The 127,963-nt window shown below is 47.6% G+C and overlaps 3 protein-coding genes and 1 pseudogene across 10 annotated transcripts in view; 2 read left to right on the top strand and 2 right to left on the bottom strand.

The window, feature by feature from the left end:
* Positions 1-5,643: 5,643 nt before the first annotated feature.
* Positions 5,644-7,924, top strand: LOC105504281 (annotated as a pseudogene).
* A 38,993-nt stretch (positions 7,925-46,917) lies between these two features.
* On the top strand, positions 46,918-55,337 carry GPX3 (glutathione peroxidase 3). Its single transcript, XM_011931608.1, is given in 6 exon segments — positions 46,918-47,061; positions 47,148-47,174; positions 51,649-51,802; positions 53,210-53,327; positions 53,749-53,848; positions 54,236-55,337. Coding segments are annotated over 6 exon segments (708 nt in total). The 5' UTR covers positions 46,918-46,974; the 3' UTR covers positions 54,458-55,337.
* Positions 55,338-56,271: 934 nt separating this feature from the next.
* TNIP1 (TNFAIP3 interacting protein 1) lies at positions 56,272-114,367 on the bottom strand. Of its 8 annotated transcripts, none has more exons than XM_011931611.1 (18): positions 114,298-114,367; positions 91,315-91,486; positions 89,952-90,086; positions 88,457-88,542; positions 86,628-86,708; positions 82,842-83,033; positions 78,275-78,369; positions 75,935-76,058; positions 71,977-72,066; positions 69,028-69,093; positions 68,669-68,800; positions 65,227-65,355; positions 62,868-62,999; positions 61,648-61,773; positions 61,071-61,136; positions 59,977-60,168; positions 58,632-58,728; positions 56,272-57,063 (listed from the first exon to the last, which is right to left on the bottom strand). In XM_011931611.1, the coding sequence occupies exons 2-18, from the start codon at positions 91,448-91,450 to the stop codon at positions 57,029-57,031; spliced, it is 1,914 nt and encodes a 637-aa protein (XP_011787001.1). In that variant the 5' UTR covers positions 91,451-91,486; positions 114,298-114,367; the 3' UTR covers positions 56,272-57,028. The 8 variants fall into 8 exon arrangements, with proteins under 8 accessions (XP_011787001.1, XP_011787005.1, XP_011787000.1 ...); XM_011931615.1 differs by lacking the exon at positions 114,298-114,367 and adding an exon at positions 113,787-113,888 and having other exon boundaries at positions 56,272-56,989; XM_011931610.1 differs by lacking the exon at positions 114,298-114,367 and adding an exon at positions 113,787-113,888.
* Positions 114,368-127,226: 12,859 nt separating this feature from the next.
* Positions 127,227-127,963, bottom strand: part of ANXA6 (annexin A6) — a 60,524-nt gene continuing 59,787 nt past the window's right edge. Inside the window, exon 28 of the mRNA XM_011931618.1 lies at positions 127,227-127,905. The gene's annotated coding sequence lies outside the window, so the exon portion shown is untranslated. The remainder of the gene's footprint in view (positions 127,906-127,963) is intronic.

Below are 127,963 nucleotides of genomic sequence, written 5' to 3' on the forward strand. Positions count from 1 at the left end.
AAAAAAAAAAAAAAAAAAAAAGAGTCTATATTTTGAACACAGCAGACAAACACTTCAAAGCAGCTATTATATACAGGAGCAGTAGCATGCACCTTTAGTTCCAGCTACTTGGAAGGGTAAGGTGGGATGATTGCTTGAGCCCAGGAGTTTGAGTCCAGCTTGGACAACATAGTGAGACCTCATCTCTACTGATTATTATTAATAATAATAATGCAGCTAGTATAAATATATTCAGATAATTCAATAAAATCATGATTAAACAAGTGAAGGAACCCAACAAAAAAAGTAAAGTCTGATGACAATGTGACATTAAATAGAGAATATCAACAAAGAAATAGAAATTATTTTTAAAAATGGGCCAGGCACAGTGGCTCACCCCTGTAATCCCAGCACTTTGGGAGGCCAAGGTGGGTGGATCACGAGGTCAGGAGATCGCTACCATCCTGGCTAACATGGTGAAACCCCATCTCTAATAAAAACATAGGCTCAAAATAAAGGGATGGAAGAATATTTACCAAGCAAATGGAAAGCAAAAAAAAGCAGGGGTTGCAATCCTAGTCTCTGATAAAACAGACTTTAAACCAACAAAGATCAAAAGAGACAAAAAAGGGCATTACATAATGGTAAAGGGATCAATGCAACAAGAAGAGTTAACTATCCTAAATATATATGCACCCAATACAGGAGCACCCAGATTCATAAAGCAAATTCTTAAAGACCTACAAACAGACTTAGACTCCCACACAATAATTGTGGGAGACTTTAACACCCCACTGTCAATATTAGAGAGATCATCAAGACAGAAAATTAACAAGGATATTCAGGACTTGAACTCAGCTCTGGACCAAGCAGGCCTAATAGACATCTACAGGTTTCATGAGAACTCACTATCGTGATGATAGGACCAAGTGTGGTGGTGGTAAACTATGAGAAACTGCCCCTCTGATCCAGTCACCTCCCACCAGGCCCCACCTCCAACATTGAGGATTACAACTGGACATGACATTTGGCTGGACACATAGATCCAAACCATATCAGCATCTTTGAGAAATATTCTACAGGACTTTTTTAAAGGCCTTGGACCTTTGGGAATAATTGTCAATATTTGACATAACTCCTTATCTACTTGAGCACCATTGCCCTGAATCGGCTTCCCACATGAATGCTCTTCCTTGCATGGCTTTTAGAGAGTGAAACTGGCCTCTTTAGGTGTATTCTGTCCATGATTCCTATCAATTTCATTTAGGACATTGAGAGGAGTCATCAAGGCCATGCTCCCCCTGAAAGCTCTAAGAAAGAATACTCTTCCTCTTCCAGCTTCTGGTGGCCCCAGGCATGTCTTAGCTTGTAGCTGCATAATTTCAAACTCTGCTTCAGTCTATATATGGCCATTTTCTCTGAGCCTCTGCATCTTCTCCCCCTTTTTATAAGGACACAAATAATTGATTTTAGGTCCCACCCTAAACCCAGGATGATTTCATCTCAAGATCCTTAATGAATAACATCTGCAAAGACCCTATTTTCAAACAAGGTCACATTCTGAGGTTTTAAATAAACCTGAATATTTGGGGGAGGCTATTCAATCCACTACAAACAAAGCCAATTTCAAACATATACCTAAGCCTACAAAGGAGTATGATAAACCTCTGTGTGCCTGTCACTCTGCTTCAACAACTATCAACCTAAGGCCAATATTTCATCTGTTCTCCACTCACTTACTCTCCATTCTTTTCACATCATTTTGAAGCAAATTCCTGAAATCTTATTCCATCAATAAATATTAGTATAAATCTCTAATAGGCAATGGTATCTTTTAAATAGGGTCCTTGTCACCCCCAAAACAATTTAACATCATTATTTAATATCCTCAGGTATTTGGTAAATATATCTCCAAATCTTAGACCCTATATTTGTTGGAGCCATCACTTTATTCTAATTTATTATCCTCTTTTATTTCTTGTAAAGTGCTTCAGATAATTAATTTCTACTCAACAATCACACTTCCCATTCTCTCCTTAATTCCTGCAGACAGTATTCTAACTTGCCCTCTGTTCCTACTGATATTGACCAAAACCAAGCCTCCACTCATACTTCTAAGTAATTACCTACATCCTGATGTACTTTCTGGTAACTATACTAGTGTATTACATAGTGGTTAAGAGCACAGACTCAAATCAGACTGCCTGGTTTAAATATCAGCTCCAGCACTATTCACACAATAGATGTGTGAATTTTGGTAGGTTACTAACATTTATACCTCAGTTCCTCATCTATAAAACAAGAATAAAAGTAGTATCTAACTCATAAGGTTGCAATGAGATTTAAAAGAATTTATATGTAAAACATTTATGTGCCTAGCACATAATTAACACCATAAAAAGATTAGCAATAATTATTATATTTATTGTCATCTGTCCTAAAATTTGCCCCTACTTGAACTTGGGCAACCCCACACTCACATGGTCTCATTTCCGTTTCCTCGTCACTTTTCTAATTTCACTGGATTGTCTCATTTTCCTTTGAGTGTATTCTGCTTTCTGATTTTCTCTGTGTTGGGTAACTCAGCAGGTTCATCAAGCTTCTTACCATGGAGGTCTCAATAATACACTCCAGATATGATCACCATTCACTTCCTCTACAGATTCCACCTATTCTAAGCTATAATCAGCTCTTGAATGAATGAGTACAACAGATTACTAACTAGTCTCCCTGCTTTTCAAACATGTTCTCCAAAAGCCCATTTCCCACATAACATCTAGAGGAATCCTGTTAATTTTCAAGTTAACTTATGTCATTTCCCTAAATAAAATATTCCAGTAGCTTATTTCTCCCTAGTTTGTTTTTCCTTAACATTTGAAAAATGTTTTTATATTTCTTATTTTTCTCCATTCCCACTGACGTTAGCCAAAATGAGGCCAACATTCTCTCTTCTTCTATTGTTCCAGTTGGATTTATTGATTTGATTCTTTAGATCTTCTTAAATGTTTCTGCCAGATATTTTTACCTAAAGCATTCTATTTATCCTATCAAGACCTTGATAAAATAAATCTGCAATTGTTCTCCATTATCTAACATATGTTTTTTTTTTGAGATGGAGTTTTGTTCTTCTTGCCCAGGCTGGAGTGCAATGATACAATCTCGGCTCACCACAACCTCCGCGTCCCGAGTTCAAGCAATTCTCCTGCCTCAGCCTTCTGAGTAGCTGGGATTACAGGCATGCGCCACCATGCCCCGCTAATTTTGTATTTTTAGCAGAGACAGGGTTTCTCCATGTTGGTCAGGCTGGTCTATGAACTCCCAACCTCAAGTGATCTGCCTGCCTCAGCCTCCCAAAGTGCTGGGATTACAGGTGTTAGTCACTGCGCCCAGCCTATCTAACATATGGTTTTTAAATTATTCTTAAGTCCTTCAACTAACTAGCTTCTTTAATGTAACTTCTCCATCTCCCCCAAACTTAGCCTTACTCCTTTTGAAAATACAACTAATGGCCTAAAAGGGACAAAAGTTGTGTTGAGGCCTCTGAGGAACCAACACTGGACACAGAGTGTAAATCTATTCATATAAGCTAATGACTTACATGTTGGTAACTGGACCAGGAAGCTCAGTAGAATTGTAGAATTCTGAGCCAAGGAGTGACTTTATTGCTCTGGATGTAGATAGCACAAGTGTAACAGTAGTCAGGTACAGTCAGAAGTTTATAAAACAGGTGAAAATCAAGGTTGATAAGAATTTAGATCCACACTGAGAAATCTGCTACTTAAGGGCCCACATTGATGATATCCAGAAGTTGGGAAATCATGATATAAAGCAGAATTTAAAAAGTGAGAAGGGCTGGCCACAATGGCTCATGTCTGTAATTCCAGCATTGTGGGAGGCCGAAGCAGGCAGATCACTTGAGGTCAGGAGTTTGAGACCAGCCTAGCCAACATGGTGAAACCCTGTCTCTACAAAAATATAAAAAAATTAGCCAGGGGTGGTGGCACACAAGAGGCTTATGTGGAAGAATCGCCTGAACCCAGGAGGCAGAGGTTTCAGTGAGCCAAGATTACCCCACTGCACTCCAGCCTGGGTGATAGGGTGAGGCTGTGTCTCAAAAAAAAGAGGAAGGAAGGAAGGAAGGAAGAAAGGAGGGAGGGAGGGAGGGAGAAAGAAGGAGGAAGGAGGGAGGGAGGGAGGGGGGAAGGAAGGGGCACATACTTGTCTGAGGATCGGTAATAATACATATAATAATAACACCTGACTTCCACTGAAAACATATTATGTGCCAGGTACTATTTTGAGTGCTTTAAATCTATTGACTCATTCTATCCTCACAACACTACAAGTAGTCACTGTTACTATTCTTTTTTATAGAAGAGAAAAGTGAGGCCCAAAAAGATCAAATAACTTACCCTGTCCCTAATTAGCAATGGAGCTAGGACTCAGACCATGGTATTCTGGATTCAGAGCCTCTGTACTTAATTGCAATGCCTCTTCCATATGTGCTAGGTAGGGAACAAGGTGATGGCAGAATTTAATAGTCAGGATTGATGCAGTATTCCTGAACTATTATAGAATGAGGTAGATGATAAACTCAGCAATTATAATTCAGTAGTGAATCAAATCCTGAGATAAGTAGGATTTGACTTATCCTGTGGCCAATTTTCCTCTTATTAAACATCTAAATTCATGGGCCTTCACAGCCATAAAAGAACAAATTAGTATTTTAATTTTTAAAGTATGATTAAAATTAGTGCTTGTGAAGTATTGGTCAGGTGTTTCTTTTTGCAAAGATAATTTATGGTTTTGTAAAATTAGTTTAATGTTGATGGTGGAATAGACAAGAGCCAAAAGACACTAGAAGCAAAGAGAAAATGAAGATTAAATTATAGCAATCCAGCAGCTAGTTAATAAGGCTGCAGCTCAGATATTTCTGTTCCTCATTCAGTCCTTACTTTATTTCTCCAGTCACCTTTATCACCCTGGTCACTTTTAATTCTGCTAAATAAGCTCTCCCCACTGACACTGTTGCAATTGTCCTTCTTTGTTCCTTTTTACTATTCCTCAAGATTATTTAGTGTTTCTGCCCAGTTTGCAAAATCCTATTTGTATATAGCCACATATACTTGTGTTCATTGTCATATTATGTTTCTGTTTCTACTACTGCAATTTTTTAAAAATGTGGCTTTCTTTCTTGCAATGCTCAGGGAGATACACTCCATTTAGCCTTGATATTTCTTGTGGGCCATATGTATATTACGCATGAAAGTAAAGATTGAATCTCATAATATGACAAAAAGTTATAAGTCATAATACATTAGCAGATATATTTACCAGTATATAGTTAATTGTGCTTCTTTCTAGAAGTCTGGCAAGACTTCCAACCACATGCAGAGACACCAGGAGAACCAATAAACACTTTTGAGGCATGCTTCATTAATGGACCAGGGAAATGAGACAGAGGAAAGGGGTGACAACTGTAATGCTCTTGAAAATATATTTCATCTGAGCCCAGACTTTATTTCTTCAAAACAAAAATCCCAAAAATGTGGCTGTTATGGTAGTAATTTGAACTATTTGGATTTATTTAGTAGCAATAGAAGATATGTAAAAAAAGAGTGTAGTGAATGTGAAAAAGCCTCCTTCCAGAAGTCAGACCTCATTATGCAAAAGAGAATTCATAAGAGAGAAAAGCCCTTAATACGTACTGTGTGTGGGAAAGCCTTCAGCAGGAAATCAAATCTCATGATACACCTGAGAATCTATACTCAGGAGAAAACCTGAATGTGTTGAATGTAGAAAAGCTTTCTCCCATAAGTCACATCCATCGAACGTTAGAGAATTCACACCAGGGAGAAACCCTATGAGTGTGATGAGTGTTGGAAAGCCTTTTCCCAAAACTTATACCTCAGCATCTACAGGAGAACTCATACTGGAGAAAAGCCATATGTGTGTGATGAATATGGGAGAGCCTTCAGCCTAAAGTCACACCTCTTTGTACATCAGAGAATACACACAGGAGAGAAATCTTCTGTGTGAACTAAGTGTGAGAGAGTTTTCAGTGAAGTGTCATGCCTTATTAGACATCAGAAAATTTACACTAGAGAGAAACCACATAAACGTAAAGAGTGTTAAAAAGTATTTTCTCAAAAGCCTGACCTCATACATTGCAGAACTCACACAGGGAAAAAAAATCATGTAAATGCAGTCTGTGTAAAAGCCTTCAGACATAGCTCAGCCCTCTGTCAACATAAGAGGACTTATAAAGAAAAAAATCCCTGAACAAGAAATTAATATGGGAATATCTTCAACTAGAACTTGTAGTGACAGCCTTCAGTCAAAAGCAAATGTATCAAGAAATTATGTAGTTATTATGTATTATGTATGAAGAAATCTTACTGAGGATAAGCCTATTTAATATATTTATAAAAGTGTATAGCTATATTTCTATGGAAATCAAATTCCAGATGTGATTCCTAAATATTTCTAGATGATATTACAGAAAATACATGTTTTATTAGAGAATAATTGTTCACGGTGGACCACAAAAGCTTTTAAAATATTAATAAGTGAACTAGTCAGAAGAAACTTAGAAAACTATATGTGGACAATCCACAAAGTATGAATGTTACTATATGTGCCACTCCTTATTGCTGTAAGTCCTGGCTGCACTACATTTTGTTATGCATCACATAAAAGAAGTTGTATGTGTTAGAACTGCGTATGTGAATCTAAAAATTTGTAAGTATAAAATAAGTACTATATATAGAATGCTATTTACTAAGATTTTCTACATTAAATATTACCATTTTTCCCCTAAAGAAAATATAAATTGTAACCAAAAATACAGTGTTCATTAAGAGTTCTAAAGTGTAAAATAAACTTTTTTCTGTTGCTTGCTGGTATATATGACTTCTGCTGCTTCTTGATCAATGAGTAGTATATAAAGGTGTTAATTACATAAAATATATAAATATAAGCTAGATATAAGTCTCAGTAGCAAAAGAAAATAGTCATGGCCTCTTACAAGACTCACTGCAATTTAAAAAGGAGTTCTTGATGGGTACAATTACCCTTTTTACATACTGTTATGGACGGAATTGTACCTTCCCACCAAATTCATATGTTGAAGCCCTAATCGCCAATACTTCAGAATATGACTGTATTTGGACATAGTGCCTCTAAAGACTAATTGAAATAAAACCATTAGGATGTGTCCTAATCTAATGTGACTGGTGTTCTTATAAGACCTAGAGAGTAGCACACACAAGGAGACATCAGGGGCAGGTGTACATAGAGAAATGACCATGTGAAGAGGCAACAAGAGGGTTGCCATCTGCTAGACAAGAAGAGAGGCCCCCAAGGAAACCAACCCTGCTGCACATTAATCTCAGACTTCCAGCCTCCAGAATTGTGAGAAAATAAATTTCTGTCATTTAAGCCACCTGGTCTAATATTTTGTAAGGCAGCCCTAGGAAACAAATACAAACACTACTGCTCTTTTTCCCTGGAGTACTTTGTAAGCTTGAGTATACAAATTATAAGTAATATATAAGCCAGTAATATGATAGAGTGCTTGCTACACTGCATGCCATCTCTATTTGGCATTTTCTAATTCATGTTGTGACAGATTAGTAAAAGAGATATTTTCATAAGGATTTTACAATTCACAAATATTATAAAGACTTTTGCAGAGAGAATTGTTCATTTTTAAATTCCATTTAACAGTGGGGGTAGGTATTCTGTAAATTTCCATGTGAGTATCCATGCCATTAAAAATCAACTTGTTCCTTATTTATAAATTGAAAGTGGGGCTCTTCTAAAGCAAATTTTGACAGGGTGTTAAGATTACAAGGAGGAAACATACAAGAAGTGTTAAGAGCTCTCATTCTGGATTTAGACAGATGTAGATTCTGGATCTGCTCTGAGCTTCAATAGCACCTAGTCTGTTGGATCATTGCAAGGATTATACAATATCATGTATGTATGGTGCTCATAAGATGTTAGCTATTTTATATTATTTAAAGATATAATTCCCATTACAGTTATGAAGACAGACAAGGAAACAACTCTAATTAGTATTATATTAGAACTGTAGGGAGTCGTGTGCATCATTCTGTTTCATTCTCACAGCGATGTCAATCTTTCAGACTCAGGTGTGGGCCTGGAACCACTGCCCTGCACTGCCCCTCTACATCTATCCTGTAATTGCTTGTTCAGAAGCAATACCAGTTGCTGACACTCCAAACTCCTTGTCTTTATCTCATCTACTGATGAGACCCATTGCTTGGAGGGTAGTTACATGGAAAGCCATTCACAAAACACCTTATTAACTTTGTGGGTGAAAAAATGTATAGCTTCATTGTATTAAGTCACTGAGATTTAGGGATTGATTATTAATAGCAATTAGCAATCATTTTCTAGTACAAAGAAATTGATCCTGGAAGTGTCCTGCTAATATAATAAAAATCTAAAATATGGCATAGGCCCAGTAGTTGAGCAGTGAGAAAACTGATGTCAGAAGTGGAAAGATGTTTATCTATGTTTTGTACTAGCCAAACATTTGGTTTGGGCCAGGTGTGGTGGCTCATGCCTGTAATTCCAGCACTTTGGGCGGCCAAGGTAGGCAGATTGCTTGAGCCCAGGAGTTCAAGACCAGCCTAGAAACCCTGTCACCATAAAAAATACAAAAATTAGCCAGATGTGGTCGTGTACACCTATAGTCCCAGTTACTCGAGAGTCTGAGGGGGGAGGATTTCTTGAGCCCAGGAGTTCAAGGCTACAGTGAGCTGTGATTTTGTTGCTATATTCCAGCCTGGGTGACAGAGCAAGACCATCTCAAAAAAAACAAAACAAAACATTTGGTTTGATTTTCTCCTTTACACACGCTTACTTTGTTGACAGCTCCAGAAGATCATTAGAAAACAGAATATTAGTAATATTTGCTGTTTTATTGGCTGTATTTGGAAACCATTGTAAGAAAAAGATAAACTCAGAGAAAGTTAGTGGATTATAAGCAAAAATGAAAGAAAATAGAGTCCTGAAATTTGAGGCCTCATGGCGTTTTAAAAATTTGATTTCTAGACTTCAAATGGTAGGAATATAATTTAAATGGCTTTCAGTGTATCAAAGACCTAATAAACATTTTCTAGTGAAATAAAGTGACTCAGAAGAAAGATTATATTAAGAAGCTGAAACCTTCTCATTCAAGCTTGATAACCTTACAGTAGTCTGTTACTCACCTACCCTAGCTCCATGATAGAGAAGCTCCATTTTAGGCAGCTACAGCCAAGAAGACCGGGGCTCCCATTCCCAACCTACCTCCCACTTATAGAGCAGAGGCTCTTGCCAAGGTAAGAGAGGCTAAGAATATTGGGACCTCAATTGTCCTCCTCCTCAGCTTTTCTCTATAGAGTAGATGTTTCATGCCAGGAAAGGAAAGCCAAAAAAAAGATCATTCTCCCAGCTCCCACTAATAACACAGAGGTTCCAGGCTGGCAGGAGTACATTAAAAAGACCTCAGGCCTTCATCTTCCTACCAAGATCTCACTTGTAGGAAGGAGTATCCCTGCTAAGAAGCTTCCCCAGATCCCACTGGTACGGCAGAGATGTCACTTCAGGAAAATCAGGCTTTCCCCCTTTGTCCTCAGCTTCTGTGCAACAGTGTAGATGTTATATACAGGGAAAGAGGCAAGATAGGAGGGCCAGAAGCTCCTCAACTCAGCTGGGGGGCCGACTGTATTTGATACATAACATGAAGAGATGTATGAATTAAGGCATTGTTGAAAATAGAGATCTCAGTGGCAAGCACTTAAGAGAATTCTAATAGTTTCATAAAACAAAGTAGCAACAAATGAAACAGCAAGTCACCCAGTTTAACAGAGTGAACAAGAGAAAGAGCTAAAAAGTGCTAAGATTATAATCATCTCTATCTGGAAGGCTATGCCTATGTCTGTTTCACACATTCAGTACCAACCATAACAGGTACTAGGTGAACTTGAGAGGAATTGAAAGAATTTCCCAAGCCACACACTGACATATTAGCAAAGGGTGGAAGTCTTACTAGCTCAAGGAGTGTAAGCACAACCTCTGACCAAACACTGGCTAAATGTTAAGATAGTCTGATTCAACAGTGACTTCTAGGAAGCCAGGCTTGGGGTAAAGGCTACACACTGTGTGTGTGTGTGGCGGGCGGTGGGGAGGAGTAGAGTTTACAAAGTTGGTGCAGGCAAGCCACTAAACTAACAAAACAGAGCCACATCAATAATCCCTAAAGGGGATGTGTCAGAACCCAGAGTTGCTACAATATATTATTTCAAAACCTATGAACACTTAAACTATAATTGATGAATTACTAGAGACTAGCAATAAAGGTGCCAGCATTCTAGTTGATGAAAATATGTAACCAGAGACTTACATGAACCTAACGCTGTATTCTTCTTGGAGCAGTTATTCAGTATTTACTAATACAGTGTTTGTGGTGGATTTATATAACATAAGTACTCTGAATAATGGAATCAACTGTATATGAAATCTTGGCTATCCATTTACATGTGAGAGAATCAACAAATGGTATTCTCCACAAATGGAATCAACCCCCAGAGGTTCCTGAGAAATCCCTGTTGAGTGGGAAAAGACCTAGAACCAAGGAGACAAGGTTGGAGGTGACTGGTCCTCTCCCTTTGTTCTTCCATTGAAATTACTTGAGAAGCATCATGACACCTCCTATACACAGGGTATGGTGGAAAAATAATTGGCAGGGTTGAAAAGACAAATGTATGAAGAATTAAGCATGATACACATGGAGAAGGTGATGGTGTAAAGAATGATAATGGCATCTGAGTAACATTCTGAAGAAGGAGGGAAGTTCAAAAGGTGGGATGATATGCCTGGATGAGACACATAAGGCAGAAAGATTTTCTATGGTGCTTCTGTTAGTTTAGCAGGTAGAGTGCACCTGTGAGGGGTGCAGGAAGCATGTGGCAGAGTGGGTACATAAGTCTGGGTTTAGGGAGTCTTTAGAAAAAATTGAAACCCAGGGTCGTACCCTCTGTTCACCTCATAGAACAGTAAAATCCCTTGGATCAGGCAAACTCTGATGAAAAACCCAGACCACCATCTCTTTCTCTCCCAGATGGCCAATTTTCCTTCTGGTGCTGGCGAATGATCAAGTTGTCTTCAGGAGGGCAGAATTCTGCTGGGTGCTCTCCTCTTCTCAGGAGTTATACAACCACACAGCCTTTGCTCTCAGAAAGAGTCACCATCTTGTGTTCTAACATGGATCCCTTGAAAGGCCATACAAACCACTCCATCCATACTTACAGCTTTCTCCACAAAGGCAACTGAGTCTAGGAGCCAATGAACTAGCTCACCTTATTTTTTAAAACTTACCCAGGGCACTGTTTCATGTTCTTTCTTCTCACTGGAACTTACCAGCCTTATGGAACACAAGGATGTGTTTGTGGTTGTCTTCTCTTTACAAGATAGATCACATAGACCCACAAGGAGGCTGTGTGTACTTTTCTTCAAAAGGAGGTGTCACTTACCTTGGGAATACCAGCCAGCCATATATGAAATCCCAGACACAGGAGACCCCCAAGAAAAAGGCGAGGCTGTCTGTAACTGCCTTAGCAACTGAGCCATCAGTGGATCAGACTCTTAAAATTATAGCACCATGGAAACACAGAATTTTGGATTTAGGTAACACTAGAGAGCTCACATAATTCAACACCTTAACAGAAAATTCTCATTTACTAATTAGAACTTTTTAACCAGGTAATGTAACCATGTATACACTATTCTCAAGGAGAGAGAATGGGAATATCTTCTTCAGTTACTTAATGAAAACATATAAGGAATCTGAAACCCTAACATACCAGAATCTATGGGACAAAAGGAAAACTATTTGATCATGAGACTCAGAAGCATTTACTGGATCAGGGTTTAGAGATGCTGAAAGTAGAGAATCAAAGTATTAGGTTTTGGAGGGAAGGCAAGGGTTAAAGAAAGAGAAAGACAGCGACTTAACAGCAAACACAGGTATATTGCAGACACCTGTGGAAGCGGGAGACCCGCCTAATGCCAGAGCCCACCACCACTTACAAGCAGGGGTACTTACAGGTATGACTGGGAGAAGTCTGAATAGTACAGCTTGCTGCCCAGCAGGATATCGATAAGATGTGCCCATGATAAGGCGGTTTGGCCCTTTTACTGGTGTGATGTCATCGTGGTGTTCCTTGGGTCTTTGCCCAGTAAGATATGACAGTGAGGTTTCTTTAGTTGGGCCTTGGCCTGGTAGGGTATAATAAGAATTTTTTTTATTGGGCCTTTGTCTTCCTTGTGGTCAGGTGGCCAGATAGGATGTTTCTTATGGCCCAAACCCCTGTGGAATGTTTCACTTTGACCAAGGTCTGCAAAATAGCAGGGGACTTACAAAATGGTGCAGTTTGCACTAACACAAAGGTGAATGGGATGGGGAACAGTAGGTCAAGAAAGCTGCTTTCTTTATTTATCCCTTCTCTTGAAATGTCTTCATTATTAAGACTTTCATTCTTCTGCCTTTGGAGTTAAAATATAAAATATGAATTTTAACATGGAAGTATGAATGCTGGTATTTCTGAAATCAAATTCTTATAATCCCCAGGCTAGTGAGAGCTTGACTGGGCAACCAAGTAACTTAAGTTCATAAGTAGACACTGACTCTGCTGAAACTGAATAACTCATTTTAACTTCTGAACACTTTAAGCATTTCTCATTCTGGATAAGAAAGAGAAATGCTGAAGCAGAATTTACTTCATCTGCTTTAGATGAATTTAGGAATCCCTTGCAAGGCATAAAATTAATTTTGTGATCCTTTGACTAATATGGATTTCTGAAGAAATTCTAGATTCAGAGAAGGGCTGGGCCAGATTTTGGTTAAGGCAATGACACAGAAAGATTTTTCAAAGAAGAGGTAAAAAAACGTAGTGGAGTTTTTTTTCATAATCAGGAGTTTGAGAGGGTATAATGGAAGTTGTTAGGTTTTCACGGGAAGGCAAGGGTTAAAGAAAGACAGGGAAAGAGAGTTGGCAGCTCTACAGCAAACACAAATTTTATGTCTAGCACAAGACCTGCAGAGGTTGGGGACCAGCTTAATGCCAGAACCCACTGCCACTTACAGGCTGGGGTACCTATAGGTGTGGGTGGGAGGGGTCTGGGCAGTATGGCTTGCTGCCTGGCAGGATGCTGATAAAATGTTCCCATGATAAGACGGTTTGGTCTTTGTCCTGGCAGAATGTGATAGTGATGTTCCTTGGACTTTTTCCCAGCAGAATATGGTAAGAAATTCAGGTGGTTGGGCAAAATGTTTCTCATGGCCCAAACCCCCATGTAATGTTTCACTTTGACCAACGTCTGCGAAATGATGGGGGGCTTACAAAGTGGTACAGTTTGGATTAACATTCTTGCCTTCTACTTTCGTCTAAAAGGAAGAGGGACATTGTTGATTCCCCTGCTGAATAGGGGCACTGTAATCAGGGCTTGGGTTTTGAAGCAGTGGGTGTCCAACTTCAGAGCTGTTTTCCTGGAGGTGCTGATACCGGACTTGGTGGAGGAGAAGGATGGTATCACTGTGTTTCTGGGTGGCTGCCTGGACAAGGGAGTTCTGCCTTTGGGAGATAAAGCGGGATATGAAGGTAAGTATACATGGACCAATTGTTAGTATTAGGAGGAAGGTTAGGGGCCCTAAGAAAAGGGCAACAGGATTTCCCCATGCCACTTGGTGTGTGTGGAGGAGGAAATAGGCATTACTAAAGGAACCTGAATGGTTTGATTGTTAGGCAAAATGTTAACTTCGGAGATTGAAACACCAGAGTGCATGTTCCTGACCAACTTGCCAGTAGGCAAAGAAGAGAGTTTGTTCCACACAGAAAGAAAAGACCAGGGGTTGACAGGCAAAGTTGTAGGTAAAGGTAGTGAGCTGTGAGAAGGTGGGGGTTGAATCATGAACCAACTTTTGTCCCAACTTTTTTGTTTTTCCAGGTTGAATAACCGTTAACAAGGGTAGTCCTTGTTAGGGCCTGATAAGGATGTTGGTGGTGAAGGCTGTTTGGTTTTGGAGAGAGAAAGAGAAATGGGTTTTCGTTAACTAACAGCCATTGTGGTCCTGATAGGGAAGAAAGATAAAGGTTGCAGTTGAGGGAATTGTCTGTGCATTATTTTAGGGAGTTCCCTTAAGTTAGATACATGGAGAACAGTGCTGGCAGAGAGGGGAGGGGTTGGGAAGGGATGTTTTATGGAATTCGGTTTGAAACATGTTTAGTTTACAGGCTATGAGGCGAAGGAGGGTGCCAGCCCTGCATGTGATGGTGCAGGTGGATTTGATGGATTGCAGGGAAAGTTGTTTCGCCAAGTAAGATTATAAACACGTTTTGGGAAGGGACTGGTTGAGTAGGTGAGATGCAGGTTTACTTTGGATCAAGTTTCTGCGGTTAGGTTAACAGGAAGGGCTGTGAACTGCTGGATTTGTGTGGACAAACAAATTTAACAATTGGAAGCAAGAGGGGAGTGTGACTGATTTAAGAGGTAATGTGTGAGGTTAACAAAGGAAGCCCAACTGCCAGAGGTTGTGGGACTTAGAGTATTCCACAGCAAAGAAGACAAAAGGGGAAAAAGGAGATTTGAGTAAGAGTGACATTTTGGAAGGTGCCCTGCAGCCATAGCTCCTGGGTTAATGTGAGGAATTGGACTGGACTATCCAGGGACACGGGGAGGGAATACCAGGAAAGATCTGAAACAAAGTGTGAGATAACAACAGATTTGAAAGTGGAGGCAGAGAGTGTAATGGACCAGGGCCTTCTGGGACTGGCAACTTCTGGAATTCCTGATAAGCATAGTGAGGTTGGTCCTATGAGGGAGGAAGAATATTTTGGGGGTGAGAAAATTTCTGGATGTAAGTCTGGTGGTGTTTTTAGTTTGGAATGGTGGATTTAGTGTGGAAAGGATGTTAGTTTTGTTGCCACAGGAGTAGTTAGGATAACCTGGTGAGGACCCGTCCACTTAGGTTGGAGAGGGGAGAATGAACTGGTGATTTGGACCCAGTTCCCTCGTTGTAGAGGCAGGGAGGAGTGTTAGGAGGATGGACTTTTAGGTTGGGGCAAGTAAGTGTTTGTGTACTGTCTTATTAGATGTTGAGTGAGGTATAATGCCAGCCAAGTATCCTGCATAGAAGTGGCAGAGGGACAGAGTGGGGGCAGATACAGGGAGATTCTGGAGGATAAAGGGGCATTGGTACATGAATTCAAATGGGCTTAGGCTGAGGGGCTTGTGAGCAATAGCTTGTAAATGCATGAGTGCCATTGGAAGACGTGAAGTTCAGGCCATTTTAACCTCTAGGAAGTTTGGTTAGTTGTTGTTTTAAAAAGGCATTGACCCATTTAATTTTACCTGAAGACTGGGGGCAATAAGGAACATGAAAGACCCATTTAATGTTTAGAGCCTCCACCAGCTGTTGGTTAACCTGTGAAACAAATGCTGGCCCATTGTCTAACTGGATGGAGGAGGGGAGTCCAAACCGGGGGATAATATGGGTGAGGAGAATAGAAGTGACACTGTGTGCCTTTTCGGTGGTGGTAGGAAAATCTTCTATCCATCCAGAGAATGTATCTACAATTGTCAGAAGGTACCAGGCCCATTTTATGGGGAACATGAGGGTGAAGTTGATCTGCCAGTCCTGCCCTGGCAGGTGTCCATGGGGAAAGGAGGTGGTTTGATAGCTCCCTGAGGGGAAGTTGTTTGAGTACAAATGGAATATGCCTTAGTAATACCTATGAGATTGGCAGCCATGGTGGGAAAATATTGTATAAGCTTTTAAGAGCTACAGTAAGGGGCAGTAACTGGCACGGAAATGGTTGTGCATGTATGAAAGTACAGAAAGTTCCTGGGACTTGGGCAAGACAATTTTATTATTGAGGTAGAACCATCCTCCTCCCCAGATAGCACCAGCCCGGGTGAGTGAGGTTTGTTCCTCCTTGGTATACACAGGGTGTATGCTGGGAAAGATGGGCAATAATGGTGAAGTTTTAAGAGCTGCCTGCTGGGCTGCTGAGTTTGCTGAGAGGTTTTCCTCGGTTACGGCATCTGTAGCCTTTTGATGTCCCTTACAATGGATAAAGGTGGCCTTTAGTGGTAGTTTAGCTGCCTGGATAAAGGTGGCCTTTAGTGGTAGTTTAGCTGCCTTCAGCAGTTTGTATATGAGTTTGCCATTTACTATGGGGGTTCCTTTTGTAGTTAGAAAACCCCTTTCCTGCCAGATTAAGGCATGAGAGTGTAGCATGTGGTATGCATATTTGGAATCGGTGGAAATGTTAACCCTCTTTCCCTTTTTTAGGATGAGGGCCCTGATTAAGACAACTAGCTCCACCTGTTGAGAGGTAGTATGGAGTGGGAGAGTGCTGGATTCTAGGAGTGTATTTTCAGCAATGATAGCAGAGCCAGCTGCTGGACATGGCTCCCTAAAAGAGCTAAAAAGATCTTCCATTAATGAATCATGTGGCTGTTCCCTGCAAAGGGGCTTTTGAAATATGTTGGAAGGGGGAGAAGAGGGAGTTTAAGAGGTCCAGGCAGGAGTGAGAGAGCTTAGAGTCAGAGATGTTTAAAGGGAAGAGGGTGGCTGGGTTGAGAGCTTTACATTTTTAGAAGGTGATTAGAGGGTTACCTATGAATAAGGCATGTACCTATGAATAAGGCATCCTGTAAGCAGGATGGTGGGAGGGATAGAAGACATCAATGGCTCATGAGATCCTATAGGTCATGGGAAGATGCAGTAGTAATGTGTTGGTAGAGAGCGAGTTTCTGTGCCTCTGAGGCCAGCAATGTGGCTGCACCCAAGATTTTTGGGCAGGGTGGCCAGCCTTGGATGACAGTCCACTTGTTTTGAGAGGTATGCAATGGCTTCTGGAGCACTACCATATGTTTGGCAGAGTAGTCCAAGAGCAAGGCTTGGTCAGAATATAGATATAGTGAAGGAGGCCAGCCCCTCCACACCTGTGGGTATTTCTCGTCAGGCGGGACAAGAGACTGAGAAAAGCAATAAGACACAGAAACAAAATATAGAGAAAGAAAAGTGGGCCCAGGGGACGAGCGCTCAGCATACGGAGGACCTGCACCAGCCCGGTCTCTGAGTTCCCTCAGTATTTATTAATTACTGTTTTCACTGTCTCAGCAAGAGGAATGCGGCAGGAGAACAGGGTGATAGTGGGGAGAAGGTCAGCAAGAAAACATGTGAGCAAAGGAATCTGTGTCACAAATAAGTTCAAGGGAAGTTACTATGCCTGAATGTGCACGTAGGCCAGATTTATGCTTCTCTCCACCCAAACATCTCAATGGAGTAAAGAGTAACAGAGCAGCATTGCCACCAACATGTCTCGCCTCCCACCACAGGGCGGCTTTTCTCCTATCTCAGAACTGAACAAATGTACAACTGGGTTTTATCCCTAGACATTCAGTTCCAAGGGGCAGGCAGGAGACAGTGGCCCTCCTCTATCTCAACTGCAGAGGCCTTCCTCTTTTACTAATCCTCCTCAGCACAGACCCTTCACGGGTGTCGGGCTGGGGGATGATCAGGTCTTTCCCATCCCACAAGGCCATATTTCAGACCATCACATGGGGAGAAACCTTAGACAGTACCCGGCTTTCCAGGGCAGAGGTCCCTGCGGCTTTCCGCAGTGCCTTGTGCCCCTGGTTTATCAAGACTGAAGAATGGCCATGACTTTTACCAAGCATACTGCCTGTAAACATTTTGTTAACAAGGCACGTTTTGCACAGCCCTAGATCCCTTAAACCTTGGTTCCATACAACACATGTTTTTGTGAGCTCAAGGTTGGGGCAAAGTTACAGATTAACAGCATCTCAGGGCAAAGCAATTGTTCAGGGTACAGGTCAAAATGGAGTTTCTTATGTCTTCCCTTTCTACATAGACACAGTAACAGTCTGATCTCTCTTTTCCCTACAATACACAGTGAAAGGCTTGGTGGAGTTGGGCGGGCCCAGTGCTGGGGCCATTAAAAAGGGCATTTTTTAGTTTTTTAAAGTGGGAGTTGATGGGGCAAGCTGGGTTGAGAAGTTTTTTTTTTTTTTTTTTTTTGAGACGGAGTCTCGCTCTGTCGCCCAGGCTGGAGTGTACTGGCCGGATCTCAGCTCACTGCAAACTCCGCCTCCCGGGTTTACGCCTCAGCCTCCCGAGTAGCTGGGACTACAGGCGCCCGCCACCTTGCCTGGCTAGTTTTTTGTATTTTTTTAGTAGAGACGGGGTTTCGCTGTGTTCACCAGGATGGTCTCGATCTCCTGACCTTGTGATCCGCCCGTCTCGGCCTCCCAAAGTGCTGGGATTACAGGCTTGAGCCACCACGCCTGGCAAGAGGTTTTAGAATGAGCCCATGTGAGGCCATATAGAACAGCTTGGCCAGCAAGCCAAAATTGGGAATCCACAGAGGGAAGTATCCCATGGAGCCCGAGAAGGAGAGGAGGTTCTTTTTTGTGGGGGGAAGAGGCATGTCCCAAATTAGCTCCTTTCATTGGGTTGGAATGGCCTGAGAATTAGGGGTTAGGACAAGCCGAAGGTAAGTGACCTGCATTTGGGCTAACCTGAGCCTTTGTGGGTAAGACCCTAAAATTTACTTGGTATGTCCCACCCCAAGATAGGGGTAGGGCACTGATGGATAACCAGGAAAGAGTGGGTGAAGGGGGTGATGAATAGGTTGCATAATAGAGAACCAGTCTGTTTGTGCCTAGAGGGGATTCTATTGACTCCCACAATAGAGATAGAAGAACCGAGGAGGGGCTCAGAATATTCTGGTAAATTGAATAACTAGCCCCATATTTAATGAGAAAGACATGGGCTTAGCAGAGACTGACAGCGTTACTCTTGGTTCCAAGGTGGTGATGGTGGTGGGAGTGGTGGATTCTGGGCCCTATCAGTCTTCAGGTAGAGGTGGTGAAGTGGGATAAAGGGTTTTGCTGAGCACAGTCTGAGATGTGCTCCCTGTCCTCCAGGGTGAGGGAGGAGGAGAGGATGACATAAGTGTCATGCCAGGTAATTTATAAGATTGAGTGACATACAGAAATTTCTTGTGGAAGGAGGTGGGATCCATGGAAAAGAAGCCAAGTCTTTTTTCAAGCTGGAAGAGGTCAGCTAGGGAGAAGGAAACATAAACTCAGATTATACCTTCAGCCCCTGCAACTCCCCGCAAGGGGAGGACTTTGTAAGGCCTTTGGGCGTATGCCTGGTTTTCAGCCGAAGGGGGTTAAGTGTGAGACTGGGTAAGTGGTGGAGAAGAAAGGGGGAACAGAGGGCAACAATAAGGGAGTGAAGGAGCCGGAGCCAAAGGAGGAGGAGGGGATAGTGGTGGGAGAGGGACTGAAGGAGGGGTTTTGTTGGCCAGGTTGAAATTAGAAGAGGAAGGCTTATCTGAAGGAAGGGGCAATTTTGGGCTTGGAGGTTCCAGATTAGACATCTAAGAGTGGTGTCTGGAGGAAGTTTTGAGGAGACTTGCCCCATACTGGTGGCTGGAAGGGTGAGAAATATAGAGGAGGAGTATGAGTACCCTGGAGGGGAGTTAAGTACCCTGATTCCTCTTGGGAGGAGGGACATAAGAAAGCCAGGGCATCCCTGCAGCTCTTCGTTGTCCCCTGGAGATCAGAGTGACTGGAGTGGCGAGCATTCTGAGGGCGTCCCCTGAGAAGGCAGACCATGGTTACCTGGTGACCAGGGAGACCTCTCACCCAGCACTGGGATTTTCTGGTGAACCAGTTGAAGCATGAGAGGAATCGGAGAGGAGGAAAAGGGAGACTCACTCACTAATTGAAGACTGGTGTTGGATGTGATGTTCTGCAATGGGGGATCCTTGCCCAAGCCGCCCAGAAACGGGGAGAAAGAAAAAAGAGCATAGAGAGTTTGAGCAGGATCTGGAGGTCAGCCCAGGGCCAAAGAAGAGAGAATAATAGAAACAGGGCTGCGAACAGGGAGTTCATTCAGGATCTGGAAGCAGGCCTCGGTCTAATTTTTGCTGCTTGCTGCTTTCCAGGCTGCAAGAGAAGACTTACCTGTTTAGAACCCAATCTACATCCTGGGTTTCTGTGCCAAAATGTAGTGGAGTTTTTTTCATAATCAGGAGTTTGAGAGGATACAATGGAAGTTGTTAGGTTTTGAAGGGAAGTTGAGGGTTAAAGAAAGAGAGCTGGATGCTCTACAGCAAATGCAGGTTTTATGTCTAGCCCAAGACCTGCGGAGGTGGGGGACCAGGTTAATGCCCAAGCCCACTGCCACTTACAGGCTGGTGTACTTACAGGTATGGGAGGGAGGGGTCTGGGCAGTATGGCTTGCTGCCCAACAGGCTATTGATAAGATGTTCCCATGATTAGGTGACTTGGTCCTTGTTCCAGCAGAGTGTGACAGTGATGTTCCTTGGACTTTTTCCCAGCAGAATGTGATCAGAAAGTCAAGTGGTCAGGCCAATGTTTCTCACGTAGAGAACCACTTCTGCGAGATTAATTTCTACACTCCTTCCACCACTTGTTTGAACCTTCAGCTTTACCCTATTAAATTCAAAACAATCTTTTAACCCTACGCAAAAATTTCCATTTCCATGCCTTCTTATAACCTTTTAGTAAAACACACACACATAGACATTTTTCCTAATACACCTTGCATGTAAAAATACTTTTAGTAGTATCAATTACATGTTATAATGATGACTCTTAGCAATCTTACTTATAATGTAAACGCTGGTAAGTTATGTTAATTATGTACTAGGTACTGATAAGGTCTTACTATTCCAGCATAGCTAGGGGTGTGGCCACTTCCACATGTCCCCAGGCCTTACCTAGCTGTAAAGCAGACAAGTCAAACAATTTTCAAAAGCCAAAGCAGCAGTTTATGACCTTAAGGCATTTAGCAAACCTAGTATTTGAACATAATTTAGACCACATGTTTATATTTTGAAGACATTTGTGAAAACTTTACAGAGGAGATAAACAGTGACTTTTACGTCTCATTTAACAAGTTTGCACAGAGAGAAAGAGGCCAGAGTCTGACTGGTAGGAAGTTCTTACCCTTTTGCCAGTAGGCCAGGTTTCTGGGTTCTCTCTCCCTGAGCAGCCCTAGTGACCCTGCTCAACTGTATGCAAACAAACATACTACCATGAAATAAGAACATTTACAAATAGTTTACAAATTTTGGAGAAATTAGGCAGAGAGAGAAATATGACTTAAATTCTGTTTACAAAAGTATACTCAACATACTTAAAGTATCAAGAAGCCTAAACTTCAAAAAGTTAAAGTTTAAAAAGCTAAAAAAAAAAAAAACAAAAAACGCTGGTGTGTTCCATTAATTCCTGTGGGTCCAACAAATGGAAGGCTAGGAATTCCAGATAAATGGAACAAATGATGACTTGCTGGAAATGTACAGGAAACTAAATAACTATCCACAAAACCAAATAAAAGCTTTCTAGAAGCAAAAACAAATAAACAGGAAACCAACTCTAATTTTTTCTTACTCAATTTACCCTGGAGGCTAAAGTGTTGCCCAGGGCTCCAAAAGAGCCACATAATAAATATTTTATTCCTGATACACAATTCAATATCCTTAAGTTCACCAATATCATCATGATACATCCTGTGCAATCAAGAAGTTCATTTTAGGCACAAGACCAATAAGCACTCCAGTGCCAGCACTATCCACACAAAACAGTAAACATAGTGTGAAGCAATACAAGCATGTATGTGAAATTTAGCTCCACACTAAATTCAGCTTCAAGCTTTACTATATAAAAAAAAGAATTGCCAAACTGCCAATGCATTTCTTTACAATACTTATTATTTTACTTTAATCAAGACTAAGAGCTTTAACTATGAAAATGTTAACTAGCCAAATGTCTCCAGTTCTTTATCATGTTTTAAAGAATATTTTATTACCTAAACTTTTTGTCTGGATGGAGGGAGGGAGGGAACAAAAGAACAAAAGGACTAAAATGGCGCATTTCCGGGTTCTTCATTGTCAACTTTCCGCGCCCGGGAAAGACACAGGTCGACTGCGCAGGCGCAGTCTGATGTCTGATGGAGAAAATCGAAACCTACCTAGCCGCACCTACCGCCCCGCCCCCGACCCGCCTATGTCCTACCCACTGCCCTCCCACTCCCAGGCCCAGGACATAAAAGCCGCTCCACACGGGGACAGCGCGAACTTCCTCGGCCCCTCCTCCTACGTGGGACCCAGGAACCCCCTCCCAGAACGCTGGAGCGACTTCCTCGCCTCCGCCACCGGAGACCGGTGAACCTCGCTTCCTCTTTCTTTACATTGGCTATGTAATAAAGTTTCCTTTTTTATCTTGCCTATTTGCCTTTTCCTCTGGCGCCGGCTCTAGTGGTCGCATAAAACAAATCACTATTCCCACATCTTTCTCCCCTAATCACTGGTTCCTTACTACATTGGTTCATAAATAATTTTTTCAAATCTGTAATTTGAACTAACTTTTAGATAACTTCTTAATTAGATAAAATTATTCTTTTTCTCACTAATAACACAACCTTTTTGGTACATTTTGTATACAGGACTCTGTGTTAACTAGAAGTATTATTCTTAGTAACCTAAAATTTTGGTGAAACCCTAAAAAGAAATCCTGAACTATCAGATATGGGCATTTACAGATAAGAAAAATTCCACAATTTTTAGAAACATATTTCCTCATATCACAACCCTTCCTTAATTGGAAATGACCCAAATATTCAATGAGCATCAAAATTAATTTTAAGCTTTTAATTCACACAAAAAGTTTATCTAAAACATTCATCCCATTTACTGCACTCAATTATTTCATTTTTAACAGTTTATCTAGATTACTTCTGTAAACGGATATTAGACACTATCATTTAAAGTTAATTATTTCCTTGCTAACCATGTTTTTAAGAGCCAGTGAACATCAAGTGCTCACCTAAACCTAAGAGTCTCAGAGTTAAATACATAAGTATTTTGCCAGTAACTCAGAAGATGTAGCTAACATTAAATTACTCTTATTTTTCAAAAAAAAAAGGCACACAAACCAAGATCATTTTGTTTTGGCTGGGTTTGTAGTTTTATAACCTTCTATGCCAAACACTGACATCCAAAATATCTAGCAAAGACAAACAAAATCCAGACAAAATGTATGATGACAATTCTGAAGGCATTTCTATTTTTGGTCTACCAATAATTTTAAAGCCAGCTTGTTTAGTAAAGTTATACTTAAGTCACTTGAACTTGAAAATTGCTTAGACTTATTAATTTATGAGCACTCTTTGACTTATAAGCCAATTTGGCAAACATAACTTACAACAATAAGTGTACATACAAATAAACACATTTAGACATGTATACACACACACAAATGAAGATCTAATAGCTTGAAACCCTGGCCATGAGATAACAACACAAGCTTACCCGTTTTACTTTGTTTGCCCTAGTAGGTAATCCAATGAAGGCTGTGAACCAAAATTTTGGGCAAAGCAATTTCCATGGCAGTTTGATTTTTTTTCCTTTTTTTCTTTTTTTTTTTTTCCTTCTGAGAGGGAGTCTTGCTCTGTAGCCCAGGCTGGAGTGCAGTGGTACAATCTCGGCTTACTGCAACCTCTGCCTCCCAGGTCCCGGTTCAAGCAATTCTCCTGCCTCAGCCACCCGAGAAACTGGGATTACAGGCACACGCCACCACGCCCAGCTAATTTTTGTATTTTTAGCAGAGATGGGGTTTTACCATGTTGGCCAAACTGGTCTTGAACTCCTGACCTCGTGATCCACCTGCCTCAGCCTCCCAAAGTGCAGGGATTACAGACGTGAGCCACCTTGCCCAGATGGCAGTTTGATTGTTTTTGTTTTTGAGACAGAGTTTCGCTCTGTTGCCCAGGCTGGAGTGCAGTGGTGTGATCTCAGCTCACTGCAGTCTTCACCTCCCAGGTTCAAGCAATTCTCCTGCCTCAGCCTCCTGAGTAGCTGGGACTATAGGCACGCGCCACCATGCCTGGCTAAATTTTTGTATTTTTAGTAGAGACAGGATTTCATCATGTTGGCCAGGATGGTCTCAATCTCCTGACCTAGTGATCTGCCCGCCTCGGCCTCTCAAAGTGCTGGGATTATAGGCATGGGCCACCATAGCCGGCCCTGCCAGTTTGATTTATAAAGGTCAAACCTCCCCAGACTCCAAAGAACACTGGGACCAAACAGTACCAAAGGAGAGCATCACTCTTTAACCAGGCCCTCTGCTTAGAATAGCAGCACCAAAGCCTGGATATATGCAATGCCATCCCAGTTTTCCATTCAACAGTAAACTCCACGTTCCAAAAATACTGGGGCCAAACAGCATTGCAACTGCGAGATAAAATTCTAAGGACGGTTTTGTACTAGACCTCAGAACCTCTGCCAAGGGCATCCTCTTTGGAGAGGTTGAGGTCTGGAGGATTCCCCTCTGGGGCTTCCCCTAGTGGGGTCCAATCTTAGAATGTCAGGTGTCTCCGACCTTAGGTGGGCACCAGTAACGTTTGCATGTTTTCCCTCCAGAGGCAATGGCCTACTATGAGCTTTCATTTTGTCCTTGGATGAAGGCCTTGACTTTTAGCATCCTTATAATTTGATAAGGCCACACTTTCCCATGCTTCCCATTCCATGAACTTAATAACTGGAGGCTGGATGTGTTTCTTTTGTCCTGAGCCAGTTGAGTAGGGAAACAGAAGAATTTAGCATAAGAAAAGAAGGTTTAAGTTGCCTGAAACACAGGCAAATTTGCTCTGAGCTGTGCCACACATAGGGATCAGGGACCACACCCAGAAAAGATTAAAAAAAGAGTCCTTCCCCCCTCTGGGCAAGGCAATTATCCCCATTCACTCCGTGGTCTTCAGGCAATACTGGGGTTTGACCCCAGCCAATTGCCCTCAATTTCCAACGTGCTACTAGGAAACAGCTGCTGAAAGACTAATAAGAAAAGGAAAAAAAATGAAAAAGACCCAAGTCCTTTAGGCAAACCAGGTGGTGGCGGTTAGGCTTCTTCACATGAAAACCCCTTAGTATTCATCAGCCACGTTTACACACTGCCTACCAAGGGTCCCCTGTTGGAAAGGAAAAGTGAGAGAGAGAGACAGATTTCCCTGTATGTAAAAGGGAAAAGGAGAAAAATAAATCCCAAACTTTGGGCCTACCTTCTCCTGGCTGGCTCACCAAAATATGTTACCGGTGGAGGGTGTCCAGGTTCATGGCATTTTGAACAAAGAATTGGACAAAATGCACAAACAAAGTAAGGAAAGAATAAAGTAACAAAAGCAGAGATTTATTGAGTACACTCCACAGTGGGAGCAGGCCCAAGCAGCCACTCAAGAGTTGGGATACAGGATCTTCTTGGGTCCAAACACTGGCTAGAGGTTTCCCATTGGCCACTTGGTGTTCACCCCAGGTAAATAAAGTGGTAGCCCCCAATCAGTCTGATTGTTTGCAGACGGCAACCAATCAGAGGCTGAAGTGAAGTTACAAAGTTACACTCTTATGCAAACGTCTGGTTGCCAAAAGCAACCAATCAGAGGTACTTTCAATTAACCAACTGCCACGCAGAAAAGGTGGGAGTTTGCAAAGGGAGTAGCCTCTGGTCCTTTTTTTACTTAGGCATGGAAAGTTAGAGTTTTCCTTTCCATTTAGCTCTACGAAGTCAGAGTGAAATGGCCTTAGGTTTCCTGCCTCCAGACTCTATTCTCCTGCCTCCAAGGGACTCTGCCATTAGGCTCACTGTGGGGGAATGGAGAGAGAGCTGAGGACTCAAATGCCAGTATTCCTTCCTTCCAGATTTATGTTTAAGACCAGATAAGCTTCCAGAACAAACAGTATCTGTTGATGAATATCAGGCTCAAATGAGGAGAGAGAAATGGAGCCCTGGATTGAAGAGAAAGTAAAAAACTTTCTAGATCAACAAGGAAACAGCCTCTTCTAGAATCCAGACAGGGCCCTGGACTCCTGTGGGATAACGTAGTGTGTGAGAAAATTGGTAATGAAGTCCTTGGATATGGGGACGCACTTGGAAGTCTTGGGAACAAGGAAGAGAGACATCCTGTGGTGGTGATTTTTAGATCCAACACCCAGGGGCTTGGGTGTCTTTTGGGGGGATTAGTAGGAGAGATTGATACATTGAGGGAGGTTCAGGGTAACTGTCTGAAAATAAGAAATGTTTATTGCTTATACTGATATCCCAATAGGGTCTGTATGTGGTTCAAATAGGTAGAAAAGAATGAAGTCCGAGGCTGAAGATAACATTATCAGTCAGAATTTTAGGATTGTGAATACCTGTCCACAGAAATAGCTGGGCCCTGAGCCTCTACTGATGATGTAGGAATGGAGGCAGTTAATAGGCTTTAAGGTCATAGGATCTCAGGGTTGGGGTATGGTGAGAATACTTTGCCACCCCTAAGGTTTAAAACCTCTTGGACTGGAGGAGGTTGTTAACAGATATCCTAGGCAGAAAAGCTGTGTCAGGTTGTGGTGTAAGAAGAGGGAGAATTTAACACCAAATGGTCAGCTGGCCACATGCTCACCTGTTCCCCTGTGCTCCCTACCCCCACAGGGTCTGCTTACAGAGCAAGGCACAGCAAGGACGCAAGACACAAGCAGAAAATGTGCTTGATGTTTCCCACTGCAGTCCTTCCACTCTGGGGGATCCTGAAGACTCAGAAGAGGGACAGGCAATGGATTCTGTCTAAACCCCGAGGCCAGGACACTGCCTCAGCTTCGAAGCCTGGATGCGATGCTCCAGGGTATAACCACTGCCCAGAAGCACAGCTGCTACAAGCTGCAGCCTCAATCCAGGCAAGGAGCCAGCTCCAATCAGGTCAGGCTCCAAGGGATGAAGACTGAAAACATGAATGTGTTGTGCCACTAACTCTAGTGTTTGCTTTTCCCTGTGTTTTTGCATGCATTGTAGACCTTGGCATCAGCATTTGGCTGGCTTTAAGACAGAAACTGAAAAGACTTTTGTGTTTTATGTGACAACTTGACTGGGTCACGGCATACCCAAATATTTGGTTAAACACGATTTCTAGGTGCATCTGTGAGGATGTCTCTGGATGAGACTAATATTTGAATTTGAATCAGTGGACTCAGTAAGGAAGACTGTCCTCCCCATTGTGGGTGGCCCTCATCCTTCTCTCTGCCTGACACTCTTCTAGCTGGAACATTTGTCTTCTCCTGCCTTCGGACTCAGACTATGACTGGAATTGATATCATTGACTCTCCTAGTTCTTCAGACTCAGATTGCTCTCCTAGGTCTAGACTCCCCAGCTTCCAAATCACATGAACCAGTTCGTTACAGAAAATTGTTTTATATATCCTATTAATTCTGTTTCTCTGGAGAACCCTGATTAATACAGATTTATTTTCCTGCACTCACATAACTCCTCTAATCCCTCAACCCCTGGTAACTATCCTACTTTCTGCCTCTATAAATTTGAATATTCTCAGTAACTCATATAAGTGGAATCATGCAATATCTGTCCTTTTGTGACTGGCTTATTTCATTAGCATAATGTTTTCAAGGTTTATTCATGTTGTAGCATGTATCCAACTTTAATTCCTTTTTGAGGCTGAATGATATTCCATTGTATTATACATACTTTGTATGTATAATATTTTGTTTATTAATTCTTATTTTGTTTATTCATTCATCCGTTGATAAACATGTTGTTCCCACATCTTGGCTATTATGAAGAATGTTGCTGTGAACATGGGTGTACAAATATCTGAGCCTTTGTTTTTTTTTTCTTTTGACACAGACTGGCTCTGTCGCCCAGGCTGGAGTAAAATGGTGCGATTTTCAGCTCACGGCAACCTCCGCCTCCCGGGTTCAAGTGCTTCTCGTGCCTCAGCCTCCCTAGTAGGTGGGATTACAGGTGCGTGCCACCACGCCTGGCTAGTTTTTTGTATTTTTAATAGAGATGGGATTCGTCATGTTGCCTAGGCTGGTCTCAAACTCCTGAGGTCAGGCAATTCACCCACCTTGGCCTCCTAAGGTGCTGGGATTACAGGCGTAAGCCACCAAGCCTGGATCCTTGGTTTTCATTATTTTGGATATATACCTAGAAGTGGGATTGCTGGATCATAACATCATTCTAATTTTTTGAGGAACCATCATACTGTTCTCCACAGTGTCTGATGACCTACAGTTTTGAGCTCAGACTTTCTAAAATAGCAGGAAATAAATGAAAATAAAATGACTAGAAGTGGAAGTAATTTGTCCTTCATTAAGACAGATATATCCACCCTGATTGAAGCTTGAAAACAACATCACCTCTTTCGCTGATATGTAAGTACCTTTTTATCATTTAAATTTTAAGGTGTGATTAATTAAATACTTAAAATGTATGGTCTTTATATGCACTGGATGTCCATAAGGTGACCCTTGGTTGCTAAATCTTTGCGAAAGGCTGAGTAGACAATGAAGGAATGTATATCCAACTTACCTGTCAACTCCTCCAAGAACATTCCCCACCCCCTGACCCAAGACGTGCTTTCTGTGAGCTCCAGCAGCGCTCCTAGTCTTCAACAGCTACCACATCTGTGCTCTTCACACTCTTGTCCTTCCCCAGTCTCAGCTGTGAGCCATGTATGGCAGAGGCCAGTTTTTATCCTTCAGGTCTCCAGTTAGGCCTGTGATGGTTCTAGGGTTTTGTCTAGGCTGCGAGTCTGATTGGGGGCTAGGACAAAGGGTCAAATTCAGGACGAAAATCAGCCCGGCCAAGAGCAATGGATATATAGCCCCCATCATCCCACTTCTCAGATGCTCCTAGAACTCCAGCCTGGGATCCTTTATTCTCTGTACACTCCACCTTCTCCCCACACAAGACCCTCTACAGAGAGCAGGCACAAAGAGCAGATAAATGATGGTTGATGCTGCCTCTCAATTCAGATGGGCCTGGCATAACAGTTAACTAATGGGTTTCTTGTTTTATTGGTAGGTTCTCCCAAAACTAAAGGAGTTAAATTTCTTTAACAGCAATACATGCTCATTGTTAAAAACTCAGATCAACTGAATTTCCCTTGAACACTATTAACATTTAGCTTATTATCCTTTCACATTTGTATAGATATTTAGAACAATGGGATGTAGTTTATACGTTTATACATTTTTGCTTAGCAGTACATCACAGACATCTATTTCATTATATTCAAATGGCTCAATAATATTCCCCTGTGTAACTGTGCCATAATCTAGCCAAACTCCTATGTGGGGGCCTGGTTTGTTTTTGATTTTTCAGTAATATAAACAATGCTGAGATAAACCTCTGGCTATCAGCTAGATTATTTCTATTGACTGATTTTAATACATGATTGGAATTTTAACCACAAGGGGGAAGCAGGCAACCATGGGAAGACAGGCTAAGATTTAGAAAAAAGAAAAAGAGGCTGGGTGCAGTGGCTCACGCCTATAATCCCAGCACTTTGGGAGGCTGAGGCAGGAGGACAGCTCAAGCCTAGGAGTTTGAGGTTACACAGAGCTATAATCACACCACTGCATTCCAGCCTGGGTGACAGAGCAAAACCCTCTCTAAAAAAAAAAAAAAAAACTCTTTAGAAAGTTCTCTCCCATATCTCACGTACATAAGCTCACCCCAACCTTGTGAGCAAGTAGTAGCATTAGTATTAGCCCCATTTTTTGGATGTGAAGCCGTCTTCTGACTTCATTATCAGGCGCTCTTCTCTTCACAGTATTTCTGAATAAATTGACAGCAGTACAACATTCTGCCTACATTCAAGTCCAGGCGCTGTGCTGGGGACACTATGAGGCATGCAGAAATAAAGAAGACAATCCCTGCCCCTCGGGGGGTCATTATCAGGTGTGAGGACAGACACACCTAAATAACCAAGTGCCCACTGTAACAGAGAGGAGAGCCCAGGAAGGCAGGAAATTCACTTCGATGGTGAGGCTGGGCACAGCTTTATGGAAGAGATATGCTAACAATAAGAGGTAAGGTGCATTTAGCCTTCACTCTGTGCATGCCACTATGCTAAGTGCTTTACCTGCATAATCTCATTAAAACTTCCTCACAGGCGAGGCACTGTGGTTCATGCCTCTAATCCCAGCACTTTAGGAGGCCAAAACAAGAGGATCGCTTAAGCCCAAGAGTTTGCGACCAGCATGGGCAACATAGCAAGGCCCTGTCTCTTAAAAACAAACAAACAAAAAAAATCCCCATAGACCTGAAAGGTTTCATACCCATTTTTACAGAGAAGAAAACTGATGGTCAGAGAGGTAAAGAAACTGACTACTGTGGCACAACACTGGAACGCACGTCCTTAATGTGAATTCAGGAGGCCCTGGAAGGGTTGGTAGACCTTCAACAGGCAGGGCTGGGAGAGAGACTTCTAAGAGAGGAAACACAGAAATGAAGCCTTAGAGGGAAGAAATACAGGCACATCTGGGAATGGCAAGGGGATCAGCGTGCCTGGTGTGTGAAAAAGGAGGAATCTGAAGAGAACAAAACTAGAGAAATAAAACTGAGTCAGAGTGGTGAAGACCGCGAGTAGCAAGTGAAGGAGATCCTACTGTGTTTTGTATTCAGGGGAAACCAACTGAAGAGAATAACATCATGTGTGCTTTATGAGGATTAATTTGGTGCACTGCATAGAGAACAAGGAGACTAGTTAGGGGTTTGTTAAAATAGTCCTGACCAAAGATAACTAGCGAAGGAACGAGAACCAGAAGACATTACAGAGATAAAATCCACGAGATCTTATTAGATGCTGGGGAAAAAGAGGAAAGAATCGTGATTAAGATTTTCATGTTTGGGCAACCAGGAGAATGTGAGTGTGTACACCAGGAGAGGAACTGGATAGAAGGGAGAGGCGAGTTCACTTTTCTTTTATGAGCTGGAGGGACCTCAGGGACCTTTGTGGAGATGTTTAGTGGAGAGTTAGAAACAGGAAGCTGGTGATTTAGACATGGTACCTGAGAATCAGAAGAAATGACCCAGGGTATGGTGTCTCACGCCTGTAATCCTAGCACTTTGGGAGGCCAAGATGGGAGGGTTGCTTGAGGTCAGGAGTTCAAGACCAGTCTGGTCAACATAGTAAGACCCTCTCTCTACAGAATAAAATAAAATTTAAAAAAAGAAGAAGGCTGGGTGCAGTGGCTCACATCTGTAATCCCAACACTTTAGGAGGCCGAGGTGGGTGGATCACCTGAGGTCAGGAGTTCAAGGCCAGCCTGACCAACATGGTGAAACCCTGTCTCTACTAAAAATACAAAAATTAGCTGGATCTAGTGGCAGGTGTCTGTAATCCCAGCTGCTCGGGAGGCTGAGGCAGGAGAATCACTTGAACCCAGGAGACAGTGAGCCAAGATTGCGCCATTGTATTCCATCCTGGGTGACAGAACGAGACTTGTCTCAAAAAAATAAAAAATAAATAAAAAGAAGAAGAAGAAATGACCAAGGGAGCTGGCCAGGGAAAAACCTATACTTAAGATTCAGCAAGGCATGTTAGACCCTGATAACCAGCAATTCCACAGCCAGGTTTCTATCCCAGAGAAACAAAATCACACGTGCACAAGAAAGCGTATGAAGGGTGTTCACAGCAGCATTGTCTGTCTTGGTGAAAGGCTAGGTCGGGGAGGAGCTGGCAAATAAACCATTAAACATCCACATTGTGCAATAGTTACAAATTAAGTAGATCAAAGGTATTGACATGACAGATCTGCAGAATATACAGTGGATGAGAAAAACAACTTGTAGCCACGCGCGGTGGCTTACGCCTGTAATCCCAGCACTTTGGGGGGCTGAGGTGGGCGGATCACCTGAGGTCAGGAGTTCGAGACCAGCCTGCCAAACATGGTGAAACCCTGTCTCTACTAAAAATACAAAAATTAGCCGGGCACGGTGGCAGGCGCCTGTAATCCCAGCTACATGGGAGGCTGAGGCAGGAGAATCGCTTGAACTCAGGAGGCGGAGGTTACAGTGAGCCGAGATTGCGCCATTGCACTCCATCCTGGGTGACAGAGCAAGACGCCATCTCAAAAAAAAAAAAAAGAAAGAAAAGAAAAACAACTTGTATTGTAATAATAATGTATAACAATACTTATGAAAAAAGAAGAAAAGCCAAACAATGCTGTCACATATATATTTTAAATGATGTATGTGTAGGCATACAGAAAATTCTAGAAGGCTAAACCCATGCTAATTGTGATAAAGGGGAGGAGTTGGGACAAACATGGAGAGCAGAAGGGATTAAATGGGGTTTTAGCATAGTTGTCAGGTATGTAAGAAAAATGTAATCATCTATAACTTACGTGAATAAAAATTCTCAAACTTTTTTTAAAAAGAAAGATTCAATGGGAAGAGGAAGCAATTGAATAGACAGGAATATATTCCGAGACTCTAGGTAGGACACTGTTACTGGGAACACTGGGAGAAGTTTCTGGAATGCAAGATGGAGGAAGGATCCACTGCACTCAGCAACGCTGTGGTGACAGCAGCCAGCAGGATGAGTCCTGTGAGCTCGACTGGTTGTCAACACTTTTCGCTTACAGCCACTAGCTCCTGTGTCCTTGAAAGATCGCCATGTCCCACCACTGCCCTTGAATGAGATGGAGATTTTCTGTTCTTTTTTGAGTTGTAAACATCCTAAAGCATTTCGTCAATTTCTTGTATTTAGACATTCCCTTCCTTTCCCAGAAATTCCACAGTGATATTCTCAGTGTTCTCTTTCCAGTCCTTCAAGCTGTGTATGAAATCTACTTCTTCCCAGTCCAGCTCCAGCAAATACATGCCTCCTCTCCTGTTCTCCATTCAAAATACTTCCAATTTGAGGTCATTTTTAAGAGCATTAACTGTGGTGGTGGTGGTGGTGGTGGTGGAGTTTATAGAATTTCTCATGGAACCCACAGCACAGATGTGGCAAACACTGAGCACACAAAGGTGCCAGGCACTGTGCTAACCTCATAGGAAGTAACTCGGTTAATCCTTTCAGCAACCCCAGTAGGTCACTACTATTATAACCTTCATTTCACAGCTGGGACTTACGAGCAACCTAAGGTGGTAAGTGGCGGTAAGCTTGTGGTGGGTGACTCTGTGTTTGTCTCACTATGTGAGTCTGTCCTAAGTGATCAATAGGGGTGGGGACTGGACTAGGAACAAGGTCTCAGGTATACAAGGGTGTTCAGTTTACCAAATGCCTTTATGACCATTAATTCATTTGATGTCACCACAGTGCTTTAATGACATGGGTCATTAGGGAAAATAATGAGATGAGTCAAGCTTTGTAATTCCCTTAAAGTGGTCAAGTCTGGGTTAAGGGCTTTTAGGGCACATTAACTCACTATGTGGTCTTAAGCAACTCTGCAAGGGGTGGGAGCAGAGGGGGCCCCCTTTGGCCCTGCTCTCTACAGATCATCAAGTTCCTAGCGGCCACTCCTCCTGGTCTGCAAATTCTTGGCGAGGCACCCTCCTGCTCTCCAAACCCACCCATTCCAGGCAATCCCTTACGTGGCAGAGGAGCCAGGTTCCTGGGGTTAATAAGCAGGCTGTTTATAGCCAGCAGCAGTCACGGGACAGCCAGCTGGAAGGTCATGCTCCTTCTGAATGTTGAGGTTTCTCATAAACATTTCCCCAGTAAGCCTTCTGGGAGATAAGGATGACTCTGGGTCCATTGCCCTTGCTGGCGCAGAACGCCAAGGCCCCATACTCACTTTCTTCTCCTTTCTCCCGAATCTGGCTCTCTTCCTCTTTCCTCCTTCCTCTCCTGCTCTGCTGTCATTCCTTCTCTTTCTTCAGTGGCAGGAGGATGTGTTTCACAGTAGACACACAGGATCACTCATCCTTCTGAGTCTCAGTTTCCTTCTTTGTAAAATGGGGTAACAATGGGGCCATCATCTCAGGATGTACAGGAAAGTGCCTAGCACTGTGTTAGGCACACACAGTGAACATTTAAAACATATTGGTCATCCCTTTCCCCCTCCACTCTATCCTTTTGCCCTAATCCCAGCTACTGCCCTGTTTTCGCTCTATTTTCCTGCTCCAGCCCTGCTCCCATCTCCACCCTGGGCACTTCCACCCCACTGACTGTGCTGCTGTTGCCTGGGAGGGTAAATGAAGAAGCCAGCCTTTATTCAGAGGAGGGCTGACCACCTCAGGGCCCGCCTGTCCTTGGCACTTCCCCACAAGACCACACCCTAGGCCTCTCTGCTTTTAGTAAATAGCCCATGGGAACTGAGAGTGGAAGGAGGATGTAGAATGGGAGAGGCCAAGATATTTTAACCTTTGGCTTATATTTGCCCTTAATCTGGCTCTTCCAATGGCTTAATGGTCAGAGATCACTGTGTAAATTGCTGTGTGACTTCGGGCAAGTCCCCTTCACTCTCTGGGCTTCAGTGAAGTGTGGGAAGGAAACGAAGAGCAGACGTTGGGTAGAAGTGCAGGTCCTGGCACCAGACCATCTCCACCACTTACTAGCTTGGATTACATAACTCCTCTGTGCCTCAGTTTCCTCAACCATAAAATGGAATTTATAGTATATCTAATTTATAAAAGCACTTTTGAAAGTACTTAGAATAGCGCCTAGCCCATAGTTGGTACTAAATTAATCTCAGCTATTACATGCAAATGGAGAGGTAGAACAGGGGTATGCGTGCATGAGAGGCGAGCTGGACCTTCTCTGAAGGTGTTCTAAAGTCCTGAAAACCCACATTCCTCCTTTTCAGATAAGAACAAGACAGAATCTTGAACACAAAGTACTTCTCCCAGGGAGACCATAGGAAACTTGTCAAAGACTTTCAAAGCCAGATGGACCCCTTAGAGGTCACCTGGTCCAACTTGTCATGCTACAGTAAGAACAGGGCAGACCAGAGAGATTCGGACTTATCTGGGACCACAGAGCCTTTGACGAGTTATAGAACTGCAGGTGGTGCATTGCAGGGTAGGGAGGCACTTTAAGGGGACAGTGAGATGGGCTGCCAGAGGGCTGGTGGGATGCTGGAGGTCAGATTCCCAGGCTCCATGACCTCCAGGATTCTTAGTTCAGGCACTTACCCCATGACTAAAGCACTGATGTCAGCACTGGCATCTTTAATAATTATAACCCTGTAATGAGGAGGCACTATATCCCAAGGACTGCACCAGACGCTTTCGCATGCATTACTTAGTCCATACAAAATCCCCTTGACAAATGAGGAACCATACCTTGCCCAAGCTGCAACAATTAGAAAGGAGCAGAACTGGGCTTTGAATCCAGGTTTCTCTGATGCCAAAACCAGGGTTCTCGTGCAATGCTCTTTTCACGTTTCCCAGAGCCTAATTGAGGCTTGAGCCTCAATAAATAAGGATCTTGTATTTGTCTGACTGGGCTGGCCAAGCAGATAACACTAATGAATCAGCCTTCGTCCCAGTCACCTTTCCAGCCCTTTCCACCCTGGCCCACAAGCCACAATGAGAGACCAGACCCTGTGTAGGAGATCTTTCTTCCAGGCGCCCTGCCTCTGTGTTATCTGTCCCCACTGTCAATGGGAGAAGCAGTGGCTGCTTTCAGAACAGGCAGGGGAGGAGGGCTTAGAGCCTGGGATGATGCTTCTGGCTGCTGGGCCTGACCTCCCCAGACTTCAGCCAGGGCCCTGACTTGAATGGGAGGAGCAGGAACAAACAGAAAGTGGCAGGAGAAGCAAGAAACCAGGTAAGGTGAAAAAGAACGTTTCCCCTCCCCAAATATGAAGTTTATAGTTGACGTGAATTTGTCAACTTAATATAGTGTAAGAAGCATAGGGTTTAATACAGTCTTCCTCCCTATGACGGCAGGAACCACATCTGTTGTATTCACTACCACATGCTTAGTGCTCCACCCAAGGCCTGACTAGAATCAGTGCTCAATAAATAAATACATGGAAAATGAATGAAAAAAAATGGAAGGACATAAGGAAGAGCACTGAAACATGGGTCAGAAAACCTGCATTACAGTTTTTAGCTTCATGGCTCACTGCAACCCTTGGACAAGTCACTTTGGCTCTATAAACCTCGGTTTCCACATGTGTAAAATAGATACCATGGCAATTCCTACCGCACAGGGCTTTGAAATCAGACTTCCATAGGAGTCATGTTCCATAAACCCTGAATGTCAAGTTGAAAATTCTATTTCTTCAGAGTGAGGCTGGCTTTAGCAATCTATGCAAGGGGTCTTGCTGAACCAGGGCCAGGGGAAGGCCAGAGGTATGGTTCTAAGAATGAGGATTAATGAGAGAGACTATAAATCTGCTTGGGGAACCACAGCATTAGGAGGGTACAGTGGACCAGGCAGGCAGGCATCACAGATACTCTCTGCCCTGGAGAGTCTACAGCCCTGCCCATGCAAGGTGTCATTAGTATCAGCGGGAGCACAGATGGGCTTAAATCAGAAGATGTTACCGATTGTCTAGTACACACTGAGGGGTTAAAGGCTGAGAGACAAAGACCCAGATATTCTAATTCCCAGCTCAATGCTACTCCTCCCGCGCCACCATCAAAGGAGGTGGGGTGGTGTGAGGGGGAATTTGAAGAGAAACAGATTGGACCAAGGAATGAATGCCTCCATGTAGCAACAGCTTCAAAGGGGCTTCAGAATAGGAGATATCTTGTTAAAGAAGGAGGAACAAGAGGGGGAAATGGTTAAAAATAATGTCTTACATCTATGTGGATTATGTTTCCAACTATATCATGTGTAGTAGCTTATTGCATGTTGTGAGGTACTGTGGTGGAGAGTTACTGATGCAGCATCAGAAACCCCATTTCATTATCCAGCTCTGCCATGTGCAAGCTCTGTGACCTCGGGCAAATCCTCTCTCTGATCCTCAAATTTTCATGTGAAGCGTGAGGCAATAGTGCCTACCCCATAGACCTATCCTGGGGACCAGGTTAGGAAAAGGAAGTGGAGGGAGGTTGTATCCTCTCGAAAATGCTCTGCAAATGGGCAACACGGCAAAGTGGTCACAAGCAAGCGGTCACAAGCTTAGCCTTTCATTTTTTTTTTCTTTCCTTTTTTTTTTTTTTTTTTTCTTTTTTTTTTTTTTTTTTTTTGAGATGGAGTTTTGCTCTTGTCATCCAGGCTGGCTGCAATGGTGCCATTTCAGCTCACTGCAACCTCTGCCTCCTGGGTTCAAGCAATTCTCCTGCCTCAGCCCCCTGAGTAGCTGGGATTACAAGCGCATGCCACCACACCCGGGTAATTTTTGTATTTTTAGTAAAGATGGGGTTTCACCATGTTGGCCAGACTGGTCTCCTGACCTCAGGTGATCCACCTGCCTCAGCTTCCCAGAGTGCTGGGATTACAGGCGTGAGCCACTGCACCTGGCCCCACTTAGCCTTCCTAGACTTTGTATCCTCATCTGTAAAATGGAGGTGGTGAGAATCAAATATAATGCTTTTGCAGCCTTTGGCACAGTCCTTGACACATACAAAGCCTGCAACATACTGTTAGTTACTATCACCAGTTGGGTTTAAGGAATTTTCTCATGTAATCTTCACAATAATCCTATGAGGTAGGATTATTATTAGTCTCATATTGCAGATGGGAAAACCAAGACCTAAAGAGAATTGCTTACCCAAATCAATAGCTAATTAGTAGACAGCAAAACCAAGTAGAACCCAGATGCCCTGACTGTCAGACCAGGCAGGCAAAGATCAGAATTAGTGAGTAGGGCAGGCAGCAGTGGAAATGTCTATCTGTGGAGTCCAGACAGTAATGCAGCCACAAAGCCAGAGTTCTGGTAGCTGCAGAGGCATTTCCAATTTCAAACTCCGGTCAGTCTGGAGCTCAGTCAGAACAAACCTTGTTTCATTTTGATTTAAGGAGCTGAGAAAAATAAGCTCTGGAAAGAGAAGAGGGGACCCTGTGTTCCACCATCATCTGAGTTATTTATTCACTAGGCTAATTGCTTCGCTTCTCTGGGCCTCAGTTTCCCCAGCTGTATATGAAAGGTTGAACTAGATTAATGCTTCTCAAACTTGAATGAGGCTCTGAGTCACCTGATGATCTTGTTTGAATGTAGATTCTGATTCTCAGTAGGTCTGGGAAAGAGCCTGAGATTGTGAATGTCTGACAAGCTCCCAGGCCATGCCAGTCTGCAGAGCTAAGGATCACTCTCTGAGGAGCAAGGAACTAGATCAGCTCGAAGGACATTTCTGGTCATGATAATGCCTATGAGAGCGATACAACCAAAGACTGAGAAGTAGAGCAAAAACAAATTCTGCCCCAGGTGTCCCACAGTATTTGGGGGTCCAGTGTGAGGGCCAGGCTATTTCCCATGAACCACTGATCCACTTAAAAAGGAGCTTGATGGGCACAACTCAGTCAGGCATTCAGCTGCAGAGCCAGCTCCTTGGACTCTTCTTCCCGGCCCATCTCCCACCCTCACCTGCACTTCCCCTCCTGAAACGGAAGAGACAAAATTTTCTAAGCCACTTCCCTAGCCTATCAGGGCTGGGGAGAGAGAAGCTTGTTCCTAATGAAGACAAAGGACAAGGCTTAAGAGACACTTGAGAATCTTTTTCTGTCCTTCCTTTCTCTCATTCATTCATTATTACATGATTCAACTATTTACTGAGTACTCTCTGTGTGCCTGGTATTCTCCTAGGGGTCGAGGTTACAGCAGAGAAAATAAGACAGATGTGGTCTCTGACCTCATGTTGCTTACATTCTAATTGGGAGGAAAATGGGACAGGTTATACATAAATAGGCAGATTTTAAAAATGAATGAGATCATCTAAAATCACAAAAAGCAATAAAAGAATAATGAAACAAAGTGGTGGGGCGGAGGGCTTCCTCTGTCTATTGTCCTCAGGACAAAGTCCAAGGCTGGAAAAGCTCATCTCCACCTGCCCTTGTTTGCTTCTCCAGTCTTACCTCCTGTCACTTTTTACCTTGAACTTTCCATTTCATCCACACAGGACATGGAGTATCAAGGCTGAAAGCGGCCAACCAGCCTTTGATGCAGTGGTTCTTTCAGCCCCAATCACTCTTTCTCTTTGTCCCTACCTCCTCCTCTTTTTCCCTCTTTCTCACCCAACTAACCCCTCCTGCTCTTTCCCAGCTTACTCGCCACTCCCACTGGAAGCTGGCCCTGCTGCCACTGATCTGGGCTAGGAATCCCTCTGTGCCACCTTCCCCTATGACAGCATCCGTTACCTGTGAAGTCATGTTAGTTGGCTGTGTTTCCCCCATCAGACTGTAAGCTCCTCAAGGGCAGGAGTCCTGTCTTATTCATTCTGAATCCTGAATCCTCAGCAGTTTGCTGCAATGCATAGCACAGAGTAGGTGCTTAAGGAATATCTGTTGAATTAACTGACACTAAGTTTAGTACATTTAAGAGCTCAGTAATGGGCTGGGTGTGGTGGCTCATGCTTGTATTCACAGCACTTTGGGAGGCCAAGGCAGGCAGATCACCTGAGGTCAGGAGTTCAAGACCAGCCTGGCTAACATGGTGAAACCCTGTCTCTATTAAAAATACAAAAAATTAGCTTGGTGTAGTGGCAGGTACCTGTAATCCCAGCTACTTGGGAGGCTGAGACAGGAGAATCGCTTAAACCCGGGAAGCGGAGGTTGCAGTGAGCTGAGATAGCACCACTGCACTTCAGCCTGGGCTACAAGAGCAAAACTCCATCTCAAAAAAAAAAAGCTCAGTAATATAAGACAAAGGCATCTACAAGACATGACTTTGGAGACAAAGAATAAATTGATAAATTGGAAGGAAAAGAATATAACAATTCCTCAGTCCTTTCTGGGGTCCAATTCTAGTGACTTTCAGCTCTACACTGTATCAGGCCTCCTACAAGGCTTAGCAGGCAGACTGGGCAGAAATTATTGACCCCCATTCAACAGCTGGGGAAGGTCATGCCTCAGAGAGGTGAACCTACTTCAGCTGAAGTTACCCAGCCAGGTGGTGGCAAAGCATGTCCGAAGAAAGTTAGGGACCAGAGACATCAGATCCAACCCCTCCCTCTTGTAGGGGATGGGGTGGGGGTGGTCACCTGCAGACTCTGAACTAAGTGCTGTAGCACATTTCAAACTCAAAATAACCATTTGAGGTAAATAGTAGCCATAGCCACAAAAAAAAGTAGACACATGATCTGCCCATCGTCCACCTTCCCCCTTTAGCCCAATTGTTCCTGGGCGGACTGTGCAGAGTACCACCCCATTCGTCCTCAAGGACTCCCCGCCTGGGGGCAACTCATGAGAAACTCTCCACCCATAGATTGACTGGGACAGACAAAATCCTAGACTTCTAATTTCCTTATTTCACAGCTGGGGGCAATCCAAAGCTTAGACAGAAGGAACTAGTCTATGGCACACACTGAGATAGGGTCAGAACTCCAGAGTCAGAACTTTCTGAAGTAAGTCTCACAAGTACCCTTGACATGAACCTTCTGAGTTGGGAAAGGGCTAAGAATGATGTGGACATCACCTAACCATTTGTTAGCTGTAGTCAGGCTGGGCGAAGAGAGGCAGCTCCTCTGGTAGTTTACTCTAGAACTCATTAGTTCCCTCTACTCCTCAATGGTTTGTGCATTGGTATGTAGCCCACAGGAAGTAGGATGTGGGTCGCTTACTACTTAGTGACTGTTTATGAAGATTGTTATTGCTACTATAGCAGTATAGTCTCCCAGCTGAACAATAACCTAGAAAGTATGAAGAGTGGCCAGGCGCAGTGGCTCACGCCTGTAATCCCAGCACTTTGGGAGGCCGAGGTGGGTGAATCACAAAGTCAGGAGTTCGAGACCAGCCTGGCCAACATGATGAAACCCTATCTCTACTAAAAATACAAAAAAATTAGCTGGGCATGGTGGGGGGCACCTCTAATCCCAGCTACTCAAAGGGCTGAGGCAGGAGAATTGCTTGAACCTGGGAGGCACAGGTTGCAGTGAGCTGAGATCACGCCATTGCACTCCAGCATGGGAGACAGTGCGAGACTCCATTGCCAAAAAAAAAAAAAAAAAAAAAAAGTATGGTGAGTAGGTGGAGTAGGGCTAGCAGAAATAAATCTGTTATTTACATGCCACCCAGTTTATAGAATTGTATTATAGCAGCCCAAACGGATTAGGACAACTCCATCTCAGGTAAGCCCAACAAACCTAGTATTTGCCAGGCCAGGTCCTGTTGAGGCCTCATTGGGAAATCTGTAGCAAATTGTTGGTAGTACAGGCCCGAGACTGTGATCCTTAGAAAGACCATTACGCTTGGCCTGTAGTCAGCACTTGGGAACTTCTATTTCAGAAGGATTTCCACCATTCCCCAAACTAATAAGAGTAGCTCATTATGCCTAAACTGTACAAACAATGCAGTTTCTGTTGACTGCCTACGTTTCTTCTGGGAGTTTGGAATTCTGGTATGTGCTTAGCCAAGGATGCCTATGTGACCAGCCCCTAATAAAAACCCTGGCATTGAGTCTCCAGCGAACTTCCTTGGTAAACAACATTTTACACATGCTGTTACAGTTCATTGACAAAGGAATTAAGCACATCCTGTGTGCTTAATTCAGCTGGGGGATGATTCTTGGAGTCTCGTGGCTATTTTCCTCCAGACTTTGTCCCATGCACCTTTTCCCTTTGCTGATTTTGTAACCTTGTGCTATAATAAATCATAGTGTCAGTATAATTATATGCTGAGTTCTGTGAGTCCTCCTAGCAAATCACTGAACCTAGAAGTGATCTGGGGACCCCCAACAGGAGATAAGCCTAGATTTCACAGAGTCAATCATAATCCTATGCCAATCCCTTAAGAGTATACAGCTTAAGCCAGTGCTATCCAACAGAGATATAATGTGAGTCACAAGTAATTTTAAGTTTTCTGGTGGCTGTATTTTCAAAAGCAAAAAGAAACAGGCAAAAATAATTTTAAGCTTATGTTTTCTTTAACCCAATGCATTATTATTTTTTTATTTTTATTTTTGAGACAGAGTCTCACTCTGTCACCCAGGCTGGAGTACAGTGGTACAATCACCACTCACTGCAACCTCAATTTCTTGGGCTCCAGTGATTCGCTAATTTTTTAAATTTTTGTAGAGATGTGGTCTCACTATGTTGCCCAGGCTGGTCTCAAACCCCCTGGGCTCAAGGCATCCTTTCACTTCGGCCTCCCAAAGCGTTGGGATTATAGGCATGAGCCACTGTGCTCAGCTAATCCATTATATTAAAAATATATTTAAAATATTTCCATATGTAATTTTATTAAAATTGAGATATTTTATACTCTTTTATCAAACTAAGTCTTCAGAGAACACTGTGTGTTTTATACTCACAGCACAGATCAGTTTGTACTAGCCCCGCTCCCAGCACGCAATAGCCACGTACCCTTATGGCCTGCCTGCTATATTGACTCAGAGGTTAATGGCAAGGGCTCTGGAGACAGTATATGCGGAGACTAAAGACACTCTGTCTGGGATGCCGATTCAACCATGTTGATTTCTGATTAACTCCAGTTCCAGGAAAGCCTCTAAGATTGTCAGTTTATCTACTGTTCCTTGTGTAAGAGCATGTCCTTATCAAAAATATTCCCCTTAGGTGAAAACAACCTTAATATTATCACACTTTGGTTGGCCTGCACATCCCTTCGACAGGGAGATCACCCCTTCCCTATGCTATAAAAGCCCTGGGCTGGGAAGGGGTAAATAGCTCGGGGATCCACTATCTCACTTCACAGCCACCTAAGACTTCTGTGGCTTCTGTTTGTAAGTCCCTAATAAATGTTTCTTTCTGAGGAACTGGGTATGTCAGCTTCTTTCTTCAGCTTCTCAGCCTCCTCTGACTTTGGCAGGGGCCAGGGGTAGGGTAGGTTTACAGAGACCTGCTCACAGCAGAATAGTATGTGTGGGTCAGAAGCCTGGTTCTGTGACTTACTAACTGCATAACCCTAAGCAAAGTTGCTTAATCTCTCCATGTATTAGTTTCCTCATTTGCAAAATGGGGATGATAATGTTGGCTACCTCATGAGGTTGCAGAGATTAATTAAGGCAGTACCTGGTATGGATAGGATATTGAGTGAATGCTGGCTGCTACTCTCTTTATGCTAAAGCTTGGCCCTTTGAGACCAACTTGTCTAACACCTTGTTCCATAAATGAGAAAACTGCAGCCCAGAGTTTGGAAGGCACTAGTTTCACAAGCAAAGACTACAACCACCCATCTCTCCTCTTGATGAACTCCCTGTCTTCTGGCTGGCCCCGAGATCAAATTTGCTAATTGTTTAGGAAACTGGCAGCTCCAGGGCCCCAGCTCAGTTCTGCAATTTCTTCTTGACTGCAAAACAAGGGCTACTGTTGGAAGTTGGCACTGAATTGACGCAGGCTGGGCCTCACTTCTGCTTCCACCTAGGCTCGTCAGTTAGAGTGGCTGATCCCATCTTTGAGTCCAGAACCTGAAGAGTTTACTAAGCAATAATAAGGCTGGCTTTCATTGTTTTAACTTTTTACAATCCTTTGAGTTTATTAACTTGTGTTCTATCTTCCTCGAAGACACAGTGCATCAGCACTTTTTGTAAAACCTCCTTTTAAGTCATCTCCAGTCTCTGTTCACCTACCAAGTAGGTAAGTAGTGAGCTCCCTGTAGAGGTCCCTAACAAATAGGATGAGGAGGTTCCAAGTGCTCACTTGTTTGGGATGTGGAAGACGTGTTCTCAGAATGGAAGCAAAACTAGCTTATGATTCTTCTACAACTTCTCTTTCTATCCCTCCCTTCCCATTTTGCCCAATGCAAATCATCTACTCTCCTCTGACAAGCCTACTCAGCATAATCCACACGTCTTGACTCTTCCTAGAAGATGAAATCAGACCAGTCTTGCGGGCTCTACATGATTAGAACTTGCTGACTTGAAGCTCTCCTTATTCTGTATGCCAAATATTGTTTTATTTGACATTAATTTATTTGATAGATATGTATCAAGCAACTACTATGTATTAGGCTCTGTGCTGGTGCTGGTGCCTTTTTGGATCTTATAATTTAGTGCAGAAAACAGATAAACAAGAAATGATGATAAAGTACAACAAAGGGTTGATGTAGAAAGTGTCACATACTCTAGGAACTATAGGAAGACAAGGGGACCACCACGAAACTCCTTTCTTAAGATGTGACATTAGTGGAGACATGAAAAATGAGTAGGATAGAACCAGTTGAAGGGAGATAACCTCTATTCCGAGCAGAGGGAACAGCAGAGATGAAACCTGGAAGTGAGGGAGAATGGCAGACTGAACTGAAAAATGTCCAGTATAGCGGAGGCAGAGAGAATATGGAGAGTGTGGCAAAAGATGAAGAAGCAGATGGATTTTGAGGGTACTGTCTGAAGTGCTAAGGAATTTAGACTTTAACCTGAGGGCAGTTGGAAGCAGCCTGATAGAGAACGATATATTTCAAAACATAGGGTCCTTGAGAACAAGTCAACCAAATGTATTTAAAAGGCTGCTGATGAAAATATTGGGAAGTATTGTTTTCATTCTCATTGTTTTCATTGTCATGCTCTTTGTGCCAATGGTTAGACCTCCTTTAAAAGCTGACTGCAGCATAAAGGCCCTTCTTAATGCCAGGGCAGACTCTCCCACCCTCCCCACCCCACTGTCCATGTCATCAGTTTTGTACTTCTGTTTTGTATGGTTCAGGCTATCCTTATACCCTTAGAAATGAAAAGCCACAGACACCACCACTGAGAGACAGTCAAAGATCCTTGATAAACAGGTGGACAACTGAGATCAGAGAAGGAAAGTAACTTTATTACTTTCCGTAGCAACCCAGGCGTAGCATCTCAGGTATCTGACTCCTTCTTGGCTCCCCCAAAGAAAGAGACCACTGGGATTAAGGTGAGACAAGTGAGACACAGAAGGTGCAAAATGTAGAGAGATGCCCGCTGCCAGGTGCCAGCCTGTGCTTGTGTGACCCTAGGTACCTTCCCTTCCCTCACCCTGCTGGTCTCTGCTGGAAACACCTTTAAGGGCAGGGACTTTGGCTTCTAGACAACTCTTTAGCATCTCTCATGGTGTTAACATGTTGCTAGGTGCCTATTTTGAGGGTCACTAGATGCCAACTGATACTAATGAACAATGGATTTCTGACAAACTGATGTGTACACAGATGTGTATATTTTTTGGGCAAATACAAACCTCAAAAGACAACAGAACAACATGGAGAGGGCCTGAGACTGAGTCTAGAGACCTGGATTCTGATTCCCTCCCTGCCATCAGTTGGTTATGGGAACTTGAGTAAATTGCTCCTTGTCTCTAGGATTCAGTGAAATGAGGTGGTTAAATAAAACGTATTGAGCACTTACTGTGTGTCAGCCATTGTTCATATGCTCCCAGGCTTTAATTCAGTTAAAGACTTCCTGGCCTCTGAGGTTCCTTCCACTTCAACAGGCTGTGGTTCCAGGTGGGAAGACTTCACAGAGAATGCAAAACTTGAGAAACATCTTCCAAATTCCAATGGGGATCTTAATACCTTTAATCATAGTAAAGGCATGGTTTCTCAAGGCATTTCTTGGTCAGAAGAAAGTTCTAGAAGGCACTTAATCCTAGGACTCACACTATCAAGGCTACAGCCAGGCCAACTGCCTCACAATAACCTTTAGAACATATCTGAAGGCAGATTCTCAGCTTCTGCCCCTAGAGATTCTAATGCAATGACTCCAAAGTGGGGTCCAGGAATCTGTATTAAAGGCTTCCCAGTTGACTCTGGTGGTCAGATTTGAGACTGATTCCAAACACATTTCCCATCTGTGAACAGGATCATACCTAGATAGCCCAGCCCTAGAACTGCCTGGCCTGATCATAAGTGTTCCACGGAGATTTTGTTTTTTAATGTAATGAATGATTAAGTCAGCAAATATTTTACATCTGTTGTGTGCTAGGTCCTGTGCCAGGTAGTGATTATGGGCCTTATTCTCAAAGGACTCCTGGTCTTGGTCTGTCACTTACTTTAGAAACAAGTCATCTAGCCAGAGTCAGAAGGGCACTGGAGATCACAAATCGATCCCATCATTACACAGCTGAGGAAACTGAGGCCCAGAGAGGAACTGCCACATGTTAAAGACTACACAGGGAGCAAATTTATTTTCTGCTTCTAAACCAGGTGGTTTAGCCACAGATAGGCCAAGAATACAAACAGACAAGCCTTGCTGGGTTTCCCACTCCGTTTATTACTATTAGACCATTCCCTTTTTCTCCACTCACATTTCTGCGCATTTCCATGGTCTTCATAGAATCTAAGCCTAAAAATAAACAGTTTTCCTTGAGTTTTGGGGTCTTCATTTCTGAAGACTCTCATGTCACAGAAAACTTTAATTAAATAAATCTGTTATGCTTTTTTCTTGCTAACCTGTCTTTTGCTACAGGTATGTCAGCTGTGACCCTTATGATGGGGAGGAAAGGCAGCCCACCTTCTCTGTCCCTACAGTCCCAGTGCCCTAACCAGAATGGGGTTTTCAAAATCCCAGGACACCCACTCTTTGTTTCTTAAGCACTAAACCTATATATAGTAAACGTTTCTGGAAGTTTAACTTCAGATCTTGCTGAAATTTTAAACCCTCAATTTCCAGAGGACCATCGCAAGGTGTTTTTAAAGCCTCGATAGGAATAAGGAATGCTTCCCAGAATGGAGACTTCCATCAGTTCTTGGGTGCTATTAGCCCCCTTGCCTTCGCTGTAATGGAGACTGCTGTGCCCGCCTCCATTCGCACTTTGGAGCCAAAAGAGGAAGGGACCGCCTCCCACGTCCACAGGGACTTGACTTCCACCTCTCTGCCCAGATTTGCTTATGTCACTGTCCCCCGGGCCGGGGAAGCGGGAGCTGAGGGCAAGTCGCGCCCGCCCCTGAAATCCCAGCCGCCTAGCGATTGGCTGCAAGGGCCCCGGCTTGGCCGCGGATTGGTCACACCCGGGGGCTTGAAAGGTGGCTGCGAGCGCCGGACACCTCAGACGGACGGTGGCCAGGGATCAGGCAGCGACTCAGGCGACCCTGAGTGTGCCCCCAGCCCGCCATGGCCCGGCTGCTGCAGGCGTCCTGCCTGCTCTCCCTGCTCCTGGCCGGCTTCCTCCCGCAGAGCCGGGGACAAGAGAAGTCGAAGGTGAGTGAGCCTCCGGGCCGGGGGCCAGGAGAACAAACCTAGCCCCTCGGTGTCCAGCGCTTAGTGCAATGCACCCCTTTTCCCAGGCTCCCCGCCAGATGGGCGATCCCCAGGTGCGAGGGACCGCCTGAACCCCTTTTGCCGCCGCGACCCCGCCCCCGACCGTCGTCGTCTCGTAGTTCCATCTGTTGGAGAGCCGAAACCTGGTGCTTCAGGCGGGCAGAATGACTAAGGAAGGAAGGTCTCTTTCCCCGAGCTCGCATTTTCTCCCCACTGCCACCTCAGGGATCGCCTTGCTACATCTATGTCACCTCCGTGCCTGAGCTGCTCCCCTTCAGTAGGACCTGAGAGGGAGGGCGTCACAGAAAAAATGACTGGCGTCTGGGTGGGCTGTGCAAGTTCCTAGGGAGACAGACAATGAGAAAGGGGAGAGGCAGCTGGGTGATCCTGGTCCTGAAGAACTGCTGTGGGGGGCTCTTCTAGCCCAAGAATGATACAGGCAGGTAGAAATGGCCACTTGGATTCAGGGCATTGGTAGAAGACGCAGAGATCAGTGCTACAAAGAGCTCTGGAGTGACAGTGCAGAACACTCAGGACCCTGAGTCCTTACCTGTTCCTGGACCCCCGTTTCTCCATCTGCAGGGGGGAGTTTGGGGGTGGGAGTGCATGGGGCACAATGAAGCTGACGGCCTCAGAGGGGATGCTTGGAGAAGCTGAAAAATCCACAAGCTGTTCTCTGCAATTTCCTCCTCTGGGGCAGCCTCACTACCCAGGACCCACTGTCATTAGCCTGAGGAAACCTGGTAGTTGGAGAAAGCTGGGGACTGCTAATTCAGAAGGAGAGGTAGAATTCTCTGGAGCCTCGGTCTATTTCCAGCAGGTGTGTGGCCCATACCTGGAGTGGGGATACTGAGACCAAGAGTGGGATGAGCCAGCATGCTGATCTCCTTGGACAGTGTGTACCGGCGTGGGCTCTGTAGACCTCTCCTCTACCCAGGGAGTGGGAGTGGGTGGGGAAGGAGGCAGAAGCCAGGTGTAGGGATAGACTCAAAAAGAGCAATTTCTGTCTCCAACCTCCCAACACGCATAACTCACATTTTTGCAAGCTCTGAGCTTGTGTTTCTAAAATCCTCTGGGCCTTCGCTTTAATTAAGACCTTATGAGTCTAGGAGTCCGTTTCCAAAATTCTATCCACTTCTCAGGAGGACCATTGCAAGCACAGGCTTCCTTCCATGTTACTCACCTCCTTTCTGTCCTCAGCGTAAATCCCATTAATCAGCCTCTCCTTGGAGTCAGTCTAAATGGATATGAAGCCACTTTGTCCAAGCCCCCTCCTTTTTATCCATCCCTGTTCATAATCCCCAACTCAGAAGGCATTTTCCAGGTCAGGAACGGGGTCGATTTTCAACATTGATGTTGGGGGTGGGCCATAGACAGGCCACCACCATGGAGTGAGTCCCAACCTCTCAGACTGGGGAGGGTCAAAGAAGGTACAAATTGGGCCCTGCCTCAAGAAGGCTAGCGGGGAGAACCTGGACTCTATGAATAACTCATCATAGCTGTGTCTTCTCTGCAGAACTCTGGGGAGGGATAAATGGACTCAGAGAGAATAGGATGGGGATGGTCTAGAAAAGTTTTAGGGTGAGCTGTAATCGTATCACATACAACCAGTCAGGACTTGCTGGCTAATGAAAGCCTGGGCATGCCGATCTCTGCTCCCAAGTTCTTAGAGTTGAGATGTCTTAGCTCTGGGTTAGGACCCAACCACTCACCTCACCCCCAGCCCCCAGGGTAAAGGGATAGGGTTATGGGGTATGTGGAGAATGGAATGGATGAAAGGGGACTCAGCCCCAGACAGGTGTTTGCCTCCTACCAATTCAAAGGAAGAGGCTAGGGAACAGATGGGGTCCTCCTCTTCTTGCTGCATCCCCTCCCCAGTCCAGCTTCAGACTGCCCAGGCTCCTTGTCTCTACAAAAGGACTGCAGAAGCCGGAAAGAGTGACAACTGCTGACGTGCATGGGATCCTAGTAACCGCTGGTTTCTAGGTGACTAAACCTGGCAGAGAGAATCATGGAACCACAGGCTGACAGAGTTAAAGGGCCTTTAAGACAGCCCTGAACCTGACTCCATCTTACAATGGAGGAGCCGGAGCCCCAGGAAAGGGGGTCACATGACATCAGAGACACAGCAAAGCCCAGCACTCAGGTCTCCAGCCTCCCAGACCACTTCTCACAGCATCATATTGATAGGAGTGGTAAGACAGGAGAGGAGAAAGACACAAGACCAGCAGCCCCAGCCAGCCAGAGTCCTGGCTGAGTCCCATCATCCAACTTTCAAGCCACCAGAACCCTCCTCTCTTGCCCAGCTCTGGGAGGATTGAGGCACTGTCATGGCCTCTCCCCGTTATCTCCTTCAGCCACTGTTTCAGATGCAGTGCTCTGGGATTCCATGTGCCCAGAGAAGGGAAGAGGACTCACAGAGGACTGAGTTGCAGTGATCAGTGGGGAGCACAGCCGTGGCTTCTCCACTCGTGGGCCACCTTCTGACCCCCACTATCCCTTGACATGGGATTTTGTTCCAAGAGATTCCATGCCTGTTTTGTTCTGCCAATAGATTCTCCCAGCCATTCTGGGAAGCAGCATGCTTATCTCCCTGGACATTATATGCCCAGACAGTGAAAGTGACTTGCTCAGAGCCACGCAGCCAGCAAAAAAGAGAAGCTAATGAAATAGGGTTCTCCTTGCCACACCCCCAAACTGAAACTGTGTCCAGAAGCTGGTCCTTCTGTTTACAAGCTCCCATTATTAGGACAACCTGTCATCTCTTTTTCTTCCATGTCTCGGAGTTCATTTTTGGATCATGGCAGAGTTAAAAAAGTGGACAGGCTATAGAGATGCCTGGCTTTCTGGTCACTAGACCTTTGTGGCAGTCTAGGGTGTATTTGTTGTGTCCCAGTCTGTCTGCATTTTAAGGTGGAAATGGCGCCAGCTGGAACGAGGAGCTCCAGGAGCAGGAGGAATGTTGATCTTAGGTCTTGGGCCTGCCTCCAGCACCCACCAAAAGTCACAGGGTGTGGAATATTAGACTCATGTAAAGCAGGAAGTTTGCACCAGTGCCAGGAAGAGAGCTTGCAGCTGCCAGGGAATGGCCTTGCGGAGGAAGCGCAGCCTCGCCCGACTCAGCAGGCCTGCTTCATGACAGAGGCAGCTCTTCTGCACCCTGTGCAGGGGCCACGCCCTGCCAGCATGGATCACTCCCTTCACCTGGTCAGGCCCAGGTTCCTTATCTCAACAGCAAGTTCTCCAGAACTGAAGGGAAGAGAGGGAGTGAATTTGCTTCTCTAACTCCAGCCACCTGTCTCTGTCCTCTCCTGATCTATAATGCTACTTTGCATTCTATTTGTTTATTGTCTGCCCACCTTTCAAAGGATATCAAGGCTACAAAGGACCTTAAAGACAACCTTATACAATGGTTTCAAGGTTTTCCTTTCCCATCACGACCAGCCCACCTGCCAAATTGTGTCAATGATGCAATGACAGACATCCTTTCAAGGGTAGTCTCAGAGTTTTGTTGTCTGTGTCAGGGATGAGGTAGAGGCAGAGTAGGCTCATAAGCCACATCCTACTAGCCAGCAGTGAGCCCAATCCCCCCTCTCCCACTGATCATGATCCTATCAAGCCATCATGGTTGACCTGGTTGGAGAGTTGGTTCGGTTCAAGGTTCTCATTTTATAAATGAGGAAACTCAGGTCCGAAGAAAAGAAAGGGCCAGTCCAAGACCACACAGGGAGTTAATGGCAGAGGGACGTGGAGCCCAGGTCTCCCAGCCCACAGTCCACTGTACTCTGTCCCTCCTTGTCCTGGAGGCTGACTGTGAGCAGCAGCTGGGGAGGGAAGAAGGCATAAGAGTCATCACCAGCTGGCTCAGACCCGGAACATTAACACCTGCAGGTATTGTTGCTTTTCCCTACCTCGCCACAGCCCTTTCCCCCATGCCTGGCTCTCAGTCCTGCTTCCCTATCTGGTAACAACAGCCTCATCTTTCCTGTCCTCCAGATTGGGAGCCTCTGAATGACCATGTCCATACTGCCTCTTCCTCCTTTCTCTTCAGTTTTTCCTTCACACTGGCCTAGTTCAGGCTCTCATCCTCAATGGCCTGGAGTATTCCAACAGCCACCCAACCAGTCTCCATCAGCCCGTCCAGGAACCCAGCCATCAGCTTTAGGGCAGTCTCCCTGAGAGCCCAGTAAATATTCTGAAGTTGACATGTGATGTGGAAGTAATTAGCAAAATAAGTCATTCTCCAGGGCTCCATAGCACTCACTTATTAAGTGCTTATTAAGCACTTAAGCACTCATGTATTAAGCACTTAATAGTAAGCACCTAATAAGCACTTATTAAGTGCTTTCAAAATCATTATCTTACACAAGGAATTAGGAGACCTCAGTGCTAGTCCAGTTCCAATTCTCGGTGATGATTTTGAGAAAGTCACTCTCCCTGTTGGGATCTTTCATTCTTTTGAAAATGGAGATGTCCAAGTTCCCTTCCAGCTCTAACTGCTCCTTTTATGGCCTTTCTGTGTTCCAGATGGACTGCCATGGTGGCATGAGTGGCACCATTTACGAGTACGGAGCCCTCACCATTGATGGGGAGGAGTACATCCCCTTCAAGCAGTACACTGGCAAATACGTCCTCTTTGTCAACGTGGCCACCTACTGAGGCCTGACGGGCCAGTACATTGGTAAGAGCCCACCCTTCCACCCTGCTTTATTTGGGGCTGTATGGCATACTTCAATCACAGGATCTTTTCTGGTGCACAGGGGGAAGGGTGATGGCAACCATGAGAGTCCAAGCCCCTTTTCCCAGCTCCACCATGTTCCGTGGTTTTGTGAAGATGATTATATAAGCCTGAGGTCTGATTGCCTTTGGACATGTTCTAGGAGATTCCCAGTTATCCATCTTCATCTCTGGGCACCTCAACCACCCTAAAGGCAGAGGGATGGAGATTAGGTTTGTGATTAGAGCTCCCTTTGGCTGGAGCATGAGATGATAACTGGAGCTCCATCTTGCTGAGAATGTCTCATTTTCCCTCAGCCCCATCTGCTTTGGTGCTTCTCTTGGCAGCTCTCTGGAAAGCAGACAAATTGCCTCGACGCCCCAGAGTGTATGCGTGGTGTAGTGGGATGAAGGGGCAGGCTACACTTCTAATGCCCATTCTAAAATAAACTTTGAAGATGATCTAGTTTAGCCTTCCCCTCTTCTCAATTTACAGATAGGAAACCAAGACTCAGAGTGAAGACACAACTTAAGCAGAGTCACAAAGCTATTAGTGGCGGAAATGAGGCATCTGGCCCAGGTTTCATGATCTCCTGATATGCTTACTCCTTTCTCCCTAGCTGGGGTAGAATACAGAGGCTAGGGGAACAGGCAACCAAAGGCAAGTGACAGCACCCAGGGGAAAATGCTTTGGGGCTGAGCAGTCTGCTGGCAGGGGGTCAGGGAGGCAAGGACAATTTGACCCTCCATGCTCTGCCTGGCAATCAGGCGAATTCCCGTTAAGTGGAAGGACGGCGGTCGTGTGGTCCAGTGGCTATGAGTGCTCTGTCTGGGATGCTTCTCTCTAGCCTTGGAACAGAGCACAGTGCGTTTGGGCAAGAGATGGGCTGGGTGCTGCTGCAAAAGAGACCAGGGGACACTGAGGAAACTGGGGAGCTGGGCCAGGGCCTCATCTGTGTTCCTGATTTGCCAAAGATTATGGGAGGGTTGTAACCTCACCCCAAAGAAGGTCTCTGCCTTGTATCCAGGGATGGATAGTTCTTGCTCCAGGAAACTCAATCCTAAGGGCCCTGAATGAGTGCTCCAACAGGCCCAGGTGGAGGGCCTTGGCAACGGGCAGGTGACTGACAGCTGATTTGAGGAAGGGTATTATTCTTTCCCCACAAACCTTCAATCCATCCAGATTAGTGTCAAGAGGATAGGACCCGAGTCCCAGCATTGCTGTGAACTCACTGGTGATCTTGGGCAAGTCCCTCCCTTTCTCGGGCCTCAGTAGTTCCAGCGGCACAGCAGGTGAGCTGGGGCAGTGGTGTGGATGAGACAGGGCTCCTTGCCAGGATACTCCCATGTCTGCTCTTTCTCTTTGGTCCAGAACTGAATGCACTACAGGAAGAGCTTGCACCGTTCGGTCTCGTCATTCTCGGCTTTCCCTGCAACCAATTTGGAAAACAGGAACCAGGCGAGAACTCAGAGATCCTTCCCAGCCTCAAGTGAGTGCTCACTCAGTATCCTAAGAAAGTACCGCTCACATGGCCCATGTGTCTTGTATCAACCCCAATTCATGGTGAACATTTATCAGCCACCAAGAACCACTCTCCTCTTCTAGGATCCCCAGTCAAATGAGGGAATGGAAGGGAAGGGACAAAAGAGGGAAAAGGACAGACATGACTAGTTGTGATGTGCATCTGCGGGGAGCACCGAGGTGGGGGGACACTGAAAAGGGACCAGGCTGGAAAGGAAGACCGCAGACTCACATTATGCCTACACCCACTGCACATTCACTGGCTCCTGCTTCCCACTGCGGAATAAATCCAGACCCCCAACGCCCCCCTCCCCTGTTCTGTCCCTTCCTCTCATTTCTGAGTCCTGTGCCCACCTCCTTGGAACCCACCTAAGAACATTCCTCAACAGGTATGTCCGACCAGGTGGAGGCTTTGTCCCTAATTTCCAGCTCTTTGAGAAAGGGGATGTGAATGGAGAGAAAGAGCAGAAATTCTACACTTTCCTAAAGGTGAGTGAGCTCCCACCTGTGTTGGCTGGGACTGCAGCCCCTCTTGGCTCCAGTCCACACCGTGAAGGCCCATGCCACCTCCCCTGCTCCTGGGCTCTTGGGGAATTTCTTGGTATCTATTGTTCCAGCTAGAGGGCTCTGCAGACCCTGACTAGGGTCTCACCGGCCCATTTTACAGGAAAGGCCCAGAAGGAGGACCCAGAGTGAACATACTAAGGGTTTCACAATCTTCTAGAGCCACAGCTGGCACTGGCAGTCAGTCTTCTAACTCCCAAACTGGAGCTCTTTTCTCAGGGCCAGGCTGTTCTCCCACCCCAGGAAGGTCTAGGAAGGAAGAAGGTCAGGTGGCCTCAAGCAAGGCTGACACTCCTCTCATCCCTGCTCTAGAACTCCTGTCCTCCCACCTCGGAGCTCCTGGGTACATCTGACCGCCTCTTTTGGGAACCCATGAAGGTCCACGACATCCGCTGGAACTTTGAGAAGTTCCTGGTGGGGCCAGATGGTATACCTATCATGCGCTGGCACCACCGGACCACGATCAGCAACGTCAAGATGGACATCCTGTCCTACATGAGGCGGCAGGCAGCCCTGGGGCTCAAGAGGAAGTAACTGAAGGCTGTCTCATCCCGTGTCCACCATGTAGGGGAGGGACTTCGTTCAGGAAGGAATCCGTGTCTCCAACCACACTATCTACCCACCACAGACCCCTTTCCTATCACTCAAGGCCCCAGCCTGGCACAAATGGATGCATACAGTTCTGTGTCTGTACTGCCAGGCATGTGAGTGTGGGTGCATGTGGGTGTTTACACACAGGCCTACAGGTGTGCGTGACTGTGTGTGTGTATGGGTGTACAGCCACATGTACAGCCACATGTCTACCTATGTGTCTTTCTGGGAATGTGTACCATCTGTGTGCCTGCAGCTGTGTAATGCTGGAGAATAACAACCCTTTCTCTTCAGTTCTCCATTCCAATGATAATAGTTCACTTACACCTAAACCCAAAGGAAAAACCAGCTCTAGGTCCAATTGTTCTGCTCTAATCAATACCTCAACCTTGGGGCCAGCATCTCCCACTGCCTCCAAATATTAGTAACTACCACTGACGTCCCCAGAAGTTTCTGGGTCTACCACACTGCCCAATCCTCAACTCCTCCTTCCTGAAGGGCCCTCCCAAAGCTACATCCCCAGCCCACAGTTCTCCCTGAGGAGAGATCAACCTCCCTGAGATCAGCCAAGGCAGATGTGAGAGCAAGGGCCATGTACCCCATGTCAGGGGTGGCATCTTCATGAGGGAGGGGCCCAAAGCCCTTGTGGGCGGACCTCCCCTGAGCCTGTCTGAGGGGCCAGCTCTTAGTGCATTCAGGCTAAGGCCCCTGGGCAGGGATGCCACCCCTGCTCCTTCAGAGGATGTGCCCTCTCCCCTCACTGGTCCCTTGGCATAAGACTCACCCCCTGTCTGCCCAGTAAAAGCCTTTCTGCAGCAGCTGAGTCTACTGTGTGTGGTGCTTCTTCAATGGTGGCTGCCCCCGCCTGGGTGGGGAGTGAGGAGGAGAAGGTGGGGCTGGGTAAAATGGGGAGGAGGAGAAAAGAACAAATACAACAACAAAAACTTTTTACAGTGGGTGCAAAGGTAACTGTGGTTTTCGCCATATGGCAAAATCCAAGGCTACCTCCCCACCCCACAATTCTCCGAGATCAGCCAAGGCAGAGTGCAAGGGCCACATAGCCCTGTCAGGGGTGGCATCTTCATGAGGGAGGCCCCCCCCCGCTACAAAAAAGGGGCAAAAATCACAATTACTTTTGCAACAACCTAATAGCTGGGTGCAGTGGCGCACTCCTATAGCCCCAGCTACTTGGGAGGCTGATGTGGGATTTTGAGGCTCTCCTGAGCCGTGACTGAGTCTGAATAGCCACTGCACTCCAACCTGGGCAACATAGTGAGACTGTCTCTTAAAAAAAAAAAAAAAAGAAATCAGAGAATGCTTTGCTTTGGGTCTCTGCTTTTGGCTCCTACCTTGGCCCACTCTGCTTCTGTCACTCAGCATTGGGAGTTTATAAAACCAGTTCTGATCTACTCTCATTCCCTCCCAGTTCTTCAAGTCATTTAAGGTTAAGATGAGGTTCTGTTTGACAGATGAGGAAACTGAGGCTCACAGAAGGGCCACGCCTTGCCCCAGGTCTCCTGATGAGTGAGGGGCAGGACTGGAACTTAAACCCAAGTCCCCTGAGTCCTGGCCTAGGCTCCTTCGACTGCCCCTGGCTGCCCTACCCTCAGGGAGGCCCTGATATGTCACCATTACTCCTGAGTAATGGTGACCCTCTCAGGGAAAGGAAGAAAAGGGGAACAGAAGGAGGGATCCAGGAAAGCAGGGGGTTGATAGGGGCACATTAGTGCATAAATGAACATGAGTCAGAATGTTGATCTTCAACTTGGATTTATGTCCATGATTCGTGCAAATAGCTATCCAGGGATGGACAGCCACCCTAATCTGGGCTTCTGGCACCACAGGCCTCGAGCTGTAGGGTCCAGGGTCTGAACCTCAGGGCCTGGCAGCTTCAGGCTGGGGCCCCTCATCAGACCTGGCTGGCATGACCTTCTCCCATCTGCAATGGCTTCAGCAAGGCTACTGTGAGTGGAGGTGGAGAAGGCCCCACAGCCAGAACATCCATCACTCTTCTGTTCCGGAAACAAACCCACACTTCCCACAGCTCCTCACAGAGGGGTAGGGGTGTGCGTGGGGCAGGTCCTGCTAGAGCTTGAAGCAAAAATTAAACACACACACAAACTGGTCATGGCACCAGAGGGCCTGAAACCATTTCCGGGAGATTTTGAAGGAAGGGGATCTTGACTGCACCCCACCCTTAGGATTGCTGCTCCTGGAGGCTTCTGCAACAGATGGCAGGTCAAAGCCGGATGAGGCCTCTCTCCACTCAGCAGCAGGGAAGTGAGTTTTTCCCAGTCACTCCCATCAGAGTACACGTGAAAGCCTTCTGGGTGGAGCCTCCCCAGTCTTGTAAACAGCTCGGTTCAGGGAGTGGTGTACAAGCTGGCCACCCATCTCAGCCTCTCATCCAGCTGAGGCTCTGGCCACACTGTGCAAGTGGCTTCTAGTTTTTCGGCAATCTGAGGTCAGCTGGCTCTGCAAGATGAAGGTGGAGCCAAATGACACAATCTGGTCTCACTGAGGCCCCTCACGGTCATTTTTTGGAGACTCTAAATAAACAAAAATTTTGAGGACTTCATGATTATCTGGTAGAGTGAGTTTCAAAGTCTCTTATGGAATGCAATACGGGAACAGTGAAAATAACAGCTAGGGTTACTGGGTGCTACCAAGTGCCAGGGCTAAGTACCTTAGGTACGCTGGTCATGTAATCTTCCCCCAGCCCTATGAAGAAGGCAGGTTATTATCTCATTGTAGAAGAGGGAACTGGGACACTAAGAGGTTTTGAATGACTTGCTCATAGTTCCAGGTCCAGGAAGTAGTGGGGCTAGGATTTGAACCCAATCTGGCTCCAGACCCCGGAAGTGGAGCAATTCTGGGGAGGGAGCCCCTCCCGTTAAACCAACCTCTACCACTCATCAAAGCAGCCTCTAAGGGGCTCCACTGAACTCGTAGGGCTCTTCAGGGAAAAACAGAAAATGACTGAGAAGTCCAATCCTTTCTTCCAAACACCAAATCCTCCAAATCATAACCCCTCCAAGGTATCCATCCCATGGCCTCTACTCACACACCTTCTGCAAAAGGACACTCGCTACCTCCCAGAGCTGGCTCCATTTCTGCACAACTGTGTCCCTTAGAAAGTTCCTCTTCATGCTGCAATGGACTTGACCTCCCTGTCATTCCCACCCACTAGTTATAATTGTGTTCCCAGAAGTCCCACAGGCGAGGCAGTGCCTTGTGCCCATGAGAGCTCTGCAGGGAGCGATGGCAGTCGCTAAGGTCCCAGTCTTTTGACGAGTGGACACAGCTCCAGGTCCTTCAGCCTTTCATGGTGGACACCATGGTCAGGGGAGCTTTTCAAACAGAAATATGGCCATACCACTCTGCTATAAAAATGTCCAGTGACTACACATTATGCTGAGGATAAGACCCAGGCCTCCCACCATGCTCTGCAGGCCTGCACGGTCAGGGCCTGGCTACATCCCGAACCCTGCATTGCCCCTCTCTTTCCCCACCTTGTTCTTGGCTCCAGCCACACTGGTCTTCCCTCCGATCCTCAAATCGGCTCCCCTACTTCCCCTCCTCCCACCAAGGCCTCTGCATTTGTCATGTTCTTTGCAAAAGCATGACACCCCTACCTCTCCACCTAACTAGTGCCACTCATTCTGAGAGTCTCAACTCAAATGCTGCCGCCTCTGGGAAGCTCTCCTAAGCCCCCAGTCTAGGTCGGCTTCCTCTGCTATCTTCTCCCACAGAAACCTGCTCTTCTTCCTTTAGGGCACTCGAGTGTAGCCTGTCTGTGTGGTGTCTGTTTAGTCATTTCTGCCTCCCTCATTAGACATTATGCTGTATAAGGGCAAGGACCGTATCTGCTTCTGTTCTCTTGGCATCCGTAGCACCTAGCACAATGCCTGGCATTTAGATAATGCACTAGAATGAATGGTTTCAGCCCCCCTCCCTCTGTGGCTAGCATCGCTCTCCATTCAACACTGTTTTGGAAAGCTGGGCCTCTCCTCCACCAAGATTAGAAAGTAACAACATCACCCCAAACTTAGGCAATGCTGGCAGATGAGACGTTATCTCCCCCAGGGAGGACCAAGACTCACGACTAGGGGCTCACCTGGTTCTGTCGGCCTGGCTGTGGGAGAGTCCATCATTTGGGAGCTCTGATTTGGATTTCGAACCCCTCCACAGGGTAGACGCCAGGTGTATTCCGGCTGCGACAAAACTGGTGCTTAATAATCAATAACCACACCCGAAAATTACAATAGCACCTACTGTGCCAGGACAATACTAAATTTATATTAGTCAAGTATAAGTGAATCTTTATAACAACCCAGGCTGACACTCCCATTTCACAGGTAAGGAATCTGAGGCTCAGAGGGGATAACTTGCTGAAGGTCATCCAGCAAGGAGAATGGCTAAGCTTAGATTTGAATCCAGGTCTTTCTAAATCCAGAGCCAATCTCTTAAGCGCCGTACTATACTCTGGTGTTTAAAGATGTGTACCAAGAATGTTCATATGGGAGAAGCTGAAAAGGAGGCCAGCCAGGAGGTTTCTGTAATGGTCCAGGGGAGAGCTGGGATGCCTAAGGTGGGGCTGTGGCAGAGGACTGGGGAAAATGGGACAAGCAACAGCAGATCTTTGGAGGAAGAATGATAAGGGAAAAGAGGCCACGCGCAGTGGCTCACGCCTGTAATCCTAGCACTTTGGGAGGCTGAGACAGGTGGATCACCTGAGGTCAGGAGTTCGAGACCAGCCTGGCCAACATGGAGAAACCCCGTCTCTACCAAAAATACAAAAAATTAGCCAGGCGCGGTGGTGCATGCCTGTAATCCCAGCTGCTCAGGAGGCTGAGGCAGGAGAATAGCTTGAACCTGGGAGGCAGAGGTTGCAATGAGCCGAGATCACGTCACTGCACTCCAGCATGGGCAAAGAAGAGTGAAACTCCATCTCAAAAAAAATAAAATAAAATAAAATAAAAAAAAGAGAGAGAGGAGAGGAGGAAAGGAGGGGAGGGGAGGGGACAGGTGGGGAGGGGAGAGGAGGGGAGATAAGGGGAAGGAGGGGAGTGGAGAGAAAAGGGAAGGAAAGAGAGAGAAACATGGTGAGGCTCTGGAACCTGGTTACATGCGGAAGTTGTAAGAAAAAGCAAACCCAAACTCTGATACCCCTGGCCTGGGGCCTGGAGGGAGTCCTCCTTCCTACCCTGCACTCTTACTCAGCCTTCTCTGTCCTACACCAGTGACCCTGAACAGCTGTGGGGCAGCCCTGCGGGATCGTGGCCAGATCCCTGCCCCTGGGTAGCAGGCCAGAGCCAGGCCCTGGATACCCACCTGCCACCATGGTGCTGTTTAGTTCAGAAGGATGCAGTTTCTGACCCCCTCACTTAGCCTTCCTCTCTGGAAGGTGTCTGGGGCAGCCTCTGTGTGTGCCCTGGAGCAAGGGAGGGACACAGACTCACCAGATGGAAGAGGCGGGAGTTGGGGAGTGGGGGCGGGTGCTCCATGGCCATGGGGGGAGGTGGGTAGCGGATCTGGGACCAGTCTTCAAAGCCATGGTGTGGCACCATGGCTGGCATGGGCGGGTAGGCATAGGGGTAGGCCCCGCAGAGATGTTCCGGGTGGGGCTCCACGTGGTAGCGCTCTCCCGAGGCCTGCAAGAAAGGCTCACATCTGGCTTTGGCCTGCAACAGGCTGTACGGGACACCCACCTCATCACCCTCTCTCTAATTAGAACGTTAGCTCTCTGAAGGCTAGCAGGCTAGGTACCAAAGGCTGGTACGTGGTCATGAAAGGCTGCTACATGGGTACAGAAATCTGGATACATAGGTATAGAAGGCTGGATATATGAGCATGGAAGGCTGCACGGGCATGGAAGGCTGGGTACATATGCATGGAAGGTTGTGACATAGGCACAGAAGGCAGGTACATGGGCACGGAAGGCTGGTACATGGGCATGGAAGGTTGGTACATGGGCACAGAAGGCTGGTACATGGGCATGGAAGGCTGGTACATGGACACGGAAGGCTGGGCACATGGGCATGGGAGGCTGGGCACATGGGCACAGAAGGCTCATTCACGGGCATGGAAGGCTGGTAAATGGACAAAGAAGGCTGGGCACATCGGCACACAAGGCCGGTACATGGAAATGGAAGGCTGGGCACATGGGCATGGAAGGCTTGTACATGGACACAGAAGGCTGGGCATGGGCACAAAAGGCTGGTACATGGCACGGAGGGCTGGTACATGGGCACAGAAAGTTGGATACATGGGCATGGAAGGCTCATACATGGGCACAGAAAGTGGGTACATGGACACGGAAGGCTCATACACGGCCAAAGAAGGCTAGTCACATGGGCACGGAAGGGTGCTACCTGGACACAGAATGTCAACAGTGATGACAGCTAACGCATCGTAAGACCGTCTCTATACCAATACTGCTCTCAGTTAGCAGAGAATGTCCCCACGCCCGTGCACACACCGTGCGTCCATCAGGCTAGCTCCCTGAGGAAGGTGAGATGATGTCCGTGCTGCTACCTCCCTCAGGCCTCCTCACCTTTGCTTTCCTCTTCTGCTGTCTGTTGGCTTCTCTTGCCTTCTCCTCATCTTTGAATGCTTTTAGCTGAGAGAAGGGAGGGAGAAAAGACTATCGGCAAGGTGATTTCTGGCCAGGCCCGGATCCAGGGCCTGACCAGGGGAGAGCACTGCCCGGCTGATGCTTCCCTCTGGGCCACCATGCGTGGGCCAGCTCCGGGAAAGGGCCCCGAGGGCCGAGCGCAGCCCAGGCTGTTGCTGCAGGCCACCTGCTCATCACAGTGGTCTGTGCGCAGGTCAAGAGGGTCTGCATGAACTTCGCTGCTTCTGTGCTAACATCTTTTAATTCCATTCTGGGAGAGTAAAGCCCTAGAACTGACTGTGGAAAGTCAGAGGTAGAGGTATCTTAGAGTAAACCTCGTCATTGTACAAGGCAAGAGTCAGAGAGGGGAAGGGCCTTGCCGAGGTCAAATATGATTGCAGAGCTAGAGAGAAGCAGTGAGTGTCCCGACATCCAGCCTCACCAGGGCCCTCCAATCCATACCCCCTCTCCCAAGGAGGATAGGCCAGTCGCCCTTCCTGGGTCCAGTCACTCTCACCTGGGCGTTCGACAGGGTGACCTGGGCCTGCAGCTTCTCCACTTGCTTCTTCAGCTCTTCCTTCTCCTCGTTCATGCGCTCACGATCACTGCGCTCTCTCTGGAAGTCCTCCTCGAAGATCTTCACCTGGTGTGGAGGGAGGAGGAAGAGAGGGAGGGGGATGGTTCTGAGTGGGGATTTCTCCTCAGGCCCAGACTCCCATGCGTCCTGCTGGGGTCACAGATGACAGAGCTGGGGGTCGCCATGGAGAGTGGGACAGGTACACCTCCAGCCCCCACCTTAACTTCAAACAGAGTAGTTCTGTGTCCCTCTATTTTACACTCTGGGCCCCAAGGTAGGACTTTATTTGAACAAAGGATATACGGCTTTAAAAACAAGGTTGAAAGCCATCAACCAGTACAATCCTTCCACTCCGCTGAGAACCACAGGGGCAGTGACCACAGAACCAGCGTGTGGTGGAGACTGGAGTTTGGATCTGCTGGCTCTGAGGGTAGAGACCCTACAAACTCTGCTAGGGCTCCGGGGTGCCCCGGCAGAGGTAGGTTGGGTGGGGCCTGCCTCTGTCTCTTAGCCTGTAGTTTCACATGCTTAGTGCAGATCAGCTGAGACACTGGCTAGGTTCAGGGCGGTTTAGGAGGATCAGAAGCATAGGATTAAATAGCACGGAGACAGTGGGAGAGCCATAACCTTTTCATTTCCTTTCACCCCAATCCCTCTGTGTCCCTCAGGCCTAGTAGGTCTTTAATACCATTCTAGTACCTGCCAATCTCCTTTAAATAAAGGGGAAAAGAACTCCAGTTCAGAGTCTTCCTCTGACAAGAGTATCTGGCTAGAGTTTAATAACATTGTTTTGTTTTTATTGCATTTATTGCTCACAGTTACTTTCTGCTTGTCACAATAAGTGTGTTTTTCCATTTACAGTAGTGATATACAGCGCTCTTTTAAATTCATTTATTTAGAATGTATTTTTTAAATACTAGGTAAATGATAGCACGTGTGGGGCACAGAGATGGCTAAATCATAAAGGTGGTAGAGGAATGACTCAAACTAGGGCTATGGTGCTGGAAAGGATAAACCTAGAGCCAGATGGGGCCCTGGCCAATGGCCAGAAAGTGGATTACTAATTACAAGTTCCACGCGATTCCAAGCCGTCTGGGCCCTCAGGAAAGCTCCAGCTCCCACTGAGCACCTCCCACCTGATTTCCTCCCGGAAGCCTCACCTGCTGTTTCAGCAACTCATTCTGCGTGACCAGCTCCTGTTTCCTTAGGAGGGCCCCTGCTCCTTCCGGGCTACCAAATGCTGTTGGTGGAGAGGACGGTGGGGTTTGGATGCTCAGTGCTTCCTCCAGGGCCTGGAATCAGGGAGAGAAAAGAGGGGACCATCAGCAGGAACCCCTGGAAATCAGGGCCCTTTGAAGGAGTCATCCTCAGGGACCTCCTTCCTAATAATAATGACACTAATAACAGCCACCACCATTAATGGCACTGTGCAGAAGATCCAATGAAATATGTGTAGAATGCTAATCAATAGGGTAGCACTGGATCTTCTGCACAGTGCCATGAAGAAAAGTCTATGATCATCATCCTCATTTTACAGATGTGAAAACCGAGGCTCAGAGACCTGAAGGGACTTGTCCAAAGTCACACAGTTAGTAAGCGGCAGAGCACAGACTCAAGCTCAGCACATGCTCTTACCCAGCAGGCTAAACTGGTTGTCATGTAGAAGGGGAAATATCCCCTTCCCTGAACAGGTGTGGCTCAATTATTAGCATCCAGACCTAGAAGGAAGATTAAGTCCTCTGGGGGAAGCTTGAGTCTCCCCAAGTCCTCCGGGGGAAGCTTGGCCTGCCCTGAGATTCTTCAGCTTCAGCAGCCCATTCCCATCCAAACCACCCCTTCTATCCCCAACACTTCTGTATGTAGGGAAGACTGGATTTAATTTCTACTTAGTTAATATTTTCCCTTTCTAACCCTGAAAGTGGGCTGAAATATCACCAGATAACATTCTGAAAATAAAAAAAAGTACTCTTAATCGATCAGGTTCACAAAATACTTTTCTTTATATAGTGTGCTCACATCTCCTTAAAGGTTTCAGTTAACCGTGTTTCCCCTTGAACTCTGTTAACATGTTACTCAGAACTCTGGAACACGTCTCAAGACTGGTCACCCTGGACTTCAGCCCCAGGACACCAGCGCCTCCCCTCGCATGCCTCAGCATCGCCCACGGGCCTCCCTGGACCATGGGGAGATAGAGACCTGGCCCAACTTGGACTCAGGCTTCCACCTGGCCTCTTCAGCTACCCTAGACATGCAAAGAAACTGCAGGACCGAGAGTAAATTCAGGATGTTCCGAGGGGAAGTTATGGCTCCACTTTATCTTCCTACTCCACCCCGCTTTTTAGATGAAAAGACTGAGGTCCAGGGACAGGGAGATGCCTGAGGTCATGAGCAAAGAAGGCCACATGCCCTGCATTACTCATCCACATGGTGTCTGTCCCCGGCTCTGCCAAGAAAATCTCCAAGGTCATCTTTATGATCAGCAGCACGGACAATTCTCTGCCTCTATTTAGAGCCCCAAGTCCCCCAGCTCAAGACGATTGCTTTTCTTTCTCTGGAAACAGGTCAAGGGCCCCAGACTTGGCATAATCAGTGTTTACAAAACACCAAAACCAAAAAGAAAGGGTCTCCCCAGCAGGCCTAGGAATGCTCAACTCATGCCAGAGTCCACTGTGACCAGGGTCAGGAGGCAGAGGGAAAGGAAAAACAATTAGCACGAAAGGAACAGCTGAGCCATGAACTTAACTCCTCCAGGCCCTCAGAGAACGTTTCCTTTCAAAGCTCCCTCCTGTTAGCCTGCATCTTTGAAACCCTGCTGGAAGGTAGGCAGAGCCAGAGCCATTCCCACCAGGGCTCAGACAGCAAAACTGAACTGGAGAGGCTGGAGAGGCTAAGCTGGCACTAGACCACTCCGCTTGGCTCAGACCACACGGTTTCTGGTTTCCCCAGCCTCCACCCTGGGGGCCCCGTCTCCCTGGATCCCACTGCACAAGGGCGGGCCCCTCAGCCCGTGCTCCTCCACTCCCTTCAGTGTTTGCTGAACACGTGCTCGATGGCAGGAGCTGTGCAAGGCGCCTAGGGTATACACCTTGGTGAAGGTGTGCACCTCCCACCGCCAGATGGGAAGACAGAATTCAATAAGTGATGACGAGCCATGAGAAGGAGTGTCAGAGAAGTTGCTGGGACCTCACGAGCATAGACCAGAGCAACCTGAATGAGGTTCAGGGAAGGCTTTGCTGAGCAAGTGAAGGTAAAGCAAACCCTGACCAGCAGGGTGGGCAGGTGAGGTGTAAGGGGAAGAGTGCACCTCCAGAGGGATGGGTGACACAGGCTCATCCAAGGGCTGAGTCACTCTGACTGTGGGAGGCAATGGCAGAACAGGCGGGAAACAGGATGCCAGTTCACTGACTGAGGGTTACCCTTCCTGAGCTGAATGGTTGGGGGTGCCAGTGATGGGGTGGGCATTGCAGCTGGACTCAAGGGAGCCCTCCCCAGCCAAGGGACCCGGGCCAAGACACCCACCTTGTTGAGCCGCTGGATCTCCTTTTCCTGGTACTCACGCTGCCGGGTGAGCGGGCTCAGCTGATCCTGAAGGTACTTGACCTTTTGGCGCAACTCCTTGGCCTCCGTTGTCAGCTGCTCCTTGTCGGTCTGCAGGGAACACAGGGTTGGTAAGCTGGCTAGTGATGGCCTCTCTAGGAGGCCTCGGACTTTGTCCTGCCTGGCCCAGCTCCTACCTTCTCCCCTGGCCATCACTCCACAATGCTCACGTGCAAGGCACCTGGGGTCGGTGCAGTAATGTCCATCAGGTCCTGCCCTCAATTATTATGTGTCAATTTAAAATAATAATTAAAAAAAAGAAAAAGCAGCAGCTCAGTTGAGTAGAAGACCCTGGATTCTGACACCAGTTCATCCACTAAGCAGTTGAGACCCCCGGCACTGCCACAGCCCTCTCTTGTCTAAACTTACCTGCCTGTCACAGGTACGGGGTTCCTAACGTGAGTCACACAGAGGCCTCAGGAGGGCTGTGAGCCCCAAAACTGAAAGCAGAATTTTGTCTGTGTGTAATCTGCTAGAAAGAAAAGCCATAGTTCCGACCATATTCACATGGGGGTCTTCTGTGATCCACAGAAAGCGATAAACTACTGATAATCCCTAACAGACACTTCAGCTCGTACAGCCTTGGAGCCTAGAGGGGAGATGACACGCCCAGAGAGCACTGTGGCGTAAGGCAGAGTGTGCTCCTCCAGAAAGAAACGAAGTACTGAGGGGCTAAAAGAAAGATCACCACAGCTGAGGGAAGGCTTCCAGGAGGCGGTTCCATACCCTCTATGGAACCAGCAGGGCTTCGCCACAGACAGCCAAGACTGGGATGGCCTTTAGACAGCATCAAGTCCCAGCCCTGTAATATGATGGAAAACAAATGTCCAGAGAGGAGAAGTGACAAACCCAAGGCCACATAGTGAGCTGGGGCTAGAACCCAGGTTTCCTATTCCCTTGCTCTCTCCCCTTCCATGTCAAAGGAGGTGTTTAAACTAGGGGATGGCAGCACAGTGCAGTGGAAAGACAAGGCACATCCCAAAATAAACTATATATTCCTACGTGTACATATATGCGAGAAAGGTCTGGAAACCGATGCACCAAAACGGTAATAGTGGTTCCCTCTGGGGAGGGCCTGGGATCATGGCAGGGGGAGGTAGTGCAGGGAAACTTTCACTTTGTAGTGTGTGGACATTTCCTAATTGTGTATTCACAGCATGTGATTAGGAGACCAGTCGCAGGGGTTAGTTTTCACCCAGCCCTGTGTGACCTTTAGTCAGTATGGACTGCAGAGGGCAGCCTTGGTCAGAACTCCGTGGGAATCATTCTGGACTCCCCATCAAGAGGCTCCCAGATGGGCATGGCCTTTACCAAAATGCGTACTTATCTACAGGGCCACACCTTGTCATGAAATGCCCTACCTTCCTTGCAGCTGATAGGGAAGAGCCCTCAGATTCCAGGGATTTCTCTCACCTATCACTGTTAGCAAGGGAGAGGGGCCAAAGATCCAGGATGTCTGGCTGTGAGTCACCAGATGTGACTGTGCACTCGTAAGGAAAGACAGAAGTGTTCTCCCTACCACACCTCCAAGGTAAGGGGGTGTCACAGACGCAGGCTGACTGCTCGGATAATGCCCCTGGTGTCCCATGCTGATGGGAGGAACTCTGAAAGGCAATCCATGTTGAAAATGTCCATTTTGAAGCTAGGCAAAAGACCATGTCCAGTTCCCATGAAGGGGGAAACATGGTGACATAAAATCTCCCAAGAGTCTGGCAGTCAAGTGGCCTTTCCTCTTTAAGCTGCTCCAAGGTCCTGATGGGCCTTGGCTGGTCTCAGTCATACATATGACTGGGCAGATACTACTACTTCAGGGGACCTGTTGTCTCCCCCCAGGAAAGAATCTGGTCCCACTTATGGCCACTCTCTGATCTCTGTAACTTCTTCTTCGTAGTACTTTTTTTTTTGAGACAGGGTCTCATTCTGTCGCCCAGGCTAGAGTGCAGTGACGCAATCTCAGTTCACTGCAACCTCCACCTTCCGGGTTCAAGCGATTCTCGTGCCTCAGTCTCCCGAGTAGCTGGGACTACAGACATGCGCCACCACGCCCAGTTAGTTTTTGTACTTTTATTAGAGACGGGGTTTCATCATGTTGGCCAGGCTGGTCTCGAGCTCCTGACCTCAAGTGATCTGCCCACCTTGGCCTCCCAAAATGCTGGGATTACAGGCATGAGCCACCATGCCCGGCCATACATTTTTCCTTTAAAGAAACAGGGTTTCACTCTGTTGTCCAGTCTGGAGTGCAGCGGCATGATCGCAGCTCACTGCAGCTTCCAACTCCTGGGCTCAAGCAATCCTCCCACCTTAGCCTGAGTAGTGAGGTCTACAGGTGCACGCTACCACACCCAGCTAATTTTTAATTTTTGTAGAGACAAGGTGTGGCTGTGTCACCGAGGTTGGTCTCAAACTCCTGGCCTCAAGCAATCCTCCCACCTCGACATCCCAAAGTGCCAGGATCACAGGCACAAGCCACCCAATCTGGTCTTCTTTGCAATACTTAACACATTTTTACTTGATTTGCTTCCGTAATTAGTTGTCTGGCACCTCTTTCCCAGCGAGGGCAGGGTTGAGCTGTTCCTGTGGACTCTATGCCCAAGCATAATGCCTGAGACAGACTCTGAGGACAAATGTCTGCATGAATGGATAAGTGAAGCTCTGTTTCATGTTGTAGCCCCTCCCTGGCAAATCACCATCACTATGCTGAACACTTAGCAGCATCCCACCCCACCAAGTGACACAGAGCAGGCCTGCTTGGATCTTTTTTTTTTTTTTTTTTTTTGAGAAAGAGTTTCACTGTTGTTGCCTAGGCTGGAGTGTGATGGTGCAATCTCGACTCACTGCAACCTCCGCCTCCCAGGTTCAAGCAATTCTCCTGCCTCAGCTACCTGAGTAGCTGGGATTGCAGGTGCCTGCTGCCACACCCAGCTAAGTTTTGTTTTTTTAGTAGAGACAGGGTTTCATCGTGTTGGCCACACTGATCTTGAACTCCTGACCTCAGGTAATCCATCCGCCTAGGCCTCCCCAAGTGCTGGGATTACAGGCATGAGTCATCGTGCCTGGCTGCCTGCTTGGATCTTTTATACGGTGTGCTTCCCTGTACAGTTCCCCAGTCCCTACGATTTTAATGGAACAAAAAGTTCTGAATAAAAACAAGAAAATGTGCAAAGCTGCAGTTAATGCAACCTTCTCAATTTTCAGATGGGAAACTGCAATGCAGGGAAGGAACGTGCCTGTGTTTTTGGTCACAGAGCTCTTTGGCACTAGACCCCCAGATCTCCTGACTCCTGCTCCTGGCTTGTTTGCTCCAGTGAACTCTCTGCTAATGTGGAGGGGAGCTGACTATGCAGGGACCACCAGTCACACTTGCCTCCTCCATTTCAATCTTGGACTTGGCCAGGAGAAGCTTGCGGTCAAAGTCACGCTGCTTCTGCTCCCGCTCGGCCTCCAGGTCAGTCACCTGCTTCTGCAAATCAGCCAGCTTCTGACGCAGCTCAGTGATCTGGGTTCAGAGGCAGAGAGAAGGAGTGTATAAGGCAAGGATGTAGAGCACTTCCAGGATGTGGGCAGGGACTGGCTGCCCCTGGGCCCTCCAACACTGCCCCCACCTTTTCCTCTGGACCATACTGGGGCTCAGCGTGGCCACTCCCCAAGGTTCAAAGCTGCTAAAGAGGCAGTGAGATGAAGACCAGGCATGCCCTGTGGGCGTGGCCAGGAACCCCACATTACCTTCTGCTCGTACTGCTGCTTCATGGACCGGAAATGCTGGTCCCACTGCTTGTTCACTTCCAGCAGCTGTGGGGAGAGACTGGAATTAGCAGGAGATAAGCAGAGAAGGAATAAGGAGAACCAACTCCTGCCCCCATGTACACCAGCGTCCCAAGGTGCGCTCAGTGTGTGTGAATAGCGGCTACAGACACTGTCTCCACCCCTCACCTCTCAAAAACTCAATGTTACTCAAAGTCATTTACCTTTATCCACTGCTGCATTTTACCTTGCCAGGAAAGCAAGATTAACACTAAGACATGGAAACTACATCATTCTGGTGAATAGTTGTGGAACACACACACACCTCTTTGGAGGGCAGTCTGGGGTTATGTATTGAAATTTCACATTTTCATCAACTTTAACCCAATAATTCCACTCTGAATAATTTAACCGATAGAAACACTTACACAAGTGTGCAAAAAATATACACAAGGCTAATCATCTCAGCAATATCTGTATTACAAAAAAATCCAGAGACCAGTCTAAGCACAGAAGATAGGTTAAGTAAATGATAGTATAAACAGACAATGTGCAGCTGTTAAGAAAATAAGAAAACAGGTGGCCAGGCGCAGTGGCTCATGCCTATAATTCCAGCACTCTGGGAGGCCAAGATGGGCCAATTGCTTGAGTTCAGGAGTTTAAGACCAGCCTGGAGAATATGGCAAAACCCTATCTCTACAAAAAATACAAAAATTAGCCGGGCATGGTGGCACGCATCTACAGTCCCACCTACTCGGGAGGCTGAGATGGGAGGGTCACCTAAACTTAGGAGGCGGAGGTTGCAGTGAGCTGAGATCATGCCACTGCACTCCAGCCTGGGCAACCAAAGTGAGACCCTGTCTTAAAAAAATAAAACAGAAAATAAGGCATCTACCACACTTCCTCAGTTAGAAGATGATTATCCACCATACTCCTGATATAACAATTCCTCAGGGAAGAAAAACAACCCTATATCATCAACTAAATAAAACAAAAGGCGTATTGGCCCTGACCCTTAAGATGCGTCATAAGGATCCACACCAATTTCAAAAACATTGTATATGATAAAAAATTACTAAGAATTGAAGGAATATAGTATATGTTATAGATATGAATAGACACTCTCAAAGGCAGTTAATTTTTTTTTGGAGGCAGGCCCAGGCTGGAGTGCAGTGGTGTGATCATGGCTCACTGCAGCCTCCTGAGCTCAAGTGATCCTCCCACCTCAGCCCCCTGAGTAGCCAAGACTACAGGTGTGTACTACCACACCCAGCTAATTTATTTTTTTGTAGAGACAGGGTCTTGGTATGTTGCCCAGGCTGGTCTCAAACTTCCGGATGCAAGTAATCTTCCTGCATCAGCCTCCCAAAGTGCTGGGATTACAGGTGTGAGCCACCAGGCCTGACCCAGTTAATTTTATAAAAAAGAAAAGAAAAAATAATCTGTAAAGCAGTGTGTGTATATACATACACATATACACACACGTATATGTGTAATTTTATTCTACTTTGAAAAAAACTGAGGGATATGCAACAAACTGTAATCAGTTGTGGTCTTCTCTAGGAGGTGGTATTCTTGATCTGTTTGTAATGAGCATTATATCACTTTTGAAATCAGAAAAAAAAAAGTTTATAACAATACAAAAAGAAATCTAAAACTAACATGCACATCAAGAAGCTTTCAAATGTGTGGGAGGACGAGGACAGGCAGGCTCGGGGTTCCAGAGAAGCACCTAGGCAGTGTGGAAAGGGGCTAGATGGAACAGACAGAACAAGTGTCTACCAAAAAGGAGCTGCACTTCGACCTCGGGTCTGGAAAGACTGGACTAGACTAGGAGTGTGAGGAGGTGGAGGAGGAACACATGTGAGATCCACGGGAAAAGGCAGAATGGACTGCAGCACAGGGACTCTGCAGTGTGGTTTCTCTCTTGGCAGCAGAGGGAAACTAAGAGACTCTTACGAACCGGCTCCTGCACCTTAGTGGTACTGGGGGACAAGACTTGGCCATCGCCATAATGGAGTTTAGGAATCCACTCAGTATTCTGTGGCAGGCTTCAGCTGCTGGCTGGTCCTTTTCATTCTCGCCTATGAAAATTCTTGAAATGGGAGTCTCAAAATATCTGCAAAGTAGCTACACCAATAGAGGCAGGTAGCTTTTTTTTTTTTTTTTTTTTGACAGGGGGTCCTTGCTCTGTTGCCCAGGCTGGCATGCGGTGGCGTGGTCTTGGCTCATTGCAACCTCCAACCCCCACCCCAACCGAGTTCAAGTGATTCTCCTGCCTCAGGATCCTGAGTAGCTGGGATTACAGGCGCCTGCCACATGCCTGGCTAATTTTTGTATTTTTAGTAGGGACGGGGTTTTGCCATGTTGGCCAGGCTGGTCCCGAACCCCTGACCTCAGGTGATCTGCCTGCCTCAGCCTCCCAAAGTGCTGGGATTGCAGGCATGAGCCACCACACCCAGCCGAGGTAGCTTTTAACGTTAAAAATTTTGACAGTAAATTTATGGAGCCTCCAGACTAGTGGGAAGCGACCTTAATTCCCTCCTTCCATGATGGCCCTCCCTAAACCACCTCTCGAGGGTCCCTCCACTCATCAGTGATGCTAAAACTTGCCTAACTTATCACAACCTCTTTCCACCATCCAAGGTCTACCATGGGAGCCTGCCTAAACTCTACCCCCAACAATGTTAGGCCATGCCCCACATGCCGCTTCCTCAGAGTGACCGCTGTAGGCAAAAGGACTGATCGAGAGAGAGCAGTCCAGGGTAAGGAGGCAGACCTCATCCATGGGCAGGTGGGTCAGTGGTCACCATGCCAACTCCTCATGGTGACCTGGGACCTGCCAGAGCCAGGAGGCCAGGGCAAGCCTTTGTGCTGCTGGTCCTGGGAGGGAAGAGGGATCCTCCCACTATGGCCATCCCGGCCACCTACCTCACTGCGCTGCTGCTCCAGCATCTTCACCTTCTTCTCAGCTGCGCCCAAGGCTGCCACCTCTGGGACCTTACCTGCCGTCACACTAGCCTGCGGAGAAGCACAGAGGGGCCTTCACCAAAATCTCAATACAAATTATCTCACCCACTCAGTGCTCCTCTAAGGCCCCTCACCCCTGTGGCCCCAGTCCTCTGTCTCCTATCTCCCTACTCCTCCCACCCACCAGGACAGCACTAACTGTCCCAGTCATGACTATGTCCCCTTCTAGAAGTCTACGTAAGGCGATGATTCCCCCCTCCCTGACTCAGGGTGGCTGCCAGGCCCTCTCCCCTTCCCTTCTCCCCTCCCCATGGCCACTCTCCCTGCTTAGGTACAACCTCTAAGGTACTACCAGCCACTCTCCTCACCCTCTACACACATCGGCCAAAAAACTCTGTGGCCTGGAAGGTAAGACATTTGAGATATAGATATAGACAGATATAGCTATATTCATTCTATAAAACATATATGTTTTATAAAACTTTCATAAAAGTTAAAGTTACATAAAATGTTTATTTAAAAACATTTTTAGAAAGATGCAGAAATAAAGATCTGTGTAGTACACATAGATGTTTCCCAGCTCTGTCCTCTGTAAGGGGCTAAAGCAGAGACATCCAGCAGCACTGAGTACACCTAGTGCTCAGTAGGTTTCTAAATATCATTTTCTTTTTATTAAAAAGAAACAGGGCTGCTTTGAGGGGCTGGAGCAGATAAAATATAAGGTGGAGCAGATAAAATATAAGGTGAGTTTGGTGCATCTTATAGTGCCAGGAAGTAAGGAAGTGTTCACATGAATAATACTAAAAACAATAATAATAAAAGGGCATGTCAAAAGGGCACAGGAGACAACCTGAAAAAAACTTCTATGGCCAAAACGGGAACATTTTGAACAGCAAAATACATCACAATAGTATTAGATTATAAGTCACAGTATGAAATTAATATTCTTGAGTTCCTACTGATAGAACAAAATAGCTGAATACATAAATTAATGGGGAGAAGGGACAGCTCTTCCTTACAAAAGAATTCCGATTAATAAGTGTAGGAAGAATGAGTAAAACACAAAATCACCATTCCATTACTACAGGAATAACTGCTGCAGGTGGAGATCCACCAATGGACACTAAAATGAGTGAGTGAAAGTTTAAGGAAAAACAGAGTACTTGCATAGTCTCAAAAGTTGCTTCTCAAAAATAAACATTTATTAATTACAAAGGGAAAATTGGTCACTTGTTTGCAGAGAAACTTGAAAGGCAGCACTTGAGCAAGTGATGAAGGTTAACAGTAGTAAAACATTGACATCATGTACCCCTGGTCTACTGGATTGAGAAATGTTCTGCAAACTCTGATGTAAATAGAACGCGACCTCTGTGAAATTCTTGCCAAAACACATAACCTCAATCTCATCATGAGATCCAATCACTGGTGAGGCATCAATCTTGACAGCAAATAAGCCCAAACTGAAGAACATTCTACAGAGTAACTTGCCAGTACAACTCAAAAGTGTCAAGGTCATGAAAAGCAAGGAACAACTAGGAACTGTCACAGACTAGAGGAAACGAGAGAGATGAGACAACTGAATGCAATGTGGGATCCCAGACTCCAGGCCAGCACGCGACAGGACGTGAATGCAAATCCGGTGAAATCTGAATAAAGTCTGTAGTTTACTAAGTAGTACATGCCGTTAATTCCTAGTTCTGATCATTCAACCAGGGTTCTATAAGATGTTGCCATTAGGGAAAGTAGAGGAAGGGGATAGGGGAACTCTCTGGACTATTTTTGCAACTCTTCTGTAAGTCTAGTTATATCAAAATAAAAAGGTTTAAAGGTTAAAAAAAATAGCAAGTGCTGGAGTGAAAGAGCAGACAAGGCCAGTGGTCCAAAGGGTGTGTGTCGACTCTATCTCCAAGTCCCTCTGTGATGGACACCAATACCCTCGTCTTCTCTGGGCTTCAATACAATGAAAAGCTCAAACAGAAGAAGTTTCTGACACTGTCCGCCATCATCCTGGAGTCAGACTCGCTCTATTCTCAGCATTCTCTTTCCCTCCACACTGCACCCCCTAGAGGCTTCCGGGAGGGCTGGGGGCAGAGCTTGCCCCCTACAGGCTCAGGCCTGTAAGCACACCATAGCACCAAGCAGCAAGGTGAGGGGGAGCCCTACACGGAAGGTCACCCCCTTTGAGAAAGGGGACAGACAGGCCTGCCCACTTGAAATCTGCGGCATCTTGGATGGGAGCTGTGCTTGGCAAAAAGGTCAACGAGTTACTGGGGAAGGAGGAAGCGGGTGGACTCCAGGCTCCAGGGTGGTACACCCTGAACCTCCACGAGGGAGAGAGGAATCCACGTGGAGTCAGCAGAGCTGGCTGCTGGCACCAAATCTCCCCTAAAGAGCAACAGCTAATGTTCACTGTTTATGACACTAAACCTACTTTACAAGCATTGCATCGCTGAATCCTCACAACCACCCCTTGAGGCAGGTGTTACTATCTTCATTTTACAGAGGAAACTGAGGCCTAGGAGTCTTATATGACCTATCCAAGGCTGCAGTGCTGGTAAAAGGTGGAGCTAGTATTCTACCTGCATGCAATTCCAAGGCACACTTGTTGCCCCTCTGTAACACAGGCCTCTTATGGGACAGGAGACCCTGGGACAGAAGGGCAAGTTGCTCCCACTCTCAGATAGGGCAGGAAGAGCATCTGGCTCGGGGCTTTCAAGGAAGATGAGTGGAGATTAAAGGGCACAGGAAAAGTAAAGAGACCTGCCCAGGGAATTCCACACCTGAGGCAGCTCAGAGAATCCAGGGCAGAACAACTGGGTCCACAAGTCCCTTCCACAAGATGGCAGACAAGGCAGGATCTGATTTGGGGAATAAAGGGAAGAAAAGAGGATCTCCATGGGCTGGGATTCAGAAGGTCAGGGAAGAGCAGACTTTCGCCATTTATCAGCATGTTTCCCTGGCCGTACCCTACATCTGCCTGATAGCAGGTCACGCAGAAATCCTGATTACATGATGTTACATGACCTCCCCAAAACTATGGCCATAGCTACAGAATGGAATAATAGTCCCAGCCTTGCCTATTCTATATGTAGAGATGAGGCCCAAATAAGATAATAGATTTGCAAGTCCTGGATAAACTCTACATTGCCACACAGTAATAAGAAATTAAGCCATTACGGTAATTACTACTATTGCATAGGTGTAGGGTGGGTTAAAGACATTGAGCCCTACTATTCAGCTATTAAACCCCGTTAAATGGTGAAATAAAAACATGTTGGTAAAGAGTTGGGTCTCAGCTCTGCAGCAAGGGGAATGGTAACAACTGGGCAAGGGGTGCAGAGTCTGCTCCTGCTTAGGACCTGGATGTGGCCAGTGCTAGGACTAGAGGACGATGGCAGAGTGGGCCAGCCCTGCAGCATCACCAGACCACACCAAAACTGGCCAACACCCTCCCCTGTCCACTTTAGAAGCTCCAGAGACACAATCCCAGGAGCTTAGCAGAATCCAAGGGAGCTTGCTCAACCAAACAACCTAATTCTGCCAGGAATATCAAAGATGTTAAACTGACTTTTGGGAACCCCTCTCTAAGACAGACCTTGACAAACTGGAATGTGTTTAGGGAATGCACCCAGACTGAGCAAATGACTCAACACCGCCTTCTATGAGCGATGGCTGAAGGAACTGGAGTTATTTAGCCAGGAGAAGAGAAGGCTTATGAGGCCCACAGAGCCACAGTGACTACCAGCAGCCTCTAAGCATGGAGGTCAGGCCAAGTAAAGAAAAAACCATGTAACAGCTACAACCTTCTACCAGTGGCACTGGCTGCAGGAGGAAGTAGGCTCACTGTCATTGGAGGTGGTAAGCAGAGGCTGAGTACCAGCAACCAAGGATGCTACAGAAGGAATTTCTGACCACATACCTGCTGCTGTCCAGCCACCGCCTTCTTGCCTGCCCCTTCCATCTTCGGTGAGCCTGGCTGCCCAGATGCACCCTCTTTGTTGCTATTGCTCATCAATAACTTCTTGAGCTCCAAATTTTCCTCCCTGGGATGGAGGTAAACAGAGAAGTCACAATGCTGGCCCTGAGTTAAGAAACCTACAGGGTTGCTTAATGTTCACTGTCGCATGAGTTGCAGCTGAGCCCCAGGGAGTACTGCAGGATCCTGAAACCTGCCCTCAGGGAAAACCAAAAAGGGCATCTTCAGCCACCTTGCTCTCAATCTGTGGGTTTCCCTGGAGGCCTCTGACTGTTAATGGCAGGGTTTCCCCAGCTGTGGAATTTCTATGCACACAAGACCTTCAGGATAAATTAAATAACCCTGGATCACATTCTAGTGAGAAAGTGACACCCTTTCCAATCATCTTCACATTTCCTGTGTAGACCATGGAGACACTGCGAACTTGGTGCTAACAGACCCTGGGCACTTCTCTAGTTACTCGCCAGTCTCCCTTGTTAACACAGAAGTGCAGGCTGCAGGCTCAGAGCCTTCAATGTGCAATGATCCTTAGCCTGAATTTATTAACATTCTTTCATTTTCCTTGTATTTAGAGTTATCTTCTATTTATCATAGGTAACGCTGTTTTCCACTTACTCTAAAGTTTTCTTTATAATTTTAAGTAAAAATATGAATCAAATTAAAGTAAAATTCTAAGTAACTAATAAGGCAGGTGATAGAGGATATTGTAAAATTAGTGATTTTATTCAGGTCTGACTAAAATGTTTCTTTCTTTCTTTTTTTTTTTTTGAGATGGGGTCTCATTCCGTCACCCAGGCTGGAGTACAGTGGCTCAATCTCAGCTCACCACAGCCTTGACTGCTCCTACTCAAGTAATCCTCCCACCTCAGCCACTCCCCACCTCCCCCACCACACACCCCAACCCTCTTGAGTAGCTAGGACTACAGGCACACCACCATACCTGGCTAATTTTTTTGCTACTTTTTGTTGGGGCTGGGGGAGGGGTGGTGATGCATTTCACCAGGCTGGTCTCAAACTCATGGACTCAAAGCAATCCTCCCACCTTAGCCTCCCAAAGTACTGGGATTACAGGTGTGAGCCACCGTGCCCAGTCACCATTTCTTTATGTTCTGTTTGCCAGCTGAGTTTCCACTTGAAAAGCCAATAAGTAAAGTGACTTTCCCAAAGTCATACAGGAAAGACTTGCATTCTTGCCTTCTAATCCATGAGTCTTTTCCCCAGCTTCGGTTTTTGAATCCATGGATGGGGTCATTAGGGCTATAAAAACCCCAAAACTGCATCCTTGGCCATCCAAAAGCAAATAAATTACACACTGATTCAAAATAACCAATGGCTCAGTAGTTAAACATTACTTCTGTGGCCATACTTAAGAAGTTTATATTTCTTCTCTTTCTGTTGATTCTAATAAGAAAAAGAAGAGGAGGAAAAAACAGTGGCAAGTCCTGTCTATAACACAGGCCTTTCCTATATGTACCTGAGCCCAACTGGTACCCAGCAGATGACTCATCCCCTAAATTGTCCAGGACCACAGTGCAGGCAGGAATTGTGGCCACTCAGAGGATAGAGAGCAAGGAGGCCCAAGTTCTTGTTGTAAGACTCCAATCAAGTCCCTGCCTCTCCCTGGGCCTCAGTTTCCCCTCTGCACAGTGAGGGGTCTGGCCTGCATAATCTCCAAGGGCTTGTCAAGCTCTGACAGTCAAGATCAGTGTTTCCCAAGGCGTGATCCTGGGCCTACCTCCATCATAATCACAGAGACTCCTGGTGAAATGCAGGCTCCTAGGTCTTGCCTAAGACCTGTCAATTCACAATCTTGCAAAGGAAGGAAGGGAAGGCATATAAACTTGTAATGCCTTTCCCTGACCCTCAACCCTCAGTTAAGTCTAAACCCCCTAGTCCAGAGGGGGAACTCTGATGCTCTCAGGAAGACAGAGCAGGTCAGGATGGTGACCAGCAGGAGGCAGCAAAGTCCTGAGTCCTCTGGCACAGCCAGTTCACCGTTAACAGGGGAGAGAGGCAAGTGTTGGAGGAGGAAGGAAGTGTAATCTATGCTGATTTTCTTCTGAAGTTCTCAAAGCACTCTATATACCTCCCAAGGTGGCAAAAGGGCCAGAGAGAAAATACCAAAGGAGCCAAGGAGAAGGATCAAGAGACGTAACCTCCAAACAGGGCTCTGGGCACAGGGCCCCAGAGCCACAGTCCTCAACCCAGAAATCAGTGCTGCACACCAGACCCTCCTCCTGCAGCCCCCACTCCTCACCCCTTCTCTGAGGGGCCTGAACTTACCGCAGCCTCTCAGCAGCCTGATCCCGCTGTTCCAGGCCCTTGTCCAACTTGGCCTTCAGAGCCTCGTTCTCCTTCCGAAGCTGCTCACACAGGGTCTGCCGGCAGGGGAACAGACAGGGTGAGAGGAAGGAGGGGGCACCTCCCAGGTGCAGATGGAACTAGAGGACAGGGAGGGGCTGCAGCCACCCCAGGGCCCAGCTCCTTATCCCCTTTGCCTGGCCTCACTCAATCCCTGTCTAAGGAGCTAAGCCACTTGGCCACCCACATGTCCTCTCCCTTGGGAGCCAACTACAGAGAAGCCTGACCAAGAATCAGCGGTGGGGCCTTCTGCTCCTCCAAGACAGACAGCTCCATCCTTCTTTGTCCCTGCTCCCACTGCCGAGACCCCTGTTCCCCACCAGCCTCCCCTGGCTGACTTCTACTCTTCCTTTGAAGTCTTAGTTTAAATCCCATCTCCTCAGAGAAGTCCTCCCTGACTCCCCCATCCAGCTACATTAGGCCAACTCGGTTATCCTTGCTCACAGCCCCTGCTTTTACGCTTCTCAGCACCTGTGACAGATAAAGCTAAAGAACTGTTTGTGCTGCTGTTTTCTTAATATCTACCCCCCCTTACTCCCAATTAATTCCTGAGCTCCTGGAGGGCTGGGACCCCTAACCATTCTCTTGTTCACACTCAGATCCCCAGCCCCCAGCTCAAAGTCTGTGGAAGGAACAACATGACTGAACAGCCGAATGGACAAATGAACAGGCGAGTCCTGGGGGGCCTGGAAGACACATCAATTTGCGGGTGTGAGAGGTACCCGGTGTTGCCAAGGGGAAAGTCAGAAGACGGGGCATTCAGTCATGACCTCACTATGCCCTCACGCCCTCACAATGTGGCTGTGACACTTGGTTCCTTCCTCTACAAAAGAAAGACAAATGTTTTGGTTTTTTTTTTTTTGGAGACAGAGTCTCGCTCTGTTGCCCAGGCTGGACTGCAGTAGCATGATCTCAGCTCACTGCAACCTCCACCTCCCAGGTTCAAGAGATTCTCCTGCCTCAGCCTCCTGAGTAGCTGGGACTACAGGTATGAGCCACCATGCCTGGCTAATTTCTGTATTTTTAGTAGAGACGGGTTTCACCATGTTGGCCAGGCTGGTATCAAACTCCTGACCTCAAATGATCCTGCCTCAGTCTCCCAAAGTGCTGGGATTACAGGCGTGAGCCACCATACCCAGCCCAGGGACAACTGCTTCTTCTCTGCCTCCTCTATAGGGCTGCTGAGAGGGACAGATGAGACAGTGAGAGTGGAAGTGTCCATGAACCATCAGCCACTTGCTTATGTGTGGGGACTCATGTTGGAAGCTCTGTGAACTGGGGATGGAAGAGCGGTCGCCAGACTCAGGACCTCACAGGCTGGAGGGAAGGAAAGGGGAAAGGTGCTGACTAGCAACGCTAACATACAGTGTCAGCACAGAGTTGTTCAATCTTTCCACAAATCCTCACTGAGCAACTGACCTGTGCCAGGTACACAGCTGGGTGCTTCTCCACATACCACCTCACTGGTGCCTCACAACTTCCCCAAAGCTGAGTAACTCATTTCTACGTTAAAGGTGGGGAAACCAGGTAAATGATACAGTCTAACAGGTGCACAGCTGCTAAGACTCATCACTGGGAGTAAAACTCCATCTGGCAGACCCTACACTGGTGTCTCTTTCCCCTGTGATGAAAGATCAGAGAAGGGAGCAAGATGGTGCCCAAAGGAGGGGACAGTCTTTGAGCTGGGCCAGCACCAGGGCCATTCACTAGACAGCCATCTGCTGCCTTCCATCTCCCAGGCCCGTTGCAGGTGGATGCAATCATGTGACTAGTTCTGGCCAACAAAAGAGGTGTGGAAGGGACAAGCATCCCTCCTGGGTTGTCCTATGCACAATTCTCCAGTCTCTTTTTCCTGGTAGCAGGGGCTGATGTGGATGCCTGGTACTCTAAAGGACACTGAAAAGTGGGGCCCCTGTCTCCCTGGGACTCTGAGGAACTGTGTAGAGCAGAAACAAACCCTTGCCACACAGAATAGGAGGGAAAACTTTTGTTGTGTAATCCAGGGAGATTTCAGAGTTGTTTCATTTCTGACTCACACAGGAGACTCTTGGGAAGGCTGAATGGAGGACACAGCCTTAAACTGGAGGTGGTTGGACAATGAGGGAGATGAGGCTCAGAAAACAGAAAACTGGCTGGGCATGGTGGCTCACACCAGTAATCCCAGCACTTTGGGAGGCTGAGGCAGGAGGATCACTTGAGCCCAGGAGTTCAATACCAGCCTGGGCAACATGGCAAAACCCTGTCTATACTAAAAATACCAAAACATTGGCCAGGCATAATGGCGTATGCATGTAGTCTCAGCTATTCAGGGAACTGAGGTGGGAGGACTGAGCCCAGGAGGTCAAGGCTGCAGTGAGCTGTGGTCGCACCACTGCACTCTAGCCTGGGCAGCAGAGCAAGACCCTGTCCCCCACCACCCCTCAAAAAAAAAAGAAATTGAAAAATTATTGTTGAGTCCATTCAATGCCTAGCAGAGAGCCTTATGCTATACCTGACCTTGAACATGTTTAGTGAACCAAGAAACAAATCAACGAATGAATGAGGAGGAACTGGATTAATATACCTCCACCCAGGCAGTAAAAATACCCGAGATGCCATGTCTCTGGGTGAGGCCTCCAGGGAACAGAATGGCCTGCTCCCGGTCCCTAAGGGAAGGCCAGGACAAGGCCTCACTTGCTATTCTACCCTTGTAGTCTAGAGGGCTGTTTCCTTAGAGTCTCTGGGTCAATGCCCTGGGTGCAAACCGGCCAATGCATAGAATCATCAGAGGTCATAAAGACCATCACCTTCCATCCAAGGTGCTACGAGAGCTAACCTCTGAGTTCATTTGATCATTTATTCTTTTGTTCATTCGTTCATTCACCAAATGTGTATGAAGGCCAGGAACTGGGACGCAACAGTGAATACAATAGACATGGTGCCTGCACCCCTCAAGCTTACCTTCTAGCAGAGAGTATAAGAAAAAATTTATTAAATAAAATTATTACAAACTATGATAAGAGTTAAGAAGGAAATAAATAGGGAGGGGCCTGAAATAAAGAATAACAGAGGTTGGCAGGACCCCTTTTAGGGGACCCGGGATCTATCCCCATCTCAAAGCTGAAAAGTGGATGCACAAAGTGCTCTCACCCCAGACACCTTCCCACCCTGCCCACAGCCCAGGCACTGTGCCAGGCTCACCTTGCCAGGGTTCAGCCTGGATACCTTGAAGCCTCACTGATATCTTAAAGGGGTGCCCTTCTCTCAGCCTGGCCCTCCAGGCCTCTGCCTCTCGTTCAGGCTCACCTCCCCAAACACCCCTCCCCTCCAGGTGGGATGAGCGTCCTGCGTGCTCCTCTGCCCCTACACTTCTCCTCACACTGCGTCTCCAACCTGGTTGCCCTTCCTGCTTTTGGCAACCCAAGGTCACGCAAGGGGAACTCCCCCTTCTGCCATCAGCGGGGCACTTGAGTGCCTGCTGACATGAATGAGACCATAGACCAGAGGTAGACCATAGACTATAGACCAGAGGGCCTGCAGGGAGTAAGGAGGCTTCAAGTGACGGCTCTGTCACTAAGGTGGCGGGCGCTCAGATCACAAGCAGTCCCTCAGAAGCCTCTGTTTTGCCATCTTTAGAATGGTCACCAATTATAACTGAACACTTCCCTGCTGCCAAAGCCCGCAAGGCTAAGACCCTCCGCCCAGTGTAGATGCCCGTCATGAACTCCGAATGGGGACCTCTCTTCCAGCATGGACTAGGTTCTGGACCACACTGGGGGCATCCTGTACATGGCCTCATTTAATGCAGCAATCTAACCATGGAGGCACTCCTAGCTCATGTTACTGATAGGAACATTGGGGGACAGAGAGGATGAGTGACTTGTCCAAGGTCATGCAGCAATAAAGGGTCATACTGGAACCAAAGACCATATAACTCCAAGGTCTGGCCTGGCCTAGCAAGGAAATCTGGCCATTCCCCACAGCCCAGGGAAGCTTTTAAAAGGAAGTCAAAAGGGGAGGCAGGTTGGGATGGTGGTCAAGAGTATGGGCTTTGGCATGCAAGAGATTGAGATTCCAATCCCAACTTCACCATTTATCAGCTAGGTGACCTTGGGCAAAAAAAGGGCTGCTTCCCCACCTGTGAAGTGGTGATAATGAGGGTGTCTCCCCTGGGGGGAAAGGGGCATAACAAAAGGAGTTGACCTTTGTTCCCTCCCTTCCCATCCCTCCACCCTGAACATGAGAAAGAAAGGCAGAACTGCTGGGGGTATCCCCAACCATGACACTCACATTGCCCATCCCATATTTCCCCATTTCCTTCCTCTTCCTCATCCCTCCCCACAACTTCCTTATCCTGTTCATAACCCTGAACAAAAAGCCCAAAGTCTGCCCACAACACAGCCTTCAGAAGTCCCCACGGTACCCGTGGATTCCCAGGAGCAGGAAGGGGGGAAGAGCTCGGGGGGAAGCACGCCTGCCTGTCTCGGGCCGCCCTCCCCGTGTGCCTCACCTGCAGGATGGAGGTGCGCTGCTCATTCTTGTGCACCTTGGATGCCAGTCGGTTGAACTCCAGGGCCATGCGGCCCAGGTGGGTGAAGAGCTGGCCATGGTCCGGCTCCTCGGCGCACACACTCAGCGTGGTCTCCAGGCGCTGCAGGTGCAGCATCAGGTTGCCGTCCTCATGGGGCAGGGGGCCCAGCACCTGGAGAGGGAAAGGGCACACGGCCCACTCTTCACCAAGGCCTGAGTAGGCGCCGCCAATCCATTCTCCCTCTGCTTCCTCATTTCTCATGACTCAGTTTCCCCCTGTGACCCCAGCTCAGCCCAGGGAAATTCTCCAGTTATGCAGGTTCCCTGTCTGGGGCTGACTCACAGGGCAGGACCCAGGACCCACAGGCCACTGGTGGCTCCACAGCAGTGGGGCCACCATCCTCCCACACACTGGGCCTTGCAGAGTGCCTGACAGTAAGTCACTTGTCTGTCGGACCTCAGCATCCTCATCTACCAAATGTCCGCACAACCCTTCCCTCCCTTCAACCCCACAGGGTTCTTAGGATGCTGAATTGACCCCTGAGAGCAGCAAGCCCAGAGAATGGACATCACTGTACAGTCAACCCTCCATATCCATGGGTTCTACCAACCACATATCAAAAATGTTGTAAAAAAACAAACAGGCCGGGCATGGTGGCTCACGCCTGTAATCCCACCACTTTGGGAGGATGAGGTGGGCAGATCACAAGGTCAGGAGATCAAGATGGCCTGAGTGGTGAAACCCTGTCTCTACTAAAAATACAAAAATTAGCTAGGCATGGTGGCACGTGCCTGTAATCCCAGCTACTCAGGAGGCTGAGGCAGGAGAATTGTTTGAACCAGGGAGTCGGAGGTTGCAGTGAGCAGAGATCACACCACAGCATTCCAGCCTGGGCAACAGAGTAAGACTCTGTCTCAAAACAAAACAAAACAAACCAAACAAACAACAACAACAAAAAAACTGTATCGAACATGTACAGAATTTTTTTCTTGTCATTATTCCCTAAACAATACGGTATAACAAAATTTAGCATTTACATTGTATTAGGTATCATAAGTAACCTAGAGACGATTTAAAGTATACAGGAGGATGTGCATAGGTTACAGTGAACTACTACACCATTTTACATAAGGGACTTGAGCATCCATGGATTTTGGTATCCTCAGGGAGTTCTGGAGCCACTCTCCCATGGATACCAAGAGACATCTGCATATACATCCTGCAAGCTCTGCCTCCTGGGTTCAAGCGATTCTCCTGCCTCAGCCTCCTGAGGAGCTGGGATCACAGGTGTGCACCACTACACCGGGCTAACTTTTGTATTTTTAGTAGAGATGGGGTTTCACCGCAATGGCCAGGCTGGTCTTGAACTCCTGACCTCAGGTGATCCACCCACCTCGGCCTCGCAAAATACTGAGATTACAGGCATAAGCCACCATGCCTGGCCTACATGTGTGTCTTCTGGGGAATGGTCCAAGCATTCATCAGCTTCTGAGGACCGAAGACTCAAAACAGTTTAAGAACCACAGCTTCAGATATTTCAGAAAATCCCAACTAGTACAGTATATAAGAAATAAAGCACACTGTGGGCAAGATAGTTGACTCTCTCTCTAGTCTATCTGGAATACTCCTACTAAAGACAATTGCCTTGTTACGCCAATTCCACACCCAAGGACCTACAGTGTTACCCTACCGCAGACGGCATTGGGCCCAGCTCCCCTGGACGGGCGTCTAAGGCCCTACAGCCGCAGGTCTCATCTGCAGCAGCATCCTGTTGGGCTCCCCACTTTACCCTGTCTGAACCCCCACGCACCAGGTCCAGTGTCTCTGCAAGTGTCCTCTCTGCCTCTGCAAGTTCTGCTCATCCTTCCCACCCTGCCCATGGCTCAGCTCCTTCAGCAGCCTCCCAGAAACAGTTATGCGAATCACAGGACATCAGAGCTACAGGGAGCCTCAGAGATCAGACTGGGAAACCAAGCTATGGGGAGGAGGAACTTGCCCAAAGTCGCCCAGTAAGTCAGTGGCAGAGGTATAATGAGAACTGAGGTTTCCTGACTTGCTATCCAGTGCTCTGTTGCACTGACCTCCCATTTCTCTGAACTCTGGAGGAATGGCAATGACTATAACCACAACTTCAGGCATTCCCTGAACACCTGTGTAATGGCGTCAGTGCCACATTCTAACAAGAGGAAATGCTGCTGTTTCAACTCTGCATCTATTCCCCCACTGCCTCTTTCCATAAAGGAGCTGAGGTGGCAGATGCTGCTCTATTTAAGGGTCATGCAATGCTTCCCATGCCAGCGACTTCTCCAGACTACAAGCTTCAGAGCGGCAGGGGGCTGTGTTGTCTTGGCTCAGTGGCTCAGCAAAGACAGGGCACACTGTAGAGCTAATGAGGAACTTACTAAAGTGAGTTAAAGTTATCGGTCCAAAGTCAGAGTGAAACACTTTCTGAGCAGGGAATCCTGCCTCCATGGCCAGCACCTCAGAGCCCTCAGGGACAGAACAGGACAAGGGGACAGAAGGTTCCAGGAGACAGAACATAAAGAGCCTTTCTAATACTCAGAGCTGCCTGAGGCAGTGGTGAACCTCTCAACACGGAAGACATGCTAGTTAGCTAGACAACCACCTGAGGGAGCCTTGCACTGGGCACTGACAGGTACACGGGGCAACCAGTGAACACAAGCACATTTGTCAGCCAAACCTTTGTGAAGGGAGGCAGCAGGATCAACATATCAGTGAAGGGCTAGAGCACTTACTGCTTGCATAACAACAATTATAGAAAAAAACTTGGCCGGGCGCAGTGGCTCAAGCCTGTAATCCCAGCACTTTGGGAGGCCAAGGCGGGCGGATCACGAGGTCAGGAGATGGAGACCATCCTGGCTAACACGGTGAAACCTCGTCTCCACTAAAAAAATACAAAAAATTAGCCGGGCGTGGTGGCGGGCGCCTGTAGTCCCAGCTACTCGGGAGGCTGAGCCAGGAGAATGGTGTGAACCTGGGAGGCGGAGTCTGCAGTGAGCCGAGATCACGCCACTGCACTCCAGCCTGGGTGACAGAGTGAGACTCCTTCTCAAAAAAAAAAAAAAAAAACAAAAAAAACTTAAAAGTGGGAAGGAAGGGAGAAGGTAGGAATTTAGGATGCTTAAAGAATCTTCCAGACTTTTCACAATGGTTCTTCAATAAGTCTGTCATTTTAAGAGAGAACAGAAGGAGATATAGTTAGGACAAAGGCAGCCAGCATTGTAAGTTGTGGAAAGAGGATGCTGGGCAGCCGCTCCAGAGCTGTACGAGAAAGAGAGAGAGAGAGAGTGTGCGTGTGTGTGTGCATGCATGCGTGTAAGTGGAAAGTTGAACCTCCTACCTGTGTACTCCAAGAGTCTGCACAAAGGGTAAATCACCTGTCTTACAGGGCCCTGGGCCTTCTTGACCCTTTTTTCTCCCCCAGGGTTGGAAGCCCACAGACCCAAAGGGCTGAGTCATAGTGTGCGGAGGTGCCTGGTCCCTTGCAGAAGGCAACAGGGCTGGCGAAGAGCCCAGGCTTTCACAACGGTTGGGTGCCTGTGTGCCCCAAGTCGGGGAAGTCACTAGCCCAGGAATTTGCATATGTGAGCGAGAAGCACCCTCTGCTCCTGCCCCTCGTGCATCCCCAAGTGACTCCAGGGTACCCAAGAGATCTGAACAGGTTCTGTGCCTATCACATGGTAGCAAGTGACAAGACAGAAAGGGGGCAGCAGGTCAAGGCTGGGGGCCTGTCCATCCACTCACCGTTTCATTGGCATGGCTGCTGCTGTCTGGTGGAGAATTCTGCTCCTCAGGAGTGACCACTTCAAATTCAGAGGAGGTGCCCTATGCAGAAAGGAAGTCAGGTGCTGCCCGAGAGAAAAACAGCTCAGCCCTCCTCTGCGGCCCTGTGGCTGAGAGCAGCAAGGGGGACAGAATCTCTTCCCACTTTGAGTTCACAGGGACCGTTACATATCATCTCACATGAGATCACAAAGCAGGATTCTCGACAAGCCTGTCATAGCCCTCTACATAATGTGAGGTCATATCCCCTCGATGGCCAATCCTCTTCTGTAGAAGGGAGATGTGGGACTAGCTGACCTTGAGCCAGCAGCACTGCAGGATTGCATTTTTTAAGGCCGTGTACTTTTTAAATGCTTTCATGAGCTCTATTATTTCTCAGAGTGACCCATGGAGTGGGTCAGAAGGTTATATCCTCTTTGGAAAGATGAGGAAACTACAGTATACAGTTGATTAATGCAAAAGCAGGGACCGAACCAAAGACTGCAGATCCAGCATTCTTGCCACGGCCCCAGAGTTGTCTCTTAGGCCCAGATGTCTCTGATTGGTTTCCCAGAACACAGATGGCAGCTGTTATGGCCACCACCAAGCACGGTCCTGTGCTGGCCTTCCCAACCCAGTCCTGGAGATCCCAGAGAAGTGAACTAATCTGAGAAAAGTCCCAGAGATGATTCAACAAATTTGGAGACTCTTTCAGGATTCAACCAAATCCAGCGTGGCCAAGGAATCCCAGATTTTGTCACATCTTTCCGTCATTCCAAGTAGAATTACTGGTCATTCAACCAACCGAGATGCCAATGGCCCACCTGAACCAGCCGTTAGCTCTGGGATCCGGGATTTCCATGTCCCCCTTAAAACTGGTCTGCAGCCTCCCTTCATCCCAGAAAAGGGGCAGAATAGATGAGAGGAGTCAGTGCTCAGCTTCCAGCTGATCCTCATGGCCACCAAGAACTCACCTCTGGCTCTTGGCCCTGCCCTAGAAAGTCTCCCTCCTCCATCTACATTTCCCCATTACCCATGTAACCTCAAAACAGGTCCTTCTTTCCCTGCACCTGATCTGTAGGATAAGGATGCTGAACTATACAATCCCTTGTAGGATACCAAGCAAAATTTCTCCAGCCAGATCTGTAGATGGTTTCTTTCTTTCTTTCTTTCTTTTTTTATGAGAGGGTCTCACTCTGTCACTGAGGCTGGAGTGGTGGCATCAACATGGCTCACTGCAGCTTTGACTTCCTGGGCTCAAGTGACCCTTCTGCCTCAGTCAGCCTCCCAAGTAGCTGGAACCACAGGCACATACCACCACACTCGATTACTTTTTTTCCTTAGAGAGATGGAGTCTCTCTATCCTGCCCAGGCTGGTCTCAAACTCCTGGATTCAAGCAATCCTCCTGCCTCAGCCTCCCCAAATCCTGGGATTATAGGCATGAGCCACTGTGCCCAGCCTGTAGAAGATAGTTTCTGAGCCCTCTTTGAGAATGTGAGCTCCATGTCACATCTGTCTGTTTTCCTAGCACTGTGCACACTCAGTGATACTTAACAGTATACAACTTAGTAAGTGAGAAGAATTCCTTGTACATATCAGGGTCTTCCTGGTAAGTTTTAACTATGACCTTCATTTCAAAATGGGGAGGCTGAGGCCCCAGAGGGCTTGCGATGGACTTGCCCAATATCACCCAGTGAGTCAGAACACAGTTTCTTGACCTCGACCCTCTTTCTTTATGTTCTTGTATCTGTCAGTAGGACCTTGAGGTCCATCCAGACAACCTCCACCCATGACTCCAAATAAAACTTACACTGGATGGAGGCTTCTGGACTGGTGCTGGCTTGTCACTGGGGCATGCAGGGGCTGTGGGAGGTGCTGTGACATTTGAGTCCTTTCCTAGAGAATCAAGAGAGCACAGATGAACTGACTGGGAAGGAGAAAAGCCCAGATACCACCCTCACAAGGACAGCCCTTGACAAAAGGGTTCTCAGACAGGATTCCCCACTTGAGTGTGGGAGAATGGGAGGTGGTCTCATCAGGGCCAGGTAGTCTGGGAAAATGGCCTGCCCTGGAGTGATAGAGCAGAGCCTCAGCAGAGAGACCATGCTCCCTGGGCTTACTGGGAAAATCCCAAGTTGCCTGCTGCTCCTTGCTGCCCCAGACAGGCCTCAATGATAAAGACAATGATTTACAATTTAAAAAGTCTTTATGTATCTATTATCCCAGCCATTCTCATAAAGCCCCATGTGCCCATTTTAAAGGTCAGGACACTGAGGCTTGGGAAGGTCATCAACTTGCCCACAGTCACATGTAGCCAGCAGCTGCAAACTCAGGACTGAGCCTTGGCCCTCCCTCCCTGACTTCCTGCGGTTCTTGCTGCAGGGAGCTCCTTGAAGGTAGCTTCACTTCTCACTCCGGCAGTGGACCTGGCACCAGTCAGGAACTCAGGAACACTGCCGAATAGACAAGCAGAGGCTGGAAATGCCCACTGACTGAAGGACAGTGGACTCTGAGACCATCAGTTTCCTCCATTTGTCCATTCAGCAAATGCAACCACCAGCCAATAGAAGGCTGTCACATTGGCCTGGGCCAGACACCATACAGTAGAGCTGCAGCAGGAGGCATCTGAGTGCAGCTGGGGTGGGGATCATTTCCATCCTGGTCCCAGACCTTGCTCTGGACTTGGAGACATGCCAGAGTAATGTACACTCTGTATGCATGGTAATGCCTCTACCATACATGGGACTTCAAACCCGAGTCACAGTCACCCTTTCCTTTAACAGGCGGCACACGTAACCTTACATCTGAAATATGCTGCAGCAGGCTAACAGGCAAGTCCAGCTTCTTCCCTGGGCCTCAGCTTCCCTAATTGTAAAATGGAAGCGCAGGGCACGACCAGGGAGCTTTCAACTCATATGCCAGCTCCAAGTGACAAGGAGTAACTGCTTACAGCGCTATGCCTGGCACACAGTAGCTGCTCATTAAATATTTGTTCACTAAATATGTTGATAAAGCCCCCAGGCCACAGGTCTGCAATGCAGTCAACTGTTGTGATCTATTACTCATGTCTGCTGGGGCCTCAGGAGTGCTGAGTCACTGGCTATTTTTAACAAGATTGTTTTGAAGTGCCTTCCAAATCTGACCTTCTGGGGGCATGTGGCAGCCAAAATACGAATGGAAGGGTAGCCTGTGACCTAAGGATAAACCAGGGGATGTGAGTTTTGGCATAAGAAGGGAGTTCACCGTGAAGGATTTGGGCAGTTTAGTTTCAGGGAGGGTCAGAGGTACCCAGACTCCTCTTATACCTGTGAGCTCAGCCAGGGGGTCGAAGGAGCCCAAGGAGGGAGAAGGTGGTGGGAGCAGCTCATTGTCCTTCACTAGCTCCTCTGCCTTCTGCCGGAGCCTGGTCGCTTCCATCTGGGACTCCTCCAAAAGCTCCCCTAGAGGTATTGGGGAAGAGGAAGCAAAAGCATTTACTCAGTTCACTGTGCTGCTTCTCCCTGTTCCAGGCCCCTAACCCTGCTGCTGCCTGGCTTCCGAGGCTCCAGGCCCTGGACTTCACTCCCACCATTGCTCTGTGGGCCAAATGGGACAAACTCCATGCTGGCCCACCACAAGAAACAGGCTAGAGCAAGGAAGAGGGCCCAGCAATCGGGGGACACAGGAGCGGAAGGAATCTATGAGAAACTCCTTGCCCTGCCCCCGCACCGGTATTCTCTTTCTGCCCCACTCCCTTCACACCCAGCCAGGGGACTCCACAGAAAGCCAGGGGCCCCCCACCCTACCACCATAGCAGCCCGGGCTACCCACAGCCTGAGCCTCCAGGGCAAAGGGCTGCCTGCAGGGCGGAGACCTTGGATAATTCCAACCAGCCCTCTGCCTCCATTTTCCTTCTCCTACAAGCGGAGATGGGGAAACTTGACTCCTCCCTCCCCAGTCGGCTATCCCAAGCAAGGATCTGCAAGCAAGGAGAAAGCATTTTAAAAATCAGGGAGCTATGCACCCCTCTAAAACCTGAGACTAGAAAAGGGAGCAGCAAGGCAAAGGAAGAATTTCAGGAGTGTGGAAGAAAGAGCCCCTCTGGATGGGAAAATCAATGAAAGCCTTGCCTGGAGGAGAAAGGGATACAGCAACTGGGTGCTGATGCACAGGGACTGTCGGTCATGTGGAGGGAGGTGGGGTTGTTCTAAAGTGGGGACGGCTTGAGCAAGAGCCAGGAGAAGAGAACTGGGGGATCTACCACCTCCTTGCTTCAAGCCAAACTCTGTTCCCTGCTCCAACACCTGGGAACACGTGCCCCAGTTGCCCTGGTGATGCCAGGTCTCCCCATCTCTCGTGCCCCAGAAAGAGGAGCCATTCTAGTTCCATGGCCACAAACTGGGCCTTCCAGCCCCCTCTCCCTTAGCCCGCACCTCCCTCTTGGACTTGAGTCCCGTCATCCTGGTTTCAGGGTGCTGAGGAATCGGTGTTGGGAATACTGTCACCATGCTACATGGTGCATAGAGACAGCTGTGAGGCAGGAGCCAGTGCTGGGCCAGGAGGGACAGGGATGACTTGGGCAGAGGCATATGCCAACTTCATTCTTCGCTGCTGGTAGACGGACTGGCATCACACTCTGCAGGGAGGGGCGCTCACAGGGAGGGGACAGGGTCTGCTTTACCTATTTACCTAACATCTTTATCCCTTGCATTTTTTCCTTCAGCCGGGAATTCTCCTTCACTAGGCGCTCAAAAGCTGCGGATGCCTCTCCTGAGGGCACGCTGCCCCCAGGGTCGTAGATCCGGTACGGTCCTCTCCCTTCCATGAGGGTAGCTCAGCCCCTGCCGTGGTGCCCGCCTGGCTGTAAGGACAACAGCAGCATATCAGCAGGCTGGCCAGGCCATGGGGGCATCCTTTGCAGAGAAGCTCTAGTGTGTTAATGCCCCAGAAGGCAGTCCCCCGCTTTAGGCTGGTCTGACCATACTACAGCAAAGCAGGACAGTCACCTCCTTTTATCTGGGCACTTTGTCTCTATTAATACAACCTTAGAATGGCATTAGTTTCTCTTAGCAGCCTCAATGCATTGTTGACTTGTTTGAAACAGGAGTCCAAATAAACAGTAGGGTGCAATGTGGGATACAAGAAAGAACCTGGACTTAGGGGAAAAAAAACCGAATCTGAGTTCATGTCCTGTCTGTGAGGTCCAGAAGAACAGGAATCCCATATGTTTTACCCATCATTGCATCCTCAGAGCCTACCACAGTATTAGCTATGAATTTCGCCCAATAAACACTCACTCAATTAAAGGCCTAGCCATTAATTTACTATGGGATTGTGGGCAGTCCCTTCCCCTCTCTGAGGGAGGGAAATGAAAGTCTTAAGTTAATTCAGTAATCTTTAAAGTGAAATGCTTGTACCCTAAGGGATAAGCAAGTCAACTCAGTCCAAAGTTCCATTTATATGTGTATCATCTTCTTTAAAAAAAGAAAAGAAAAAAACACCCTGACTAATATTTAATACACTGTCCGTGAGTCTCATATCATGTATGGTCTGTCCCTTGCAGTTCTAAGGAACAGAGAATTTTTCATCAAACTACTGTCTATTTGAGCACCAAGGCTTTTTTAGTAATCTGTTCAGTTTCATCTGCTTTATGTCATTGAAACCGGTTGGAAAGGTGATTTTAGAATCCTAGCTCCGTGACTTAGCAGAGAAGCTCTCTGTCCATTCACTCATCCATTCAACAATTACTTATTGAGCACTGACTCTGTGCTAGGCACCAGTCTGCGTGCCGAGAAATTATCAGCAAACAAAACAGACAAAACTCCTTCATGGACTTTACAGTCTAGTGGTGAAAGCAGAGGAGGGTGGTGGGGAACACATTATTTCAGGTGATCAAAAAGTCTATGGACAAAAATTTGGCAGGGAAGGGTGAGGCAAGGAATTTCATTTTAAATGGAGCTGGCACGAAAGGCCCCATGGAGAAGGAGCTATTTTAGCAAAGACCTGAAAGGGGTGAGGGAACTAGCCATGAAGATATCTGAAGGAAGAACACTCTTGGCAGAGAGAACAGTAAGGGCAGAGGCCCTAAGGCTGAAACACCGAGCCAGCCTCCAGCCCTCCAAACAGCTCTCCAGCATAAAAGGGCCCCCAAGGCCTCCACTGGGGACCTCAGAAGAGTTTGGAGGCTCGGCATCTTCCTCTCAAGGTCACCACCCCCAAGACAAAAACTGTTTCATCAGGAATCCTCAAAGACCCTCCCAAGTCCACACCATGCTCCGCGGGTCCTTGGCACTGCCAGGCGACTATGACCGTACCACCCTGCTCCTGGAATGGAAATGAAAGATCAGAGTGAGAAAGGATTAACGGCAACACCACCATCCTTGAATCATCTCCTTGCCAGGCACTGCATTAAACCCTTCAGATACACAATCTTGGTGGAGCGGCACAGTATCTAACATGCATACTAATCTATCTGCATTTTAAAAAGAAGAAACTGAGGTTCAGAGAGGTTAAGTAACTCAGCCACGATGACCCGGCCAGCAATAAGAGCCAAGATGCAAAGTCAGCTCTGCCTGCTGTGACTCTAACCCCCACCACACTCACACAGCCACGACACAGAGCCAGAGGGGCAGACCAGGAGTTCAAGTCTGTTTGTAGGGTAGTGCCACGCTACCAGGTTACCACTGGGTAGTTTCCCCTGCTCTGCAGCATGAAAACCAAAAGGACGTTTCCAAGAAGGTCCATAGAATGGAATGGGTCAGAGAGAAAAACAAAGTTCTGATGAGCAGGACCCCTGCTCCCAAAGACTGACAGACACAAGATGAATACACCATGTGGGAGGCACCCACACCCTGCTGAGCCCGAGAGGCAAAGGACGGCTACCCACAGGCCCATCACAAGTCATCACCCGGCTTAGGGACGACTTGTTTTTAACCTGAAAGGTCAATGTTCTACAGCAAAGCACAAAGCGCAGATGTTTCCACTGAACTAACAAACAGTGTGGGGGCAGCACTTAGCACTGTAACTGGCACATAGTAAGGTACTCAAAAATGTTGACAGATGTTGGGGGTCCTTCCCCTCTGCTCACCTCTGTCCTCATGAGCCTTGCCACCTGGCATGGCATGTGTCTGCCTGGTGCAAGCATAGCCCATCTGGCTGGGAACTTCCTGAGGCAGGAGCATACTCTGCACATCTTTATATCCTGTCGGGAGCACAGGAGGGTGGGCCTTCCTTGAGAGCTGCTTGGAGTTCAAGAACAGTGAAACAGAGGACTAGAAGGGGCCTGGAGCTACCTTGCATGAAAAGGACAGCAGTGTCCTAGTTCCTGTCCACCACTATGCATGCACCCCACATGGAACTCACAGTCAACACCACAAGAAGGCGTGGGGAATTTCTTACTCAATGTCTGCCTTGTCCTGTAGATTAGAGGCTGCATTAGGACAGAGAGCAAGTCCATTCTCTGTGCCAGGGTATCTTCAGAGGGGCCCAGAGTAGGGCCTCGGCAAACCTTGAATTCAGAGAGGTCAGACTGAAGGGAACGAGCCCTTGACCCTGGCCCTGCCTCCTGCAAGGCCATGTCCAGCATCCCAGAGAGAGCCTAACCCTGACCCACTGACCAGATGCACTTGGACACCCAGACACTTCTAGAATCGGGGCTGGGCCAGCCATGCTCCCTTAGAGAGGCCCAGATGTAAGGTCGAGGGACAAAGCAGGATGCAGGATGTGGGAACTGAAACCCACTCCATGTCCTCTGAAACACGCAACACTCAGTTTCTCTTGGCGCTGGGAAGTCAACAGGGAAAGGGGTTCATGAGAAGCAAAAAGGGGGCAGACAGAGCTATGCTCCCCTACTTTAGCCTCAGGGGGCGGAGCTTGGGGAGAAAGAAAGGCAGCGGGCAGAGGAAACGCAGGAGAAATATCCTGTTGTGGGAAAACCCTCTCTGGAGATCAGAGGAGCTGCCCCCGGAGGGCCTGGACTTCTGGAGGAAAGAAAGACAAAGAGGGAAACAGGGAATTTCCAGGTCCTGCTGGCTTCACGCCCAGATGGTCAGTGGCAGCCCCTGGATGACCACTGGGCAGACAGGAACTCTCCCTCTGATCAGTGAGGTTTTTATAACTTCTCCCAGAGAGAGGACTCATTCTCAGGATGACAGAGCTGGAGGGGACTCTCCAAGGGCAATGAGGCGAATCCTGCATTATCAGGTGGGAGAGAAATGTGCCCAGAAACACTCAGTGGATGAGGGGCTGCGTTAGAACATGACGACGGCATGTGCTCCCCTCTGCTGTCCTCAAACCACGAGTGTGTTTTCAAAGGCGAAAAGGAACCACTGACCACTCCCCTCCATACAGCAGTATCTGGAGTTCAGAGCCCAGGAGTCCTTGGGCATGAGCTCATCTGATTCTCACTCATGGCACAGGCAGTGCAGCAAGGCAAGGCCCTGAGCAGGGAAGGCCAAGGTCACAAAGGAGTCAGGGTGGAGCTGGGACCAGAAGATCCCTGCTCTCCCTCCAGGGTGCCCACAGCCCATCCTCCATTTCCCTTCCTGCCCAGCAATCCAATGGCACACCACAGGCCCCCGCCACATCTTCTCGCGGAGTCTCTATCCACCTGGCCCGGTTCCACAAACTACAAATCAGCAGGTGCTCCACCAGCAGTGGGACTCCAGGCCCCCTTGTCCAAACCAGAAACAGCTGGTGGTATAGAAGCAGCCAGCGCAGACTTCCTTCCAAAACAAGACCTCAGCCAGGGAGGCCTCCACAGCCTGCCCCAGAGGGGCCCTGGGGCTGCCCACTGGAACCAGAAAGGCCCAGTTTTGAGGCAGAAAGGGGCCCCGACAGACTGCAGGTCAGGCAACGACCACAGCGCGTGAAGATGGAAGTGATGCTGCTGAAACCGAAGGAGCCACCCACTAGCAGGCAAGCACGTGTGGGTGGCAGGGAGGCAGCAGTCTCCAGGGCTCAACTCTCAGCCCTACCCCAGAAAGAGAGGGGTGTGATAGAGACTACATTCAGCATTAAATTTACATTCCAGCTTTTGCACTGAAATGCTTTGGTCTGTCAGATTATCTTGCCATTAGCCATGTTCTGGTGGCTGCGTAGTGGGGTGGCCCCAGACCCTCCAAATGATATTCACTTGCATAGCCACTAACATTTGCAAAATACTTCATCGTGTCCCAAGCATTGTTTTTCCATCTGATTATCACAACAGCCCTGGGAAGAAGGCAGGGCTGATACCTGCATGATGGATGAGGAAACTGAAGTCCGGCTTAGGGACTTAATCAGCCCAGTTGAATGCCTCTGGTCACTGGCAGCATCCTGGGGTCAGCTATCCCTGCAACCCTGGAGCAGGCAATGCCCTCCTTGGCCCAGAGGGAAAAGTGTAAGCAAATCTCTGGTACAGGGAGGTGGAAGGTCATGGAGGCCAACATCTACCTACCCAGCAGAGGCAAAGGCTGCCAGGGATGCTGGCAGGTGGGCTGGCAGAGGGGACATAGGGAAGGGGTCTCCAGGAAAGATGGCACAGAACAGAATGTCAGAGAAGTCTGTCCTAGTGTCTACTCCGCTGTGTATGGAACCAGGGGCTCATTCCCTCACATGCAAGGGGAGGAGCATGGGCCACAGAGAAACCGGGTGATGGCTAAAGCTGGCCTCAGGATCAAGAAGACCCAAGCCTCAGGAGCTAGCAGCAAGCTGCAGGAAGAGAGGGAGCCAGCACCATGGAAACATCGCTGCCTTGGAGGCAGAAAGAAAGGTCCACACAGGGAAGGTGCTCAAGGCCGACCTTGCAAACACGAGGCCTGAGAGGGGGCCTCACCTGCACTAGCCTCAGCTCCGTCCACCCTATGGGCTGTGAGACCCTGGACCAGCCACTCACCTTTCCTGAGCCTCAGTTGCCTCATCTGTAAAACAGGAGTAATAACAGAACCTACCTGATAGAAGATCAAAGAAATCAAATGAAACAATGTGTATAGTTGGAAGGGAATTCTCACTTTCTACTTTATGCAATACTCCCTGATTATCTGATTTAACAAGAAACACATCCTTGTTTTATAATAAGATTTCCAAAATAATAAGCGTATACAGTAACTAGCTCAGTACTTGGCACACAGCAGATGCTTAATAAAAGGCTGAGGCAACCCCACAACCGTGCCCAGCTGATCTAAGGGCCAAGGCTTTCCCCATATGTTCCCTCCTTTAACAGGGGATTTTAGGCTCTTTGGTCAACTCAGTAAGCTAGGTTCTGGCCTCCAGTTATTTTCTAGTGATCTCAAATCACCATTTAACTGTGGTTAAGCAGGGTGCCTGGGCACACCACAGCTAGTGACGATGTAGCTATAAGAAGCCCTTGAACCACGATGCCACACTCACCAATGACTGGGAATCTGAGCCTCATTTCCTCTGTTGTAAACGGGAATATCCTGCAATTCCACCCAAGGATGAAAGGAAGTAAGACGCCATGATATCACATTGCACACATAGACAAAAAACTGTCCACATATTTGTGTTATGATGACTTCCAGTCCTCCCCCACCAATTTCCAGGCTGGGGAGACTGCAGCCTCAGGTCCATCCATCAAAGGCCAGGTTGGATTTTTGAGGCAGTGACACCACTCTGTTCAATACTGTAATGGTGGACACCTGCCATTCCACATTTTACCAAACCCACAGAACATACACCACCAAGAGGGAACCCTGATGTAAACCATGGACTCCAGGTGACAGGGGTATCAATGTAGATTCATCAGCTGTCACAAATCTACCACTCTGGTAGAGGATATTGATAATGGGGGAAGCTATGCATGTTGGGTTGGGGGGGGCGCAGTATATGGAAAATCCTGTACTTTCTTCTCAATTTTGCTGTGAACCAAAACTGCTCTATAAAAAAGACAAAAGGACCAGGCTGCGCTCTCCTGATGGCTGTCAGGTTCACACATCAGTGAGGACACAGCACCTACTTGAGACAGTGTGTATTCAAGGACTCCACCCTGGCATCCTCACCAATAAGGAGCCCAGACTTAACTCCTCTGTCCTTGCAATCAACTGAGCAATAATGAGGCTGCAGGCACAGAGTCTCATATAAACAGCTGGGGCTCCAGAACTGTGGGATCTAGCCAAGGTACACTAGGGTAAACATCTTAACACTCACTAGGCCTCAGTTACCTAAAAAGAGGGAGCTGCAAAAATAGTAATAACATGGGGGGTTGCACTGGACAATTTTTAAGGCTCCTTCTAATTCTAACATTTCAGAATCTGAAATTTATTAGCACTACTTTCTTTAACCTTCTAATGTTAAGATGGCTCCAATCCCCAGTTCCAATCCCTTCTAAGGCCCAGGTGGATTTCCCTAACCCATCAGTCCTCCCATAAGAGCTTTCATGGGTGCTGTCCCCTCCCCGAGTGCAGTCAGAGACCCTCAGTTGACATCCACAGCCCTGTACCAGGTCCTCCCTCCTGCCTAACTTGTACCAGGCTCCGGCCAAGCCTGCTCTGTGTTCCTCAACATGGCACATATCTTCCCATGTCCTTCATCCTCCCCTCCCCTGAGTCACCCACAAAGGAGGCCCCACTGTCTCCACTCAGCCTCTGAGGCCCAGGTTACGTACCACCTGCTGAACACCTGAGCCAGAATTCACCCTGCAAAAGAGGACTGGAGAGCACCTAACTAAGCCAGAGAGAGGGTGACAGTTCGTTAGGTGCTACCCTATGCCAGGCGCTGGGCTGCACCATTATGCACATGACCTCATTTTCTTCTTGCCACACAGAGATGGAAATTATCATCCACACTTTCCAGCAAGGAAACCAATAGACGCAGTACACGGATGAGGAAGCAGACTCAGAGAAGTTAAGTCATTTGCCTGAGAATACACAGCTGGTTAGTGGTAGAACAAATAATGCAGCCTCAATCTGTCAGATTCCAAAACCGGTGCCCTTTCCACTGCTCTGCACTGCCTGGAGAGGCGGCAGGCTGACACTCAGAGGTAGGAAACCAGACCTGCTTTCCAGTTCTCCAGAACATGCCCCAAGTTCCTAGCCCCTGCCTTTATATGTCTCTAGCTTTATATGCAACCAGGTGGCAATCTGCCCCTCATCACCTGCAGTCAACAGGGTTTAGAATCTCAGGCTGGAAGGGAGCTCAGAGGACATTCCATCCTGTGCTTACCCAGTCCTCTGAGGAGCCCAGGGACTCCAGCTGGCCATCTTTAGCAATCCAGATCTCACCAACTTCCTCCCCAAAACAACTCCTGGGGCAGCCAGCACTGGCTATAGTTAGGCTGCTCCCAGTTCTGTTTCTCTTTTTTTTTTTTTTTGAGATGGAGTCTCGCTCTGTCACCCAGGCTGGAGTGCAGTGGCCGGATCTCAGCTCACTGCAAGCTCCGCCTCCTAGGTTCCCGCCATTCTCCTGCCTCAGCCTCCCGAGTAGCTGGGACTACAGGCGCCCGCCACCTCGCCCGGCTAGTTTTTTGTATTGTTAGTAGAGACGGGGTTTCACCGTGTTAGCCAGGATGGTCTCGATCTCCTGACCTCGTGATCCGCCCGTCTTGGCCTCCCAAAGTGCTGGGATTACAGGCTTGAGCCACCGCGCCCGGCCCCAGTTCTGTTTCTACTGGCCCTTGTCTCCCATCTGTGGCCCCCTGGAATAAGGAACAAGATGCCCATCTTCAGCATGACAGCCCTGAAGACATTTGGAACCTGCAGCCTTCTCTTGAGGTTGATCAGCCCTTTCCCCTGTACTGTTCCACATAGGGGCTGCCCCCTCTCCAGCCCCCCACCAACCCTCTACCCCACACTATCTCTAGCTGGTTCTAGCACTGGACCCAACACTCCAGGCATGGCTTGCCTGACCAAATGCAGAGTGACTTTCACCTCCACCCTTTTAGGTAGTATATTCCTACTGAGGTAGCCTGAGTATACATTTGCTTTTCTTACAGCTGAGTCACCCACTGAAGAATGTCCTTTCTCAATGACAACAACCTGCATGTATGTCTCACTGGTGAGAACAAAGTTCTCGTGTAGAAAAGTGTGCTTGAGGGCTGGGTGCGGTGGCTTATGCCTGTAATCCCACACTTTGGGAGGCTGAGGCAGGCGGATCACCTGAGGTCAGGAGTTCGAGACCAGCCTGGTCAACATGGCAAAACCCAGTCTCTACTAAAAATACAAAAATTAGCCAGGTGTGGTGGCACACTCCTGTAGTCCCAGCTACTGGGGAGGCTGAGGTAGGAGAATCGCTTGAACTGGGGAGGCGGAGATTGCAGTAAGCCACAGCACTCCAGCCTGGGAGACAGAGTGAGACTCCATCTCAAAAAAAAAAAAAAAAAAAAAAAAGTGTGCCTGAGGAGGTGCGACTTACCTAATGGGGCAGAAGTAACTGATTGATTCAGTAATGCCCTATGTAGGAATCTAGACATCTTTGTATCAGTACACACAGAAGCTGGACAAAAATGTGCACTGCCACATGCTTTGTAACAGACATTTTTGCTATTCTTGAATGTCCATCAAGAAGGGACTGGTTAAACAAACTACCATTCATTTGATGGAATACTGTATAGCCATCAAAAAGAATGGGGTAGATTGCTTGGCAATGGTACAGGAAAATGCCCATAAAATACAAACCAAAGTGCAGATTTATATGTGTAACAGGATGCTATTTTTTTCAAAAACACATAACTCTGTGTGTGTATGTGTGTGTGTGTGTGTGTGTATACAGAATCTTAAATGTGCATAGAAAAAGGCCTGGAAGCCCAGTGCTTTGGGAGGCCAAGGTGGGAGGATTGCCTGAGGCCAGGAGTTCAAGACCAGCCTGGGCAAAAAGCAAGATCCTGTCTCTATTAAAAATTTTTTTTTACATTAGCGGAGCATGGTAGCCCATGCCCGGAGTCCCAGCTACTTGGAAAGCTGAGGTGGGAGGATCACTTGAGCCCAGGAGTTCGGGCTACAGTGAGCTATGATCATGCCACTGAACTCCAGCCTAAGTGATACTCTGTCTCTTTAAAAAAAAAAAAAAAGAAAGAAAGAAAAGAAGAAAAAAGTCTCAAAGGATACATACCAAACTGCTACTAGTACACTGCTCTACAGAAGGACCTGGGTAAGGAACTAAAACCAAAAGAAACTTTTGTTTTACCTATGCTATTTTAACTCTTTACATGGGAAAACTAGTCCTATTCTTATACAATTATAAAATTAATTTTTAAATACGGTGGGGACAGAGGAAGGGGAAAGGAAGGAGAGAGAAGACAACTGTCACGTTTTTACTTTATATCTTTTGTACTGCTTGAGTTTTGAGGGGTTTTTCCCCAATAATCATGTGTTATTTGGTAATTTTTTTAAAGGGAAACTTTAAAATATTTTTTTAAAAAAATTTAAGTGAGCTGGGTGCAGTGGTGCATGCCTGTAGTCCCAGATACTCCAGAGACAAGAGGCAGGGGGATAGCTTGAAACCAGAGTTTAACCCTGTAATGCCCCTGCCTCCAAGAGGTAAGATGCCAATTTTGGGGATTCCCCTTACACAAAATATGGTGGAAAGAGGGTTTCACAGATTCAAATCCCAGCTATGATCCCTTCCCGAATGACCCTGGGCAGGCCTCACTTTCCTTGTTTCTCCCTACGGAAATGTTGCGAGGACCAAGTAGGAACCATAGAGTTCTCTGTAAACCTCAAAATGCTACCCAGACAGGAGCAATAATGGCTGTCAAGGAGCTAGAAAGGAAAAGGCTGGACAGGGGCTGAGGTACTCAGATAAAGGCCAAAGATGCCTTGTGTTAACAACAAGAAGTTGAAACCTACCTAAAATGAAGAGGAAAATGAATAAATACATTGTGGCAATTTCCTACCAGGGAATACTATACAGCAGTGAAAAAAGATGAGCCACAGCTGGAGATACGAACGGAAGAATCTGGGTCTCGCTCTGTCGCCCAGGCTGGAATGCAGTGGCATGATCTCAGTTCAGTGCAACTTAAACCTCCCGGCTCAAGTCATCCTCCCACCTTCCTTCTCAAGTAGCTGGGACTTCAGGCATGCGTCACCACACCCAGCTAATTTTTGTATTCTTTGCAAAGATGGGATTTCGCCATGTTTCCCAGGCTGGTCTCAAACTCTGGGGTCAAGAGATCTACCTGCCTGCTCTGCCTCCCAAAGTGCCAGGATTATAGGCATGAGCCACAGCGCTCAGCCTAAATAATGTTTTTAAATATAAAAAAAAAACTATGTATTATTTAGGGATGCACACATTTATTTAAAAAAAAAAAAAACTTTAAAGAAATGCAAGAAAAAAAAAGGCACTAAATTCAGAACACTTGTTTCTTGTTGGTGGCTGATGAAGGAGAAATTTTAGGTGATTGGAAAATGTGTTATTTCTTAAACCAGATGAGTGAGCGTGCAAGTGCCTGCATGTTACCCTCTATATCTGACAGACTCCTTCATTTTTTCTCTTTTCTTTGTACTGATTTTTTGCTTTTTTTCTGCTTCAACTTTTATTTTAGATTCAGGGGGTACATGTGCAGGTTTGCTACCTGGGTGTACTGCGTGATTAGGGCAGGGATGATCCCATCACCCGGGTACTGAAAACAGTTCCCAACAGTTTTTAACCCTGCCTCCCTCCCTCCCCACTCTAGTAGTCCCCAGTGTCTACTGTTGCTGTCTTTATGTCCATGAGTACCCGTATTTAGTTCCACTTATAAGTGAGAAAATGCAGCATTTGGTTTTCTGTTCCTGTGTTAATGTGCTTAGGACAGTATTTTCTAAAAGTCTATGTTGCCAGTTTCCTGGGGACCAGATCAGGCAGGAGTTGCACCTGCAGAGACAGAAATAGGTGGAGAGGGACCAAGGCTCCTGAGCCTGCTGCTGAAGCTGACTGTAATGAAGGCAGAGGATGAGCAGCCTGAAGGCCAACAGAGAGCCTGGCCAGTGCTCTGCCGTGTAGGTGGAGACCGAGCCAAAGGCCCTTGACTCATAGGGCAGTCCCACACCTGCCCTGGCCTCTCAGCGTGACTCCTTGGTGACACAACTCCCACAGCACCCACACACCGACACCCACTTCCCCCACCACACATACCCCTGCCTGGGCTGCCCGGTTTGTCCGCTGTGTAGGTACTCAAGGACACAGAGCTCCTGCCTCTCAAGGAACAGCCTCAGGGTGAGGTCCTTGGGAGAGAAGAGTTCAGCTCTGCACAGAGCAGCCCTCAGACAAAGAGCCAGCTGCTGCTCGCCAGTCATCCGTTCCAATCTGAAGAGTGACTGACCTGGGCCAGTCATGGGAAAATCATCAAGAACTTCCCACAACGGTCATGGTGGCTGCCAAGGTCTTTTTCTGGGGGTTGGGAGCTGTGCTCCCCCACAGAACAAGGGGACCCAGCTACCCTGTGCCTTCCTGTGGCAACTCTCTGGAGGATGCCCGGATACCCTCCCTACAGATGGTCAGGGATGGGGAGGCAGGCACTGCGGGCATGTGGGGACATAGCAGCAAGAATCTAGGAGGGCAGGCACAGCAAGGCCTGGCCCAGGGGGAAACCAGGAGCTGCCAGAGCCAAAGAGAGGGTGACCCAATCATTGGTTGTTGGTTGTCACAGAGTTTTTAAGACTTGGAAGAGAATGCCCTGAGATGCCAGACAGTGAAACGTTTTCATTCTGCAGCTGGGAAACCAAAGCCGACAAAGGGGAACAGTCATGCCCACAGCCGCATGGGACAGCAGTAGCACAGAAGAGACGCATACCCCGTCCTCTGGTGACCACTGTGCACTCTCTTACCACACCATGCTACTGCTCAGCCTCTCTCCCTCCCTCACAGTGGTCAGGTAAGCAGTGAGGGAAAATGATGGAGGTGAGAAAGGAACAACCCGCGCTGATGTGGGCCCACAAAAGAAAGAAGTCTGGAACAGCACTGGAAGGGGCTGCCTACAAGGTGGAGACCGCCCTGATCCCAGGAGTCAGGGTCACGCAGAGAGGCACCAGGGCTGTTGAGGGAATTCAGGCCAGGTGTCTTCAAAGACCCACCCACATCTGAGTTTCTACCACCCCAAACAGGGACAGATGCTTGAGACAAAGCCAAAGACAACTCATCCAGAGGGGACACAGCATGGTCCACAGGTGGCAGAGTGTTGAAGGCAAGTGTCTTAGTCTGCTTTCTGCTACTATTCTGTTGAATATCACAGACTGGTAATTTATAAAGAACGAGTTTATTTGGCTCATGGTTCTGGATGATGAGAAATCCAAGTGCATGACACCACCATCTGGCAAGGGTCATGCCAAGGTGGAAGACAAAAGAAGAAAACCAGCGATTGAAATAGAGAGAGTACTGACCAAACTGGCCCCTTGTATAACTAACCTCCCCCCCCACCCCGCCCTGTGATAGTGACATTTATCTATTTATGAGGGCAGAGCTGACAAACCATTCATGAAGCAAAGGGATTATGCTTCCAACATATGAACTTTTGGGGGACACATTCAAACCTTAGCAGCAAGTTATCCAGAGCACAGAACATCAAACCAGTCTCATCATCTCCTACTGGAATCCTGTTAATGATTAGCATCATTAATGATAACAGCAACGACCATTTACTGAGCGCTTACCACACTGTTGGCCCATGCTGAGTGCTTGCCACATACTGTCCCATTAATTCCCACCATTCTAAGAGGTAGCACTGATGTCATACAGAGCTGACAGGTGAGGATGCAGAGGCCCAGAGTGACAGACACAACACCCACCCAGGTCTGCCAAGTACTGAATCATGTGCTCTTCACCAGGGGTGCTCAAGGAGCAGCCTGGACGAGCGGCACTGGCACCGCCACCATCCACTGGATCAGAGGCTCTGGAGTTGCAGCCCAGCAATCTGTGTTCAACAACCACCCTCTACCTCCACCCCCAGGATTCTGATGCATACTCAAGTTTGTGTACCAACTGCTCTGACCATTTCCCCATGTTGCTAAGGAGAAAAATCAGTATTTCTGAGTCTGGTATCAAAATCTTCTAGGGTATTTCCCAGGCCAACTTGTCAATTCTCTCAAGTTGAGAGAGGCTGATTCCAGAATCAGGAAAGGCTGATTCCAGATATTCTGACTAGTCTACTAAGTCCCAGAACAGACCCAGGTTCAACTCTGCACTTTGTCATTTTTTTAGGGTCCAACTTTGAAGTCACTTCCCTCCAGAAGAGCCCCCTCAACCATCTGGTGCCCCCTAATTACTCTGCACTCCAGTTATACCTATGCCAATCCAACTCATTTGGCACTTACTGGCATACAATGCCTTTCAGGTCTCACTCATAGCACATCTCCCCATTTGACCAAAAGTTCCTGGAAGGCAAAGCCAGCTCCTTATGCACCTGTGCATCAAGAACACTGCATGGTACTGGGCGCAGGAGCCATCAGGAAATGATGCTTGGGAGAGCACTGGGAGAGCAGACTCTGGTTCTACTCCTGCCTTCTCATCTCTAGGCCTTAGTTTCCTCATTTGTGAAATGTGCCATTATTCTACTCATTCATTGAACAAACTCAGAAAAGCCATCCACCAGGCACTCTTCTCCCGCTACAGAAATACACTCGAGAGGACTAAGGAGGTCCCTGCTCACCCCCTTCTAGTCTAGGAAAAGAGAAAGACAATAAACAAACACTAAAAATAATTTGCCAGACACTAAGTTCTATGCACACGCTTTCTCATTAGCAAATAAACGAGATTCTTTCATAGCATGATACATGCATGAGAAAAGTAAAATAGTAATGACAGAAAGTGAAAAAAGGGGCTGCTTTGCATAAAAAGATCAGGGAAGGCCCCTCTGAGGAGCTGACATTTGAGCTGAGACTTGATCGATAAGGAAAAACCAGTCATGGGAAAAGCTGGGGAAACATGTTCTGGGCAGAGGGAACAGCACGTTTGAAAGCCTAAGGATGAGAACAAGTTTGGCTTGCTGGAGGGGGAAAAGCAGGCCAGCATGGTGTGGCCAAATCACAGCGGGTAAAACAGTAACCAGTGGGTTGGAGAGAGAGGCAGACAAACAACCACCTACAACGCTGCCTCACTCAAATCAGGTCGGCCTGACCCAACCAGGACATCCGGGCCCCAAGTCACAGGCAGCACTGGGGGTAAGGGTATGACTCAGACCCCACAGCTTCCTGGGGCCCCGAAAAACCTGGTGGGGGTATCCAGGGGTAGGCATCAACCCTCAGCATGAGTGCCATGCCATACCCATGGAACACCCAAGACTGGGAGACAAACATGGTTATATAAGCGTGTAGAACATTGCACACTCCCAGTGGCAGCTTCCAGAGGGGCATGATCAATTGCTTCCATGAAATGCCAGTCCCTGATCACATTATTTTCCCGGGACACAGCAGGACAGCAGTCTTGGTCGGGGGGAAAGGGAACACGGTCCAGGATTCAAGGGTTGCTAGTCTTGGGAAAGTCTTAACCTTCTCTAGGCCTCAGTTTCCTCACCTGAAAATTAAGAGTTGTTAGAAAGATTAAGAGAGGCTGAGCGCGGTGGCTCACACTTGTAATCCCAGCACTTTGGGAGGCTGAGGCGGGCAGATCACTTGAGGTCAGGAGTTTGAGACCAGCCTGGCCAACATGGCGAAACCCCGTCTCTACTTAAAATCAAAAAATTAGCCGGGCATGGTGGCGGGTGCCTGTGATCCCAGCTACTCGGGAGGCTGAGGTAGGAGAATAGTTTGAACCTGAGAGGCAAGTTGCAGTGAGCCGAGATTGCGCCACTGTACTCCAGCCTGGGTAACAAAGTGAGACTGTTTCAAAAAAAAAAAAAGATTAAATGAGATACAGAATATAAGCACTGTGCCCGGCACATAGTAAGCTATTAGCATTAGCATTATCAGTTTTTTCACTGCCTCACTTTCTTCTGTTGCAAAACAGAGAACACCACGGGGATGCTGAGTTTGTACTAATTAATATTCTACCCTCCTAACACAATTCTACCCTCCTTTGTCAAGGATTTTTCTTAAAAATTCTGAGTCCCCTTTTCTGACCTCTCATCAGATGCCAAATTCCCCTCTATCACACCCCATTGTTTGGAAAATGAGTAAGTGCTGATTAAATCCCATTTTGACGGCACTGTGAAAAAAAAAAATGATGCATTAGGAATCTACACATTTCCCTGCACTGTCATTCTGCAAGGGGGTGGGGAAGGACGTTGCTGATTCTTCTGCATCATCCACAAAAGTCCCTCCCTCCCCCTACCAAAACACAATCTCTCACCCAGTTGCACAAAATTCCCATCTGCTCCTGTACACACAATGAATGTACAACGCACACGTGCACACAAATGTCCTACAGTGAAAAGGTCAGCCTTCAAACTCCATCCCCAGAAGCACTCCCGGAAACTCATCTATCCTGCACATGCACACAAATGTCTCCAACAATGTGCATGCAAAACATGTTCAACAGAAATAGTATAATAGGAACTCTGGAGCCAAATGCTGAGTTCAGATCTGACTTTGCAACTCACAGCTGTGTGACTTCAAGCTCCAAGTACCTCGGTTTCCTAAAGTATAAAATGGAGATAAAAACAATGTTTAGGATGGAAGTGACAATTAAATGAGTCTAATACACGTAGAGCGTTAAGATCAGCACTTGGAAAGCGCCCAATAAGAATTATTATTTTCCTCCTCGTGACATATGTACACTGCTTCCACAACTTTATACGAAACTCCTGACGCCGCGTAGGCAACTCGTCTCCACAGGGTAGACACCCAAACGGCCGCAGCGCCGCCCGCACCCGGAGGGTCTGCGCACTTGTACAGCCGCCCCACGCCGTTCCCAGGCGCGCTGCCCCGCGCAGTGCGCACGCGCGCCCCCCACCAGCCCCAGCGCCAAGCAGGGAGTCCCCTCGCTGCCCTGCCTGGCAGCTGGCGGAGAGGCCCCGGGACCTCGCGCGCCGGGCCCGGGTGCACAAACCATCTTCCCAGCTCGCGCCCCGCCACCACTGAGGCTCTGGACGATCTGGGCCCGGCCTCCCTTCTTCCCCTCCATTCCCTCTCCGGCCCGACCAGCTTACCCGAGGACCGGGAACTTTGGGACACAGCGCCCCGCTTGCTGCGTCCAGCCCCGAATCCAGGGACGGGGCAGCGGCCAGGTCCAGGCTCCGGCCCCCCGTAGCACTCCTCAGGCTCCTGGGCGGGGGCAGGGGGACCCGGCCGAGGACTAGGAAGTGCCGGGGGCCTAGCCGGGCCGCCCCACCCCTGGGAAAGTCCCCGGAGACTGGCAGACCGCTCGTCCAATCGTGCTGCGCGCTCCGGGCGCGCCCACGGCCGCCAGGGGTGGGACCGAGCGAGGTAAACACAGGCTGCCCGCGGTTCCGGGGGCCCGCGGTGTCATCACGTCCCCTCGGCGGCCTTCCCCTCTAGGAGCGACCTCGCTGGCGCCACCGTCCCGGGCCCGCGCGCTCCCTTGCCGCACTCCCAGCCCCGGAATCCCCTGGCGGAGGCCTGGGGCCACCTTGAAAGTCGGAATTTCAGAGCGGAGGCGAGCCACAGAGACCACCTAGACCCTTCCTTGTGGCGAGGGGCGAGAGCTGGGAGGGGACCTGCCAAAAGGCACGTAAGCATTTGGCAGTAAGCCAGAGCTGGAGCTCAGGGCCCGAGTTCCGTCCAGGGCGCTCCAGGACTCTTCTTAACGAAACTATAGAAATTCCAAGCTGAAAGGACCCGTAAAGACTCTTACCACTAACATTTTTTGCTCCAGACATTGTAAATGCTTTGCGTGCATTATTTTCTTTGCACAATCACCCTAGTGAGGTGGGTTTTACTACCTTTTCTTAAAATAAATAATATTTGAGTCACAAAAAGGTTAGATGACCTTAGTAAAGGGCTGAATCAAGATTCAAATCCAGGTGGGCAAAATCCAGAAGCCGCCTTCCACCCTACCTACCTATATGTGGGCTGGATAATCCCAGCAGACTGGGATTTCCTAGACCGGTAAGGAACAGAAACTTGCTTTAAGGGTAGGAAAGCTTTTTAAAAGTTTATACTTTTATTTTTAAAAAGAGAGAAAGGTAAATTTTAATTCCAAAAAGTAGAAGGCCTAACCTTGGAATAAAGAATAGCTCTTTAAACTAAATATAGCTTTATGAAAAACCTATTGCAAAAGACTCATTTCACTGGTACTGTTGAAAACTTAGTCATTGACAGGCCCTCATCCTCAAAAAGAATTAGGGGAAAGGATTTGGGGAACTGTTTAATACACACCCTCATTTTACAGAAGAGAGACTCATCAATCAACTGTGACTTCGCGATAATACACAGGCAGACGCTTGCCCAAATTAGATACCTAATCTGGGGATTCTCCTTTAAGGTTTTGTAACGTCCTAGGGTTCCTTCAGTTACTTCAACGGTGTTATCAGATCTTCAAAACGATATTCATTCTAGTTTATGAGAAGAATTACACTTATGGCTTGATTCAAAAGGGAGGAAGGGAGGGAGGAAGCGATGCAAACACCAAAGCACCACTGAGTGTCACCACTTGGGGGATCTTACAGAGAAATTGGGAATCCTGGCCCTGGTTCACATAGCAGCTCCCAGGCATCATCTCCACCCATCAGGTCCCCACCTGCCAGTTTTCTTCCTGCTCTTTGCCTGTACTTCCCAATTCTCTTCCTGCAATGCTGTCTTCCTGTTCTCAACCCACATGTTCTCCACCCCCACGCTCTATCCACCGAAAACTAAAATTTACCTAAAAATGACTGGTCTCTAATTACTTGCATTTTGTTTCCACACTATTTCAGCTGTTTTTGTAGCATGTCTGGACTTAGCTGGGCAGACAGTTTCATTTCTCAAAGTGCCCGCTAGGAATTCTCAAGCTTGACATAAAAATAGCATTCAGTCATCTTTTTGTCTGATTTCCTAGTTCTGGATCCTTTTTCTTAACAGTCACAATTTGTGAGAAAACTTGTTTATTTATAAGTTGTGACTACCCCCACCCCTTCCATTCTTTTAAGTCTTGGTTTGTCTTCAGGGTATTCCAGCCTGATAGAGGCCCTGGAGCCCATTGATAACAAACCCCTATTTGACAGATAGGTAAATTGAGTCCTCTGTCTAGAAAAGGACTTGCTCTAGGCCACACACAGAGTGACACAACCGGGATTGGAATCCAGGGCCTTGGCTCCCACTTCTGTGTGCTTGGTCCGCTGTACCAAGTTGTCTTCACAACAACATGATTTTTCTCACTGTCTTGCAGAAACTCACCACTGTCATAAACACAGGCTATGAATCGAACTAATGGGATTCCAATCCCTGCTCAGCCACTTACTACCTGGGTGGCCCCTCTAAGCCTGAGGCTTCTGTCTGGAAAATAGGGGATAATATACCTATTCCTCATGTGATCATGAGGATAAATTGGATAATGCAAATAAAGCCCAAGGCTCAGCACACAGTAGGCATTCAAGAAATGATAGTGGTGACTAGTTGTGGGCTGCACGCATTGGGTAGAACTTTGCTGTTAAACTCTGCAGTGCAACCTCACCAGGCTCCATCCCACCATACACATCCTCTCTGAGACCCTAGCCTCTGGGGGCGTGGCAGGAATGGGAGACAGGCCCCCTAGCCTGGCACTGCCTGCTACCCTGTGGTCTGGAAGGGGATTTCCAACTCAAGAAGCTGGGCCTGACGCTGGGAGCTGAGTGACTCAGGCAGGTGCAACCTCTTGTTCTTCCAGAGTAATGACAAGCACTCGCACGAAGCCACACCCAGAAGGAAGATCAAACTGCCTTTGTTTTGTTTTGTTTTATTTGGTTTTGTTTTAAAGCACACAACTTCTCAATCTCCTTTCTGCTACTCCCTCCTCCACCACCTCTACTGAGGTAGCTACAGAGTCAGACCCAGATACACATTTGAAGGAAATAAAAAACATACAAAAAATCCATCTATAACCAACTTAACTCTAGACCAAGTGCCAGAAGAGGGGTGGAAGCTGCATAATAAAAGCATTAAAAGGTAATATATGGAGTATTGGCTGTGTGCTAGCTCTGCGCTTTTATTCGTAATTTGTCTCCCAACCAGCTTATGAGGTTGGTACCATTATCATCCACATTTCACAGATGAAACTGAAGCTTTCAAGTATTAGATGACTTGCCCAAGGTCTTACAGCGCAGCAAGTAACCAGAGCTTGAAGATCCAGGCTCTTAAATGCTTAACACTCTTAAGCATCATGCTCCAAAGTCCTGCCAGCTATCAAGACATAGAACTCAGAATGCCAGGCTTGAAGGGTCTTTAGAAATAGTCAACCCAGGCAGGGCATGCGGTGGCTCACTCCTGTAATCCCAACACTTTGGGAGGCTGAGCCAGGCGGATCACCTGAGATCTGGAGTTTAAGACCAGCCTGGCCAACATGGTGAAACCCCGTCTCTACTGAAAATACAAAAATTAGCCAGGCGTGGTGGCAGGCACCTATAATCTCAACTACTCGAGAGGCTGAGGCAGGAGAATCACTTGAACCCGGGAGGCGGAGTTTGTCATGAGCCAAGATCACACCATTGCACTCCAGCTTGGGGACAAGAACAAGACTTCGTCTCAAAGAAAAAAAAAGAAAAAGAAATGATCAACTCAGTCTTTTCATTGTAGGGCTGGAACCACACCAAGGGCCAGAGAGGGGCAGGGATTTGCGGGAGGTCTTACGTTGAGTTTATGATTCATACACAGGACAGAACCCAAGTATCCTACTCCCAGCACAGTGCTATTTCCACATACCCCACTGATTGGAAATGGAGCATCTAAACCAAACAAGCACATGCCTCATTCCATTAGGAGAATGAGTGAATCAGGGCCTTGGCTAGGGGAGAATGGAATTCAGGGGGAGCAGCTAATGAACTAGGAAAAGAGCAGCCGTGGGTCCCTTCCTTGGAAATAGCCTGAGGCAATCTCAGGAGTGTAAAACCCTCCAGTGGATTCTAGGTACTTTTTGGTGCTGGGTGTAAGTGTATATTAGAGAGAGATTTTGATGATAGTTAAATGAGATAATGCACGTCAAGCACATGATACTGACTAAAATTGTTCTAGGCAATTGTGGCAGTTTTTGGTAAAAAGTAAATAAATGAGCAGAGTCCATGGTCCCAGCTTCTCTCCTCTGCCTAAGAAGACATTTTTAATTCTCTCTATCCACCTCCCAAATACCTGCATGAGGAGGTAGTTGTATCTTCAGAAGTTTTCACATTTATTCAGCACCTTAAGGTGAATGAAACCATTTCATGTCCACAACTTGTCCGTTTCCTAAGTGACCGTCATGCAGAGGATAAGGTGTGGGCTCTGGCCTCTGGGCTTAAATCACAGCCCTGCCACTTACAACTCTGTGCCTTGGTTTCTTTATCAATGACATAAAGATTATAACTGTGCCCAATTCACAGGATGGTGACAATCAAATGCCATAGGGCTTGGCCTCAGTGAAAGGTGGCAATGATCATTATGATCATCAATCCTGTGAGGCAGCAGGGATTGCTTCTCTCCTTTCCCCAGGAGGACCCCAAGGTGTGGAGCTGGGGAGCAGCTTGCCCTAGACATCACACTGTCCTCTGAGGAGCTGGGCCTAGAAGGCATTGCTGCTGACTATTCTCCAGGCTCTTTCCCCTCTTCCCCCTTCTCTATCCCAACTATTTTCCCTGTGTCCCTGGGTCTGCCTGTTACACTTCAGTTTCTAGGGCACCGCTGGAGGAGAGGAAAGGCAAAGTGACACGGGGGGAAATTCCCAGCCTCGTCACATAGTCACATACGCGGCCTAGCCAAGCCCCTCCCACAGTTCCTAGGAACCCTGGGTCCCCCGACTCCAGCTTCTCTCCCCCTGGCCTCTCCGTCTCCAGGTCAGGGTGTCAAGCTGGATCTGGGCTTGCATCCAGGGTTGCCCCTCGTCATCCTCCTGGAAGTGGGAACAGGTCAGCCAGGCTCAGCCCGCCCCAGCCTCTCAGGAAGTTAGACCTACAAAACCGGAGCATTTCCTAATCCTGGGAAGCCCTAACAGGGCCCTGAGAGCAACCCTCTTTCAGTCCCACCCACCTTCCTCCCTGTCCTCTCCCACACCCTCTTCTTCTATGGCCCCTCCCCGCTCTCCCTCCATTCCTCTGTAGCCTAGAAGCCACCATCAGACTTGGCCTCTGTTCCTTGCCTCTTCTAGCCAGGGACTTCCCTGGACTGTGAAAAGATGCCTGGGGAGGGGATGAAGAGGGCCATTTGGATGAGCTGTGGCCTTTTCTTCGTCATTCCTGGTTCCAGAGTTTCCTCATTCTTACGGTAATTTTTATGGACCACTCAGGATACAGGAGTGGACCAATCAGACCCGCTTCCTGCTCTCTCAGAGCTAACAGACTCTTAGGAGCCATATGGGGCTATCTAAATAAGTAGAATTAAACTAAAATTAAATAGAATTTTAGTCCAGATTTTCTAAGTAATCAAAGAGGAAGCTGCATCAGCTGTATCTGCCTGCGCTTGGCCCACTCCCTGTGCCCTGGGCTCTCTGTTAAAGGTTCCACCACAAAAGAGTCCAGCGGCCCTAGAAGCAGAGCAGACAGGAGAGAAGCAGGAGATCCTTTTGCTCCAGTGTTAAGGAGGGCCTCAGCCTCCATCGTGTTCCCCTTAGAGGCAGCATCGATTCTTGGTCTCTTCCTATCTAGCTGCAGACTTCTAACGTGCCCAATACACACCTGTACACTATCCATCAAAAATTCACACACACACAGACACACACAGACTGTACACACAGATACACAAACAAATACAGTCACCAACTTACACCCACACAGACACATACACACCTCAGGGATCTGACACAACACAGGCATTCTCACACACACAAACACCCACATCCATGTTCACACTCGCACACCTCCCTTTTCTTGAGGGAAGAACACAAAAATAGGCTTTTCTTTTCCCTTTGGAAAAGCTAGTAACAACTAGACAGAAAAAGATCAGCCAAGAAGGCAAGGCCAGAAGAAGAGGGGCAGGAAGAAGAAACGAGATGGGGGAGAGAAGACAGCGGAGAAGGAGGCTGGGTGAGGAGCAGGGGCTGGGAACCCAAGACTTGGGTGGGAAGAGCAAGCTGGGCTGGGAGCAGCAGACCCTGGCTGGCAGGACATGGGAGGCCAGGTGGCTCTTGGTACGGAGCTGGGGGTGTCTGCTGACCCCAGCACCCTTGTGCGGTGCGTCCTTTCCCCTGTCCTGGCCACCCACCCCCATCTGGTCACTCACCTGGGGAAGGGCAGGAGAATACCAGGGTGTGTGCACCGGGGGCGGCTGTCCCTGTGAAGGCTCCTCGGCTCACTGTGCTTCTGCAGGAAGGAGGGCTGGGCTGAGCTGACTTTTAGGCAGGAGGGGAATTCCCCGAGATGGAGGAGCCGCCACCAGGCAGCCCCGCAAGGCCCAGCTGAGGCCCCATCCTGCCCCCTGCCAGAGCAGAGGGCCCTTATTTGTCAGCCTCCACCTGTCATTTCCCAGACTGGCTGTCGCGTGCTGTGAATTCCAGGGAGTTGGCAGGGGAGGGGGGGGAATATGGGGGGTAGAGGTGGAAGCCTGATGCTTCCTCGGCTGGGTTGGGAAGAGGCACCCGAGGATGGGCTGGGGCAACCTGGCCTGGCCTCCCTGGGTTCTCCTGAAGACCTCCATTTCCTCCTTCGCCTAAGGTGGGGGATTCCAGTGTTCAGCGCCCTGAGGAAGCTGCCAGATGCCCAGCCCACATCCTCCCACCCCGTTCTTATCCCACCTGTTTCCACTTACTCTCTGAGGCTTCTCCATCCATAGTGAAGGAGGGGCCCACTCCTTTCTTGGTGCATGCCGAGTCACATTTGGATGTCAGGTAAGGCCTTAGAAACTGCAGCCCAAGGAAGTCTGCACTGACCAGCTGGAGATCCTGAACAAGTCACCTCATCATCCTAAGCCCCAGTAATTCCCTGCTTAATGAGTCCTGCTTTGCCTGACTCCTGCCATTTAATGGTAATTAAAATGATGGGCCGGCACAGTGGCTCATGCCTATTAATCTCAGCACTATGTGAGGCCCGAGGCAGACGAGCCCAGGAGTTTGAGACCAGCCTGTGCAACATGGCAAAAACACTGTCTCTACAAAAAATACAAAAATTAGCTGGGCGTGGTGGCACTTGCCTGTAGTCCCAGCTACTTGGGAGGCTGAGGTGGGAGAATTGCTTGAGCCCAGGAGATTGAGGCTGCAGTGAACCATGATGGTGCCACTACACTCCAGCCTGGGCAACAGAGTGAAACCCTGTCTCAAAAATAATAATAGATTTAGAAATAAAAATCATGATTTGTAGACATCCTTTGTAAACTACTGACTGCTTTACAAACGTAATGTCTTTGTTCCTTATCCCCTGAAAAGATGCCTGGGGAGGGGATGAAGAGGGCCGTTTGGATGAGCTGTGGCCTTTCTTCATCATTCCTGGTTCCAGAGTTTCCTCATTCTTATGGTAACATTTATGGACCACTGAGGATACAAGAGTGGACTAATCAGACCGCGCTTCCTGCTTCTCGGAGCTCACAGACTCTCAGGAGCCATATGGGGCTATTTAAATATAAATCAAGTAGAATTAAACTCAAATTAAATAGAATTAACAGTTCAATTCCTCAGCAGCACAAGCTGCATTTCAAGTGCTCAACCACCACATGTACCTACTACGTTAGATTACATGCGTATATGACATTTCCATTATTATAGAAAGTTCTATTGGAAAGTTCTATTCTATGGCCACTGCTCTGGGGGCCATAGGTAAATGAACAGGTGATTACAATAAAGTATAGGAAAGATGTGTTTTGGCAGGAGAAATGCAGGGGTCTTTGGGAGCCTGGACAAAAGAGTATCTAGTCAGGATATAGGGATCTGGGAAGTCTTCCTGGAGGAAGTGACATCTAAACTGAGACCTGAAAGTAGCCAAGAAAGAATATAAGGAAGAGTGTTCTCCACAAAGGGAATAGAATATACAAAGAGAAGAGAGAACATGTTCCGAGAACAGAAAGAGAAGAGAGAGAATATTCCATGAACTGTTCACTCTGAGTAGACCAAGGGGTTTGAGGCGGATTGGGTGAAGTGACAGAGGTAGACCTGGAGAAATAAACAGGTCCAGGTCGCAAGGGGCCACATGCAGCCTCTGCGGGAGGAGAGGGACGATAAGAGGTGGGGGTGGAGAAGGGTCCATTGAATCCCATCCAACTGCATCTGTGCCCTTCAGATCAGGATTACACGGGGATGCTAAATCTCCTAGCCCAATGGCCTCACTTTACAGATAAGGAAGTGGAGGCCAGACAGGGGAAATAAATTTCCAAGTGAGTAAACAGACAGACTTCCTGACTTCTACTCCAGTGCTCTTTCCCATTCCACACTCAGCCCCTCAGTGGCACTGCCACTTTTCAAGTTCGATTGCCACATATGGCAAGCAGCTACCATGCCAGACTGCACAGATATTTCCATCATCACAGAAAGTGCAGTTGAATGACTGACACTGACCCTTGAGCTAGACCAGGGGCAAAAAGATGGTATGTTTGCCTGTACATAGACCCTTTTCCCTGCAGGGGGTGAAAATGTGTGTAGCTCAGCCCTAATGTTCCTGGATTGCAATTTTCCACCTATATACAATATTTTCACTTTGGAGTCCACCATAATCACATATTCTCTGTAAATTCGCAGAGCCTGGCTTAGACCAGTTCCTGCCAATGGAATCTTAGATGGCAAAGGGACCTTGAAGGGCTAAGGAGTTTCAAGGAGCTGGAGCGACGTGAGCTGGGATTTCCAGTTAGAATACTTGACTGGCACATCCTGTGAGGAGAATGGCTCTGAGCTCTCCCTGCTGAAATGCTGACAGCAATCAGTTTCTCTCTCCCCTTCCCCCTTCCAGCCATGGATTCCCTGAAGTTGCCTTCTCTGTTCAGGCCAGGGGATAGACACCAAGGAAGAAGAGGCCCTCAGACTGGGAATCAGTAGAGCTGACTTTGAGTCCTGGCTCTGCCATATGGCCCTAGGCAAGTCTTTGGTCCTCAGCTTCTCCTTCTATAATGTAAAAAATCAGTCTAGATGACCACTAAGGGACCTTCCATTCTGACACTTTAAGGAAGTCCAAAAGTTCAGAGGAAGGAGAACTCAGGAGGAATAAAGGTAGATTGCCAATAGGTGGTTAGGAAATAAAAACACTAATAGCTAATATTTAAGATTATCATGTGCCAGGCACAGTACTCAGTGCTCTTAAGTGAATTATTTCATGCAGCTCTCTTAAGAACTGTATAAGACTGGTACTACTATTCTGCAAAAGAAGAAATGAGGCTCCTAGTGAGTTAAGCCAATTGCTAATAAATGGCACAAGTAGAGTTCAAACCCAAGTAATGTCTCCAGTGCGCATGTGGAGGAGATGAGACCTATACTGGATCTTAAAAGAGGGCAAAATTTGGATATACGCAAGGAAACTCTCACAGGACCACTCTTTTGATATGAAATTATCCAGCCCTACCTCACCCATTCTGACATCTTTGGTCTTGCTGCTGATGTTGTAGGGACAGGATTGGGCCAGTCTCATAAAAGCTATTTGATACTTATTTAGGGAATGAATGAATTTGACTCTGCGAGTTTCCTGGTTCACCAATTCTGTTGAACGTTCCCCAAGGATAGAAACTCTTCATGCCATTAGCCTAGGATTTGGCAGATTTCTGGACCCCATCGTAGAGCTAAGAAATCAGACTCTCTAACGAGGGGATCCCGAAAGGTAGCGGTTTAATTAAACTCCCTGATACTCCCCATAGAGTTTGAGAAGCCAAAACTCTCTGAGCTGGATCTTCCAACTCCAAAGCAAGAATTATCTGTTCACATATAGGCAGCCAGGTCGAACTCACTGTCAGGAACCTGAGGATGCGTTCACTTCTCTGAGTCACCCAAGCATGAAATCTATGATTTTTGCAAAGTCCCACTCAAGCCAATGAAGTTACCTTCTTATCTGAACTTTGAGGACAGGCAGCTAGAAGAGGTCAGAGAATCACAGTTTTTCAGATGTCTGCTGGCTCAATAGCCTACCCAGAGCCAGCACATCCTCCCCCACCATTGGCAAGTGGTCAGTCAAGTTTTGCCACCATACTTCAATGACGGAGAGCTCACTACCTTACAGGTAGTCCATTGCATTGTCAGTTGGCTCTTATTTAAAGCTCAGATCTGCCTTTTTCTCCTTTGGATAAGTGCCTATTAATGGCTGACAAATTCTTCCAAGGCCCTTCATGATCCAGCCTCTACTTAGCATCCCTTTCCACTCTAACCACCCCTAAGAGTTCCTCAAATGTGCAATGGTGCAATCTCGGCTCACTGCAACCTCTGCCTCCCAGGTTCAAGTGATTCTCCTACCTCAGCCTTCTGAGTAGCTGGGATTACAGGCACGCGCCACCACGCCCAGCTAATGTTTTGTATCTTTAGTAGAGATGGGGTTTCACCATGTTGGCCGCGCTGGTCCCGAACTCCTGACCTCATGATCCACCCACCTCGGCCTCACAAAGTGCTGGGGTTACAGGCGTGAGCCACCGTGCCTGGTCTTCCTTTCTGCTTCTTTTGGCTTCCTTGCATGTGCCTTGGCCCCTGGCTGTAGGCACCTCCCCCTACTGTGCCTTTCACCTGGCCAATGCCTGCTTATTTTCTGTGTCTCAACTTAAGTGTGCCTGTTCTAGGAAGTTTCCCTGACCTTCCCCATTCCTGCACTCCCCTCCACACCACAGCAGGCCCCTCGCTCTGCATTTTCAAGCCCTCCCTTTCTCTCTGCAACTAGTTGTAATAAAATGATTATTGGTGCAGTTAATTTAGCATCTGATGAGAGAAATGGTTTTCAACCAGGGATGATTTTGGCCCCCACAGGACAACTGGCAATATCTGGAGACATTTTTCATTTGTCACAACGGAGGAGGGAGTATACTACTGGCATTTAGTGGACAGAAGTCAGGGATGCTGCCAAGCAGCCTACCATGCACAGGACAGATCCCCATAACAAAAAATGATCCAACCTAACACATCACTGGTGTTCTCAACATGTCCATAGAGGAAACTTGTGCTGGAGTACAAGCCCCATGTGGTCAGGGACTATTTCTTCTTTGTCACAATTTCACCAGTGCCTAGCAAACAGCAGACAATCCATGAATGCTTGTGGAGGGAAGGAGAGAAGAAGGAAGTGGGTCATAGAATGAACTGCTAGAATCCCATCGAGTGAGGCTGATGCGTACAATGTCCCTGAGATTGGGGAGAGTAGAGGACTGGGGAGACGCATGTAAAGTGAGCTGAGACTGGGCAGACAGACCTCGGGAGCCTTGAACACTGGATTAATGTTGCCTCTGGCCGAGCGTGGTAGCTCACGCCTGTAATCCCAGCACTTTGGGAGGCCGAGGTGGGCGAATCACAAGGTCAGAAGATCGAGACCATCCTGGCTAACATGGTGAAACCCCGTCTCTACTAAAAATACAAAAAGTTAGCTGGATGTGGTGGTGGGCGCCTGTAGTCCTAGCTACTCGGGAGGCTGAGGGAGGAGAATGGCGTGAACCCAGGAGGCAGAGCTTACAGTGAGCCAAGATCATGCCACTGCACTCCAGCCGGAGCAACAGAGCAGGACTCCATCTCAAAAAAAAAAAAAAGTCACCTCCATTCAATAAGCAATGGGGAGGCCATAGGAGTCTTTCTTTCCACTAATATTAACAAAATATTTTTGTGGCCAAAAATGATCTGATCAAACTGGCACCTCAGGAAGAGATCTGGGGACAGTGAGAAGTATGTCTTGAGAAAGGGGATTTGAATTGTTAGTGACAGAGGCAGGTCTTAAATCCACAAATATCCCTCCTTATTTTACTGGTGCACATGGGGTAACCCTGATTGCAAACAGCTGTCTGAAGAGCTGGCAGCACCCTTTTTCAGACTGTGAGTAAATGGACAGGTCTCAAACTTTGAGGCCACAGGCATCTGCTTGGTGCCAGGCCAGCCGCTGTTACTGACTCACCTTGTGGCCTCATCAGTACTTCCTCTCTCCATCCCTCACCTTCCTCATCTTTAAAAGGGAGTAAATTCTCTTCGCCCATTTATAACACTGAGCACAGCTGTGTGCACACAAGGGCATCCATTAGGATAATTTCATAGAGAATAGTATAGGCCAGGGGTTTGTTAACTTTAGTGTCCTTTTACGAGGGGTTCTCAATCCTGACTGCACATTTAAATCACCTGAGGAGCTTTCTAAACACACAGACCCTCCAGGCCCCACCCCAGATTAATTAAATCAGAATCTTCCGGGGGTGTGGCCTGGGCATTTATTGATAAAGCTCCTCAGGTGATTTTGAGGTGTAAAGTTGTGACCACTGACCTAGAAGTTGCCTTTTTTTTTTTTTTTTGAGACAAAGCTGTCCTTTTAACAGCTGGTTCTGATGCAAGTGATCCTAAGACCTTACAGTCCTTGAGTCACTGTGGTCTCCCAACTTGTTCCCTCTTTTTGTATCAGGAAGGTGACTTCTCAATACCAGGATAGGGATAACAAATTTCAGAATGTAGAGAGAATCCCTCTTTTGGGGAGTCACAGAACACTACAAATGATGAGTATGAAAGGAAAAGTTAAAACGCAAGCTTGTGGAGAGGAGGTATGTGTAATTCTATCAGCATTTGAAAAATGGGATTCAGGGAGGCATTTTGCACAGTTGTGCTTTCCAAGGAAATTGATACAGGGTGGTATGTTGCAAGATTCTTGTCAGAGGAAGAGGATCCAAGTACAAATGTTGCGACACTGTGCAGCCAAAGGAAGTGGAAGCAAAGGAAGTGGCTTCTTAGTCTATCAGATCTGGAACAAAGCTTAGAGATTATCTCGACCAATCTTCTCACTGGATAGAAGGGGAAACTAAGGATCAGAGAAGGGAAGGTTCATGCCCAGGGGCAGCCAGGAAGTTACTGATGAGTTCAAATTGCAGTCCAGGCTTCCTATCCACCACCTACCTGCTGCCCTTTCCTCTTCTCCCTGAGTATCTATCCCCTCACTGTTTTACTCTGGGTCCCTAGCCCAGCCTTCATATCCCCACCCTCTGGACAGCACCCAAGGTCAAAGGATGAGCCTAAATCTGTGTGCCGGGATCTAACCCTGCCAGATGACAGGGGCGAAAGCCAGCGGTGGCAGTGGCAAGCCGGAGAGGAAGGAGCAGTGTCTGATGATGTGGCCTGACCTCAGAAAGGAAGCCTGGTTGGTCACCAGGGGGAATTTCCCCGGGTGAGGTCTCACGTCTATGCAAATATGGCACTGCAATTAACCTGGACCCTGGGATGGTAGAGAGAAAAGAGGAGAGAGGACATGGGGAAAGACAGAAGGGCAGGTAATAGGACCTGAACATTCCCAGGGTACCAGGCACTGTGCAAGGCTCCTCATGAGATTAATCTCATTTTGCCTCTGAAGTATCCTCCAATGCAGGAAAATTGAGAGTCTGAGGTCCAGTGAGAGGGTGTGTTGCCCAAGCAAAATCAGCACATTCCTACCCCAATGGGAGACCGGCCTCAGGGAGAAGTGATGATGGTGATGATAGATTTGGTGCTGCTGCTGCTGACAAAGGTGACAGTAATGAGGCTTGAGTCCGGGAGTTTAGCAAGGTTTCATTTTAGGTTTCCATCTCACTCACCAGGGGAGTTTTATCCTGGGAACAGCCAAAGACAGCAGGAAGGTAGTGACCCTGACTCACCTTGGGCAAATCCCAGCACTCTGGTTTTTCACAGCCCTATGGGGGCAAGGGATGTGGTAGCTGTCACAGTTAACCCCTTCACCACCAGATTCTAGAACGCTCCTGGAAAAGTGAACGGAATGGGATCCATGCTTTTGAAGGAGAATCAATCTTTCTCTGCTACCTCTTTAAATTTCACTCACTCTGTGCCTCACCATATCCACAAAGCCTTCCCTGGGGACTTCGCTCCTTTCCCAAGGCTTGATCTCATTTACTGCGTGGTTCTCCAGGGAGCTAGTCTTGTCTCCCAGAACAGGATGCCAAGTAGGATCAGAGTTCAAGTCAGGGCTGCTGGGCTCAAAGTCTGCCCTCCACACAGCCTGGTTGATTGTCCTCCTCCAATGGGCCTACACAACAACAGGCAGACTCCTCATTTCTGGAGGTGTGTGGGGCACACTAAGGCTGTGCACTAAGAAGAGTGTGAGTGTGCACATGCCTCAGTGTGCGTGAAGAACAAGTTAGGATATATATGCAAGGTGTTTCCCATGTGGACAGCAATACACACACACACACACACACACACACACACACACAATGTCTATTTTTGGATGTTATCAGCAAATTTAAAAAATTATTTTCTCTACATGGTCAACAATGTGTGTCTCTGTATGTGTTACCAGCAGAATACCTTACATTCCTTTGCATTACCAGCCATGTGTTTCTCATTCTACTGTGTGCTCTGTGGGTATGGCTGGCAGTGACTGTAATTCTGTGTGTGACAAGCAGTATTTATGGGCCTCGAGTGGATAGCAGGCACATGGGAAAGTAGGGGGAAGAAATGTCAATTCCCCACCCTCCCTGCTTTCCTTTCAGACCCTGCCAGGTCAAGGTCCATGGCCTTCAAGAGGGCCAGGGAGGGGTTCTGCATGCAGCTGGCAGCGCAATAGGCAGATGGTGGTAGTTGGGAGGAAGGGGTGGGGCCATCCCACAGAGGGAAATGCATGTTTTGGAAACTTTTAACAGCTGGGCCTGTGTGTGTGGTGGGGGGACATTCCCAGACGGCTCTCGTTTAGGGTTTTGTCAGTCCTTACCTAGAAGAGAGGAGGGCAGTGGGACAGCCTACATCAGGGACCTCTGTTCTCACGTCCTTCTCTGGGTTCTTAGGGAATGGAACCTGGCTTCACATCTGCTTCCTCCCCGCTCACTCCCCATAGCACTTTAGGGCCCTTTTCCCTGTTTTCTCGCTCCCCCGTGTCCCTCTCTTTTCTCCATCTCTGCTTCCTCTGTGCTGGCTTGTGTCCTCATCCTTCTCACACCTAGGGACCCTAGCTGCTGGTCCTGTCTCCTCCACACTGGTCCCTGGGGACGTCTTTTCTAAAGGACATCTCTGATCATCATATACTCTTCCTCCCTAGCATATTCAGGGGCTAGCCAGTGCCTGGAGGATAAAGTCCACACTCCAGCCTGGACTCAGTGACCTTCCCAGAGGGCGTCCTCACACAGGCGGTGATGGACTCTCACACTCCCATGTACCTCTCCTTTCCCAGCTCTGTGCCTTTGCTTCAGCCGCTGCCTCTGCCTGGACCCCACCTCCCTCCTTCAGTAGTGTCTAATGTGAGAGTTTCTCTAACCATCTGTTGAGGGGCTCTCAAATGTCCCCTTCTCCAAGGAGCCTTTGTTAGTCTTCCCTGTGGTTCACTCATTGCCTCTGCACTCAGTGTCCCTTGCTTGGTTGAGATTTTTCTTTTCTTTTTTTTTTTGTTTTAAGACAGTTTTGCTCTTGTCGCCCAGGCCGCAGTGCAGTGGTGTGAGCTTGGCTCACTGTAATCGCTGCTTCCCGGGTTCAAGTGATTCTCCTGCCTCGGCATCTCAGGTAGCTGGGATTACAGGTGCCCGCCACCACATTCGGCTAAATTTTTTTGTGTGTTTTTAGTAGAGATGGGGTTTCACCGTGTTGGCCAGGCTGGTCTTGAACTCTTGACCTCAGGTGATCCACCCGCCTCAACCTCCCAAAGTGCTGGGATTACAGGCGTAGCCACTGAGCCTGGTCTGGTTGAGATTTTTCTAATAATCTTTCCCCACTTAGCTCTCCGTGTAGCAGGCATAGTGTAGAGCATCAGACTCCCCACTCTGACCCTGATTACTCTTCTCTAAAATCGAATCCTGCCTATTATTGATAATAAAGAGCTGATATACTTACTGAGTCCTTCGTATGTTCTAGACAGTGTGCTCAGAAATAAATGTGTATTGCCAGTACAGACAGGTCAAGTTTCTTATTTACTTCTATTAATAGTGGTGGATGGGATTTGAACCCAGGCCTGCCTATCTCCACAGACTTAACCACTGAGCAGAGGGCTCAGTTATGTAACTACGATTTCCCACTTGCCTCACACCAACCCTGAAGTGGGGAAATCTGTAGGAAACCCAAGTTCTGGTGGGGAATGAGGAGGCATGTTAGAGCGCTGGTTTACCGCTTCTGAGTTCCAAATTTCAGGTTGAGCAACCCGACAACACTTCTCCCTCCCATGCTCAGCTCAGTCTGGCTTCCTCAACAATAGGTAAAGGAGGAAGTGTCAGCAGAGAGAGCAGAGCCTGGAATTAGGACAGCTGCATTCCAGCCTCAGATCTGGCCCTTACTGACACCATGGTCACAATCCTGTCTCTGGGCCTCAGTTACCAAACCTGTGAAATGAGAGGGTTAGTTGGGGCCATCTCTAAGACCATTTCCAGCAAGTCAATCCACGATGTACTGCCTATGTCTTCAGGCAATTTGTTTCACTACTTGGAGCCCAAGTTTCCTCATTGGTAAAATGAGGTGATCACCCCTTTACTACAGCAAAGGAAGTAATGGCCATGGGAGCAAAGCTTCTCAAGCGGGATTATTCTGGTGGCGACTTATTGCTTGCAGCTGTGCTGGGGCACCATGAATACAGGGGTTTTTTTTTTTTTTTTTTTTTTTGAGACACGGTGTGCCTTGGTAGTCCAGGTAGTGCAGTGTCACGATCATGGCTCACTGCAACCTTGGCATCCTGGGCTCACGCGATCCTCCCACCTCAGCCTCTCGAGACTGCAGGCAAGCACCTCTACTTCAAGCATTTTCTTTTTTTCCTATTCTTTTTTTTTGTAGAGACAGGGTTTTGCTACACACAGGCTGGTCTTGAACTGGGTTCAAACGATCTGCCCACTTTGGCCTTCCAAAGTGCTGCGGTTACAGGCATGAGCCACTGCACCTGGCCATAGGGAAATTTTAAACAGCCAGTGGTTCCACACCACCGCCATGGGCAGGAGGTTGAGCAGCAATTCCCAAATAACTGCTCGCTGCTCAGGTTAAAAGGGCACCTCCCTCCTTCGGATGTTTCCTAGTGGCCCCAAAGACCAAGATCAGCCTATCCCAGTCCAGAGCTTGGGAACAGTTTGCCCTAAAGGGAAAATGCAAGGCTCAAGGCAAGATGGGGAGCAGTCAGGAGCTAGAGAGTATTGAAGCCCACCTCCACGGGTGACGACAAAAGGAGAAAACACAGGGTGTTTCTAAAAGCACCAGCCCTGGCCGGGATGGCAGTTCCAGTTCTGTCTGCTGCTATCTTGCTATGTACCCTGGGCCAGTTGCTTCCTCTCTGTGGAAGTGACAGTTGTTTCATCTGCAAGTTAGAGAGGGAGGTGAGAATTTCTGAGGGCCCCTTCCACCCTTAGAACATCACAGCCATCCTCCCTTTCTCCCACTTCGAGACAGCAGTGGTTTGGGCTTCTGCTTTCTCTTTCCTTTTAGTTTTAAATTAGCCCCCATCACTTCTCCCGATTAAACTTTGGCCACAGAAGCAATCTCCAGTGTCACTTTGGAGAGAGCTGAGCAGGAGGGACACTCAGCAGAAGCTCCTTAAGCACCAGAACACATTGGTTCATATCTTTTGCACCTAGCACGTGACATGGAACACAGGAGCCACTCATTAAGTGTGAACTGCATGCATGCATGAATGGGGTGCCCTGGTTCAGAGCAGTGGCTTCTCTCCTCCTCTGCTACAACTCTCCAAGAAAAAAATGTGGTTTGTTCAGCAGGCACCTGGCTCTTAGTAGGACTGTTGCAAAAGGCTCCCAACTGGCACCCTGCCTTCCTACATTTGTTCTCAGAGCACAGCTAGATGCACACCTTCCCCACTCAAGAACTCCAAAGGCTTCCCCTAGGTTATCAGAGAAAATCCTGACATTTAAAGTCCTCCTTAATTGGAGACACACTGTCATTTCTCATCTTGTCTACCTCACCTCACAAACTCTTAGGGTTTCCTTCCTGCTACCAACCAGTCCCAGAACACAACTACCTTAACTGAAAATTATGTGGAAAATGCATGTTGAGATATTAGGGCGGCATCTGATACACAGCGAGTGCCTGATTTTAGCTGTCCTCATTCCTGGTTTCTAGGCCTCCTCTTCTGTGTTCCCCTCAGCCCCATGGGCTCTCCTCACTTCTATTCCCTGATTCCACTCTTCTTTCCTTTCTGCCCCAAGCCCATTTCCCTCAGTATATATTTTAAGGCACTTTTCTTTCTGGGTTCAAATGTCTTTGTGATCTGCAGCTGACTGACTTCATGAAATCAAAGCCATAAAGCACCATGGGCTCCACCTTTCAGCCCCTACAACTGAGCCTGGTTCAGGGCAGGTAGTGAGACTGACTCCGAGCCAGGCAGGCACCCTGCCGAGCACCTCCAAGTGGTACCTCCTTTTACTCCCACGAGGCTACAGGATAGGTGGAATTGGAATGAGGAACCTTGTTTTACAGAGAAGGAAACTGACGCTGCTGTGCTCACCGTCAGTTAGTTCCAAAGGTCTTAATCCAAAACTCTGAACCATTTTGTTAATTTATCTTTCAGTAACAGTTCAATTAAGTTAGACAAATATCCCAAAAAGCTCTTAGCTGGCCCTTAAGGCACTGGAGTTCATAGCCCAGAAGAAAGGAAGTAAAGACACAGTAAGGTAAGTTTTCTTTGTTTCAGACTCATTATGTCAGAGATTAAGAAAGAGCTCTTCAAAATTGTTGGATCCAACCCCCAACTATAAAGATGGAGTAACTGCGGCCCATGAGGGCAATGGCTGGTCTGAGGCCACAAGTGAGAGAGGGACAAGACCAGATTCTCTCACCTGCCTGTTGCTATCTTCACAGCTATGAAAACAAACACACGCGCCGGGCACAGTGGCTCACGCCTGTAATCCCAGCACTTTGGGAGGCTGAGGCAGGCAGATCACCTGAGGTCGGGAGTTTAAGACCAGCCTGACCAACATGGAGAAACTCCATCTCTATTAAAAATACAAAATTAGCCAGGCGTGGTAGCGCATGACTGTAATCTCAGCTACTCGGGGGGCTAAGGCAGGAGAATGGCTTGAACCTGGGAGGCGGAGATTGCAGTGAGCCAAATTCGCGCCATTGCACTCCAGCCTGGGCAACAAGAGCGAAACTCTGTCTCAAAAAAAAAAAGGAAGAAAAGAAAAGAAACACACACTAACCTGCAATAAACTAGTCTGGTCAGCCAGGGTAGGGAATTGCGCCCTTTGGACAGCAGCCAGCCCCATGCCATGGTCACTGGACAATCTGAGACCGAAGCCACGGACCAGAAGTAGGGCTGGGGGAAGGAAGGCAGAGGAACTGCAGTTGTGCCTACTTGCTTATCAGTGACCTGCATGAAGGAAACTTTCCATGCATCTCTCCAGATCAAGATTGCATCGGGTGCCCTTGCACAGTTCAAAAGAGGAAGTTTGGGCTTGGTTGAAATGGATGAAGAGCATACAGAAATGTCCAGGCAGCGAGAGGGGATGAGGGGGGACCTGAGGCCCAGAGCACAGCTGGGCCAGCCTTCCCAGGCTTGCTGCAAACTCAGATTCTCCTGTGCGCTTCCCGGGAAACACCTTGCAAGAACTGAAAGACATAACTCGCTCCTGGACAGACTTTACAACCTCAAGCCCTAATGAGGCTCTAGGCAGAAGACAGAGGCCCTCGCTGGAAATGTGTTTATGTGTTTGTGCATCTCTTTTTATTTCTTCCTTAGAAATAAAAAGTGTCAAGGGAATGAATTGGAGGCATACTTTAGGATGTTAATGTTAGAAGGGAAGCCAAGATTTTTTTTGTCCAACTCTCTCATTGTAGATAGGAAAATAGAGACTCAGGGAGGGAAGGGGGCTGGCCTAAGGTCAGAAAGCAAGTGCGTGGCAGATGCAGATTTGAACCCAGGCATCCCAATGCCTGGTCCAGTACTCTAGCGCGGCCTGGATGGGGATGGGTGGTGAAATGGATGGGAAGATTTGTCAGTTTGCCCCAGCACATTTACTACCCTTCCCAGCACCCCGCTCAGCACATTCAACTGGCCCCTGCCACCAACCGCATCAACGTACGGACACAACTCATTTTACAGACAGAGGTTCAGGATGTTTTTGGATCTGACATAGCCCAAACCAGGGCAGACGCTGTAGCAAGGGGAGGAAGCTGGGAAAGGCTGAGGAGTCAGAGGGGAGTGGAGGTGGACAGGATCTATGGCTACGGTTTTTCAGCCGCTCAGTCGTGCTGGGCCCTCGATGGCCCGTGGGAGTGGGAGCCTCTCCTAAGCTCCACTGAAGATAAGAGCCCAACCCCAACCCCTCCCCCCACCCCTGCCCCTTCCTTAGTCTCTGGAGCTGGAACAATCAGGCTTGGCTGTGGCGGCTGGTGCTGATGACCATTTCTTGGCAGAGGTGCCCACCAAAGCTGTGGC

Source organism: Colobus angolensis, unplaced genomic scaffold (assembly GCF_000951035.1).
Source record: "Colobus angolensis palliatus isolate OR3802 unplaced genomic scaffold, Cang.pa_1.0 Scaffold90, whole genome shotgun sequence".
Lineage (NCBI taxonomy): Eukaryota > Metazoa > Chordata > Mammalia > Primates > Cercopithecidae > Colobus > Colobus angolensis.

What these genes read in the sequence shown, in the direction of transcription:
- TNIP1 (XM_011931611.1), bottom strand. Translation starts at nt 91,450, where the DNA reads ATGGAAGGGAGAGGACCGTACCGGATCTACGACCCTGGGGGCAGCGTG. An exon ending in CCAAGATTGAAATGGAGGAG is followed by an intron (nt 65,356 to 68,668) that starts GCAAGTGTGACT and finishes TGTTCCCTGCAG; the next exon opens with ACCGACAAGGAGCAGCTGAC. An exon ending in AGCAGAAGAGGAAAGCAAAG is followed by an intron (nt 60,169 to 61,070) that starts GTGAGGAGGCCT and finishes CCTTTCTTGCAG; the next exon opens with GCCTCGGGAGAGCGCTACCA.